This window comes from Eleutherodactylus coqui, chromosome 13, assembly GCF_035609145.1.
Source record: "Eleutherodactylus coqui strain aEleCoq1 chromosome 13, aEleCoq1.hap1, whole genome shotgun sequence".
NCBI lineage: Eukaryota > Metazoa > Chordata > Amphibia > Anura > Eleutherodactylidae > Eleutherodactylus > Eleutherodactylus coqui.
In genome coordinates this window covers 10,622,877-10,767,055 of record NC_089849.1, presented here as the reverse complement: position 1 = coordinate 10,767,055, position 144,179 = coordinate 10,622,877, and the positions used below count along the sequence as shown (strand labels likewise).

Genomic DNA, 144,179 nt, shown 5'->3' with positions numbered 1-144,179 from the left:
CGTAGCGCACAAATCTCGGGTGGCCGCGTCTCCACACGTAGCGCACAAATCTCGGGTGGCCGCGTCTCCACACGTAGCGCACAAATCTCGGGTGGCCGCGTCTCCACACGTAGCGCACAAATCTCGGGTGGCCGCGTCTCCACACGTAGCGCACAAATCTCGGGTGGCCGCGTCTCCACACGTAGCGCACAAATCTCGGGTGGCCGCATCTCCACACGTAGCGCATAGCGCACAAATCTCAGGTGGCCGCGTCTCCAGACGTAGCGCACAGCGCACAAATCTCAGGTGGCCGCATCTCCAGACGTAGCGCACAGCGCACAAATCTCAGGTGGCGTCTCCACATGTAGCGCACAAACCTCAGGTGGCCGCGTCTCCACATGTAGCGCACAAACCTCAGGTGGCCGCGTCTCCACACGTAGTGCACAGCACACAAATCTCAGGAGGCGTCTCCACACGTAGCGCACAAATCTTAGGTGGCCGCGTCTGCACACGTAACGCACAGCGCACAAATCTCAGGTGGCCGCGTCTCCACACGTAGCGCACAAATCTCGGGTGGCGTCTCCACACGTAGCGCACAAATCTCGGGTGGCGTCTCCACACGTAGCGCACAAATCTCGGGTGGCGTCTCCACACGTAGCGCACAAATCTCGGGTGGCGTCTCCACACGTAGCGCACAAATCTCGGGTGGCGTCTCCACACGTAGCGCACAAATCTCGGGTGGCGTCTCCACACGTAGCGCACAAATCTCGGGTGGCGTCTCCACACGTAGCGCACAAATCTCGGGTGGCGTCTCCACACGTAGCGCACAAATCTCGGGTGGCGTCTCCACACGTAGCGCACAAATCTCGGGTGGCGTCTCCACACGTAGCGCACAAATCTCGGGTGGCGTCTCCACACGTAGCGCACAAATCTCGGGTGGCGTCTCCACACGTAGCGCACAAATCTCGGGTGGCGTCTCCACACGTAGCGCACAAATCTCGGGTGGCGTCTCCACACGTAGCGCACAAATCTCGGGTGGCGTCTCCACACGTAGCGCACAAATCTCGGGTGGCGTCTCCACACGTAGCGCACAAATCTCGGGTGGCGTCTCCACACGTAGCGCACAAATCTCGGGTGGCGTCTCCACACGTAGCGCACAAATCTCGGGTGGCGTCTCCACACGTAGCGCACAAATCTCGGGTGGCGTCTCCACACGTAGCGCACAAATCTCGGGTGGCGTCTCCACACGTAGCGCACAAATCTCGGGTGGCGTCTCCACACGTAGCGCACAAATCTCGGGTGGCGTCTCCACACGTAGCGCACAAATCTCGGGTGGCGTCTCCACACGTAGCGCACAAATCTCGGGTGGCGTCTCCACACGTAGCGCACAAATCTCGGGTGGCGTCTCCACACGTAGCGCACAAATCTCGGGTGGCCGCGTCTCCACACGTAGCGCAGAGTGCACAAATCTCGGGTGACCGCGTCTCCACACGTAGCGCACAAATCTCGGGTGGCCGCGTCTCCACACGTAGCGCACAAATCTCGGGTGGCCGCGTCTCCACACGTAGCGCACAAATCTCGGGTGGCCGCGTCTCCACACGTAGCGCACAAATCTCGGGTGGCCGCGTCTCCACACGTAGCGCACAAATCTCGGGTGGCCGCGTCTCCACACGTAGCGCACAAATCTCGGGTGGCCGCGTCTCCACACGTAGCGCACAAATCTCGGGTGGCCGCGTCTCCACACGTAGCGCACAAATCTCGGGTGGCCGCGTCTCCACACGTAGCGCACAGCGCACAAACCTCAGGTGGCCGCGTCTCCACACGTAGCGCACAAATCTCGGGTGGCCGCGTCTCCACACGTAGCGCACAAATCTCGGGTGGCCGCGTCTCCACACGTAGCGCACAAATCTCGGGTGGCCGCGTCTGCACACGTAGCGCACAAATCTCGGGTGGCTGCGTCTGCACACGTAGCGCACAGCACACAAACCTCAGGTGGCCACGTCTCCACACAGCGCACAAATCTCAGGTGGCGTCTCCACACGTAGCGCACAAATCTCGGGTGGCGTCTCCACACGTAGCGCACAAATCTCAGGTGGCGTCTCCACACGTAGCGCACAAACCTCAGGTGGCCGCGTCTCCACACGTAGCGCAGAGTGCACAAATCTCAGGTGACCGCGTCTCCACATGTAGTGCACAAATCTCAGGTGGCCGCATCTCCACACGTAGCGCACAGCGCACAAATCTCGGGTGGCCGCGTCTCCACACGTAGCGCACAAATCTCGGGTGGCCGCGTCTCCACACGTAGCGCACAAATCTCGGGTGGCCGCGTCTCCACACGTAGCGCACAAATCTCGGGTGGCCGCGTCTCCACACGTAGCGCACAAATCTCGGGTGGCCGCGTCTCCACACGTAGCGCACAAATCTCGGGTGGCCGCGTCTCCACACGTAGCGCACAAATCTCGGGTGGCCGCGTCTCCACACGTAGCGCACAGCGCACAAACCTCAGGTGGCCGCGTGTCCACACGTAGCGCACAAATCTCGGGTGGCCGCGTCTCCACACGTAGCGCACAAATCTCGGGTGGCCGCGTCTCCACACATAGCGCACAAATCTCGGGTGGCCGCGTCTCCACACGTAGCGCACAAATCTCGGGTGGCCGCGTCTCCACACGTAGCGCACAAATCTCGGGTGGCCGCGTCTCCACACGTAGCGCACAGCGCACAAACCTCAGGTGGCCGCGTCTCCACACAGCGCACAAATCTCAGGTGGCCGCGTCTCTACACGTAACGCACAGCGCACAAATCTCAGGTGGCCGCATCTCCACACGTAGCGCACAAATCTCGGGTGGCGTCTCCACACGTAGCGCACAAATCTCGGGTGGCGTCTCCACACGTAGCGCACAAATCTCGGGTGGCGTCTCCACACGTAGCGCACAAATCTCGGGTGGCGTCTCCACACGTAGCGCACAAATCTCGGGTGGCGTCTCCACACGTAGCGCACAAATCTCGGGTGGCGTCTCCACACGTAGCGCACAAATCTCGGGTGGCGTCTCCACACGTAGCGCACAAATCTCGGGTGGCGTCTCCACACGTAGCGCACAAATCTCGGGTGGCGTCTCCACACGTAGCGCACAAATCTCGGGTGGCGTCTCCACACGTAGCGCACAAATCTCGGGTGGCGTCTCCACACGTAGCGCACAAATCTCGGGTGGCGTCTCCACACGTAGCGCACAAATCTCGGGTGGCGTCTCCACACGTAGCGCACAAATCTCGGGTGGCGTCTCCACACGTAGCGCACAAATCTCGGGTGGCGTCTCCACACGTAGCGCACAAATCTTGGGTGGCGTCTCCACACGTAGCGCACATATTTCGGGTGGCCGCATCTCCACACGTAGCGCATAGCGCACAAATCTCAGGTGGCCGCGTCTCCAGACGTAGCGCACAGCGCACAAATCTCAGGTGGCGTCTCCACATGTAGCGCACAAACCTCAGGTGGCCGTGTCTCCACACGTAGCGCACAAATCTCAGGTGGCCGCGTCTTCACACGTAGCGCACAGCGCACAAACCTCAGGTGGCCGCGTCTCCACACGTAGCGCACAGCGCACAAATCTCAGGTGGCCGCGTCTCCACACGTAGCGCACAGCGCACAAATCTCAGGTGGCCGCGTCTCCACACGTAGCGCACAAATCTCAGGTGGCCGCGTCTCCACACGTAGCGCACAAATCTCGGGTGGCCGCGTCTCCACACGTAGCGCACAAATCTCGGGTGGCCGCGTCTCCACACGTAGCGCACAAATCTCGGGTGGCCGCGTCTCCACACGTAGCGCACAAATCTCGGGTGGCCGCGTCTCCACACGTAGCGCACAAATCTCGGGTGGCCGCGTCTCCACACGTAGCGCACAAATCTCGGGTGGCCAAGTCTCCACACGTAGCGCACAAATCTCGGGTGGCCAAGTCTCCACACGTAGCGCACAAATCTCGGGTGGCCAAGTCTCCACACGTAGCGCACAGCGCACAAACCTCAGGTGGCTGCGCGTCCACACGTAGCGCACAAATCTCAGGTAGCCGCGTCTCCACACGTAGCGCACAGCGCACAAATCTCAGGTGACGTCTCCACACGTAGCGCACAGCGCACAAATCTCAGGTGGCCGCGTCACCACACGTAGCGCACAAATCTCAGGTGGCCGCGTCTCCACACGTAACGCACAGCGCACAAATCTCAGGTGACCACGTCTCCACACGTAGCGCACAGCGCACAAACCTCAGGTGGCCGCGTCTCCACACGTAGCGCACAGCGCACAAACCTCAGGTGGCCGCGTCTCCACACGTAGCGTACAGCGCACAAACCTCAGGTGGCCGCGTCTCCACACGTAGCGTACAGCGCACAAACCTCAGGTGGCCGCGTCTCCACACGTAGCACACAGCGCAAAAATCTCAGGTGGCCGCGTCTCCACACGTAGCGCACAGTGCACAAATTTTACTCTCCCACATTGTAAGTTGTAAAAAAGGCGTCCAACCCTCAGCTTCCTCTGTAGATGTATAGTGCTCGGAATCCGCGGGTAAATTCAAAGGCTCGGTGACATCACAGGTCACGTGACGCGCGGGCACAGCTCATCGTGCACGGCTGCTGAACTGTATTCCGCGCGCACGATGAGAAGTCACTTGGTGCCGATTCCAGTCACCTCATTGGCTGGAATCGGCAGCACTCTTAACCTAAGCAGAAGATGCTAATATGCAGCCGGGGAGGGGAGGGGAGGGGTTCCCTTCTACAGCAGAGCTGGAGGGTCATATTAGACCCTGGCCAGCTCTGCCAGTGACTAATATCACTGCAGGGGCTGTTTTCCCTGTAACTGGGGCTCCTATGGATGCGACTCCTCTGGATGCCCCAGCTACAGTGAGAAAGTGTCAAATAAAAAACATGTGAATGTCCCCCAGAGGTCTTATATGAGGTCTTATTTGAGGTCATGGGGGACATGGATAGTAAAAAACACAATTACATACATCAGTAAAACAAAATTACAGAATAAAAAAACAATATATACATAAGAAAGAAAATAACTCAAAACCGACGCCAACTAAAAACGTCGCTATATGCGCCCTGTAATCTAAAACCATACATATTATATATCAAAACGTCCGACACAAAATGAGGAACCCGTTCCCATACTTTATTTTAGAGTAAATATACTAATTAAAAAAATAACTATAAATGTTTAAAAAAAAAAATCGTCCAATAAAACTAAAAAACGGAAAAAAAGTCAGTGAAAAAGATATTTAAAAAATAGCCCTAAATGTCAGGAAAAAAAACAGCAAAAATAATTTGGATAGCTAAAGGAAAAAAAATAGGGCAATAACAGCAGCACATGGGTACATGTCTGGTCCTTAAGGGGTTAAAGAGACCAGGATGGATCAACACAGAACTTGCACAAATGTTAAACAGGAAAAAAAATATGTTTATCAAATGGAAAGAGGGGGGGGGACATCTAAAGAAGAATGTAATGGGGTCTGCAGAAGCTGTAGGGCAAGTGTCAGAAAAGGTAAAGCTGATAATGAAGGGAGGCTTGCAACAGAGGCCAAAAGCAATACAAAAGGATTTGGGGGGTCAAAAGCAGAAGAAAGGTCAAAGATGCTATGGAGGTCCCTTCCAACTCTACCATTCCATGATTCTATGGATGAAAATAGTGAATTGGTTAAGAATGATGTTGAGAAGGCCGAACTTTTAAATTGCTATTTTGCATCTGATTTCTCTCAGAAAGAAAATGGAACATCAATTGATCTTCCCTGTGCTATTGGGGGAATAAAAGAATGCAGACTATCTATAAGCAGAGAGATGATGAGGGAACACTTGGCTAACTTAAATGAATTCAAGTCTCAAGGTCCAGATGAATTACATACTAGGATACTAAAGGAAGCAGCGTAGGTAATTGCTGAGCCACTCGCCATAATCTTTGAAAATTCCTGGAGAAGAGGAGAAGTCCCAGAAAATTAGAAAAGGGCAAATGTTGTCCCAATCTTCAAAAAAGGGAAGAAGGTGGATCCAGGAAACTACAGGCCTGTGAGTCTGACTTCTATACCGGGAAAGATCTTTGAACAAATTATTAAACAGCATGTATGCAAGTACTTGGATGAGAATGGGGTAATTAACTAGAGCCAGCATAGGTTTGTAACAAACAAGTCCTGCCAGACTAATCTACTGTATATACTTGAGTATAAGCAGAGTTTTTCAGCACAAAAAAAATGTGCTGAAAAAGCCCCCCACCGCTTAAACTCGAGTGAGGTAATAACCCCCCCCCCCCCTCCCGCGCGTGCGCAATACTCACCTCCCAGCCGGCGTCTGTGTCCCCGGCCCGATGGTCTCCCCGGCGGTGCGGCAAGCTGTTTGAGACTTTTTCCTGCTGTCATCTCCCTGGCTCGGTTTTGAATTCCCTCGCCGTCAGCGCTGTGTTACTAAGCGCTGTAATTGGATCGAGCGCCAGCCAATCACAGCCGGCGCTCGGTTATTCACAGCCATTCAGTGAATGACATCACTGAATGGCTGTGATTGGTTTATCGAGCGCCGGCTGTGGTTGGCTGGCGCTCGATCCAATCACAGCACTTAGTAACACAGCGCTGACGGCGGGGGAATTCAAAACCGAGCCAGGGAGATGACAGCGGGGAAAAGTCTCAAGCAGCTTGCTGCACGGCCGGGGAGACCATCGCATCGGGGACACAGACGCGGGCTGGGAGGTGAGGATTGCGGGGGTTTTGTTTTTTTTTACCTAGTATATACTCTAGTATAGCTCGGCTTATACTCGAGTCAATAAGTTTTACCAGTTTTTTGTGGTAAAATTTATTGATTCGACTTCTACTCGAGTATATACAAGAGAATTTATGACAGTATCACTGACTGGGTTGATCAGGGACATGCGGTGGATATAGTATATACTGACTTTAGTAAAGCATTTGATAAAGTATCTCATACCATACTTATTGAAAAAATGACCAAATATGGGATTGACAAGGCAACTGTTAGGTGGATTCACAACTGGCTGAGTGATCGTACTCAAAGAGGGGTCATAAATGGCTGCACATCCAAGTGGAAGAATGTATCAAGTGGGACCACAAGGCCCAATGTCCACTCGTACGCACGGATTCCATCTGCTAAATCCCGTAGACATGGACAGAGAAATACATTTTCTTACCTGTCCAGATCCAGTGCGGGTCTCCTTCGTGTCGTCTGAATCTTCTTTCTTCAGCACAGCGGATGCGTCCTGACGCGCCGGCCGATGTTCCGGATGCATGCGCAGTGTAATTTTTTATTATTTATTTATTTTTTAAATCTCCTGCGTTCTCGGCGGATCAGACGGCTTTTATTGACTTCAATGGAAGCCGTCCCTACGGGATCCGCAAAAAAATGGAGCTTGCTGCGATTTCTTCTTGCACATACAATCCGCACGCTGGAGAAAAAAAAAAATCACATCCGCATTCTTTAAATTGTTTTGCAGATGCTAATGCATCCCTAGGGGCAGTTTGATTTACGGATCCCCCCCCCCCCGCGCGCGGATGCCACAAATCGAATCCACCCGTGGACATTGGGTCCAAGGCTCTGACCTAGACCCAGTGTTGGTCAACATTGTTATAAATGATCTGGAGGAGGGGATTGTTGGAAAACTGATCAAATATGTTGACGACACAAAGCTAGGAGGGATAGCTAACACTAGGGAAGAGAGAGAGAGGATTAAAAAAGATCTAGAAAAGCTTGAACAGTGGGCGGTGACTAACAGAATGGTATTTAACAAGGAGAAATGCAAAGTCCTACATCTGGGCAAGAAAAATGATAAAAGCCCATAGAGAATGGGAGGAATTGGGCTAAGCAGCAGCACATGTGAAAAGACAGGTATACTAATAGATCATAGACTGAACATGAGTCAACAATGTGATGCAGCAGCCAAAAAGGCAAACACAATTCTGGGATGTATTAAGAGAAGCATAGAGTCTAGATCACATGAGGTCATTATCCCCCTCTACTCTTCCTTAGTCAGACCTCATCTGGAATACTGGGTCCAGTTCTGGGAACCCCACTTTAAAAAAAGACATAGACAAACTGGAGCAAGTTCAGAGAAGAGTTACCAAGATGGTGAGCGGTCTGCAGATCATGTCCTATGAGGAACGGTTAAAGGATCTGGGAATGTTTAGCTTGCAGAAGAGAAGGCTGAGAGGAGACTTAATAGCTGTCTACAAATATCTGAAGGGCTGTCACAGTGCAGAGGGATTAAACAGAGTTTTCAAACAAAGGCTGGACAGACATCTGTCTGGGATGATTTAGTGACCCTGCAGTGAGCAGGGGGTTGGACCCGATGACCCTAGATGTCCCTTCCAACTCTACCATTCTATGATTCTTCCGGCAGCTTCTACACCAGTCGTCCCCAGCAAGCATGGCTCTGACTGTACCTAGCACAGGCGAGTCTGTCCATATCTAGGTTCAGCAGGGTGTACCTATTGGAACCACCATACTAAATTTATATGTGCTTTCTTGACGATCGGCAACTTCTTCTGCCTTCCTAGTGATGGGGACGCTTGCCAGCCTTTATTATCTTTATGTCCCTCTGAAAGTGTTGACAGCCGCCGGCGGACCTGTCACTTACTTGCGCCCATCACACCATCTTTTTCTTTGTCCCACCCCTTTGAGTACCACTATACAACGTCCCGAGGTCTGCTGTCTCCCCCAATGACATGGACAAGAAAACAGGATTTTTGTTATTTACGGTTAGATCCCTTTATCGTCTCGTTCTTTGGGGGACCCAGCACCCAGCCAGTTAGGTAATCCTTACTAGCGCTGGTGGTGGTTCCTCAGAAAGGCTCCCTCAATCTGGCCCGATTTTAATCTAGAACTATTAATTCTGGTCTGTATGGCTCGACGTTGTGTATTAATTTGTTCTCCCCTAGGGATTATGTACAGACTGATTCAGCTCCGTGCCTGCGGGGGGCATATAGCTGACAGGAGGGACATTCTTTACTTAGTGTCCCCCGTCCAAACTGTAGCCAAGGTCTCCCGTGTCTGCCATCCCAGCTGTAGCGCCAAGGTCTGCGGTGTCCCCCATCCCAGCTGCAGCGCCAAGGTCTCCTGTGTCCCTCGTCCCAGTTGTAGCCAAGGTCTCCAGTGTCCCCCGTCCCATTTGTAGCCAAGGTCTCCGGTTTCCCCCCCAGTTGTAGCCAAGGTCTCCAGTGTCCCTCGTCCCAGTTGTAGCCAAGGTCTCCAGTGTCCCCCGTCCCAGTTGTAGCCAAGGTCTCCGGTTTCCCCCCCAGTTGTAGCCAAGGTCTCCTGTGTCCCTCGTCCCAGTTGTAGCCAAGGTCTCCAGTGTCCCCCGTCCCATTTGTAGCCAAGGTCTCCGGTTTCCCCCCCAGTTGTAGCCAAGGTCTCCGGTGTCCCCCGTCCCAGTTGTAGCCAAGGTCTCCGGTGTCCCCCGTCCCAGTTGTAGCCAAGGTCTCCGGTGTCCCCCGTCCCAGTTGTAGCCAAGGTCTCCGGTGTCCCCCGTCCCAGTTGTAGCCAAGGTCTCCGGTGTCCCCCGTCCCAGTTGTAGCCAAGGCCTCCGGTGTCCCCCGTCCCAGTTGTAGCCAAGGCCTCCGGTGTCCCCCGTCCCAGTTGTAGCCAAGGCCTCCGGTGTCCCCCGTCCCAGTTGTAGCCAAGGTCTTGTGTCCCCCGTCCCAGTTGTAGCCAAGGTCTTGTGTCCCCCGTCCCAGTTGTAGCCAAGGTCTCCGGTGTCCCCCGTCCCAGTTGTAGCCAAGGTCTCCGGTGTCCCCCGTCCCAGTTGTAGCCAAGGTCTCCGGTGTCCCCCGTCCCAGTTGTAGCCAAGGTCTCCGGTGTCCCCCGTCCCAGTTGTAGCCAAGGCCTCCGGTGTCCCCCGTCCCAGTTGTAGCCAAGGCCTCCGGTGTCCCCCGTCCCAGTTGTAGCCAAGGCCTCCGGTGTCCCCCGTCCCAGTTGTAGCCAAGGCCTCCGGTGTCCCCCGTCCCAGTTGTAGCCAAGGTCTTGTGTCCCCCGTCCCAGTTGTAGCCAAGGTCTTGTGTCCCCCGTCCGAGCTGTAGCCAAGGTCTTGTGTCCCCCGTCCGAGCTGTAGCCAAGGTCTTGTGTCCCCCGTCCGAGCTGTAGCCAAGGTCTTGTGTCCCCCGTCCGAGCTGTAGCCAAGGTCTTGTGTCCCCCGTCCGAGCTGTAGCCAAGGTCTTGTGTCCCCCGTCCGAGCTGTAGCCAAGGTCTTGTGTCCCCCGTCCGAGCTGTAGCCAAGGTCTTGTGTCCCCCGTCCGAGCTGTAGCCAAGGTCTTGTGTCCCCCGTCCGAGCTGTAGCCAAGGTCTTGTGTCCCCCGTCCGAGCTGTAGCCAAGGTCTTGTGTCCCCCGTCCGAGCTGTAGCCAAGGTCTTGTGTCCCCCGTCCGAGCTGTAGCCAAGGTCTTGTGTCCCCCGTCCGAGCTGTAGCCAAGGTCTTGTGTCCCCCGTCCGAGCTGTAGCCAAGGTCTTGTGTCCCCCGTCCGAGCTGTAGCCAAGGTCTTGTGTCCCCCGTCCGAGCTGTAGCCAAGGTCTTGTGTCCCCCGTCCGAGCTGTAGCCAAGGTCTTGTGTCCCCCGTCCGAGCTGTAGCCAAGGTCTTGTGTCCCCCGTCCGAGCTGTAGCCAAGGTCTTGTGTCCCCCGTCCGAGCTGTAGCCAAGGTCTTGTGTCCCCCGTCCGAGCTGTAGCCAAGGTCTTGTGTCCCCCGTCCGAGCTGTAGCCAAGGTCTTGTGTCCCCCGTCCGAGCTGTAGCCAAGGTCTTGTGTCCCCCGTCCGAGCTGTAGCCAAGGTCTTGTGTCCCCCGTCCGAGCTGTAGCCAAGGTCTTGTGTCCCCCGTCCGAGCTGTAGCCAAGGTCTTGTGTCCCCCGTCCGAGCTGTAGCCAAGGTCTTGTGTCCCCCGTCCGAGCTGTAGCCAAGGTCTTGTGTCCCCCGTCCGAGCTGTAGCCAAGGTCTTGTGTCCCCCGTCCGAGCTGTAGCCAAGGTCTTGTGTCCCCCGTCCGAGCTGTAGCCAAGGTCTTGTGTCCCCCGTCCGAGCTGTAGCCAAGGTCTTGTGTCCCCCGTCCGAGCTGTAGCCAAGGTCTTGTGTCCCCCGTCCGAGCTGTAGCCAAGGTCTTGTGTCCCCCGTCCGAGCTGTAGCCAAGGTCTTGTGTCCCCCGTCCGAGCTGTAGCCAAGGTCTTGTGTCCCCCGTCCGAGCTGTAGCCAAGGTCTTGTGTCCCCCGTCCGAGCTGTAGCCAAGGTCTTGTGTCCCCCGTCCGAGCTGTAGCCAAGGTCTTGTGTCCCCCGTCCGAGCTGTAGCCAAGGTCTTGTGTCCCCCGTCCGAGCTGTAGCAAAGGTCTTGTGTCCCCCGTCCGAGCTGTAGCAAAGGTCTCCCGTGTTCCCCGATGAACATGATGAAAAGGGTCAGTCAGTAACAAAAATTCTGGCTCATTGAAATATGCGTATATCATTTGCACAAGTACGCTGCATATTTACATGACTGCAGTACATATACGCCCATGGGAAAGAGCACTGCGGCTTAAAGTGAGTTGGGACATTATGAGTGACTGTTTATTATTATTGCCTTCCATGGGAAGTGACAGCTGTGATTCTGCTCATCTTCTAGGCGCAGGGGGCCCAGAGACCCCATCATTGGGGTCCCAGCAGTTCCCCCCTTCCCAATGACACGTGTAGCACATCTGTGAGTATAACCTGCAGGTATATTCTGGTTCCAGCAAATTGAATTGTTTGTCACGTTTTTCAAGATCTCTGCTTGCCGTCATCCAGTAGGAACCTTCACCATTTACCTCCTGCGGATCTGGTCCCGATCCTGCGCCAGACACACGAGTGCACGGCCATCACAGCCAGAAGGTTGCAGAGATTTGTGATGCTGATGCAGAGGGCACAGACCCTCAGCACGACTGTGTGTGAGCTGCGCCATTATATGCGGCAGTACGCCGAGTCACCAGCGGCTCTGCAGCTCTAAACGCAGCGTGCTTATGGCGCTGTGAGCCCCGCTAATAGAGCAACTTTGCGAATAGTCTTTTTGCGTTTGCAGCCTCGCTCGCTGATTTCAGTGGCACTGCGGAAGCCGTTGGTGGCCCCCTCACCTGCTGATGTGACGGTTCCCATTGAAGTCAATGGATGACACTTCCGATCCTTCACGGTTGGGGATCGCAATTTCACAAAAGTTATTCTTTTTTTAAACAAAAACACTTTGCATCGCCGTGAAAATAGCACAATATCGCGCTCGCCCGCTTGAATATAGTTGCCCCATATCCTGTGGCTAGGGAATATCCTGCCGGGATGGCAACACCCTTTAAAGGCCAGAGCTACACGGTAACGGTGGCAATGTGACATTAAGATTGCAGTGTCATACTGCGTCACGGCGTGAGCTAAGGCGACTGCGGCAGTCGTGAAAAACCAGAACGGTTGGATTGTTGGTCGCACACGACTTTCCATCATACACTGCAAGTCGAATGTGACAGCAACTGCGCTGTATTTCAATAGCCGAATCGCAGCTCGGAGGTTACGTTCACCCGTAACATAAATAGCGCAGATTTTCCGCAGCACAAACTTCACACCATTGGTGCACATTTTGACGCGGTTTTCATTGCGGATTCGGAGCAGAGATAAAATCTTCTGCGGCAAAATCTGTACCAATATTGCAAATTTCCGACGAGTTCCGCTACGTCTGACCGACCCGCAAACAGCTGTGTGACAAGTAGAAGAAATATTTTTGCCGCACGACTGCTGATACTTGACACTGCTGCTGTAAAACTACAACTCCCAATATCCCCTGCCGACCGTACCGCAACGTTACACTATAAGGGATTGGTCACACGGGACGGAATCGTCCGCAGGATGCAGCGCAGATGCGGAATTTGGTGCGTTTTTAACTGAGCAACATCTTGTGGAATTTCTTGTGTTTTTTCTACCGCAGACATTAATGATGGAATTCCTTCTCTTGTAGGTTATAAACCCGCAAAAACAATCCCGCGAGACGTTCGTCCGTCGGCAGGCAGGATGATGCGCACAAAAAAACGCCGCAAAAATGTTTAAATAGGCAGTAAATCCGCGGCATATTCACGGACCGCAACTAAATCCACCCGTGTGAATGAACAAGTCTGCTACTTTGTATCGTCTGGTTGCTATGGGTAACAACAATGCTTCCTTCCAATATACATCCAGCGCTGCACACGCTTCTCGGTCCGCAGGCGCGGCGGCGGGAATGATGAGGCGCGTGGCGTTTCTGAAAGGTGGGATACTTTATTATGCAGTGTTTCTCATTAGTCAGCCTTATACATACAGTAAAAAGGAAGGTTTCCACCTGGTGGCGAGTCAGTGCACTTAGCCTGGGTAGTAATAATAGGGGCGGGGGTGGAGCGCGTCGTAGACAGCGCAGCGGCGGCGGTCTCTGTCCCGGATGGTGGGAACACATCACATCGTATATGACAAATAAAAACATCCTACAAATCATTAAAACCACACGAACCGTCAAGAACAATAAATAGCGTCGTCTTATATATTATATATCATAGGATCTATCGGAATTATCTCATCTGCTTAAGAGAGCCAAGAAGATGGCGGTTGGGGAGGAGTGCAAAAAGGAAAGATGGCGGGGCCGCGGTCCATGGCGAAACGTGCAGGGCGTCGTAACGCAAATAAAGTGTGCGCGTCTTTACCTGAGTTCTAGGGAATGGAGGAGTGACTGGACAGAAGCCTTACTGCGCCTGGGCTGGCTTTAGTAAGCAGAGGAGCGCCCCCTGGTGGTGGTGGTGATAGAGCTCATCGACACCAGGTCGTCTGTACATGTAAACAGGACACTCGCGGAGTCCGGAAATCATATAAAATCAATTCAAATACATACAAACACACACGTTGGCTGCGAAGGGGGAGGAGATTATGAATCTAGAAGCACCACGTAAAAATCACGAAAAAGACGAATAACTTGTTCGGAAATGAGAAACAAAAAAAACAAAAACAAAACATTTAAAAACATTTTAAAAAACGACGAGAATCGTCCTTAAAGAGACGGCGCACGCTTTGGAATATGAGGTCAGCGGGAAAAAAAAACGCTTAGCGCCAGCTAGATGCTTACTGACCTCAGGGCACCCGCTAAGGACGGCCTCTGGACATCACTCTTCAAGAAAGTGCGCGTTGGACATGAGAGGTAAGAGACGGACACAGAAGATGACAACCAAAAACGTGGAGGGAGGAGCTGAAATGACGCGGACCTGGACGGAGATCTGGGGAGCATGAGGTCAGTCGGAATCGGAAGTGCGGCGGATTGAGCGTTCGGCCGGTTTTCTGCCTGAGTTTTGCGGATTTAAACAAAAAAAAAACAACAACACGGAGACCGGATTTGCTACGTTCTGTGCAAGACTTTGGAAACCCATAGCAAAGCAGGAGAGGTCAGATGGTTAATAATCACAAGGTGCGCTCCGGGAAGGGGAGGAGGCGGAGTTACCTGAAATAAAGGGGAATCATAGCAGCAGGAAGTCAGAAGTAGTGTAGGAATGGATCTGCTTCCCCGGGGAAGATGATACAGTGTGAAACAACTCAGTGCAGAATGGTATGGTCCAAAGAAGAAAAAAAAAAAAGTTTAGTGCAGAATGGTATGGTCCAGTGCCAGTACGGAATGGTATGGTGCATAGGAAATTATGTGGGAATGGTATGATGCAAAGAAAGAGTGCAGAGTGGTATAGTCCAAAGGCAAACCATGTGAGTGCGGAATATTATGGTTTACAGGGAAACCTTTTAAGTGCATAATGGTATGGCCCAAAAGAATGTTATATCACAATGCGGGGTGGATGAAGTGACTTTACAAACCGGAATAGGATTGTCTTATTATTGTCATTTGTGGGGGGGGGGGGGGGGGGGGGGAGCGATGCAAATGGTGGGGCGGCAGCTAGGCAGTGAACATGTGCTCAAATGTGATGCAACTTTATGTATATAGAATGGTATGGTCCAGTGCGATGAGGTGTACAGTTTGGTCTAGTGTGCAGAAATGGTATGGGCCAATAGGTCAGAAATCCGTGGATGACCCCCGGCTGGAGCGTTTTGTCTTCTGAGGAACAGTGCAGTGACCCGAAAGACAGAGAATGATTGATCCTGCTGCCGGGCAGCGCTAAAGTTCATTAAAGCCAACGGGTCACCTGTACGGACAAGAAGCAGCCATGTTAGTGAAGCCAGTGTTTAGGACAAGGTAGCCCATCGCTCCCGTAGCACCCGGCGACGTCACTGGGGCATGAGGAACACGGTGCGTCATGCCCCAATGAGTTGGGTGTCTGGAGGCAGGCGGCGCGGCTCGGTACTGGTTCGGCTCGCCAATCGTGAAACAAACAACAAAAAAAGTCTTCAGAAAAATAAATAAGGGAAACAAAGAAGAAATTCTGTTCTCAATAAATAGAGGATTACGGCGTTGGCGCCGCCCAGTGCCGAGAAGGGTGCGACGAAAAGGAAATCTGGTAGTGTAGAGAGAAGACTCCCCCTCCCCGCGATTTCCCAGTATATGGCTCCTGCTCCGGGAACAGGTTCAGTGTCTGCGACCGTCTGAGGGGCGACGAGACGTCTTATCTCAGTCCGTACAGTAAGAGGTTGGGGTGCAGGTCGGCTCCCTCGGGCGCCCCTCAGTTCTGCTGCAATATCAAGTTTTCCAGTTCATCCGCAGATCGCAACAGGAACGCAGCCGACTCCCGGTATCCGGCGATCAGCTGCCGCACGGCCCCGATCTCGGTAGGGCTGAGCTGGGCGCACGGCATCGCCCGGTTGGTGGAGTTGTTGTGGGTGCTGCTCGAAGCCAAACCTTTCATGCTGAGGTCAGTGGGACCTGGGGAAGAAAAGAAGCAGTTATATATACAGGGTTATTCCACATGATCCCCCCAATGTGAGACCCCCAGAACTCCATTAATGACGCTTGATAGAAATTTGATAGAAACTCAGTTTTGTTGCAGAACATCAAGAATGTTTTCCCCCTCAGAGGTGTCAGTGTGGCCGCCTTTGTCACCCGACACACACGGAGCCGGTAGTCAAGTTCCTGCCATACACATTGTAGCGGATCCCGACTAACGGATGCAATGACTTCTGGGATGCCACAGATTATGGCGGGCAGTACCGGGGACTATAAACACAGGGAGTAAGGTCTGTGGAACACGGAGGCCGAGGAAGAAGCTCACTATCATCACCGCCTACATGGCAAATCCATCTGTTTGGTAGTCTCCGCTCACTTCTGTAATAATGTTGGGGGGGTGGGGGGAGGGGCGATCTGGTGGGATTCCCTGTTCCGACTGTGGCAGGCGCAATTTCTGTAGCATTCAGGTATGAAATCCTCGGGATTGTTTCCTCATGTAGTAAGGGGACGGACACTTTCCTACACATTATAATGCAAAACACGTTCACCGCTGGGAGTCGCCCGGAAGCTCCACGCAGGCAGGTGGGCTTCCCCATTACGTTTGTTGCCTGAAAGCTGGAAGGCGGCTTCATCACTAAACACTCCACAAAACCATTGCTTTCCATTACAGTCTGCAGACTCTTGCAGATAGAATGTCGCCGCGCTTTGTCGTCCGGTTTTGAGGCTGGTAACAATTGCAGTCAGTAGGGATAACATTGCAAACATTTGCGCAGAATCTTCCACACAGTCGGTGGCCGGACGTCCGAAGCTCCGCTTGATGGTGGATTTCTGAAGACTTTGTGTGAAGCTTGTATGGAGGAAGGGGGGGGGGATCATTTGTAATAACCTGGTATGTAAAGTTATGCTTTAATTCCTTGCTGATTTCAAGATCTCTGCTTGCAGTCAGTGGAAATATTCCATTCTACATCTAAAAAGGCAGAAAACCAGTCCTCACAGCTGAGGGGTTGTCACAATGTATCTAGTACAAACCATCCTCGTGTGAGCTAAATGCATCAGCAGCACAAATCTCTCTTTCTCTGATAGTTGGTTACAATGTATCAGCGCAGGTAACATATATCCGTCTGGAGTCACAGATAATTGTCTAGACTGGATAGAATGTAACAAACCCTCAGCTGTGAGAAGTATTACATCTGTAGAGGGCTACGGCTGTAAACAAGATTCTTTCCAATCACTGACAGCCAACGGAGAACTTAGAAATGGCGAGAAAGTGAAACATGAAGTCTGTTAGGGGTCAGAGGATCCTGCTAGATGGGCGATCACAAAGTAAGCCGTATCTCTCCGGCTCCAGAACTGTGTCATGTGACCCCTGGTGATTCTGCTGATTGGCTGGTAGCGCCATACGTGATTATGTTTTCCACAATCACCCCAATGTGATTAGGATGTCCTATAATAAGACATCTCGCCATTACTTACCGTTGCTGTGGTTTCCAGTTTGCAGTGAAGTCGGCGGCGGCAAGCTGCTTCCGATGGAGCTGTACCCACGGTAGGTGTAGTGGAGGCTACCGTTCATGTAGACAGGGTCCTGGGTGAAGGTGCCCGTTGGCAGTGAGTGTGATGACTGGGTGAGTCCGGAGGGCTTATCCAGTGAGGTGTTCTCTTCCTGCCCAAAAAGACAGAATCACCAGTGACCACCAGAGGCCTCCAGACTGGGACTATAATGGTGACTGGTCAGGGATGGGGAAGGAGACATGGGGCCAAAGAACTACAAACTATCACATCGTGCATATGAGGCAAAGGTTATTTATCACCAGATAACGCCCGACACCCTCCAACGACCCGGGCCTGCTATCTTCTACAGGCCCTCTTAGGAAATAGGAGCCAGATGTGATGGCAGTGCCACCCCTGCGGATCACAACACCCATCAGGGATCCAGATGTGATGGCAGCTCCACCCCTGCGGATCACAACACCCATCAGGGACCCAGATGTGATGGCAGAACCACCCCTGCGGATCACAACACCCATCAGGGATCCAGATGTGATGGCAGCTCCACCCCTGCGGATCACAACACCCATCAGGGATCCAGATGTGATGGCAGCTCCACCCCTGCGGATCACAACACCCATCAGGGATCCAGATGTGATGGCAGCTCCACCCCTGCGGATCACAACACCCATCAGGGACCCAGATGTGATGGCAGAACCACCCCTGCGGATCACAACACCCATCAAGGACCCAGATGTGATGGCAGCACCACCCCTGCGGATCACAACACCCATCAAGGACCCAGATGTGATGGCAGCACCACCCCTGCGGATCACAACACCCATCAAGGACCCAGATGTGATGGCAGCACCACCCCTGCGGATTACAACACCCATTGGGATCTACAGGCATTACCTGAGCTGTCTGGTAAATCTCCAATCTCATCCTCTTGGCCGCTTTCCGGGACTCGCTTTCGCAGGCGGCAGCCAGAATATTTTCCGCCATAGCTGAGGTCAGGTGAGGAGGAGTTGGTCGAGCCTGAAATAAGGAAGGGGGGCAAATATTATACCAGCGCTATGATATCTGCACACACGTCACAGGTTATATGGGCTCTCATCAGAAATCATTTACATACACCGACCGCCCCCTTATCAGCCCCATCTAGTAGTGTTGGACTTCTTTGGCCTTCAGATCCGCAGGAGTTTATCGTGGTGTAGATCCCACTTGGTGATGAAATAATTCTGGAATACCGGCCCCTGCGGACAGGAAGCTTCTTGTGGTCGCTGCAGATTAGATGGCAGTGCTGACATGTATGACCAGCAGACAGGAAGGGGTCAGCGATTCATGCTGCTTGCGCCAAATTCTGACCTCCCATCAGCAACAGAAATCTGGCTTCATCTGACCAGGAGATGTTTTCCCGCTGCTCAGTGATACAAGTTTTGCGCTCTTTTGCCGGCTGAAGTCTTTCTGTTTCTCTTAGACATAATGGCGCTGGAACTGGTCGTCTGCTGTTATACCATCCGTGCGGAGGAACGGCGAGTTGTGCGTTTGGACACGTTAGTTGGAGCTCCAGCGTTGTATTCGGCTGACTGTGCAGCCTGTTGGTCAGAACGATTCCTAACATCCTCCTCCGACCCCTTTCAGTGATGAGTTGTTTCTGTTGTCACGTGATTTTATGCTGCACTCCGGGGTCACGGGGAGAATTACCGTACAGGGAAGCGTCAATCATGAGAGGACCGGGGGGTCTACTAAAGGGGCTCCTCAGTCTACAGCTATCATTGCACACAGTATTCTATCATCACACATCAGTGTATATATATATATATGGTTCGCAGCTTTCTAACATTCTGTAGTCCCACATTTATTAATCTCGCACATTCATACACCGGTCACAAAAAAAAAATCTTATTGGAAGTGAATTGGCCAAAAGTTTCACGACTCCTAATAAGTTTTGCGCTGCCTGAAAGCCAACAAAGCAATACTGTGCCGCCCCGAGGGGGTGTAAATTAGCATCTACACATAATGCGCCATTCCCTGGCTTCAGAATGAATAAATCTGTAAATTGTAGGCCACACCCCTCCCTGTAAACCACACCCACTTTTAGCAATACTTTTTAAAACTGGCAATTGCTGAGAATAGTCACAATATCTTTGCACAAGAGGTGATTAGTAAAGCCGGACCAGAATCTATTAGAGAGTCGCAGAACCTTTTTTCTTTGTACAATCAATAAACGTTACTTCCGTAAAACCGAACGACCCCCTATAACCCCTCTATGTCACACGCTTGACCAGCAGGACAATCTATTAAAGGGATTTCCCATTAAAGGGGTATTATGGGTATTCAACCCCTTGCAGTACTGATGACCTATCCTGAGAACAAGTCATCACTAGTTGATCAGCAAGGGTCTGTGCTCGGGACCCCCGGCGATCAACTGATTTCAGCCCCTGCACTCGCTGCAGCAGGCCAGATGCTAACAGCGTCCACGCCGGGGTCGGAGCCGGACGTGCTGTAGAAGGTAAACCACACGCTGATCTCAATGGGACCAAAGCTTTCTATTACACTTCCGGCTTCGACCCCAATGCATATGTGCGGCGCGGCTGCTGCAAGTGCAGGCTGAGATCAGGTGATCGCCAGTGACCCTGAGCGGTGACCCCCATCGATCAACTACTGATGATCTGTCCTCAGGATAGGGCATCAGTACTGCAAGAAGGCCAGCATCCATCCACAGGACAGGGAATCCCTCCATTTAATTCTATGCAATGGGGGGAGATTGCTGAGTGCCGCGTGCGAACCGCTGATCCATTCACAGCGGCATTTAGCAGCGCCGGTCTTGGGATCGCTAGACTATAAGTGAAGGTGCTGCCCACACGGACACGTTCTTTGCTCCCACCATGACTGTTAACCCCTTACTCCCTGCATGGATCCGGTTGGCCTCTCACCATCTCCATGCCGTTCTTCTTCATGCGCCGGCAGGATTTCAGGTAGGTACGGATGCGCTTCCTTGCGCGTTCTTGGAACTCTGGGAACTGGCGGCTGCAGGACTCGATGATGGCCTGGATCTTCTCCTTCGGCTGCTTGGAGATGGGAACCATGCGATCCAGGTTTTCATCCACAAAGAGACGGACGAACATCTGAAACAGTAAAGAGCGTCACAACTGGCGGACTGTCGACAATTTCCCCTGAGATGACAAGTTTCGGACGCAGAATGCCCTGCTGTACGTTTGGCGCCATTTACGGTTTCAGCGCACGCTCCCCTCCTCCCGCTGATTAACCCTCACTGCTCACATTGAAAGCTTTCAGACGTTCAGGGTCCAGCCCCTCTGTGTCTGTGATGCGATCGTTGTCCTCATGGTCGTCTTCGTCGTCATCGTCCACCGCAGCGGTCCGGCTCACCGACAGGTCCTCGGCCCCCCCGCTGACTTCTGTCACTTCTGTCTTAATGGAGTCGTAACTTCCTGAGCTGTAAGGAGGGGACTGGAAACAAAAGGTGAAAGTTAGTGGAAAAGTACTGATCCCACCCACTGGCATCATAGGACTGGTCATCCGACGCAAATCTGACCTCACACAGCTGAGGGGTTGTTACAATGTATCAGTGCAGGGGACCACAGGAGGTTGTCTAGACTGCAGACAACTGTAACAAACCCTCAGCATGTCTATGTTGCCATTTCATTGACAGGATGCAGAGATCCTGCCTCGGACTGATCGGCCCTTCGGGTTGGCTCACCTCAGACGTGGCTTTCAGCGTGTATTTTCCGTGGTTACGTATCGCTTCGGTGCTACAAGCATCACTTGGATATTGTGGGACGCCCAGTGTGGGGCGGAGCTTGTCACTGAGGTTCATGGGCTGCTCGTCGGACGGGGCGTTGAGGTCCAGGGTGGAGCTGGTGCTGTTCCCATTCATGTCCGGGAGGGAGTGGCCTAGGGCGGCGCTGGCGGGAGCGGCGGACGGATTCAATGCGGGAAAGACGTTCCCATTACAGCTCTCAGAGGAGGAGTCATCTAGAAGAGAGAAGAGCGTCAGCTCCGCGGCCACCCTAATTGTAACAGAGGGGAGTGGGGGGTTTGTCGCTAGCGGTGGACTCCCAGCTACTGTACACTAACCCCTTCTCTCCCAGAACGTAAGCTTACATCCTACGGGCGGCGCAGGAATCGGCTGTCAGTAACAGCCGGCCTCCTACTGCAGCAACGGGGATTGGTGAGAACACCGATCCCTACTGTTAAGTCCTTCCATGCCATGATCCAGGTTGATAGTGACAGGGAGAGCGCTCTCCGTGTGAGGTCATCGGCCCTTACTATGTAATCACGGAGGGCCGATAGTTCCAGATGCCAGAAAACAGTATTTTGGTCTCCCACGGCCGATAATACACTGCAGTACAGAAGTATTGAAGTGTTTTTTCAAAGCGATCATAGCATCACAGGTTCAAGTCCCCCACAGGGACGTAAAAATGGCAGAATTGACGCGTTTTCTCTTTGCCCAACAGTACATTATATAGACCCAAAAAATGGTACCAATGATAACTACAGCTCATTCCAGCCGCGCCGAGGGAAAAGGGGAGCGGAACATCCCCCACAAAAGCATTGCGTCCTTAGGCCCAAAACAGGCCGTGTCAGTAAGGGGTTAATTGAAGTGGGCTAAATCCATGGCCACTGCTAATGACAATCTGAGCAGACGTCCCCATTACACGTGCGGATTCCATTATAATCTGCGCCAGATCTTTCTGGTCAGTCATGTGATAAGAGCAGCGTATAGGCCGTTGTTTACTGCAGTATATATATATATGTATGTGATGTCTCTGCTGGAGGCCGGTCACATTTAGACGCAGCGCTGTGACCTGTCATGGCGTCCAGTTGCGGCTCAATTACCTTTACTAGACATTACATAATTTTCCAGCTGCGTCAATGCGCCATTTCTCATAAACGTGTTATTCTTCGTTTTTATGTGTCCGTTATATGACGGTTTCTCGCAGAAGCAGATAGCGGCTACTTACAAGATGGTCTGCGGCTCGTGTGCGCCAACTGTGGCCCTAACTGTCACCACTTACAGTACGGCCTCCTGGCAGAGGCTGCAGTTAGTACGGAAGCTGAAAGGGGCCATCCCATCGGTTAAAGGGGAAGCAACCCCACAATCCCTGCGGCTGTGGCGGCCATTATTAGCGGTCACCGGTAACAGACTAGATGGAATATTTAAAGGAGTTGGACGACTCAAGTACCTACGTCTTGAGGCGGGATGCGCTATAAATCTGAAAGCCCCGCCCCTTTTGATCGTAAAAGCCGCGACGACAAATTGTTCTCTTATGGACCGATACTGGAAAAGCAGGGCGACAACTAATTTGGCACCTCAAGTGGCGAGGAGGACGCGGTGCATTACCAGGGGTGATACCCCTTCAACCGCTATGATGGCGGCCATGAACATTACTGATGAACAGGAAGCGGCTGAACCCCCCCGCAGAGCAGGAGACGAGGGAGCAGATTATTACTGCACGCAGGCCGCTCAGGTCTCTGCTTCTACCTCAAGGGGATTTAGCTAATTCTGGAATAGATGAAGGAACGGCGGATTATTTCCTGGACATATGCGAGAGTCAAGGAAGGAGATGACGGGGGAGGGGAAATCCTGGAAGTGAGGCCTCCGCTTGTTACATCCTCCTACAACTCTTCCTGGCAATGAGCGACCCAAATAACATCATAGCAGCAGGATAATGACACGCCGACACTTGGGGGACGGGATAATGTCACGCCGACACTTGGGGGGGGCGGGATAATGACCCGCCGACACTTGGGGGGGGCGGGATAATGACCCGCCGACACTTGGGGGGGGGGCGGGATAATGACCCGCCGACACTTGGGGGGGGCGGGATAATGACCCGCTGACACTTGGGGGGGGGGGGCGGGATAATGACCTGCTGACACTTGGGGGACGGGATAATGACAGGCTGATACTTGGGGGGCGGGATAATGACAGGCTGATACTTGGGGGCGGGATAATGACCCGCTGACACTTAGGGGGGGCGGGATAATGACCCGCTGACACTTAGGGGGGGCGGGATAATGACCCGCTGACACTTGGGGGCGGGCGGGATAATGACCCGCTGACACTTGGGGGACGGGATAATGTCACGCCGACACTTGGGGGGGACGGGATAACGTCCCGCCGACACTTGGGGGGGACGGGATAACGTCCCGCTGACACTTGGGGGACGGGATAACGTCCCGCTGACACTTGGGGGACGGGATAACGTCCCGCTGACACTTGGGGGACGGGATAACGTCCCGCTGACACTTGGGGGACGGGATAACGTCCCGCTGACACTTGGGGGACGGGATAACGTCCCGCTGACACTTGGGGGACGGGATAACGTCCCGCTGACACTTGGGGGACGGGATAACGTCCCGCTGACACTTGGGGGACGGGATAACGTCCCGCTGACACTTGGGGGACGGGATAACGTCCCGCTGACACTTGGGGGACGGGATAACGTCCCGCTGACACTTGGGGGACGGGATAACGTCACGCTGACACTTGGGGGACGGGATAACGTCACGCTGACACTTGGGGGACGGGATAACGTCACGCTGACACTTGGGGGACGGGATAACGTCACGCTGACACTTGGGGGACGGGATAACGTCACGCTGACACTTGGGGGACGGGATAACGTCACGCTGACACTTGGGGGACGGGATAACGTCACGCTGACACTTGGGGGACGGGATAACGTCACGCTGACACTTGGGGTGCAGGGTAATGACATGCTGGGGACTCCCGGGCGTCCCTTCGGTCACACTGTATACATATATATAGTGTCCGCTGTGCAGGATGGCGCTTCGCCCTGTATACAGTTACCGTGCTGCTCTTGGTGTTCGGCGGTCGGGGTGAGCAGCGGCTGGAGCTTCTCCCTTCCCCCACATCCTTCTATTACAGAACCTCACTTCATCTTACAGGGATTAGGCGGTATTATCCTTCCCCTCCACCAGCCCCCCACTCCGCCAGATGACCTAAAACTAACAGGTCCAAACACTGGGAGACAAGTCTGATGTCACCACGAGAGACAACACAGTGCCAGTGACCCCGGGCCTTCCTCATCATCATCATCATCATCCCACAGCACTGCAGATACACTGCTCTTCCCTCCCGGCACACAGGCAGCTCTGCCTTTTTTTCCCAACACGCAGGCGGCGCCGTCTTCCCCTCCAGGCACGTAGGCGGCGTTGCCTTCCTCTTTCAGATTGCAGGCGGTACGCTCTTCCTCTCCAGGTGCGGTCTTCCTACCGTAATACACATGCGGCGCTCCCTTCCCCTCTGCCGACACACGGGCGGTACGCTCGGCTCCTCTCCAGGCACACGGGCGGTACGCTCGGCTCCCCTAGGCACACGGGCGGTACGCTTGGCTCCTCTCCAGGCACACGGGCGGTACGCTCGGCTCCTCTCCAGGCACACGGGCGGTACGCTCGGCTCCTCTCCAGGCACACGGGCGGTACGCTCGGCTCCTCTCCAGGCCCATGGGCGGTACGCTCGGCTCCTCTCCAGGCCCATGGGCGGTACGCTCGGCTCCTCTCCAGGCACACGGGCGGTACGCTCGGCTCCTCTCCAGGCACACGGGCGGTACGCTTGGCTCCCCTAGGCACACGGGTGATCTTTTCCTCTTTCCCGGCAAACGGGCAGCGCTCTCTACCACTCTCCCGGCACACGGGCAGCGCTCTCTCCCGGCACACGGGCAGCGCTCTCGCCCTCTCTCCCTGCACACGGGCAGCGCTCCCGCCCTCTCTCCCGGCACACGGGCAGCGCTCCCGCCCTCTCTCCCGGCACACGGGCAGCGCTCCCGCCCTCTCTCCCGGCACACGGGCAGCGCTCCCGCCCTCTCTCCCGGCACACGGGCAGCGCTCCCGCCCTCTCTCCCGGCACACGGGCAGCGCTCCCGCCCTCTCTCCCGGCACACGGGCAGCGCTCCCGCCCTCTCTCCCGGCACACGGGCAGCGCTCTCGCCCTCTCTCCCGGCACACGGGCAGCGCTCTCGCCCTCTCTCCCGGCACACGGGCAGCTCACAGGTGGCATTCTTTCACCCCGCACTCTACAGACACCATGTTGCGTTTCCTATCTACACTGCAGTCTGTCTATAACTCCATAGAAACGATCTTTGACCCAAACTGGAATATATGTATTTACCTTTTACAGACTGGCTCCTCCAGATGCGACACACCCCTCCATACCCCTCACCTCCTTCCTGCCGACACGCCGTAACCCTTACCTCCCCAAAGTTATCCCCATGCAGTGGTGTAATACTCTGTATCCCACGATCCCGGGCCCTATGCCACCCCAGCCTTGTGCGCCCATGTCTGTACATCACTCACCATCCTCGGGGCCGGGTACATTCTGAGGGCTCCGCATCTTCTCCTCCTCGCCGGGGCTGCCCGCCTTATCTGCCCATGTGGGATCATTCATATCCGGCTCTTCCTCGGTCACCGAGATCTCATCCTGCAAGCAGAGCGGAGATCCTCAGACATGGTTACCCTGCACACGCCATCTAGATCACCTACAGCGCCACCCTGCCCTGTGAGGTCGCAGTCCTATAGCGCAGCGCCCCCCCGTGGGGGAGCTGTCCGTTGTCACTGATATTGCTCAGACTTTGTCCCCCTACAGTGCAATAAAATCAAAATACGGAAGTTTGTCGCTTGTTGGAGACGTCCCAGCGAGGCCTCTGCCCTGCGAGCCGCCCGTCATAGAGGACTGCATGGCGCCTCCGCGAGGCGACACCTAAAGGACCTCGGTCATCCTCTACAGACGGCTCAGCCATACATCCTCCTAGTCCTGACATTTCCTGAAATCCTCCGTGCTGCTGTAGGCGCTGCTCCTTCCACTAGTCAGCAATTTCTTAGCAATGTCCGCACCTGGGAAAGCTGGGTGACGACTAGTATTACGGTCGCTATCACAGTTGTCATAAGGGTTGCTACCCAACCCTCACCTGTACACTGCTGCACATTTAGGCAGAGCCGTCATTCAGGGCTGTAGGAAAGCTGGGTATTAATCACTGAACCCGGAGACACAAAATGCCTCATAAGATCAGCTAAAATGAGTTAGTATATATGGGTACAGTAGTGAGGTGTGTGTGTGTATATACATATCTCTGGTCGGTATATACAGGTACAATAGTTGGTATATATATTATATATATGGACGGTATTTACAGGTACAGTAGTGAGATATATATATATTCAGTATATACAGATACAGTAGTGGAAAGATATCTGGTCGGCATATACAGGTACAGTAGTAGTGTGTGTATATATATATATATATATATATATATATATATATATATAGTCGGTTATACAGGCAGTGGGTTGCAAATATATATATGGCCAGTATATACGAGTACTGAGGTGTAAATATATGGGGCCCGTATAAACGGGTAGTGAGGAGTGTCTGTGTATATATATATATATATATATATATATATATATATAGGCAGTGAGGTGTGTGCGTGTATACGTATAGATAGAGCCGGTATATACAGGTAATGAGTTGCATATATATGTGGCCAGTATATACAGGTGTGTGTGTGTGTATATATATATATATATACACACACACACACACAAATGTGTGTGTGTGGCCAGTATACACAGGCAGTGAGGTGTGGGTATATAATAGATATAGCCGGTATATACGGGTAGTGAGGTGTGTGCGTATGTGTATAATATATATAGCCGGTATATACAGACGGTGAGGTGTAATATATATATATATATATATATATATATATATATATATATATATATATATATATATATATATAGTGAGGTGTGTGTATATATCTGGCTGGTGTATACAGTAGTGGGGTATAATTTATATATAGCCGGTATATACAGGCAGTGAGGTGTATATACATGTGGACGGTATATACAGGCAGTAAGGTGTATATATATGGGGCCGATATATATAGGCAGTGAGGTGTGTATGTATATTATATATATATTAGAGATGAGCGAACGTGCTCGGCCATGCCCCTTTTTCGCCCGAATACCGCGATTTCCGAGTACTTCCGTACTCGGGTGAAAAAATTCGGGGGGCGCCGTGGCGGCACGGGGGGAGCAGTGGGGAGTAGGGGGGGAGAGGGAGAGAGAGAGGGCTCCCCCCTGTTCCCCGCTGCTACCCCCCGCACCGCCACGCCTCTCCCCGCCCCCCGGCGCCCCCCGAATCTTTTCACCCGAGTACTGAAGTACTCCAAAATGGCGGTACTCGGGTGCGTAAGTACTCGAAACGAGTACGTTCGCTCATCTCTAATATATATATATATATATATATATATATATATACTGTCGGTATATACAGGCAGTGAGGTGTATATATATGTGGCCGCTATATACAGGCAGTGAAATGTATATATATGGGGCCGCTATATACAGGCAGTGAGGTGTATATATATATGGGGCCGCTATATACAGGCAGTGAGCTGTATATATATATGGGGCCGCTATATACAGGCAGTGAGGTGTATATATATATGGGGCCGGTATATACAGGCAGTGAGGTGTATATATATATGGGGCCGGTATATACAGGCAGTGAGCTGTATATATATATATGGGGCAGCTATATACAGGCAGTGAGGTGTATATATATATATGGGGCCGCTATATACAGGCAGTGAGGTGTATATATATATGGGGCCGCTATATACAGGCAGTGAGCTGTATATATATATATATATATATATATATATATATACTGTCGCTATATACAGGCAGCGAGGTGTGTGTATATATATATATATTTCTGTCGGTATATACAGGCAGCGAGGTGTGTGTATATATATATATATTTCTGTCGGTATATACAGGCAGCGAGGTGTGTGTGTGTGTGTATATATATATATTATACATACACACACACATATACACACAGGCAGTGAGGTGTATATATATATATATATATATATATATATATATATATATATATATATATATATACTGTCGGTATATACAGGCAGTGAGGTGTATATATATGTGGCCGGTATATACAGGCAGCGAGGTGTATATATGTATACAGGCAGTGGGTTGTGTACAGCAGGAGGTATATATATATATAGCCGGTATATACAGGCAGTGAGGTGTCTGTATATATGTATACAGGCAGTGAGGTGTGTGTATGTATATATATATATATACACACACACACACACACACACACACACACACACACACACACACACACGGTCAGTATGTACAGGCAGTGAGGTGTGTATATATATGTGGGGCCGCTATATACAGGCAGTTAGGTGTGTATATATATGGGGCCGCTATACACAGGCAGTGAGGTGTGTATATATATATGTGTCCGGTATATACAGGCAGTGAGGTGTGTGTATATATGGGGCCGCTATATACAGGCAGTGAGGTGTATATATATATATATATATATATATATATATATATATATATATATATATATATATATATAGGGCCGGTATATACAGGCAGTGAGGTCTGTGTATATATGTATACAGGCAGTGGGTTGTGTACAGCAGGAGGTGTATATATATGTGGCCGCTATATACAGGCAGTGAGGTGTATATATATATATATATGTGTGTCCGGTATATACAGGCAGTGAGGTGTGTATATATATATGGGGCCGCTATATACAGGCAGTGAGGTGTATATATATATATATATATATATATATATATATATATATATATATAGGGCCGGTATATACAGGCAGTGAGGTCTGTGTATATATGTATACAGGCAGTGGGTTGTGTACAGCAGGAGGTGTGTATATATATATATATATATATATATGGGGCCGCTATATACAGGCAGCGAGGTGTATATATATATATATGGGGCCGCTATATACAGGCAGCCAAGGTCTATATATATGTGTCCGGTATATACAGGCAGTGAGGTGTGTATATATATATATATATATGGGGCCGGTATATACAGGCAGTGAGGTCTGTGTATATATGTATGCAGGCAGTGAGGTGTGTATATATATATATATGGGGCCGGTATATACAGGCAGTGAGGTCTGTGTATATATGTATGCAGGCAGTGAGGTGTGTATATATATATATATATGGGGCCGGTATATACAGGCAGTGAGGTCTGTGTATATATGTATGCAGGCAGTGAGGTGTATATATATATATATATATATATATATATATATATATATATATATATATATATATATATATATGTGGCCGGTATATACAGGCAGCCAGCTGTGTGTATATATGTATACAGGCAGTGGGTTGTGTACAGCAGGAGGTGTCACTATAGAGATGACATGCGGCTCCTGCAGCTATTGTACCGGGCCTGTGTGTAGAGGAGGCCGGGCTGCTGCTCCCCTCCTGCCGCCTCTCCCCTCGGTGCCCCCGGGCGTCTCCCGCTCTCCCCGGTCTTCCATCCTCCCCCCGTCCCCGGGTCGCACCTCAGGCCGGATCCGGGTGTTCGGGCACCGTGTGACAGCTGCAGCTGGGCAAGGACTGTGTGATGTCACGGCCAGCCCTGTCCCTCCCCGGCCACCGTACCCAGGAGGCGTGGCTACAGCTCCACCATGTGTGTACACCCTGCCACTGCACCCAAGCCATCTACTGTACACTGTAGCATCTCTATCGTGCCCGCTGTACACCCTGCCACTGCACCCAAGTCATATATAATACACTGTACACACTGTACCATCTCTATAGTGCCCCCTGTACACCCTGCCCACAAGTCATTATAATACACTGTACCATCTCTACAGTGCCCCCTGTACACCCTGCCCACAAGTCATTATAATACACTGTACCATCTCTACAGTGCCCCCTGTACACCCTGCCCACAAGTCATTGTAATACACTGTACCATCTCTATAGTGCCCCCTGTACACCCTGCCCACAAGTCATTATAATACACTGTACCATCTCTACAGTGCCCCCTGTACACCCTGCCCACAAGTCATTATAATACACTGTACCATCTCTATAGTGCCCCCTGTACACCCTGCCCACAAGTCATTGTAATACACTGTACCATCTCTATAGTGCCCCCTGTACACCCTGCCCACAAGTCATTATAATACACTGTACCATCTCTATAGTGCCCCCTGTACACCCTGCCCACAAGTCATTATAATACACTGTACCATCTCTACAGTGCCCCCTGTACACCCTGCCCACAAGTCATTATAATACACTGTACCATCTCTACAGTGCCCCCTGTACACCCTGCCCACAAGTCATTATAATACACTGTACCATCTCTATAGTGCCCCCTGTACACCCTGCCCACAAGTCATTATAATACACTGTACCATCTCTATAGTGCCCCCTGTACACCCTGCCCACAAGTCATTATAATACACTGTACCATCTCTACAGTGCCCCCTGTACACCCTGCCCACAAGTCATTATAATACACTGTACCATCTCTACAGTGCCCCCTGTACACCCTGCCCACAAGTCATTATAATACACTGTACCATCTCTATAGTGCCCCCTGTACACCCTGCCCACAAGTCATTATAATACACTGTACCATCTCTATAGTGCCCCCTGTACACCCTGCCCACAAGTCATTATAATACACTGTACCATCTCTACAGTGCCCCCTGTACACCCTGCCCACAAGTCCTTATAATAAACTATACCATCTCTATCATGCCCCCTGTACACTCTGCCACTGCACCCAAGTCATATATAATACACTGTACACACTGTACCATCTCTATAATGCCCCCTGTACACCCTGCCCACTGCACCCAAGTCATATATAATACACTGTACCATCTCTATAATGCCCCCTGTACACCCTGCCCACAAGTCATTATAATACACTGTACCATCTCTATCGTGCCCCCTGTACACCCTGCCCACAAGTCATTATAATACACTGTACCATCTCTATAGTGCCCCCTGTACACCCTGCCCACAAGTCATTATAATACACTGTACCATCTCTATAGTGCCCCCTGTACACCCTGCCCACAAGTCATTATAATACACTGTACCATCTCTATAGTGCCCCCTGTACACCCTGCCCACAAGTCATTATAATACACTGTACCATCTCTATCGTGCCCCCTGTACACCCTGCCCACTGCACCCAAGTCATATATAATACACTGTACCATCTCTATAATGCCCCCTGTACACCCTGCCCACAAGTCATTATAATACACTGTACCATCTCTATAGTGCCCCCTGTACACCCTGCCCACAAGTCCTTATAATAAACTATAACATCTCTATAGTGCCCCCTGTACACCCTGCCCACAAGTCATTGTAATACACTGTACCATCTCTATAGTGCCCCCTGTACACCCTGCCCACAAGTCATTATAATACACTGTACCATCTCTATAGTGCCCCCTGTACACCCTGCCCACAAGTCATTATAATACACTGTACCATCTCTATCGTGCCCCCTGTACACCCTGCCCACTGCACCCAAGTCATATATAATACACTGTACCATCTCTATAATGCCCCCTGTACACCCTGCCCACAAGTCATTATAATACACTGTACCATCTCTATCGTGCCCCCTGTACACCCTGCCCACAAATCATTATAATACACTGTACCATCTCTATCGTGCCCCCTGTACACCCTGTCCACTGCACCCAAGTCATACATAATACACTGTACCATCTCTATAGTGCCCCCTGTACAACCTGCCCACAAGTCCTTATAATAAACTATAACATCTCTATAGTGCCCCCTGTACACCCTGCCCACAAATCATTATAATACACTGTACCATCTCTATCGTGCCCCCTGTACACCCTGTCCACTGCACCCAAGTCATACATAATACACTGTACCATCTCTATAGTGCCCCCTGTACATCCTGCCCACAAGTCATTATAATACACTGTACCATCTCTATAGTGCCCCTGTACACCCTGCCCACAAGTCATTATAATACACTGTACCATCTCTATAGTGCCCCCTGTACACCCTGCCCACAAGTCATTATAATACACTGTACCATCTCTATCGTGCCCCCTGTACACCCTGTCCACTGCACCCAAGTCATACATAATACACTGTACCATCTCTATAGTGCCCCCTGTACACCCTGCCCACAAGTCCTTATAATAAACTATAACATCTCTATAGTGCCCCCTGTACACCCTGCCCACAAGTCATTGTAATACACTGTACCATCTCTATAGTGCCCCCTGTACACCCTGCCCACAAGTCATTATAATACACTGTACCATCTCTATAGTGCCCCCTGTACACCCTGCCCACAAGTCATTATAATACACTGTACCATCTCTACAGTGCCCCCTGTACACCCTGCCCACAAGTCATTATAATACACTGTACCATCTCTACAGTGCCCCCTGTACACCCTGCCCACAAGTCATTATAATACACTGTACCATCTCTATAGTGCCCCCTGTACAACCTGCCCACAAGTCATTATAATAAACTATACCATCTCTATAATGCCCCCTATACACCCTGCCCACTGCTCCCAAGTCATATATAATACACTGTACCATCTCTATAGTGCCCCATATACAACCTGCCTACAAGTCATACATAATACACTGTACCATCTCTATAGTGCACCCTGTACACTCTGCCCACTGCACCCAAGTCATATATAATACACTGTACCATCTCTACAGTGCCCTCTATACAGCCTGCCCACAAGTCATTATAATAAACTATACCATCTCTATAGTGCCCCCTGTACACCCTGCCCACTGCACCCAAGTCATATATAATATACTGAACACGGTACCATTTCTACAGTGCCCCATCTATACCCTGCCCATGGCACACAAGTCACATATAATACACTGTACACACTGTACCAGCTCTATAGTGCCCCTTGTACTCTCTGCCCATGGCACACAAGTCATATATAATACACTGTACACACTGTACCATCTCCATAGTGCCCCTGTACACCCTCCCTACTGCACTCAAGTCTTATAATATACTGTACCCTGCATACAGTCCATGCTATACAACCTGTCTGCTACAGCAAAGTCACATAGTATACTGTACTCTGAGTATATTGCACCCTATGCACAAATCTACCCTACTGCACCCAATATAAAGCATACCCTATACACACACCATATAGTACACCCAATCCAAATACAATATACACATTGTACCCCATATATACTGTACACCACTGCACCCAGCTCATATACCATATACTGTACACATTGTTCCTTATATACCATAGTGCATCCTATACATTCTGCCAATGGCATCCAACCCTTAATATACTGTACCCCATAGAGCATAGACAATATACAGTATCCTGTACTCAAGTTATATACAATATTAATTCTCTCATTATATATACACACACACACAAATATATATATATATATATATATATATATATATATATATATATATATATATATATATATATACATACACACACACACACACACACACACACACACCATCCCAAACACAGAATACACAAGAGTGTATGTACCCCTATACAGCACTTCGCTGCCCATACACCCATCCCACATACAAAACTGGGTTATTACAAATAATTTTCCCAATATAAAGCATAACTTCGCTTAATGACACTCAGATACAGAAATCTGATTTTGATGGAAACAAAATCAGAGGTAACAACGTAGCCCCCTTTGTCACCGGACACACATGGAGCCAGTAGTCAAGTTCCAGCCGTACATGTTGTAGCGGATCCCAACTAACGGATGAAATGACTTCTAGGATGCCGCAGATCATGGCAGGCGGTAAGGGGGGCATGTAGACTAATCACAAGGTGCAAGCACCGGGGAACGTGGAGGCTGAGGAGGAAGTTCACCATCATCACTACCGACACGGCCGATCCATCTGTTTAGTCGCTGCTCACTTCTGACTTCATCATGATAATGGGGAAGGGGGGCTGATGGAAGATAAATCCCGTTCCGGCAGCAGCAGACGCCATATCTGTAGCGTTCAGGTATGAAGTACCCGGGATTGTTTCCTCATGGAGTAAGACGATAAGAAGGGGCCGGACACTTTCCTGCAGGTTATAACGCAAAACACATTCACCGCGAGGGAGTCGCCCGTACGCTCCACGTAGACTGGTGGGTTTCCTCATTACGTTTGTTGCCCAGAAGGCGGCTTCACCACGAAACACTCCATGAAACCATCGCTTTCCGTTACGGTCTGCATCCTCTCGCAGAAAGAATGTCGCCACGGTTTGTCGTCCGGTTTCAGGTCTGTAACAACTGCAGTCCGCAGAGATAACATTGCAAACATTTCGGCGGCAGGACGCTCTGACGGTGGATGTCTGGGGACTTCGTGTGAATCTTGCACGGACGCGCTCCGCTGTTTCCACGCTTACTAGTGGACGACCGGATGATTTTTACTTATAGATGCAAGCTTTAGCCTTAAACTTGTAGTACTGCTTACAAATTGTGCGCTGCTGGCAGCCATTTTGTCTCATATCGCCTTAGTGACGATTACGGTTGAAAAATACTTTTTGGGCCTCATTTAGTAAAACTGTAGACTAAATGTCTACCAGGAAGACGTCCTTGTTGTCCAGCCAATCACCTCAGCAGCTAGAGAGATGAACGCTGCGCTGTGATTGGTTGCTGCGGACATTTCTGAGAAATCTCGTCCACATGGCTGGCTAATCCCGAGATTAGCGGCCGCAGGCGGTTTTGCCGCGGGCGGATCTGCCGCGGCAAGACCGCGGCAAATCCGCCCTGTGTGAACCCAGCCTTATGGGGTTTCAGTATTTCTTTACCTTTAGAATCGGCCATAAGGCTGCCGGGGGGCGAGTTCTCTCAGAATTAATTAAGCATGATCATCAGAGAGCCCGGTCCATCCGCTCGGCAGGCGGTCAGCGCAGCACACCAGTTTTGTAATATTTGTTTATGTTCACCGTGCCGTCGCTTAGCAATGAGGTGCCAGCGCTGCGGGTATATACGCCACAGTAGAGGACAATGCTGCGTTCTATTTTGCGCTAGCGGATTATACAAGTCCGACATGCCAATGTGAGCGGAACTGCATTACACAATGTAATTGATCGCCCGCGAGCGACCGCGTAATACGCAATGCAACTACGGTCGTGTGAGCCTAAATCTGATAAACAACAGATCAACAACCGTGAAACAGACTCGTGCTGTGATCCATGTCAGAACTAAAATATATATATATATATATATACACACACACCCTTTGTCAAAAACAATCTGCCCCTAGAAGTCGTCGTGTTACTGCAGACCCCGTCCTGCAGTTCCATCTCAGGCAGATCTGTAATGATGAGAGTTGTGGTGATTAGATGGACGGTCTTGTCACCGGAGACCCTAAAAGTGGTTCCCCCCCTTGGCCTATAAGAGGCTCTCGGAGGCTCCTTGTGTGCCGTGACCTTCTTCCGCTTGTAGAGCTTGTTGACCACTAGACGCCTCTACGACGCAGAGAAGAGATTTCACCCAGTTACCAGAGGGGGGCGCATTATTGGGATGGGAGAAGCTGGATGGTCGTATCGATGAATTGTCCCCCACCGGGCCGTTCAAATCTTGTATCCAAGCTAGAGGTGGTACATCAGGGTACTAGAGCCTCCATGCCTGCCTGTAACACACCTCGTATCCAAGCTAGAGGTGGTACAACAGGGTACTAGAGCCTCCATGCCAACCCGTATCACATCTTGTATCCAAGCTAGAGGCGGTACAACAGGGTACTAGAGCCTCCATGCCAACCCGTATCACATCTTGTATCCAAGCTAGAGGCGGTACAACAGGGTACTAGAGCCTCCATGCCCGCCCGTATCACATCTTGCATCCAAGCTAGAGGCGGTACAACAGGGTACTAGAGCCTCTATGCCCCCGTATCACATCTTGCATCCAAGCTAGAGGCGGTACTACAGGGTACTAGAGCCTCCATGTCCCACCGTATCACATTTTGTATCTAAGCTAGAGGCGGTACAACAGGGTACTAGAGACTCCCTTCAGGGGGTCAGTTTTCCGTAATAAATGATTCTTTTGTTCTGATATTGTAAATCACTCCAGGTGCTTGATTTTTTTTTTTTTTGGCAAGGAGTGTATAATTCCAGACAAACCATCTTACAATGCCCCTGGCCCAGTTTTATAGGGTTTACTTATAAATCCCCATCAAATGCAGGTACCTTGTACCATTCTGTGCAGAGCTTGTGTCTGTTTAGGGGCCCCACTCTATACCCGGGGCCAAACAAGATATAAAGGCTGAAGTGACGACTTTCCATCAGCTGTTCCCGATATACAGTCATAAGTAGACATTATCCTTGGTTTCGGTTTCTCCTCGCTAATCTTACAGGTTGAGGCTCCCATTGAGTCCATCTTCCTTCCACTACTTTGTGAAGTGTGAGAGACTTGTACAATCACCAAGACATTCTGAATCCTCTCTAGAACTTCAGTAACAATATGTGTCCCCCTATCACTATTACTATCTATTACCTGAAGGGGCTCCATGTTGACATGCTACCTCAGACATCAGCTTCTGGGCCATATTCTTTTCTAGCTGCGGTCACAACCTAAAAAGAGATCAAAACAGTCAAGGTTACACTTATATCAGCCCGCCGCTGGCAGTTGGATGCGTCCCACTTGCAGTCTCTGAAACGGGCAAGATGGTCATACAGCGTGTTGGGCGGGTACCTTCACCATTTTACCTGGGCTATGACTGGCACAGACAACACTGGCCCATACAAACCTTGCTGTGAATCCAAGCAGAAGACACTAAGTCACACATTACCTCCTTTGACTGGAGAGCTCATCCATGACTCAAAATGTGACATCATAGACTAGAGCGTTCGGGGGGCAGCACAGGGGTTTACCTTTCCTCCAGACTCCCCTCTTCTCCAACTCTGTGCCCTTTTACTGTCAGTCCGCTTTTCCTCCCTTTCAAGGCTTGTTCTTGGAGATATCCATGCCCAATTCGGTTCCAACCAGGTTAACAACCGTTACCTCATTCAAGGGGAATTGGGTCGCTGTGTTGGCTCTACGTGTGCTCTGTAGTTCCCTACAGCCTCTGGAGTTGTCTCTTCGGTAGGAGCCTGGACTTTGATGATAGCGACCTGTTTGGGTAGAGTTAGTGCCAACAACTTATCTGATTGGTGTAGTGGCCCGAAATACCTATATCTGGCCCCTCCATAATTGTCTTAAATGTCATGTCTTCACTGTGGATGCTCTGTGCAAATTGTCTTGTCACTAGTTATGTGTATTGCACAGCTGCAGCATGTAAGAAGTTAATGTCTGTGAATGTCTGGAAATGTAACAATTTGTGATGTCACATGAGTATGATTATATATGTGAATGCAAGGTGCAAATTAAGAGAGAACTGGTTTGACTAAGTCGGAGAGAGAAGGAGTGAGTGCCAGCCACATGGGGGTACCTTCAACCCTCATGTGGTGAAGAATGAAAGCAGAAAAAAAAGGTATCCTGGAGGTCTATTCCCAGGACCCCTACCCTAAGAGAGAGAGTGAGAGTACAGAAGAAGGAGAAAAAGGATTCCGCCGTGCAGTGTCTAGAATCCTATGGAAGTGAGTGTCAGTGGAGTGTTCTTGACCTCCTCCAGAGTGTGTGTGTCCAGGAGCGGAGTCCTACAGATGACTAGACTGCAGGCCCGGTGTCATCCCGTGTCTCCTCAATTGTTTCCTGCACTGGTGAGTAAATTTGTCTAAAACTTGCAAGAAATATCTTGACACAGGCTTACAAGTAAAGTTCCGGTTGTTGACCGCTCCTAGTAACTGAGTGTTATCAAGTTAACCATGTGTGCACTTTCTTATTTCCCATCAGATATCCCGCGGAGCAAGAAACGGTGGCGTCACCCGTGACAAAACTCCACAAGTCCACGACACAACTTATTCAGGTAACCGCTGCACCAGCGGTGCCTGGAGAGGCCTGTCTGGGCCTTGGCCAAGGGTCACACGTGTCCCTCGGGGGAGGAGTTGGTATTGCCATCGTGACAACCCTAAACAGTTGCTCCGCCATCGCCTTAATGGTGTGCCTTGTGCCTCGGTCGCTGCGATTGGCTTGCCTGAAGACCCCACAAAGCTTCTACTACGAGAATGGGTCCATAATTACGGGTGATGCTCAGAAGGATACCTGGACCTTGTATGCAGTCTTACCTCCAGCCATCTTTAATGTATCAGCGAGTGCCGTCAGCTCCACCACCTAGGCGGATGTCCTAGGTGGGAATGCTTGTCCTAGTAGTACTTCACATTGCATGGCCAGTGCATATCCTGTCTAGCATGACTCAACTTTGTAATATCTGAGGGCATCAACAATACTTCTCATACGTGTTTTGTAGTGATGTCGCATCGCTACATGATCTCGAGATTTTCTCGCCCGTGTAAAAGAGGCCTAAAGATATCTATCTATATTACAGGTAGAACAAATTACTTTTGGCAATTAGGTGCTTACATCAGACTTTAAAAGTATAACAAAGATTGTTCTTTATGGTCAGACATTCAACCCAAGTAAGTAGCATTAGGCCTCCTGCACACTGCAGAGCCGGATCCCGCTAGCCCTGCCACTCAATTGGCTAGAGAGGGATTACTAATGATAACTTCTCTAACCCCAGCCCCTCAAGCCCCACCCCTGCGCTCAGGAAACCCCTAGCCACACCCCCTATCTCTCCTAATATGGGGGGATATGTAAAAGATCCCCTGTTGCTCCGCCTGCCCCACCCTGGGGGATTCCTAGCCCGCTTCGATCTTCTATTCTGCATTAAACCCCTTCCTGCACATTACTTGAACGTTGCAAACATTTTAAACTTTTCAATATGAAAAAACATGCGTTGAACTATGAAAATGGTATGTATATACTTTAAAGTCAAGGGGCTTAACTGGGAAATAAACAGTCCAAAAAGAGTCTATATTTTACGGGTAATCAAAGTTATTGGTAGTAACGGGGGTCGCTGCCAGATTACTTACACCTCCTCCTCCGATTCTGAGGACCAACCTGATTGAGTGGGTGTACTGCCCCAGGAGCGGATCCCCAGCAAGGCGACAGATGAGGGGCTGTCCGAATACGCCGGGTCACAGTCCTGAGCAGCGTAGCAGTAGCAGCAAGACCGGGTTCCTCCAAGGCAGTCGGCCTGCTGAAGGGAGGGCGCAGTTCCCTCCATAAGTGAAAATGTTCTTTTGCGCTAAAGTACACGCATACCCCAGGGTCCTCAAAATCCCGGACAAGGGGATGCAAACCTAGGGGGTAGTATGGCGCGGGCCACCTTGTTAGACTGATGGATAATGATCTATTACAAAGGTGGATCACTCTTGCTGAGTGACAGCAGCCTTCGAATAGGTCTCGGTCGTAGCGTGAATCTTTGAATGTTTGTAGATGGAATTTTGGGCAATGTTATGGATGCGCTCACCCGGTTAACAGTCCTCCGGGGCCTGGTAGGCTGGAGAGGTCCCACTTCTTCTTGACTGGGGACTTTCGTTCAGCCGGAGGTTACGCTGCAGGGGCATTTGCCGGGTCCGACACTTGTAGATCCGCCAGATCACCCCAGAAGAATTGAGGCCTAGATGGTAGGTAGCCAGCGGCTACAGCCAGAATGGACTGATTGGCAGCAGTCTTGCACGAGGACATCTTGGCTGGACAAAGGTAGTAAGCGTTCTGAGGCTAGAAGTCTGCAGTTGCAGGTAACTCCTCACCTTGGGGGTTACTTTGATGGGGGGGTCCTCCGCCCTACTTTGCGCCTGGCCAGGGTGCAGTCTCTTTGGCGCCAACGATCTGGCGGGAAGGATTTGGCAGGAGGGAGCTGGAGAGAGGAGAGTGTTAAGAGTTTGGGCGCCATTTTGAGCAGTCCCCAGGAACGTGGAGTTCAAACATTTGTAAACTGTTAAAACACTGTACATCTTTACATATCCTTTTGGATGGTACTTCTGCGATAGCGCAGGCAGGATGATGCGGCACAGAGGATTCAATCCTGTTCATAGTGATGCCAAGAAGTAGGCTGCTGCAGCGTCCCGTAGGGGGACCTCGGACACATGGCATACGTTGAGGAGCGGGGAGGGTAAGATGCTGGCTTGTCATGGCGGCACTTACCACGATCCCTCCTGGAGGGACGCACACAGCCAAGGCCAGGGCAGCGCTGGGCCTCTTCCAGACACCCCTAGGATAGGGATGCCCAATAGACTGGGGAACAGTGATTGCGTTTGTCACAGGTGACGCCACCGTTCCGGTATCCAAAGAAATGAACATCGGCAGAGAATAAATGAGCCACAGACAGTGATAGAGTACCTCAGGTCCCTGGGAATGGTCAGGGCCTGGAATTACTTTACTGGGTAACAACTCCAACAATACAAGCCAAGAGTAGACAGTATTCCAAGTGCAGGTAGTGTTACAGATATATATACAGACAGACTTGAAGAAGAGTACTTCCACCCAGTGATCCCAAACTTCAGGACGCTTGGGCGTGAACTATTGAAGAAAAGAAAGAGTACCTCTGCACTGGACCTTGAGGAAGAAAACTTAGTACTGGCTCATGCTCCCTCTCTTGGGGGGACTCACTCTATCCTCATCGCAGAAACAAGCACTCCGGGAAACCTCTCCTCCTCTTCCATCTTCAACACATGAGGGCTGAAGGTGCTCCTATGTGCCTCTGTGCTTTGCTCTCTCTGCTGGAACTCAAGATTGAAGACCCTGAACTCCTTTCCCGCTCTCAATCACTCACATTTATAGCCTCAGTCATACCACGTGACAGGACAGAATTGCTACATTTACAGGCAGTCAGCTCATACTTTGCAGACATTAACCTCTTATTTGCTGCAGGTGCAATACACATAACAGAACAACAAGACAATCTTGCACAGAGCATCTACATAAGACATACATGTATGACATTATGGAGGGGGCCAGGGAAGCATGTACTGGGCCACTACAAAAGGATATGTGCCATCTTACATGAATCAGGCAAGCATGTTGCCCTTAATCATAGGCATCAAGGCACATGGGAGTAACACATATATCACATTGAATAGCCAATGGGGTGCTTGGAACAAAAACACATGACCCCAGAGGCGACATACAATTACAAGGAAACAAAGTAAACATATAGAACTAATAATGCAATAAAGTCCAGTCGGCGGTTCACACCTGCGGCTCATGGGTTTGCAAAATGTGCATCCGAAATGCCTCTCTGTCAAGAGGGCTGCGATGATGATCTCCACCCCGTGATCGGCGGTTAACTTTTTTAATACCGCAGACTTGTACAGCCGATACATTCTATCTTCCAGCACATTCAATATCAGGGTATTATTGTATCTTGACGCCATCAGGAAGCTAGGGGTTCGACAGGGCTTGCATGGCGGAAAGCCCCCGTCACATACCTAGCTCCTGATTGGTGTCCTAGAAGGTCCTAGCAGCATGATGATCTTCACCCCGCTGCTCACATTCACCCCTTCCTGCATTCGCCGATGTGCTGCCCTAATCCTTGTGCCCGCCCATCGGCGTTGTGCTCCGCTGGACTGCACCCCCCCTGTTGTTTAGCGCTCCTCCGTCTCCCGGGCCATCGGGTATGTGCTCTGCAGCTGCCCTCTGATGCTGGCTAGCAGTGAATGAACGCCACCGCCGCCACTCTTCTTTGCTCCGCAGTTACAGGGAATGTGGGCACTGGCGGCTACTCTGCTCCCCTGCCGCCTGTCCCTTCAGCAATGGTCAGCGGCGCTGCTCTGAGAGGCAGCTGGGGAGCGGAGTAGCCCTCAGCGCCCGCATCTCAGTGCTACAACACAGGGTACAATAGCGGCGTCAAGGTGTATGTTACCCGGCTGAAAAACGGTCTTCCCGGGTGGCCAGCCGGCCTGCCGCACAACATTATCAGCACTACACCATGGGGAAGCACAGCGTCGGTAGTGATTGTACCGCGCCCTGGAGGGTTAGGGATTACTGGTAGTATTACAGTTAGGCTTAGATTATAAACTCTAAATGCTTCCATGTTACCGCTGTTACATGGAAGCATTTACAGCAAATAATCTAACCCTAAGGCCTCCTGCAGATGGGCGAAAATTTCGTGGCAGGATTTCCTGCACAATTTCTGCCCGCGCCCGCTGCCATAGGATTGCATTAAATAACGCTATCCTATGCACACAGCCGTGATTTGTCCGCGTAAAAACACGCGCAGAAAACAAATCGCGGCATGTTCTATTTCTGTGCAGGCCTTGCAGAGGCCCGCATGGAAATGTCAGTAGTGACGCACCGGCTCTGCTCTGCGCATGCGCTGGCTGAGCGTCAGCCGGCACATAGAAGAGCTGAGGAGAGGCAGGAGCAGGTGAGCCACACTGGTCACTGAAGAGGCACGGGTCGGATCCCACTGCGAGAATTCTCGCAGCGGGATCCGACCCGGTCGTCTAGAGGCGGCCTAACTGGAATACTCATCCCTAACCCTCCAGAGCACAGTACAATCAACACCGAAGCTGCTAGAACCTTCCAGGGCGTGAAAAATGTCTACCAATCGGGAGCTAGGGGTGTGACAGAGGCATTCCTGCATCCAAGCCCTGTCAAACCCCTAGCTTCCGGTGGCGTCAAGATACAATAATACCCAATATCATATACAGTATAGGTCCTTTTATCCTGATTTATAGACTGCAGACACCCCACATCCTGCACTTGGCAGGACAGACCTGATGAGATAAACCATAGAAGTAGGAACACAGTTTATATATAGAGCGGCGCTGAAGGGGTTTTTTCATAACTCAAAGTTTTTTGTAGTGTGAACAGCAAATACATCCGTTCCATCCGCATCTCACACAGCCTGAATAGCGAAGCCTGGAGGACGGCTCAGTCCGACGGTCAATCATCATACTGGGTGGTGATAATCAAGGATTCTGGAAAAATCTGTCAGCACGCAATAAAAGGGAGAGGGGCGGGATTTGCCAGAATTCTTGATTCGGGCTGTAAACTTGTAGCTAAAAATTACGAATATATATTGTTAATGAGCGCACAACTCAAGTACATTGTATATTCAGTATATTAGGTTTTACCATATACCATGTGCAAACAGATAAACAATGTATATGGCCCCTTCACACACAAATAACAAATCCACATGATTAACCCCTTAAGGACACCCCGAGGGCACAACGATTACGGGGGGAGGATTTTCATCTCCACTTTTCAACAGCCACAACTCTTTTATTTTCCGTCGGCACGGCCGTATGAGGGCTTGTTTTTTGCGAGGCGAACTAAAGTTTTTATTGGTGCCATTTTTAATGTAAAGCTTTTAGAGTTTTTTTGAGAGCAGGGAGAGAAAACACATCAATTCTGCCATTGTTTTTTAGTTTTTCTTTTTACAGTGTTAATCATGCAGAATAAGCGACACCGTACATTTTTTTCTGCGGGTCGGTAAGATTACGACAACACCAAAGATATCATTTTTTCAGGTTTTTCCACCTTTGCACAATACAAACCCTTCTTTTTGAAAGTTATAACTATTTTTATACCGTTGCAATCAAAGTCCCATATTTTTTTTATTTTTTTTTTCCATGGACGGAGCTCTGTGAGGGCTTGCGTTTTTTGCTATGCATGATAAATAGTGGGTTCAATTTATAATACAGGTCATTTCAGACACAAGGATACCAAATATGTGAGGTTTTTCTTAAATTTTTTTAATTTTTTTTTTTTTAGGCAAACGGGAAAATGAGCAAAAGAGGTTATTTTTACATTATTTTTTTTTCTTTTTAACACTTCTTATGTCTCTGTAGGGGACTTAAACCATAGCAGCTATGATTATGTAGTGCAATGCTTTATCATATCGATCATAGGCAATCGCAAGCTGGGACGCCAATATCTATAGTCCGGTTGCCATGGGAACCCATCGGCCCCCTGCGATTACATCACGGGGGTCCAATTACGTCACAGTGGGAGCGCCCTCCCTTTGTGAACCCTTTGCATGCCGCGATCTACATAGATTGCGTTGTGTAGGGGGTCAACAGTGGTGGTGATGGTGGTGGTGGGGTGGTCGCTGTCTTTATGCACCCTCGTTATTACAGCAGGAGGCTGGCTATCAGTAACAACCGACTCACTCTGTGGGATGGCATGGGTTCAGCTTCTGATCCTGTGCTATCCACAGAGCGCAAGTTTTCACCCTGTTGCGTTATATACCCTGAATCCAGGGCGTAAACTTATGCCCTGTTGCGTTAAGGGGTTAATGATCAAATAAGATTAGATTTAATACATTTTATCCTATCTTTTGTGCAGTAATATCACAGATTCTGAGTATATAGTTTCTTTGAACTACCCCCTGCTGTCTGACCAGAGCGCACCCCTCCCACTGCAATGTGCTTTATATCTTAAGACACTGAAGCAGGGGCGTAACTAAAGGGGCCCTGATGTAAAATGTGATCCGGGGCCCCCCTTCTATCTGTACCGGTACCCATACCTAAACCATGCTGCACAGAGACATAACTTGAAGCTTCTGGACCCGGATGCAAAACTTGTAACAGGGCCCCCAACTATAATGCTTTATTCATAGTACTGGGCTCCCTATATGGAGAAAAGAGGCCTTATGGGCCCCCTAAGGCTCCTGGGCCCGGGTGCAACCGCATCCCCTGCACCCTCTATAGTTACGCCCCTGCACTGAAGAGAAAAAAATGAACCTCCTGTAGCCCAGTAACAGAATTGTGTAACAGATTTCACCGTTTCCCTTCATATTTCTACATGCTTTGACCATAATCTCACATCTTTCAAAGCAGAATTTCTATCTGAAGCAATTCATTCTGCTTTTACATTCACTTGCACTTGCAAACATCTAGTCTTTGGTGTACCTATCTTTTAGAACTACTTAAGGGCACATTTGAATTGAGCATGACCTCCACTGGCTCATCTCCTTTGTCTCTCTGATATTTACTTACTCATCCCAGATGAGCTGCATTTGCAAATATCTTTCCCCGTAGAACTACTTAGCGAACACTTCCCCATAGTCCTTTAATGCCCTAATTTGGAATCCCTGCTGCAGTGTCACTCTGGGAATGACTAACAGAAACTTCCTTGAAGTCTTTTAAGCCATTAGTGGAGTCCCAGACTCAAATGCAGCAATCGGGTAGCCCTCAGACTTCATTCACACGAACGCATATCGGCTGCATTTTCACGGTCGGACAATATACGCCACCCATCTGAAGCATTGGTTTCCGATGCCTCAGTTCAAATGGGTGATATGCTGGTGCGTAGAAATGGCTGGTCGGCAAAGATAGCACATACTGTGCGCATTCTGGATGGCCGTTTTTACACCGGCTGGGAAAGATAGCTCTGGAAATATCTTTTCCCACCCGGAATACGGACGGTCCTATAGAATTCTATAGGCGCCTACAAGAGCTGCAGGCAAAGGGAAGTGGGAGTGAGTTTAGCAGCATCTCTGCTAAACTACCTCCCCCTGTCTGCCCCTTGCTAGCTGTCAGCAAAATGGAGGGGGCAGGACGGTGCGGGAGATTAGCACTCTAGCTCCCGCCCCATTTTGCCCCCTCCCATTGCAGACAGCCGGCAAGGGGAAGCATATATGTATATTACACTCAAGCTCGGCCCTATCAATCAAGCAGGTTGAATCAGGGAACCCAAAACAACCAATCAGGTTGAATCACACAACCCAAACAACCAATCAGGTTGCTGGAATTGCTCCATAGTACTGAGCTTGAGAGTAATATAGATATATGCCAAGGGGAAGGAGTTTAGCCTTTCCTCCGCCCAACGGTATCTCCGGTGCGACGTATACACCCTGCATAAACAGGAGATGCAGCCGTGTCTTGGTCTCGTTTATGCAATTTTTGGCCGTGCTGTGGACTCATGACACAGCCGGCCGAAAATAGGGACGCCTGTGTGAAAGAGGCCTTAGACTGAATAAGCACAAAACTACCAGTATGAGAGCGAAACCTTCGACACAACGTACATCTCTCCGGCACAGATCAGTCTTACAATGTGGTACATTCATTTGTACAGGTTTTTCACAGACTCTCCGCTACGATTACAAAGAGACCCAATTATCCAATCTGAAGTGTAGCTTCTTGTCTTATGACAGATTCACAGACCAAAAAAAAAAAAAAAGATTTCCCCCTATTCTAGCAGTCTGTCTGTCAGGGCACACGGGGTCACTGGGATCAGCCGCTACATTCCAGCTGAATTCGTTATCTCTGTATCATAGCTTAGGGGAATTAGTGGAACTTGTCAGTCATAAAGTCATTGTTCTGTCTGTGAATCTTCTAACAGATGTCTATGAGAGTCTCTTACTGACTCCACCTTAATAGAACATATACACTCAGAACACCATAAATGAGACACCCGATTCACACATGACAGAAATCACTTAAGCAGACTAAGTTGCGGCTCTTAGTTTACTGGTGCTTAGACTGCGCCTGTATTTGGCAATTCACTAGATTTCTAAGTCTGTTTGCTTTCTCCACTAAGAAACAATTAGAATAGTTCTTTACATTTAGAATCGGCAATATGGCTACCAGGATGCGAGTTCTCTGAGGTGTCCAAAATAATTAAAGGGGTTGTCCCGCGGTGAAATCCAATTTTTTTTTAACTTACCCCCGCATTCTGACCCGTTAAAATCAATTCCGTTAGTTATTTAAAAAAAAAAAAAATCATCTTCTTTTCTTCTTTTAAAGATGGCTGCCGGTCCTTTCCTATGGTGCACCATGGATTGTCTTCTCCTTCCTTGCGTTCCGCTGCCGATTACAGCCACCTAATTGGCTGATCGGCACCACGTGACAGGGCGGAGCTACGATGACGCGCAGACCAGCTCTCCAGCGCGAGCACACAGCAGAAGACCGGACTGCGCAAGCGCGTCTAAAGAAGCAAGAAGACACCGAAATTAGACGGCTCCATGGAGACGGGGACGCCAGCAACGGAGGGGTAAGTGAATAACTTCTGTATGGCTCATATTTAATGCACGATGTATATTACAAAGTGCATTAATATGGCCATACAGAAGTGTATAACCCCACTTGCTGCCGCGAGACGACCCCTTTAATGATGATCAAGAGACATCAACTGTGTGAAGTCACCACTGTGCTCTTTCTGACCAGCCCAGCCCACTGAACTTTATCGTGTAAAGCAGAACAAAGGACAGTATAGTGTCCGGTCACGGTGAACCAACCGCCTAAATTACACCTTATTGCTGTAAAAAGTAACAAATCCTACAAACGTCTAATGCTGCATTAAGACGGGACGACAGTCGTCTAAACTAGTGGTTCTCAAAGTTTTTTTGCCCAGCACCCCTTTTAGGTATTGGGATGGTGGCCAGCGCCCCACAAGCCTTACTAGTTTAAACCCAGTCAAGGTTTACCTTGTTTACAAAGATAAAAGTACAAATTAAAATACTGAATACTTCTTTTGAAAAGTTTGAAAGAGTGAATAACAGATTAATTGTGAAAACACGTCCCTAAAAATTACCAAAAGTAGTATTTTAGCTGCTAAATATTAACCCGTTCCCGCTGCAGGGCATCGGAGATGCGCCCCCCCCGCTGTTAACCCCTTCCCTGCCGCGGCAGGGAAAGAGTTCACAGAGGGAGCGGACTCCCTCTGTGTCTCCGGCCGGAACTCGCGATGTCATCACGAGAGCCTGGCCTGTCACCATGGCAACAGGACGCCAGACACTGGCGTCCTGTATTGCCTATGCCTATGATCGCTGTATAAGCTACTGCTCTGCCATGCCTTATGACAGCGATAATCAGGGCAGTGGTTAAAGTCCCTCAGAGGGACACAAACAGTGTAAAAAAAACAAAGATGAAAAAAAATGAATAAAAAAATGTAAAAAAAAAAAAAGGAAAAAAAACATTTTTTTTAGCTTTTTCTCAGATTAGCATAAAAAAGGTAAAAAATAATTAAACCCCACATATTTGGTATTGTAGCGTCCGTAACGACGTGTACAATAAGTTGCACATGCTTTTGACTGTGCACGGAAAAAAACGCTAAAAAACCGAGGCAAAATGCTAATTTTTAGCATTTTGCCTCACTAAAAATGCAATAAAAGTGATCAAAAAAGCTGTATGTACCCCAAAATGGTACCAGTAAAAACTACAGCTCGTCTCCCAAAAAAATAAGCCCTCATAGAGCTCCGTACATCGAAAAATAAAAAAGTTACAGGACTTTGAATGCAGCAATTTAGAATAGAAAAAAGATTTCCAAAAAAAGGGGGTTTTATTGCAGAAAAGTCGGAAAACCTAAAAAAAAATGTAAGAATTTTGGTATCGTTGTAACCGTACCGGTCCGCAGAAAAAATGGAATGTCTCATTTATGCTGCATGATTAACGCTGTAAAAAATAAAATAAAAAATCTATAGCAGAATTGATGCGTTTTCTCTCCCTGCTATCATAAAAAAAAAAAAAAAATTTTTACAATATAGTCTATGTACCCAAAAGTGGCACCGATAAAAACTACAGTTCGCCACGCAAAAAACAAGCCCTCATACGGCCGCGTCAACGGAAAAATAAAAAAGTTATGACTTTTGATAAACGGAGAAGAAAATCCGCCAAAAATTGTTGCGTCCTTAAGCCCAAAATAGGCCGTGTCATGAAGGGGTTAAATAACAGGTTAATTGTGGATCCAATAATAAATAGGTTTTATTGAAGATAATTTTGGGGGGGAAACAAGCAATAATACTATCTTTAATTATCATTCGATAGAAAGGTACAACATATAAAGAAAATGCAAGATGCACCTTAATCATTACTGGTCAGAAGACTAATTAAAATGCTATTGAAAACGGTCAAAACAATGAAATTCGACTAATAATAATGTTTACCACAATTAATCTGTGTCATTAATGGCTGCCTTGGGCGTGATAAGCGGATGCCAATTTCGCGATATCTGGTTCTATCTTCGTCAACCGCAGTCTCAAGTCGCCTCTTACACATATCTGAAGTTTGTTTCTCGCTTTTGTTAGTAGCTGCTGAACCGCGCTGAAGCCCCTCTCCACTAAGTACGTAGATGGAAAAGCTAACACCAGCAACTTAACTTCCTGCCACAGGATAGGATAGGAATTCTTCACTTTCACCCCAAAACATTCATACCCACATTGTTGGAAAAGTGCTTGGGCTTGGCTATCGTGTTTCAAGTCGATCAACTGTTCTTGTAATCTAGGATGAAATTCTCCTGCGTCTGCTGAAAATGGATAGAGTACCCACGTTGGTATTTTAAGGGTACATAGATCATTAAACCTAGTTTGCGTGTCTTCTTTGGCTTGTTTGAGGTGTGAGCAAAGAGGAACAAAAGGCTTCAATAAAGTCTTATGAAACACCCTGTGAACCCTCCATGTAGCTGGCAAACCAGAGGATTCACTACCTGCATGAGGACAAAGGGACCCACGCAAAGCGGCGCCAGTTTCAAAGACGGAAGCTTAAATTTGAGATTTTTAGAAGACAGGTATACCTTCTATTCCATCCTGCAAGGTTCAGATACTGACAGACTCCTCCCACTACACAACTGCATTCGAGCCTCCGTCGCTTCCAAGTTTTCCTGTACTTCTTTCCATACCCCCTGCAGCGCATCTGTGGCGACATCAGCTGCTGGACAGGCCAACGGAGTAAGGATCGCTGTAAGGAAGCGAGGATGCTGACCGTATACACAAAAGAATGGAGACACCCCAATAGAAGAACAAGTACGGTTGTTCAGCGCAAACTCTGCCAACGGCAGGAACTCTGCCCACTGATGAGCCTTTTCACTGGCAAACAACCGTAAATATTGCACGAAATCCTGGTTCTTCCGCTCAGTCTGACCATTAGTCTGCGGGTGGAATGCTGACGAGAAGGAAAACTACATTCCCAGGTTTCTACAGAAGGCTCGCCAGAATTGTGCAAAAAACTGAACCCCGCGATCAGATACAATGTTCTCGGGAACCCCATGTAGACGAATAATTTCTTTTACAAAAATCTTGGAAAATTCTATCGCAGAAGGTAGCTTCTTTAGTGCCACGAAATGTGCCATCTTTGAGAAACGGTCTGCAACAACTAGAATAGTGGTGAACTTCTGAGACTCAGGTAGATCGGTGATAAAATCTACTGACTTTTACCGCGTGCACAGACAGAGCATCCCTTAACAAAGTCGCGGATCTCCCGAGACATGCCTGTCCACCAGTAGTGTCTAGTACAATGATCCAGAATCCCCTGAGCCCTTGGATGACCTGCGAGAACAGATGAGTGAGACTCTTTAATGACTCTGAGACGCAAGGTCTCTGGCACAAACCATCTGCCCTCCAGAGCGTCCTGCTGACCGTTCTGTGGTTGAGGGACGAGGTTGGGTTCTACAGCTGCCACCACCACCCCAGGTGCCAAGATATTCTCGGGAGTCATAGTCTCACTTTCTGGTGCCCCAAAACTCTGACAGGGCGTCCGCCTTCACGTTCTTCTCTCCTGGGATATATGTCATGACGAAATTAAACCTGGCAAAAAACAACGCCCACCTGGCTTGACGAGCTGTGAGTCTTTTAGCACTGGTGAGATACACCAAGTTCTTGTGATCAGTATATACAGTAATTGGATGTCTACCTCCCTCAAGATGGTGTCGCCACTCTTCTAGAGACCACTTGATTGCCAATAGCTCACAGTTCCCCACGTCATAATTACGTTCTGCTGAATTAAACTTCTGTGAGAAGAACGCACATGGACTATACCCGGATCTCCCGCTGACCTCCTGAGACAAAACCGCCCCTGACCCCACCTCGGACGCATCGACTTCAATAAAAACCGGTTGTCGCGCATCAGGCTGTACTAACACTGAGGCAGTGGAAAATGCCCTTTTTAGACAACTAAAAGCCTCTAGGGCCTCTGGTGACCATCTTACCAAGTCCGCCCCCTTTTTGGTAAGATCGGTCAGGGGTTGGGCAATAACCGAGTAATTTTAAATGAATTTGCGGTAAAAATTTGCTAAACCTAAAAACCGCTGGAGAGCTTTCAGGTTATCTGGTCTGACCCATTGGGAGATTGCTGCCACTTTATCAGACTCCATCCGAATCTCCGTGGGTGAAATCACATGACCAAGGAAAGACACTTGTTTAGTGCCAAAAATGCATTTTTCCAACTTGACAAAAAGTTGGTATTCACGCAAACGGGTCAGAACTAGCCTCAGGTGCTGCACATGGGAATCCCAGTCAGGAGAGTACACCAGAATGTCATCGAGATATAAGACCAAAAATACCCCCAGGAAGTCGTGGAAACCCCTGGAACACAGTGGGGGCATTACAAAGTCTGAAGGGCATGACTAGACATTCAAAATGTCCTAACGGGGTGTCGAACGCAGTCATCCACTCATCTTCCTCTCGGTTGCGAATAAGATTGTAAGCGCCTTAAGTGCAATTTGGTAAACCAGTGGGCCCCTACCACCTGATTCAATAAATCAGGAATCAGGGGCAAGGAGCACTGGTTCTTCACTGTGATTTTATTCAAAGCCCGATAATCCACACAAGGCCTCAATGTCCCATCCTTCTTCTCCACAAAGAAGAGACCGGCCCCAGCAGGGGACCTGGACGGCCGGATATGTCGTTTGGCCAAAGACTCTGAGATATAGGACTTAAGGGCTTCGTGCTCACGCCCAGACAAATTGAAAATGGCTCCCTTAGGGATGGGACTGTCGGGGATCAAATCAATACCACAGTCTCACTCCCTATGGGGAGGCGAAGTCTCAGACAGTTTCTTGGAGAATACGTCCTGAAAATGACAAATATTCTGGGATAAGCATGGTATCTGCTGAACACATGGATACAGTAGTTACGTGATTACGACAGGATAACACCCAACGTGTCAATTCCCAGGTGGACCAATCAATTTGGGGGTTGTGCAGTGCCAACGAAGGCATACCAAGCACTACATCAACAGACATCCTTTCCATAACCAGAAAAGACAGATTCTCAGAATGGAGAACACCCGCAGTGAACTGTAACATGGGAGTCCTCCATTGTACAACCCCTGCCGACAGAGGGGTAGAATCAATACTAGTGAAGTGTATGGGAATCTGCAACGCTGAGAATTCAGTCATCAGAGGTCTGACAAAACTTAAACTAATCAAATTGCGGCAGCACCCAAATCAATAAAGGCTTGCCTGGATCGACTAAAATTCTGGAAACCAATTTGACAAGGCACCAACAATTTAGGTAGTACCTGTGATCATAGGAGATCCTCCCGACAATTGCCTAGGATCTGTAGTTTTCCGGCGGTCCAGACTGCTGTTGCAGATGTCTCTGAGGACGGGTCGCTACACGATGTCCAGCTTTTCCACAGTAGAAACAAAGACGGTGAGTCATCCGGAACTGTCACCGTTCCTCTGGCCTTAGCTGGTCCACTTCCATAGGCACAGCACCAGAAGTTGGCTTGGAAGAAGTGGAAGCGGGTCTGGAAGATTCCCTAGTTTTACAGGCCTGACGTTCCTCTGTTCTAGATCTCAGCCTCTTGTCAGCTTTTACTGCCAATTCCATCGCCTCATCGAGTGTCACGGGAGCGAGATGAGAAATGAGTAGATCCTTGACATCATCAGAAAGACCCAACAAAAACACATCTTTAAGGGCGCCATCGTTCCAGGAGGTTTCACTAAATTGTCTAAATTCAGAGCAATAGTCCTCTACCCACTGCTGCCCCTGACGTAGAGACACGAGATGAGATACCACCAACCCCGCACGGTGCGGCTCATCAAAAATACCTCCAAGTTCCTGAAAAAACAAATCAGCTGACTGCAGGCAAGCCGAACTCTCGGGCAAGGAATAGGCCCATGTCTGGGGGGACCCGAAGTAAGGACAGAATCAACTTTCAGGGCCGCATCCGAAAATACAGCTTGAAAAACAAAAAAACTTACTTCTCTCCCCGGAAAACACCTCAGGGAGAGGACACTTGGGCTCAGGGATAGACGGGGCGGCAGGAACCTGCACCAACGCTCGCTGCTCCTGAGCCACCATATGACCGGACAGGTCTTGGATCACGCCCACTAGATCCTGCAACCTACTAGCAAGGACATTCATAGTCTCCATTCGAGAACCAAACAAGACCCACGGGGTAATTTAAGGGCCAGCCCAGGTTCCCCTAGAACTTACCCGCAACCCCCTGTCCCTGCCTACTTGCCTCCACTCCTGGCTAACCCCAGGCGGGCAACTGGGCGGCGGTCCCTCCTCTCACTAGGGGCCGAGAGGGGACACTGGCGCACCGAGATGTAACAAGGTAGAATACCGACAGGATGGGCAGATGATACAACCAACAGAACAATACAAGCAGACCGAGGCAGATGGGACAACCTGGCAGATATGACAGAACAAGCTGAAACTGCTGGAGACCAACAGAGGTAGGATGCACGCACCCTGAAGGGAACCAAATAACTGGCAGTGAATGCAGGTCACTGCCAGCCATAAAAACACCAGCCTCCGCCCCGGGGTGGAGAGAGGAAGACACGCACTCCCACAGCCCTATTTAAAAGGTGCTAATGCACGGGGCCGACTACAGATGCGCCTGGCGCCGCCTGGACCCACACCAACAGCACCACGCCAACCAGCCACCCGCGCCCCTGGACAACAAGCCGGGGGGAGGTGCCCCGACCGCAGGACCCAGCGCCCCGCCACCTGGTAACAATGATGTATAACTTTTATAACTCCATGACTCCGCTACAGATCAATCACACTGGATAACCTAAAGAACAACCTAACCCGCCGTATTCCATAATGCCCCTGATTGGCTGCAACTTTCAATTGTGTGCGTCTCTAGATCAGTGTTGGCGTCCACTAAGACTAAAACTCCCAGAGTAGTTTCGGATTTCCCCGATTGTTTTTGGACAGATTATCGCCGAAAACTGAAGTATCACTACTAATTTTTAGAAAAATGTAGTTACTAGACGGAAAAAAAAATCAACAAGGCAAACACAGAACCCACTGTCATGTGGCAGCAATATGCAGTCCTAAGCTCTCGCTCACGACCTGAAGGTTGTGAGTTCAATCCCCGCTTGGTTCAGGTATCTGGATCAAGGTTGATTCAGCCTTCCATCCTTCCGAGGTCGGTAAAATGAGTGCGGGGTAATAAATAAATTACCTGAAAGCGCTGCGGAATAAGTTGGCACTATACAAACAACACATCCCTTTCCCCTTTCTGTTTCAACGCTCCCCTGCTGCTCCTTTTCGCTCCACCGCCCCCTTGAGAAGTAAAAACGCCCCACGGGGGGCAATAACGCCCACCTTGAGAATCACTGATCTAAACAACTACACGAGCGCAGACATCACAGGTTGTTGGCGCTCGTGCAGAGCGTTCACACAGGCAGATCATCGTTGGCTTCTCACTCAGCGCTTCACATTTTGTGTGAGACAAACAAAACCGTATGCCAGCGGCACAACCCGAGCCGCCGCTCCCGTCACAGGCAGGAGCCCAAATCAAGGATGCGCCAAAGAAACAGTCTGACGGCATAAACGGTGCAAAAAAGTTTAGAAGACCCTTTATTCCTCCAAACAATTGTGCGGCGTATCGCCTTGGTATATAGATGCTTGATAAAGACCCCCAAGTCGACACATCGCACATTTATGGAGGAAGAACGTATCTTTTTTACGTTTTTTGCCTCATTTATGCCGTCACACCACTTCTTTTGTCACATTCCATGTGAAGCGCTGAGCGGGGAGCGTTTACGGGAAGTCAGCAATGAGTTTCATGCTGGTTGAAAGTGAAGAACCAACGATACGTAAATGCATAACGCCCGACGGCCGTGCGGTTAGACGCGATAATTATTGCCTAAATTCGCTTGGTTTAACCATTTTGCGCAATTATCGTCCCGTGCGAACGGCCCTGAACACCTATGGATGAATACATTACGGGACGAGGTGCTTACAGCGCCGCCACTGATAAGAGCGAGAGAACGCGGATATAATGACCGGGTCTACAGGGAAGGCCACACCACGCTCTGCCAAGGGGAGCTCAGATCTGTGCTGCTTTAAAACCGTCACACTTCGGGCCGCTTCCCCCACGAGCGGACGCACAAAATGCACGCGGTAACATGATCTTTTTTTCACCGTGAACGCCACATTATCGTGGGCATTTTACTTTACTTTTTGCGCTGACCGGGACCGTTCCCATGGGCACACATGGGCACAGCCACGCCATGTAGCTTCCTTAGTCCCCGGTGTGTTCTTTTCCAAATGAAATTGCGCAGCGTAATGCGCAAATCGCGTGGGTGTGTATCTGCACCCCCCAAAGACCCGTATGCGCATTAAAATAGAGCATGCTGCGGTGTCATGCGTCACGCAAAAGCGAAAATCAGAGTGAACCCATTGAAAAAAATGGGTTCTATTCTCTGCGCTCCGTGCGTGCAAATGCGCCCGTGTGAAACCGCCCTTGTATTAACCCATGAATGACAAGTAGAACACAGAAATCACCTTAATACGTTCACATGGGGAAGATCACTTGTAATAACCTGTATATTAAATCCCACACCCAATATACATAGTGTACGCTGTATACACTGCATCCCATATACCCAATATATACAATATCCACACTGTACCCCAAATACACGGAACCTAAACGCCCAACACCCAGCGCGTCCGCTATGTACATCCCACATACAGTCAGGGGAGCCCCACAGATTACATACACTACTCAATATGCAATGCAGCCTGTATACACTAGGCTGGGCATAGCGCTTCCTATATGGGCACGGCCCATATACATATATCCCTATACAGACACTATACCCTAAATGGCCACCATACATTCATTATACATGGGCACCACCAATCCCTGTGCCAGTAATTATTATTATATACACTATATAAAAGGGAACGCCCCCTTATATGATATATAGTTTGTGTTTCAATACCTGACCGTTTTGAAGACATCTGCTTGCTGTCAGTGAATGGAAACCTTATTTGCATCCAGGAGCTTTGAAAGGTCTCAGCTCGTTAGAGACAAAGGGCGCCCAACAGACTGGCATTTTATTAAAGTGGTCGTCTCGGTTTTGGAAAACATGGATGCTTACTTCCAAAAACAGCGCCAACCCTGCCTACAGGTCATGTGCGGTATTGCAGCTATGGCACGTTCACTGCAGTAGAGCTGAGCTACTCCCTCATAGAAGACGAAAGTGACGGAGGAACCGAATCCAGCAGAAGACGGATGTGAACGGCAGCTGACGAGCCCCGCGCCTTACGATGGGATCAGTGCTGGAGCCTCTACTGACGCAGATGTGAACAGACATTGTAAGAGAACGTCATGGTGGCCGGCCGCGGACCCTGCTCAATGCCATCATTATAAAACCACAGATCCCAGCATGCACTGGTGTAGGGCAACAGGGAACCTTTTAACCCCTTAATGATGACCAATACGCCTTCTTACTGACCTCACTGATTAGCTTTAAACCTGCACATATGTCTTTAAGGTGGTGGCTCAGCTGACTACGAACAGCCCGGCTCCTGCTCTAACTGCCAGGAATGGAGAAACCTCAGATCCAGGCAGTTTAACCCCTTACATGCCACAATCAATACCAACTGCAGCATGTAAGCAGATGGTGGGGTGAGGGGGCTCCTACTATCACCCATCGACACTCTGCAGTGCAAATGCCCATCTGTGCGGAGGAACGGCGAGTTGTGCGTTCGGACACGTTAGTTGGAGCTCCAGCGTTGTATTCAGCTGACTGTGCAGCCTGTTGGTCAGAATGATTCCTGACATCCTCCTCCGACCCCTTTCAGTGATGAGTTGTTTCCGTCCGCAGGATCCCCTTTCGTTGGATGTTTTCCTTGATCGCGCCATTCTCTGTATACTCTCCACACCGTTAGAGGAAAAAGCCCCCACGGTTGGCAGTGAGACCCCGGCTAGTCTAGCACTGATGACCCGGCTACAGATAGAGATGAGTGATCCTACTCGGTAAGGCAGTTACTCGAGTGAGCATCGCTCTTCTCGAATAACTGCTTAGTGATCGGAGCAGGCTCGGGTGGGCTGCGGGGGGAGCAGAGCGGAGTGAGAAGAGTGAGAGAGATCTCTCTCACCCTTCCTCCCGCAGCCCACCCGAGCCTGCTCAGATCACTAAGCAGTTATTCGAGGAGTGATGCTCGCTCAAGTAACTGCCTTACCGAGTAGGATCGCTCATCTCTATCTGTAACCATGGACACACATGGCTCTGCAGCGGTGCTGTAGACAAAAAGCAGGAGATTACTAATAAGGTCTAGTGGAAGAGTTGATTCTTTAACCCCTTAAGGACACGGCCTATGATGGCGTTGATGACCTAATGATTTTGGGGGGGTTTTCATCTCCCCTTTATTTTTCCGTCGCTGCGGCCGTATGAGGGCTTGTTTTTTCCGTGACGAGCTGCAGTTTTTGGGCACACAAACTACATTGTCTAGAAAACGCATCAATTCTGCCAAAGACTTTGGTTTTTTTTATAGTTAATCACGCAGCATAAATAACAATACATTTTTTTCTGCAACTATACCAAAATTCTTGTTTTTTCCGTGACGAGTTGTGGCTTTTATGGGCACCATTTTGGGTTACATGTGGCCTTTTTCATTGCGTTTTTTGGGGAGGTAAAGATGAACAAAACAAGCATTTGGCCTCAGATTTTGTTTCGCTATTTGCCACGCATTTTATTTTTTTCTATACTAATAGAGGGAAAAAGCATTAAAAAAAAAAAGCTTCTCTTTTACATTTTCTTTAACACTATTTTTAACTCTTCATATCCCTGTAGGGGACCCGAGCCATAGCAGCTATGATCGCTAGGACTTGTCCTGCAATGCCTTATCGCTTGTATTAGCAATCATAGACAATGGCAAGACAGGACGCCTGTGTCTGGTGTCCTGTTGCCATGGCAATCTGTCAGCCCTCCACGATTATATCGCGGGGGGGTCCAATGATGTCACAGAGGGCACCCACTCCCTCTGTGAGCCCTTTACATGCCGCGATCTACATAGATTGTGGCATGTAAGGGCTTAACAGCGGGGATTACTGTCCCGATGCACCACAGCTGTTGCAGCGGGAGGCCGGCTGTCAGTGACAGGCGGCTCCTGCTGCCGGATCCCTTCTGATTTTGCACTTTTCCAGGATGTAAGGGTACATTATGTTGCGTTAAGTACCCCGCAGCCGTGACGTAACCTTACATCATATGACGTTAAGGGGTTAAGCATTAGCATAGCACAAAGACGGATGTAAGGGCGGACGTGATTTTTACAGGCTACCTCTGCGAAAAAACATTTTCTAGAGCCGCTAGTGTATGAAAATGACAAGGGCGCTGACGGGCGTGAAGCCTTGTGTTGTGTTTTTCAGCATACGGCCCGGAGCTACTTCTCAGTGTTCTTGGCCGTACTGCAGCATGTGACCATCCGTAGCGAGTGACATCACGTCACATCGCTCCACGGCGCGGCTTACAATGATGGACGCCACAGACCGGTTTAGGAATGCTTTATTGTCCTGCAGCGGCGGACGATCTATATACAGTATCTGCCATATCCATATACTGCCTGCTAACCAGAGCTGGTACTTGGTCCTCCATGATGACAGCGACCGGAGGGTTCACGGTGAACCTGAAGGCGAGTTGGTCACGTGAAGCACTCCAGGCTGCTCTTGGCACGCTCCATCTCATGGAGGAAACTGTAGAATTGCGGCAACGTCAACTCTAGGGAGGAACATACGGAGTCATTAAAGGGGAAGTCCAACCACCTAATCCGTATAATAAAAAGTTCTGCAACTTTCCAATAGACTTTCTCCTCTTCACCGACAGCAAACAGAGATGTTGAAAATAAGGAGGAGCTGAAAGCACATTCAATGCATGAAAATATATTACGATCCATTCAGTGACCCGAACACAGCGGCGAAATTCTGACCCCCATCCCGCGACTCTCCACCTGGGTAGGCTCTTACAATGAAGGGGTGTAGGTGAAAGCGATCGGCCTTGGTGTCATACGTCGCCCCTCAAGTCCTACGGGCAAAACTAGCAAGGTGGTAAGTATAGCAGCTGCGCCTAAGAACTAAGGGGGCCATTTACTGCACAGAGGTAAGCTGCAGTTAGTGATGACGATGGAAGGGGAGGACTGACTGTGGCCCTTATTTTGCTACGGAGCCCATGTATTACACTACAATGCCCATTAGTCTTTTTTTTGCGTTACCCCAGTAGTGTGACATCACGTGTGTAATACACCTGCCCGACACCATTGTTTATTCTTCCTCTGTTGTGATGTCATAGCATACGTGATCCCTCTATGGCTACAAGTACACTATCCTGTCATTGTTACATCCCCGTGTGTGCATTATCCCTGTACAATATGCCTGCATGTGACGCCATTATGGGTTATACTTCCTCAGTTGTGATGTCATAGCGGACATAGTGATGACGCCTGTGCATTAACTCTCCGCTGTTATGGGCCATTTACATAGGAAGATTAGAATTCGCTCGAACAGACAGAAAACGTGCGATAATCGTTACGTCTGACTGCACAGCCATTGTTTACGGCTCACTTTCAACCAGCATACAAGTCATCGCTGGATCGCTCACTTTTGCTGCCTGCAGGCGCTTCCATCTCATATAGATTGTGAAGTGCTGAGCAAGAAGTGAGCGAGCGGGAGCGGTGATCTGCCTGCGTGAACGTTCTGCATGAGTGCCAACATCTAGCGGCGATGTCACCCGCTCCTGCAGATCGTTTAGCCGACAGTCGTCCCATGTAAATGGGGCATTACATCGCCGTGTGTGTTAGCAGTCTATGGTTACATGTATATTACCCCTCCATTGTTCTATCGCTGTGTGCATGACCCGTCGATACATGTACATTATCTCTGTATTGTGCTGTAGGCCGGGTCCACACGGGGCGGATTTGCAGCAAAATGTCCGCTACAGATCAGCCGCGGAAAGCCGGCTTCCAAACCCGCACCATTTGATATGGGCGTTAGCGCAAATTCCTCTGCGGAATTCACCCCCTTATTGAGAGGAGGTAAATTCCACGGCGAAGACGGTAATGTAATGGACGTGCCACGGATGTGAATTCTGCACCGCAAGCCAATTTCCACACGGGTTTTGTGCGAGTTATTTCTGCAGCTTGTGGACGAGGTTTTGAAAATCCACTTTGCTGCTACTCTAAATGCCGCGAAATTTCTGTGCGGAGGGTCTGCACAGAAAGTCCACTCCGTGTGAAACCCACCTTATCCTTGTGCAGCACGGAGACCAAAGCAACCGCTGGTGAAGGGGGTATTAGTAGCATAGGGCTTCCTTTTGGGTTTTGCTACGGCGCTCCATGATTTCTCACTATACCTGTAGGCAGGCGTTCACACTATCATACTCTCCGCTACGTTGCGCCGCCATGCTCTGTTCTCAGCGTTACTTGCCTTCTAGTTCTATCATCCGGCATCTCACCTTCTACGTAGAGTCCTGCCATACTGGCCTGACTTGAAAAAGACTCCACGGAGTCGAAACATTGTTTTTAGCGTTGGGAGGAATAAAAAGACTTTTTATTTTGCACCACGGATACCGCCATCCTCATCTCTATATCTACGCCATACTGGCCGGCGTCACACTCACCTACATAGACCGGCTCCAGCTGGTTGCCTTGTTTAATAACCATCTTTAGCTGAGAAAAAGGGGAAAAAAGACAGAAACTGCTGTAAACCAAAAAAAAAACAAAAAACTTGAACTTCTACATTTCTGAAAGCTGCTAAGACTTTTTGTCATTCCGGATGACGCACCTTTATAGGAGGCCGAGGGTTTATTTTATTTTTAGGGTCAAATGCTTCGCTTCCTTTTACATAAGGTTATAACAAAAAAAAATAAAAATTCCAGTAGCCCGCAGCTGCCACTAGGGGGAGCACATTGTATATAAGTGAATCGGGCGCCATCTAGTGGTGGCTGCAGATTGCAATAGTTCTATTGCATCTATACAAGAGGGGAAGCACGGATCCAGAGTAGAGATGAGCGAACGTACTCGGTAAGGCCGATTTCGCAATCGAGCACCGCGATTTTCGAGTACTTCACTACTCGGGTGAAAAGTACTCGGAAGTGCTGTGGGTGAGCGGAGGGTTGCAGAGGGGAGTGGGGGGGAGAGGGAGAGAGAGAGGGCTCCCCCCTGTTCCATGCTGCTACCCCCCGCTCCACCACGCCATGCCCCGCCCCACAGCGCCCCCGAGTACTTTTCACCCGAGTAGTGAAGTACTCAAAAATCGCGGTGCTCGATTGCGAAATCGGCCTTACCGAGTACGTTCGCTCATCTCTAATCCAGATCTATGTATTAAAAACAAAGAATGGAGTTAGGATCCCTTAACCCCTTCAGTGGCAGGTTTATTATTACCATGTCATACCTCACAGGGCAGTCAACAATGCAATTTAATCTTGCAAGTGTTTGAAAGTACTGCACTACTTTGACAGTTGGTTTTAGGGCAGGGAAACCTCCGGGGCTTGCTGCACTGAGTATGCAGTAAAAACCCCAGAAGATTTCAGATGACAACTCAGTGCTTTACATATTTCAGCACTAGAGCTGTCAACCAAAATCTTCCGGGGTTTAACTGCATGGTCCGTGCAGCAAGCCCCGAAGATTTTCCAGGCGTGACACTAAAGGGGTTAATGAAGAGGGCCGTTCGCTTCCCGGAGTCCCCTAATAGGTCAAATGGTCAGCTGACCCCAGATGCTGGACATGTGGCTTCTATTCAGTCAGACTGCCCCCTACCTGCAGAAATACGCTTCCGGCTTTCTCCAGTTCGCTGCTTGCTGCAGTAACTACAATACAAAGCGATGGTCACAGTGCGGTCACACTGACAGCAGAGGCGATGGGGAGATTCATCACTAACACTCACCGCCAAATTTCCACTCCATGTCCACCAGTTGGTTAATACTCAGCGTCCGCCCAACCGCTAACCGCGTGAGAACCGCTGCATCGCCGCTCCACTGCAAGGGAAGCAACACAAAGATGAAATCTTACATGAAACAATTAAGAGACCGCAGCAAATAATCCCAAAATATAAACGAGGTGAAATGTGAGAATCTACAGATCTGCCTAACAGAGAGATGTACAGCGATGGCCCCTTTATTAGAGTCCCGGCCCTCTCAGGATTGGCGCTTCCCTGTATGGAGATTGCCCATGACCCCGGAGTGCGGCATAAAATCACGTGACAAGTTTTCTGTGAATCAGTTTCAGTGTGAATCCACATTAGATGGGAAAATCCAGCGATCTGAGCGACTTCCAACGAGGCCGGTCATCAGTGATAGACAAGCCGGGGGCTCACTGCTGACCATGGGGGGTTTACGTGTGTTATGGAGCAGAGAATATAACGAGAATGGCGTGATCGAGGAAAACATCCAGCGAAAGGGGATCCTGCGGACGGAAACAACTCATCACTGAAAGGGGTCGGAGGAGGATGTCAGGAACCGTTCTGATGAACAGGCTGCACAGTCAGCTGAATACAGCGCTGGAGCTCCAACTAACGTGTCCGAACGCACAGCTCCCCGTTCCTCCGCACGGATGGTATAACAGCAGACGACCAGTTCCAGCGCCATTGTGTCTAAGAAAAACAGGAAGACTCCAGCGGGCAAAAGAGCGCAAAACTTGTATCACTTATTCAGGTCCAAGTTTAAATACGGGGCTCCCTGCCGCCCTCAGTGGCGCATTAACCTTATCAAACTGATAGTGCTACCAAAGGTCCTTTACATTATGCAGCAGGTGTCAGTATATATCCCGACCGGCTTCTTTAGATCCATGCCGTCCCTGATGTCTTCCTTCATATGGGGAAACTCCCGCCCCAAATTACGAATCTCGATGCTTTAAAGGCCGAAGCAAGATGCGGGCGCTGCCCTGCCAGAGCTGTTCCTCTACTATGTGGCCAGTCAGCCAATTCCCTTGAGTAGCTGGCTAAGCGATGACCCTCTCTCCAACTCTGAGGCGCATCTGGCACATTACCTAAGAATCCCTAGATTGTGGCCCCTGTTGGAATCGCCTTCTACCCTAACAGGCACAATGTTACCAGCTCATAGGTTGGCCTCTGGGGTCTGGCGACAGGCCAAGTCAACTGGCCGTTTTATGGACATAATAGCTGACACTCCCCTTTGGCGTAGTCCTGGGCTCCCGGAAGTGCTCAGATTGGCGGACGCCCAGGTTTGGGAACAATATGGCATCCGCACCCTGGCAGACCTCTATCCACAGGACACCCTGGCCTCATGTGAGCAGCTACAGAATAGATATGATCTGCCCGCTCCCACTTCTATAGATTCCTCCCGGTCAGCCATGCCTTACAGGCGCAGTTCCCACCGCCCAGGCCGGCTATTTCCCATTACCCCTTAATAGGCATCCTTTGCTCTCAGGGCCCCCAGGGCCTCATATCAGCGCTGTACTCCCACCTCATCCCAATACGAGCCTCTCAGGTTATACCCTCTGCTCTAGTAAAATGGAGGACGCAGATACCGACACTAACAGACGATACGTTCCGGGAGCTCCTGGAATCTCCTCCATATGTATCCACAGCAGCCAATAACTAAATGATCCAGCTGTATATAGTACATCAGTGTTATCGCACTCCAGCAGGATTGTATATAATGGGCAGAGTACACTCTACATTGGGTGCTCCTGTGAGTATTCTGATTTTTGGCACATGATGTGGGGGTCCCGTTATTGAGGGTTTCTGAGGGGAGGTCACGGGTTTCCTCTCTGAACTTGTGGGGGTCCCTGTCCCACCGAGCCCAGAGAGCTGTCTAATTGGAATATTAGATGAAGGAAGTTGGCAACACCATAAAATATCTTTCTGCGGGAATCTTTGTTCCCTGCTAGAAAAACGACTGCGCTGCGATGGACGGACGGTGGGAGCCCTCACTGAGCGTGGAGGGAGCCGGTCCGCTCGGTGGGGCCATATAATGATATAGTCTATGTAAGTGTCCTGGGGAATGTGATGAAGTGTGGGGTCTGCGGTGTGACTCCCCCTCACGTTATACTCACCACAATCAATGTCTTCATCTATCCTGGAGCTCAGATGCGCCCCCTGGTGGATGCACGGTGCAGCGGGGCCTATGGCCTCTGGGATTTGGTCTGCTTATCTGACCGGACTTTAAAGCATTAGTTCGTTATTTTTGATATATCAGGTGACTGACCCCCACCAATGTAACTATACAGGGTTATGTACTATTCACCCCCCACCCCCCGTGACCGGACGCTCCTCATTATACTTCAGGGTTCTGTACTATTCACCTGCCGCCCGTCTGTGCCCCCCCCCCCTTATTTTGCCATTCGAACCATAAGCCCCGCCCCTCGCCCATACGGGTGTCCTGTGAATACATATGGATGTCATGAGGGAATACCAAACTGGGAACCTCCTAGATACAAGCCCATGGCTTACCCTTCGTGGGGACGGTGCACTGTACTACTACATCCTCCTCCTGCCCAGCAGGGACCATAGAGGAGACATCATGTGACGGTGCGGTGTATTACTACATCCTCCTCCCGGCCAGCAGGGACCATAGAGAAGACATCATGTGACAGTGCGGTGTATTACTACATCCTCCTCCTGCCCAGCAGGAACCACAGAGAAGACATCATGTGACGGTGCGGTGTATTACTACATCCTCCTCCTGCCCAGCAGGGACCACAGAGAAGACATCATGTGACGGTGCGGTGTATTACTACAGCCTCCTCCTGCCCAGCAGAAATCATAGAGAAGACATCATGTGACGGTGCGGTGTATTACTACATCCTCCTCCTGCCCAGCAGAGACAATAAAGAAGACCTCATGTGACGCTATGGTGTACTACTGCATCCTCCTCCGCCCAGCAGGGACCATAGAGAAGACATCATGTGACGGTGCGGTGTATTACTACATCCTCCTCCTGCCCAGCAGGGACCATAGAGAAGACATCATGTGACGGTGCGGTGTATTACTACATTCTTCTCCCGGCCAGCAGGCACCATAGAGAAGACATCATGTGACGCTATGGTGTACTACTACATCCTCCTCCTGCCCAGCAGGGAGCATAGAGAAGACATCATGTGATGGCAGCAACTTATTACTACACAATTGTACCTTGTCTGCAAAGAGCCGAGCCTTGTCTTCATCCAAGCCTGCGGAGAAAACACACAGCTGGTGACTCCGTTCAGGCCAACGCGGCAGTAGGGGCGCTCAGGACAATAGTCTCACCTAGGACCACCAGGTCCGCCTGCAGGTCCTCCGGCTTCAGGTTCCTCCTCAGAGCACCTTGGTAAGCAGATGAAACAGAATCAGCCGTTATAATAACGGTAGTGGGGCCGCTGACCCGGAACTGCTGGACCCTCACAGATATACTTGGACTATCAGGCCCTTCTAGACATACTGCACATCTTCTGCCCCCCCCCCACCCCCCAACCAGCCGCAGCGCCAGGGCTTGTAAGCAGCAATACCCGTGCACTAGGGTTAATGGCGGCTGCAGTACTAAAGCGCTGACGATGTGACATCAGCAACTGCGGACCATAAAGATGATGTTCACCCGCTGCGGAGGACGACTTGGCACGGAAATTCCTACAAATCCAGAAAGTGAATGTTTAGCCGGATTAGTGGCATCTCAGAACAATAAGGAGCCGGAATAAAGGAAGTTTACTGGACGGCATTATGGTGGCCCCCCTTCAATATAAGAATCCTGCGGACTGGAAAAAAAATGTAAGGAAAAGTGATGAAAAAGTCTTGTGCACTCTGAGGCCTTAGTCAGACGGGCGTTTTTTCGCGCGATTTGCGGATCGCATGACGGATGCGCATCCGCAAATCGCGTGACCGATGCCCGAAAATCGCCCGAAAATCTGCTCCTAGCCGCGTTTCATTAGAAACGGGCCGGAGCTGTCCAGCGCATTGCATTCAATGGAGCCGGCAATACAGCGGCTGAGCCAATCAGGGGGCAGGTCTGACTCACACCCCCTTCACACCCACTGCAGACCGGCCGCGCTGAACTCCGGCTGCCGGGAGCAGGTGAGTATGTATATTTTTTTTATTTTAACACTTTTCTGGATGAATTGCAGGGAAGGGCTTATATATTTAACCCCTTCCCGACAATTCATCCCGCGCACGCCGGCAGCCCATTGCTTTCAGTGGAACCTGCTGTATTGCCGGCTCCATTGAATTCAATGGGCAAACATCATTTTTCTCTGCCACAGCTGTTACAGCTGTGGCAGAGGAGAATGATTTGTCTTCTATATGTTCTCAATGGGGTCGGCGCTGCTGCCGCCGGCCCCGTTGAGCGCATATAGAGAAGAGAACAGGAATCGCAGATTGCAGATAGGTGCGATCTGTGATTTCTGTTCTATAATTTATCGGACGAGCGCATAAAAAGCGCTCATGTGTCCGATACCATTGCAAAGCAATGGTTTTATAAAATCACCGGACGCATGCGCAAATCGTGCAGAAAAACGGCTGTCTGACTGAGGCCTGAAGCAGCAGTACTAATAACCGGGGGGCGTCCGGCACAACCAGAGCCGCACACAGCTATGTCGGCGGACCAAAGGGGTACAGCGGCACAAGGTCACAGAATCAAGCCGATCCGGCCGCGGGGCGCACACCCGAAAAACGAGAGGGGCGGGACTGACTGCTTCCCCCATTTATCTCCGCTGAGATGGTGTAAAGGTTTCCAGCACATTAAATGTTAACATTGAAAAATACAACTCGCCCCGCAAACAGCGAACCGCGAGCGGTAAACGGAAGTGGGGAGAAAAATACAGAAAATGAAAGAAAAACATAAAAAAGACTGCGTCATTAAGGGGTTAATCGTCCCGTTTGCAGAGTTCCTGCACCGTCAAGCTTAGAGGCAACAAGAAAGGTTGCAAAAATGTACAAACCCAGAGAATAAGGCTCAAGAGCAGACAAGTAGGGGGCGCTCACCACCCCGCTGACAGGACCCCGCAGCCCCCTCACCGTTCAGGACCAGCAGGACGCTCCGCACCATACTCTTCAGGGGGCCCAGACTGATCCCGTTGTCTGAGGCGAAGTCCTCAAGCTGAGAGGTGAACTGATCCACCTGCAGGAAGAGGGAAGAGAAAGGATGTCCCCCGGAAACAAGACAAGGGGGATGGGAGAGCAGGAGAGCGGGGGGAACCTACCTCTACCTGCTCCTTCAGGAAGGAGAATATCACCGAACAGAGCCGGGAGACCTGCTGAAGAGAGGAGGACACAGCGTGAGGGACTCCACCAGCAGAATAATGAGTGCAGCTCTGGGGTATAATACAGATGTAACTCAGGATCAGTACAGGATAAGTAATGTATGTACACAGTGACTCCACCAGCAGAATAGTGAGTGCAGCTCTGGAGTATAATACAGGATGTAACTCAGGATCAATAAAGGATAAGTAATGTATGTGCACAGTGACTCCACCAGCAGAATAGTGAGTGCAGCTCTGGAGTATAATACAGGATGTAACTCAGGATCAGTACAGGATAAGTAATGTATGTACAGTGACTACAGCAGCAGAATAGTGAGTGCAGCTCTGGAGTATAATACAGGATGTAACTCAGGGTCAATACAGGATAAGTAATGTATGTACACAGTGACTCCACCAGCAGAATAGTGAATGCAGCTCTGGAGTATAATACAGGATGTAACAGGGTCAATACAGGATAAGTAATGTATGTACACAGTGACTCCACCAGCAGAATAGTGAATGCAGCTCTGGAGTATAATACAGGATGTAACTCAGGATCAGTACAGGATAAGTAATGTATGTACACAGTGACTCCACCAGCAGAATAGTGAGTGCAGCTCTGGAGTATAATACAGGATGGAACTCAGGATCAGTACAGGATAAGTAATGTATGTACACAGTGACTCTACCAGCAGAATAGTGAGTGCAGCTCTGGAGTATAATACAAGATGTACCTCAGGATCAGTACAGGATAGATAATGTATGTACACAGTGACTGCACCAGCAGAATAGTGAGTGCAGCTCTGGAGTATAATACAAGATGTAACTCAGGATCAGTAATGTATGTACACAGTGACTCCACCAGCAGAATAGTGAGTGCAGCTCTGGAGTATAATACAGGATGGAACTCAGGATCAGTACAGGATAAGTAATGTATGTACACAGTGACTCCAGCAGCAGAATAGTGAGTGCAGCTCTGGAGGATAATACAGGATGTAACTCCGGATCAGTACGGGATAAGTCATGTATGTACACAGTGACTCCACAAGCAGAATAGTGAGTGCAGCTCTGGAGTATAATACAGGATGTAACTCAGGATCAGTACAGGATAAGTAATGTATGTACACAGTGACTCCACCAGCAGAATAGTGAGTGCAGCTCTGGAGTATAATACAGGATGTAACTCAGGATCAGTACAGGATAAGTAATGTATGTACACAGTGGCTCCACCAGCAGAATAGTGAGTGCAGCTCTGCAGTATAATACAGGATGTAACTCAGGATCAGTACAGGATAAGTAATGTATGTACACAGTGACTCCAGCAGCAGAATAGTGAGTGCAGCTCTGGAGGATAATACAGGATGTAACTCCGGATCAGTACGGGATAAGTCATGTATGTACACAGTGACTCCACAAGCAGAATAGTGAGTGCAGCTCTGGAGTATAATACAGGATGTAACTCAGGATCAGTACAGGATAAGTAATGTATGTACACAGTGACTCCACCAGCAGAATAGTGAGTGCAGCTCTGGAGTATAATACAGGATGTAACTCAGGATCAGTACAGGATAAGTAATGTATGTACACAGTGACTCCACCAGCAGAATAGTGAGTGCAGCTCTGCAGTATAATACAGGATATAACTCAGGATCAGTACAGGATAAGTAATGTATGTACACAGTGACTCCAGCAGCAGAATAGTGAGTGCAGCTCTGGAGTATAATACAGGATGTAACTCAGGAGCAGTACAGGATAAGTAATGTATGTACACAGTGACTCCAGCAGAATAGTGAGTGCAGCTCTGAGGTATAATACAGGATGTAACTCAGGATCAGTACAGGATAAGTAATGTATGTACACAGTGACTCCACCAGCAGAATAGTGAGTGCAGCTCTGGAGTATGATACAGGATGTAACTCAGGATCAGTACAGGATAAGTAATGTATGTACACAGTGACTCCACCAGCAGAATAGTGAGTGCAGCTCTGGAGTATAATACAGGATGTAACTCAGGAGCAGTACAGGATAAGTAATGTATGTACGCGGTGTCTCCACCAGCAGAATAGTGAGTGCAGCTCTGGAGTATAATACAAGATGTAACTCTGGATCAGTACAGGATAAGTAATGTATGTACACAGTGACTCCACCAGCAGAATAGTGAGTGCAGCTCTGGATGATACTTCTGTCGCGGCTGTCACGATTATTGGGGTTCTTGCCATCACAGTTATTAGATAGCAGCCTTGGATATAGTGTCTCCCGTGAAGCCCCTGTTACTTGGAGCCCCCGGTGTTCCCCGTGGCCCCTCCCTTGAGGCTCCGGTTTCTTCTTACCTCCCCGGAGAGCTGCCTCATATTCTGCATGTCTGAAGCCACCGAGTCTGGGAGAGACGCCGGAGAGCAGCGCAGCGCCATCATACTGGAGAGCCCCGCCCCCTGGAGATCATGTGACCCGCAGACAACCAACCACTCCATGACCCCCTCGGTTACAGTCCGCCCTCCAGACCCGCCCGGCCTGCTCCCAGTGCGAGCGGCTAAGCGAGTTTAGGGGATGCCGTACAGTGTCGCCTCTCCAAGCTGTCCGCCATGTTGTTGGTGGGTTATCAAAGCGCACCAGTCTTATGAATAATAAATCCATGTATATATTATCACGTGAGGAGTAATAATACGACACCAGATATAATATAAGCAACTGAGTAATAATACGACACCAGATATAATATAAGCAACTGAGTAATAATACGACACCAGATATAATATAAGCAACTGAGTAATAATACGACACCAGATATAATATTACCACACAAGGAATAATGCGACACCAGATATAATATTACCACACAAGAAATAATGCTACACCAGATATATTACCATGTGAGGAGTAATAGTAATATATACAGTTATGACATACTACAATTATCGCTGCTGCACCGTTTTGTGGTAATATACAAGGAAATATTACTTTTCATTGATTTAATTTTTTAATTTGATTTATAGCGCCGGCGTATTCCCCAATGCTGCCCACAGAACCCTGTTATAACTTATATCAGTCATGTTGTCATGGTGACATATAAGTGGATAGTGTATTATCACACCTCATGTGGTAATATATAACTGTAGAGTATTATTAATACACCATATCTGCTGATACCGTATATAAATGTACATAGTGTTATTACATCTCATTTAATGATGAATCGCCAACCTGCGAGTAATAATAATGTCAGGATTGTGTGAAACTGCCCTTACACTTTATGTGCTGATATATGTATATAGTGTTATTACATCTCATGTGATGACGTATAACCATATAGGGTATTATTACACCTCATGCGCTGATATATAACTGCATACAGTATTATTGCACCTCATGTGATGACGTAAAACTGTAGAGTATTATTGCACCTAATGTGCTGATATATGAATTTATATAATGTTATTATAGCTCATGTGCTGATATATAACTGCATACAGTATTATTACATATGATACTATAAAACTGTAAAGAGAATCATTACACCTTATGTACTGATATTTAACTGTATAAAGTATTATAACACCTCATGTGATGACGTATAACTATATGGAGTATTATTACACCTCGAGTGGTATTATTTCTAACTGTATATAGTATTATTACACCGCATGTGGTGATATATAACTGTATAGAGTATTATTGCACCTCATGTGATGACGTATAAGTATTATTACCCCTCATGTGGTAATATATAACTGGGTAAAGTGTTATTACACCTCAATTGGTAATATCTAACTGTATAGAGCATTATTACACCTTATGTAGTAATATCTAACTGTATATAGTATTATTACACCTCATGGTGGTGATATATAACTGTATAGAGTATTATTACCCCTCATGTAGTAATATATAACTGTATAGAGTATTATTACTCCTTGTGTGGTGATATATAACTGTATATAGTATTATTACACCTTTCGTGTGGTAATATATGTAACTGGGTAGAGTATTGTTACCCCTCGTGTGATAATACGTAACTGCATATAGTATTGTTACATCTCATGTGCGGATATATAAATATAGAGTATTATTATTACCCCGCATGTGGTAAAATATAACTGTATATAGTATTATTACACCTTGTGTAGTGATATATAACTGTGTAGAGGATTATTACCCCTCGTGTAATAATATATAACTGCATAGAGTATTAATACTCCTCGTGTGGTGATATATAGCTGTATAAAGTATTATTACACCTCATGTGATGACGTATAACTGTATAGAGTAATATTACACCTCGTTTGGTTAATATATAACTGTATATAGTATTATTACATCTTGTGTGGTAATATGTCACTGTATAGAGTATTATTACCCCTCGTGTGGTGATATATACCTGTATGGAGTATTAGTACACCTTGTGTGGTAATATGTCACTGTATAGAGTATTATTACCCCTCGTGTGGTGATATATACCTGTATGGAGTATTAGTACACCTTGTGTGGTAATATGTCACTGTATAGAGTATTATTACCCCTCGTGTGGTGATATATACCTGTATGGAGTATTAGTACACCTTGTGTGGTAATATGTCACTGTATAGAGTATTATTACACCTTGTGTGGTAATATATAACTGCACAGAGGAGTATTACACCTTGTGCCATTATAACTGGATAGAGTATTATTACCCCTCGTGTGGTAATATATAACTGTACAGAGTATTATTACTCCTCGTGTGGTGATATATAACTGGGTAGGGTGTTACTACATCTCGTGTGGTGATATATAATTGCATAGAGTATTATTACACCTCGTGTGGTAATATATAACTGTATGTAGTATTATTACACCTCATGTGGTTTTATATAACTGATAAGAGTATTATTACACCTCTTGTAGTAATATATAACTGTAAGTAGTTTTAGTACACCTCATGTGGTTTTATATAACTGTATAGAGTATTATTACCCCTCGTGTGGTGATATATAACTGTATGGAGTATTATTACCCCTCGTGTGGTGATATATAACTGTACAAACTATTATTACATCTTGTGTGGTAATATATAACTGTATGGAGTATTATTACACCTCATGTGCGGATATATAACTGTAGAGTATTATTACACCTCTTGTGCAGGTATATAACTGTAGAGTATTATTACACCTCTTGTGCGGATATATAACTGTAGATAATATTATTACACCTCATGTGGTGATATATAACTGTATATAGTATTATTACACCACGGGTGGTAATATATAACTGTATAAAGTATTATTACATCTCATGTGGTAATATATCACTGGGTAGAGTATTATTACATCTTGTGTGGTTATACATAACTATATAGAGTATTATTACCCCTTGTGTGGTGATATATAACTGTAGAGCATTATTACACATCGTGTGGTGATATAGCTGTATAGAGAATAATTATCCCTCGTGTGGTAATATATAACTGCATAGAGCATTATTACACCCCGTGTGGTAATATATCACTGTATAAAGTATTATTACACCTCGTGTGGCAATATATAACTGTATCATGTATTATTACACCTTGTGTGGTAATATATCACTGTATAAAGTATTATTACACCTCGTGTGGCAATATATAACTGTATCATGTATTATTACACCTTGTGTGGTAATATATCACTGTATAAAGTATTATTACACCCCGTGTGGCAATATATAACTGTGTCAAGTATTATTACACTCCTGACTGTATCCATTACTCTTTGTGTGATGGTATCAGTGGATGGAGTATTAATGCACTTCTGTGGGGCTGTATACAGTGAAGAGGGTGTAACTTCATCCCCCTCCCGAGGTGACACAACCGGATGTGACCATTGTAACCGGTCACACACAGATCACACACGACAGGACGGCTCACTCCCGGCCTTTACGACAGGGCGCAGCTTTCGGGGAGGTGACAGTCTCCAGAGTGCCCCCAGCGACCGTCAGCTGTCAGTGCAGCTCCGCAGTATGACACAGGGGGCGGACACTGTGCTGCAGTACGCAGGGCTCCGCCCACCAGCCCTACAATGCGGTAGTGTCCGCCGGAATCTGCCTGTCAACCGTCACATCCAGCCCGGCATTCACAGCCGATGGAGGCAGAGACCTCTCCACAATACCAAGTCTCCGCACTGTCGCCCTGTCCCTCAGCGCTAGGCATGAGCGCCGCCATTTTTCTTTAGACTAAAACCCTGTTATATTAAAAGTTGACTCTTCAGGAAAATGGCCGCGGTATCCGGGACTGGGAAATGACGTCAGGAGGGACAAACTCTCTTCCCCCATCTTTATCACGTGACGTTCGGGTGTGGTTTTGCTCTGCTCCAGACAAAGCGTCACCTAGCAACTGGGCGACGTATAAATTATTCATGAGCTGACGTCACCCCGCACGGCACGTTCTTCTACAGCCGTGTGACATCAGCACGGGTGAGGCCGGTTTGAACGACACAGAAAAAGGTAACGGTAGCGGCGGGAGAGCCGGGCGGCCAGTGGTGAGGACGGCGCGAGCGATGGGGGGCGGGGGAGGTCTACATAGGGTGTCCACAATAGTAGGAGACCCCTCGTATCCTGCGTGCGGGGGTCTCCGTCACATCACTGCCGGTCGTGTGATGTGTCCGCGCGCTGAGCCCGGCCGTTATACCCCGCCGTTGTGGCCGTGTGTCCCCTAATATACCCGCTGTTACCCAACACCCACCCGCTCTGTAAGTACCTACCGCCCGTCACCTGCTGCCCCCTACTGCCGCTCACCTCCCTGCACACCACACGTGTTATCCCCCCAGCACTGTCCTTCTGTATGTCCCCCGTTATATCCCCCCCCTCGCACTGTCGTCCTGTATGTCCCCCATTATATCCCCCCCCCCAGCACTGTCCTTATGTCCCCCATTATATCCCCCTCCCCCAGCACTGTCGTCCTGTATGTCCCCCATTATATCCCCCTCCCCCAGCACTGTCGTCCTGTATGTCCCCCATTATATCCCCCTCCCCCAGCACTGTCGTCCTGTATGTCCCCCATTATATCCCCCCCCAGCACTGTCGTCCTGTATGTCCCCCATTATATCCCCCTCCCCCAGCACTGTCGTCCTGTATGTCCCCCATTATATCCCCCTCCCCCAGCACTGTCCTTATGTCCCCCATTATATCCCCCTCCCCCAGCACTGTCGTCCTGTATGTCCCCCGTTATACCCCCCCCCTCCAGCACTGTCGTCCTGTATGTCCCCCGTTATATCCACCCCCCTCCAGCACTGTCGTCCTGTATGTCCCCCGTTATATCCACCCCCCTCCAGCACTGTCGTCCTGTATGTCCCCCGTTATATCCACCCCCCTCCAGCACTGTCGTCCTGTATGTCCCCCGTTATATCCACCCCCCCTCCAGCACTGTCGTCCTGTATGTCCCCCGTTATATCCACCCCCCCTCCAGCACTGTCGTCCGGTATGTCCCCCGTTATATCCACCCCCCCTCCAGCACTGTCGTCCGGTATGTCCCCCGTTATATCCACCCCCCCCTCCAGCACTGTCGTCCGGTATGTCCCCCATTATATCCACCCCCCCCTCCAGCACTGTCGTCCGGTATGTCCCCCATTATATCCACCCCCCCCTCCAGCACTGTCGTCCGGTATGTCCCCCATTATATCCACCCCCCCCTCCAGCACTGTCGTCCGGTATGTCCCCCATTATATCCACCCCCCCCTCCAGCACTGTCGTCCGGTATGTCCCCCATTATATCCACCCCCCCCTCCAGCACTGTCGTCCGGTATGTCCCCCATTATATCCACCCCCCCCTCCAGCACTGTCGTCCGGTATGTCCCCCATTATATCCACCCCCCCCTCCAGCACTGTCGTCCGGTATGTCCCCCATTATATCCACCCCCCCTCCAGCACTGTCGTCCGGTATGTCCCCCGTTATATCCACCCCCCCTCCAGCACTGTCGTCCTGTATGTCCCCCGTTATATCCACCCCCACCTCCAGCACTGTCGTCCTGTATGTCCCCCGTTATATCCACCCCCCCCCCCCCAGCACTGTCGTCCTGTATGTCCCCCGTTATATCCACCCCCCCTCCAGCACTGTCGTCCTGTATGTCCCCCGTTATATCCCCCCCCCCTCCAGCACTGTCGTCCTGTATGTCCCCCGTTATATCCCCCCCCCCCCTCCAGCACTGTCGTCCTGTATGTCCCCCGTTATATCCACCCCCCCTCCAGCACTGTCGTCCTGTATGTCCCCCGTTATATCCACCCCCCCCTCCAGCACTGTCGTCCTGTATGTCCCCCGTTATATCCACCCCCCCCCTCCAGCACTGTCGTCCTGTATGTCCCCCGTTATATCCACCCCCCCCTCCAGCACTGTCGTCCTGTATGTCCCCCGTTATATCCACCCCCCCCCTCCAGCACTGTCGTCCTGTATGTCCCCCGTTATATCCACCCCCCCTCCAGCACTGTCCTTATGTCCCCCGTTATATCCACCCCCCCTCCAGCACTGTCCTTATGTCCCCCATTATATCCCCCCCCTCCAGCACTGTCGTCCTGTATGTCCCCCATTATATCCCCCCCCTCCAGCACTGTCGTCCGGTATGTCCCCCATTATATCCACCCCCCCTCCAGCACTGTCGTCCGGTATGTCCCCCATTATATCCACCCCCCCTCCAGCACTGTCGTCCGGTATGTCCCCCATTATATCCACCCCCCCCTCCAGCACTGTCGTCCGGTATGTCCCCCATTATATCCACCCCCCCCTCCAGCACTGTCGTCCGGTATGTCCCCCATTATATCCACCCCCCCCTCCAGCACTGTCGTCCGGTATGTCCCCCATTATATCCACCCCCCCCTCCAGCACTGTCGTCCGGTATGTCCCCCATTATATCCACCCCCCCCTCCAGCACTGTCGTCCGGTATGTCCCCCATTATATCCACCCCCCCCTCCAGCACTGTCGTCCGGTATGTCCCCCATTATATCCACCCCCCCCTCCAGCACTGTCGTCCGGTATGTCCCCCATTATATCCACCCCCCCTCCAGCACTGTCGTCCGGTATGTCCCCCATTATATCCACCCCCTCTCCAGCACTGTCGTCCGGTATGTCCCCCATTATATCCACCCCCCCTCCAGCACTGTCGTCCGGTATGTCCCCCATTATATCCACCCCCCCTCCAGCACTGTCGTCCGGTATGTCCCCCATTATATCCACCCCCCCTCCAGCACTGTCGTCCGGTATGTCCCCCATTATATCCACCCCCCCTCCAGCACTGTCGTCCGGTATGTCCCCCATTATATCCACCCCCCCTCCAGCACTGTCGTCCGGTATGTCCCCCATTATATCCACCCCCCCCCCCCTCCAGCACTGTCGTCCGGTATGTCCCCCATTATATCCACCCCCCCCTCCAGCACTGTCGTCCGGTATGTCCCCCATTATATCCACCCCCCCTCCAGCACTGTCGTCCGGTATGTCCCCCATTATATCCACCCCCCCTCCAGCACTGTCGTCCGGTATGTCCCCCATTATATCAACCCCCCCTCCAGCACTGTCGTCCGGTATGTCCCCCATTATATCCACCCCCCCTCCAGCACTGTCGTCCGGTATGTCCCCCATTATATCCACCCCCCCTCCAGCACTGTCGTCCGGTATGTCCCCCATTATATCCACCCCCCCTCCAGCACTGTCGTCCGGTATGTCCCCCATTATATCCACCCCCCCTCCAGCACTGTCGTCCGGTATGTCCCCCATTATATCCACCCCCCCTCCAGCACTGTCGTCCGGTATGTCCCCCATTATATCCACCCCCCCTCCAGCACTGTCGTCCGGTATGTCCCCCATTATATCCACCCCCCCTCCAGCACTGTCGTCCGGTATGTCCCCCCATTATATCCACCCCCTCCCCCTCCAGCACTGTCCTCCGGTATGTCCCCCATTATATCCACCCCCCCCCTCCAGCACTGTCGTCCTGTATGTTCCCCATTATATCCACGTCCCCCATTATATCCACCCTCCTGTATGTCCCCCATTATATCCACGTCTCCCATTATATCCACCCCCCAGCACTGTCCTTCTGTATGTCCCCCATTACATCCCCCTCCCCCAGCACTGTCCTCGTCCTCTGTCCCCCATTACATCCCCCTCCCCCAGCACTGTCCTCGTCGTCTGTCCCCCATTACATCCCCCTCCCCCAGCACTGTCCTCGTCGTCTGTCCCCATTACATCCCCTTCCCCCAGCACTGTCCTCGTCGTCCCCCATTACATCCCCCTCCCCCAGCACTGTCCTCGTCCTCTGTCCCCCATTACATCCCCTTCCCCCAGCACTGTCCTCGTCCTCTGTCCCCCATTACATCCCCTTCCCCCAGCACTGTCCTCGTCTATGTCCCCCATTACATCCCCCTCCCCAGCACTGTCCTCGTCCTCTATGTCCCCCATTACATCCCCCTCCCCAGCACTCTCCTCGTCCTCTGTCCCCCATTACATCCCCTTCCCCCAGCAGTGTCCTCGTCTTCTATGTCCCCCATTACATCCCCTTCCCCCAGCACTGTCCTCGTCTTCTATGTCCCCCATTACATCCCCTTCCCCCAGCACTGTCCTCGTCGTCTGTCCCCCATTACATCCCCCTCCCCCAGCACTGTCCTCGTCGTCTGTCCCCCATTACATCCCCCTCCCCCAGCACTGTCCTCGTCCTCTGTCCCCCATTACATCCCCCTCCCCCAGCACTGTCCTCGTCCTCTGTCCCCCATTACATCCCCCTCCCCCAGCACTGTCCTCGTCCTCTGTCCCCCATTACATCCCCCTCCCCCAGCACTGTCCTCGTCCTCTGTCCCCCATTACATCCCCCTCCCCCAGCACTGTCCTCGTCCTCTATGTCCCCCATTACATCCCCTTCCCCCAGCAGTGTCCTCGTCTGTCCCCCATTACATCTCCTTCCCCCAGTACTGTCCTCGTCCTCTATGTCCCCCATTACATCCCCCTCCCCCAGCACTGTCCTCGTCCTCTATGTCCCCCATTACATCCCCCTCCCCAGCACTGTCCTCGTCCTCTATGTCCCCCATTACATCCCCTTTCCCCAGCACTGTCCTCGTCGTCTGTCCCCCATTACATCTCCTTCCCCCAGCACTGTCCTCGTCCTCTATGTCCCCCATTACATCCCCCTCCCCAGCAGTGTCCTCGTCCTCTATGTCCCCCATTACATCCCCCTCCCCAGCACTGTCCTCGTCCTCTATGTCCCCCATTACATCCCCCTCCCCAGCACTCTCCTCGTCCTCTGTCCCCCATTACATCCCCCTCCCCCAGCACTGTCCTCGTCCTCTATGTCCCCCATTATATCCACCCCCACTCACCCCTCTGTTACCATCTCCGCAGACATAATCCAATCTTAGCCCCCCCCATCGCCATCTTCCTGGACATCAATCATTATAACCCACTCCGTTACTGTCTTCCTGTACATCCCCCATCATGTACCTCCTATCAGTCTCTCCATACGTCACCCATTATATGCCCCCATCAGTGTCTCCCTATACTTGGCGCATTGTGTGCGCCCCTATTACTGCCTCCACGGACCTCAGCCATCATGTACGCCCTTTATACTCTCTCCCTGTATGCTGCTCGTTATATACACCAGTGTTCCCCAATTGTACGCCCCCTGACTACCCCTCACATTGTCGGCTCTGTACCCCCCGGTGTTGTCTTCTGCTCCTCTCTGATGCTTCGGGGCTCCTAGAACTTATTTTGGGGTCTTAGGTTTTCCATTCTGTTGCAGATGACTATTACCGCCACCGAGACCCCCGGAGCCGAAATGTGATCCGTTCCGTCCCACCATGTCAATCACCCCTTGTGTGACCCGTAACCTGTATTACACACAGCACTAGTAGTAACCCCGCCCCCCGCGACGCTCCGTGATATCTTCTCTTAAGGCCCCTTCACACGGAGCAACGCTGATCCTTCAGTGTAAACACAGCCGAGCGAACAGCGAATGATAAATCGCTCGCTCATTAGTCGTTGGTCTGACATCCCAGCCGCCCCGATCCAGCGAATGAACAAAGGATCTGCTGTATAAATAACGTCATCACTCGCTCGTTGGGCCAAACCAACGCTGTCCTCTATAGACGGCAGCCGGCCATCCTGAAGCGTCCGCAAAACAGATCCGCATGCTTAAATGGATTTGTGGACGCCCATGTTTGATCTGGGGGTGTCCAAGGTGGGTTCTGCAAATCCAATCCACCTGTGAACATGAGCCCTAAGGGCCAATGCCCACGGACGGCATTCCGCAGCTCTTAGGTTCTATTGAGCCTGATGGCCGTCCTGCTGCCAGGGCTCACATGCGGAGTTCCACTGCAGGAAAAAAAATTGCAGCATGTTCCATTTCACTGCGAATTTCCGCAGCAGGAGGTCTCCATGGAGGCCCCCTGTCCACGGGCGTTGTGAAGTCCCGCGGCAGATCGCTGCCGCCGAATCTCCGCCGGTCAGCCCTATCTGATAAGCTGGCTGCGGTGAATCGGGGCAATTCGCAGCAATTCGCAGCATGCAATCGCAATGATTCTCCGCTCGTGGGCAGGGGGCGGCGCTGTCCATAGCAATGCCATGAAAAGCGGCGGCCAGCGTGATTCGCCGGTGAATACACGTCCGTGGACAGGGGGCCTAATATAGCATTAATGGAGACTGCGGAAATCCGCGATCACTCACGTTTTTCAACAGTGCTCCTGCAGCAGAAATCCAAGGCAGAAGTCCGCAACGCTTGTGGGCATGAGCCCTAAAGGTAGTTTGCCCCCCACCCCCTTGGCCTATAAGGCTCTCGGAGGCTCCTTTGTGTTTAGTGACATCTTTTTCCACTTGTTGACCAATAGACGCCTCTACGACAGAGAAGAGATTTCACCCCGTTACCAGAGGGGGGCGCGTTATTGGGATGTGAGAAGCTGGATGGTCGTATCCATAAATTGGCCCCCACCAGGCTGTTCTGACCAGACTGTTAGGAGGTGTTGGGACCAGTGGAGGGGGGCACACAAGGTGACCAGGCTCAGGACGCCCCCTACAGACCACCAGTAGAGAGGAGCGTCTGACCAGACTGTTAGGGGGTGTTGGGACCAGTGGATGAGGGCACACAAGGTGACCGGGCTCAGGACGCCCCCTACAGACCACTAGTAGAGAGAGCATCTGACCAGACTGTTAGGAGGTGTTGGGACCAGTGGATGTGTGATGGCTCACAAGGTGCCTGGGCTCAGGACGCCCCCTACAGACCACCAATAGAGAGGATCATCCGACAAGCACCAGTAGCTCCAACTGTTTCATTGTCCGCCCTCCAGAGACAGTGGGCACCATAGTTAAACCCCTGTGTCTTTCGGAACCATTTCCAGACACTTGGATGAAGGACATTTGGTCTTGCCGCCCCCATTACATGTACGGCCTCTGACACCCACCGTCGCCTCTGTTTGCAGTGGTGTCACGAACGATTAAACTGGGGTCTTCAGTGATGAAGCCAGGTTTAGTTTGGGCGCTAATGACGGCCATGTTCATGTCTGGAGACCTCAGGATGAGCGCCTCAATCCTGCCTTTGGTGTGGAGCGGTACACTGCCCCCTGCTGGTATGCTGGTCTGGGGGGCCATCACTTATGACGGTCGGTCCCCCCTAGTGGTGGTACAAGGGACAATGACAGGTCAGCGATATGTTCAGGGCATCCTGCAGCCACATGTGTTCCTCTCATGGCGGCTTCTAAGAGGAAACGGGATAATGCTCGGCCGCACACACAAGGGGGTCCCAGAAGCCCCACAACATTGTCACACTTCCGTGGCTGCCCGGTCACCAGATTTATCACCAATAGAACATGTATGGGACCGTCTGGGACACCAACTTCCACAGCCTACGAGTTAACACGAACTATAGGGTGAGATACAGCAAATGTGGAGCGATAAGCTACAGGATACCATACAGAACCTGTATGCCTCCATGCCTGCCTGTATCACATCTCGTATCCAAGCTAGAGGCAGTACAACAGGGTACTAGAGCCTCCATGCCTGCCTGTATCACATCTCGTATCCAAGCTAGAGGCAGTACAACAGGGTACTAGAGCCTCCACGCCCGCCTGTATCACCTCTTGTATCCAAGCTAGACCAAGAGTTTGAGAGAGGATACGCTGCAGTTCTTCTGTTTCTGGGCTGAGACCTCCCATGGCTCTCGCACACAAGCGCTGCCTACATGTGAGTGATGCCCGGTTTAATCTTACTATCGTAACGTGACTTTTCTCGCATTCACCCCTGTAAGTACGGCCGTAAGTAGCGGGATATGCCACTACGGAAAATCGTACCAATCCGACTTCCCGGGATCCGCCCCGTTGCCGTCGATCTGTCGTCTCACTTCACTGGTTTCTCCTTGTTTTCTTCCAGAACAATGGCAGTGAATGTTTATTCCACGTCAGTAACGAGTGACAACCTGAGTCGCCATGACATGCTCGCCTGGATTAACGAGTCCCTACAGCTGAACCTGACCAAGATAGAGCATCTGTGTTCAGGTAAGGGGCTGCCGGACCGCCGTGGGGATGGGGGGGCTCATCGGTCGGGGGGGACTTCTAGATGCTTGTGAGAAATCGCCCGCTCGGTGCCTAATGGTCACTTAAAACCAACGACTGTTGTCTAAACGACTGCGTGAGCGCTGATGTCACCGCTGAGGTCGTCTGCTTCCCGCTCGGCAGTGACGTTTACACTGAGCGACAATCCCGCCATGTTATATGCTGGCTTAAAGTCGGCGATAACGAGAAGTCAACGAATGATGGTTTTATTTATTTGTACGACTATCGCTCAATTTTGTCTAAACTTTGAGCAATAGTCGCCCCGTGTAAGCGGCCCTCGAAACGCCTTTTACGCGGTTTGACGATCAAGCAGGAACACCTGTAGGGATGTGCTTTTGCTCGCTTGTTGGCTCGTATGAAGCTGAACGAGGAAACGCTTTTTGGTTTGCTGGTCGCCACCTTCTTTTGGCCGTACCTCTTGTCTGAATGGGGGATGTCTTGCTGACAAGCTATATAGTGAACGAACAACTGTATGTACAAGTGTTTGTTAGCTTCCTTGCAGTTCTCAACGTCGAGATCGCTTGCTGATAATGGGGCTGGTAAACCCCGCCTCCAGCAAGCGATTGCTCTGATTGGCTGAGCCATGGCGCTTGAGAACCAATCACTGTGGCACTTTATGAACCAATCACAGCCACTCTGACTCCTACCATTCGCGAGTGCACAGGTCCCTGACATGATGCAATCACACATCCACTGCAGGAGATGAAGCCCCATAGGACCCTCCGGTGATGCCGTGTTTGGGGTCAGTAGACCTGCGTGGGGTGTAAGGTGTTGCAGCAGTACAAAGCTTCAATGCTATGGCCTCACGAAACCGTGTAAGGAGATCCACAGCCCATAAGTGGCCGCTAGCAGGGTGTTATGAATCGGGAGGTAAACGTGTAGTCCGTCGTGATCGGATGTTGGTTGACATCGCCTTCCCCTAAAGTTTGTATTCAAGTCGAGTCACGGCAAATCCCTGCAGCCTGCGAGTCCGATGTCCGAGTCAAGATGTCCGCGGAGATCTGCAGCCGGTGCCGATGGTCGGGGTGGCGGGGGGTTTATGTATCTGGGCCACCAGGTCAGATGAGCCATCAGATCTGAAGGCTGCCGGCCGTGGGGTTGGTGCAGTGTTGTGCCCCTCTGTTTGATTCCTGTGCCGTTGCCCGGTGACCGGCATTGTCTGCCCTTGGGACCCTTCAGGCTCGGCCCTTGTGTCTTTGCATGCGTTAATGGCTTTGTTGCCATAGTGCTAATCTGTCCTATCCGGGACGCTGTGGGGTGGTCCGGGGCTCCCAGAAGTGGGCGATGCCGGTTGTGTTGGTGCTTTTAGGGGGAGAACATTTTGCTTGCTTTTGAGTCTTCAGCAATATGCAGTTTTTTTTTTTTTGTTTGTTTTTTCTCTGGTATTTTAGCACTTTTTCTATTTTATTGACTTTTTGTTTTGCTCCTGAATGGGACTTGAAGATGCGACTGTCCTGGCGGGGATGGTACACCGCACTACTTGGGTAGTGATTCCTACTAATGGGCTGTTTACACGGGACGATTATCGCTCACCTTTCGTTCACAGGTTTTTAAGCTGACGTCTGCTTAGAGTCGCCTCTGGATCGCGGGATGTTTGTTCTGTGTAATCGCTCCCCGCTTCACATAGAATGAAGTGCTGAGTGAGAAGTCTGAGAAGTCCACGATCCAGCAGTGAAGTCTGCCAGTGTAAACGCTCTGCACGAGCGCCAAAGACGTTAGCGATGTTGGAGCTTTTACAGTCATTTACCTAACTGTCGTCCCGTGTAAAAGGGCCATAAGCCTATGACAGCAGCCTATTGGACTCTGCTGGAGGCGGGTCTACATGGGTGGACTGCCCATGGGTGACAGAGCTCCTCCTCCCCCTGTCATCTGCTTACCTGCTGCAGTTGCTATTGATTGCGGCATGTAAGGGGTTAAACTACCAGATCTGAGGCTTCTCTACTCCTGGGGGTTAGAGGTCAGCTGAGCCACCGCCTTAAATAGATGTATGAGCCGGTTTAAAGCCTATTGGTGACCGTCGTGTAAAAGCGTATTGGTCGTCACTGAGGGGTTAGGGGCTCATTTACACGGGTGTATTCGCTGAAGTACCCTGCGTAGTGACGATTTGTGTATTTGCGGGGTATGGTTTCGCCATGTTTCCTGCCCTATTATCTCACACACAAGAAGGCCCACTATTTAATGGTCTTTTAAGCCCTTAACGCTGCGAGGCGTACAGTTGTGTCCTGCGTCTCCGGGGTATTTATGAAGGGAGATTGCGAGGTGACCTCGCCCCATACAACACGGGCGCTGGCTGTTTCTTCTTACACCCGACGCCCACAACCGCTCCGATGAGCCGTGCTGCTCATTGGAGCTGTTAACCCTTTAAAAGCCGCTGTCGATTCTGACAGCAAAATTTAAATGCCCTGGTCGATGTTCGGAGGTCCTGCACTGCTCCCCATAATAAGATTGCGGGGAGCCATGCGGTTGCCATGGCAGCTGAGGGCCTTCTGAAAGGCCCCAGCTCTGTCATTGTAAACTGCCTATCCAGCCATGCCTGTCTGATTGTGGTATGATGTGATGCTTGGGTCGCTCCTCCCATATCATTACAAGTTCTTGTCTCCTCTGGAGGCAAAAAAAAAAAGTTTAACTAATTGAAAAAAGAAAAAAACACTTTTTGCTATATTTATAATAAAACCAAAATACATATTTTGTTATCGAAGTCCGATCTATCAAAGTGCGCATTATTTAGAAAAAAAATAACGACCGCCAGAGTTGAGCTTTTTTTGGTCACCGCAGCTCCAAGAAAAAACGTAAGCGATCAAATAGTTGTGTATCCCAACGGAAACGATCCGGACGTCCTGCAGAAAATGAGCCCCGCACAAGTGTCGGCGCAGGGGGGGGGGGGGGGGGGGGGGGGCGCTGAGCCTTTAGGGTCAGACGTGGTGAGCTGGCTTCTATTGTCGTCAATGGAGGCCAAAAATACGCAAAGAAACCTGCAGATGTAATTTGTGTTTTGCGTCTGAGGAGGAAACTACATTCTTGGGTGAAAGTGGAGCAGGACACGGTCTTGGCTACTTGGCTTAAAGGGATCTTCCAAAACCTTACTATTGATTACCTGTCCTCAGGATAAGTTATCAGTAGTCAAACGGTGGGGGTCCACCGCTCTGAGACCCCTGGCGATCCGCTCTTATGGGGTCCGTAGGATGGAGCGAACATCTCTGCGCTTGCAGTACCAAACCAGGCCTCTGCAATGCGGACGGAGCTGTCAGCTGATCGTCACAGATCCCAAGCCCCGATCAACGAAATGATGTCCTATCCTAAATTCCAGGGATACCCCTTTAAATAAGGTGGGTGTAAACACAATTCTTTGACAGGAAATGATGTTATAAGAGGAGTTTAACTTACTTTTTTTCCAACCTTTCTCCAATAACCCACAGAACTCTCCCCCCCCCCCCCCCCCCTTAATATTCAGAGTTCATTATTGGAGTGTATGCGAACGTGTCGTCACCTGGAAGACATGAATAGCTCCAATAAGAATTAATCTTCAAGTCTCCACCCTCTTATATTGAGAGGCGCTGTTGCCCGCTGCAGGTTCTGTGTCCGGTCGCATCTTGCGAGATGCAGGAGGGGTACAAATCCTTTAACTCCTAGCTCTGAACGCTTTGTTACGTGGGCTGCAGAAGCCCCTTATGAGGTCTGCATGCGGAGTGCCTCAAACCTCGCTGCCACCTTCTGGTGGTCCCAGGAATCGAGGGTCTACTATGCTGTAAATGGTGGCAATTATTTCTTATTGGCCCTCTTAATGGGAAGACCGTTCTTGTAATCGGCCCTTTCTGTTCTTGCATCTGTCTATCGGAGCTTGTAAAGACTCTGCAGACTCCGGCCACCTTGTGCGTTACATGGACAGCCGGCCGTCTGTATGGCTACCATGTAGTCCTGCGGCGGCTGCTGTTTGCCCGCTGATGGGTTTTGGGCTATGAAGAAGTCTCTTGCTGGTCAATAAGGATACAGAGCCCCTCGTAGACATACAATAGTCGTACGACCCACCAGGACCCGGTCACACCGCAGGCTATCAGGCCAGAAGTGGAGACGGAAGGGAGACGTATAAGTGAGCTTCGCTCCTGGTTTTGGCTGCCATGTGGCGCGGCGTGTGCGGGCAGGAAGAAGTTGATGTCTTTTTAATGCCCCCATGACTCAAGTCTTGTCACTCCCAGTTTACGCTCACGGGGTTTGTTTCACAACAGGAATAATAAAGGCAGGTCTGAACTTATGGAGCGATTGGCTCTCCTTATAAGGAAGCTTCGGTATACATCAAGGGGCGGGAGGCGATGGGCTCTCCTTGCGGAGGGCGCCAGGTTGGCATGAGGAGACTTGCAGTGGTCTTCTAGGAAACTTGGCATGTAAACTGGAAATGGTGCAGCGCCACCTACTGGAAGGTAGCTTCCCTGGAAGTCAGTCCAGACTTTTTAACTACCTTCCAATAGCTGGCTCTGAAGACCAGAACCCTGCGAGAGGGGCGAGAACTCCCAGAGCGGGCCGCAGTTGGCTTATAGCCTCAGTCCTGCTACAAAGTCTGTTAGAATCCCATTCATCCCCATCGGCAATCTCCTGATCAACCTGTTTCTAATGGATAATGAATGGCCGCTGAGTCATAAGGTACAAAATATGCCCAGTATTGGGTTCCCCAGGCGGCGACTACTGATGAACTATCCTCAGGACAAGATCTCAATAGTTGATCACCAGGGATCCGCCGATCGCTCCTTGTATGCTGTTGGTGCAGTCAGGCCAGACGTCTGGGTCAGAGCAGTAGGTCTGACGGGGATTAACCCCCATTGAATCCATTGGGAACGAAGCGGCTTATTATACTTGTGCCTCTGACCCCGATGTCTGAACCGGACGTGTAATAAAAGGCTTCGGCTCCCATTGACTTCAATCTGAGTGAAGCCCGTTATGACACTTCTGGTTCCGCCCGCTGATGACTGCCGGGCCCTACTGTGCTGACGGCGTGCCGGGTGCTCGGCTGATAGCAGGGATCCTGAGCGGCAGCTCACTGGCCATTAATCCCCCGTCTTGAGGTCATCAATAGTATTTGCCTGCAGGACACCTTTTAACCCCTTTAAAGCATGGTACTTTTATTCCATTTTCAGTTCCCTTTTCCCCAATCCTCCTCTTAATTTTTTTATTTTTTTTTTATCCCTTTTTCTCCATTGGCCTGGATATCTGAGGGTGGTTTTTGCGGGACGAGTTGTACTTTTCAGTGGTGCTAATTAATCTACTGAGAAACTTTAACAAATTCTAAGTGGAGTAAAATGAAGAAGAGAAACTAAATCCCCATCTGAGTGTCCGGCTGCCACAGCGCCCAAACTGCAGCAAGAACTGCCTGATGCCCTCATTCTGTGGGTCAGTGTGATGACCACCGTACCGACCGGGTAGTTTGTGCTTTTGTTTTTTCTGTACTAGTTTTATTTTTAATTCTTTAATGGCGCCGTCTTCTGACCGCCATAACTTTTTAAAATATTTTTCTGTTGTCAGTCGTGCGAGGGCTCGGGGTTTTTCTGGAAGTCTTGTAGTTTGTTTCACTTCTATCATTGTGAAATACATATGGCTTTTTTAAATCTTGCATTTTTTTCCCCCTTGGATGTATGGAACCCCCAAAAATCGGCTGGGGATTAAAATGCTGTCAGAATTGACTGCAGCATTTGAAGGGTTAACGGCTCCGATGCGCGGCTTATCGAAACTTGTGCCAGCGAGTGCTGTAAGAAACAGTCAGCATTCGTGATGTATGGAGGGGGATTGCCCTGCGGTCTCTCCATATATACCCTGACGCTGCAGGATGTAAATGTATGTATAGTGTTAAGAGGTCAAAGGCGTGTTCTGGCGATTGGGTGGTTTTTTTTTTCGTTTTTTTTTTTTTTTTTTCCTTCACCCAACCACTAGATAGATGAAAACTGGTAGATCAGTGGGGGTCCAACTGCTGGGACCCCCCACCTGTCACCATAGCAGGGGCCCTATTTGCCCCAGTTTCCGTCACTCCGTGCTACAATGCAGCGGAGAAGTGCTGGCTGTGCATCGGTCGTGCCACCCCATTGAAATGAATGGAGTCATAGCGCACACGCATGGCCAGCACTCCGGTCAAAGTGTCCTGGCCTGACCCAAACTTCGAGCCTCATGGGAATCTATTCCGGTGTTCTGACATCCGTCCCACTGCTGGTCAGATGGGCGGACGGGGCTGGAAACTCCCGTGATTATTGGGGGTCTGCCAATCAGCTGACTGAAGTTGCCGCAGTGGCTGTCTCGCTGTCATGGCCTCTCTTCAGGCCTATGACACTTATCAGTCACGCGGTCCGAGTGCGGCTCAGCTGCTATATGTATGGCGCTATGCTTGGCATGCAGTGAAGTGGCGTACCGCCCCGGTGGAGGTCATGATCTGCCGATCCCCACCAGTCAATGTGCTCGTCCCAGAAAACTCCTAACTGATCGCCCCTTCTCCCCGCTGTGAGATAAGACCAGTGCAGGTCTGCTGAACCGTAATGCGAATGAGGATCCCAGCTTGGTTAGCGGCATGTGGCGTCATGGCGTCCAGGTAACGGTTGTCCTCCTTTCTCCCCGCAGGTAGCGTATATTGTCACTTTATGGACATGTTGTTTCCCGGATCGGTTACATTAAAGAAAGTGAAATTTCAAGCCAAACTTGAACACGAATACATCCAGAACTTCAAGGTGCTACAAGCCGGCTTTAAGAAGATGGGCGTCGACAAAGTGAGTACAACGCGCCATTCCTGCCCGCCCAGCCACAGAGCCTCCATGCAGTTAGTGATGCATAGATGGCGCTCTCCTGGTGTAACTGGCACTCCAAATGCAAACCATCATTATGGAGGTTCCCCATCGGTCTTGCTGACAGTTTTCGCATGCGGCTGTCTGTTAGACTCTTCATATAGAGCGCCATATGAAACCCTCCTTACAGCCTGACAGATCCCGGTTGTTTTCACACGGGCAGACGCCATTAAGTGAAACCATTAACCATTTTTCCTTGGGATTCTTCGTTCGCAGATAATTCCAGTGGACAAACTGGTAAAGGGAAAGTTCCAGGACAACTTCGAGTTCGTACAGTGGTTCAAGAAATTCTTCGACGCCAACTATGATGGGAAAGACTACGATCCAGTTGCTGCTAGACAAGGACAAGAATCGGCCCCCGTCCCCGTCCTCCCCACCCCAGTCCTGAACAAACCCAAGAAGCCAATGGGAACTACAAATGCCGGTACTTCGCTGCTTCGTTTTTAAGGCTGTGATGCGGCTGAGCTTTGGCGCATTTATTACCGCTGAGACCGCCTGCCGCCGTACTAACCTGAGCTTGGCTCACGATGAGGTCCCACTGTGTAGACCCTAAAACGTGGCCCTGTTTACAGCTAGTCTAAAGCGGTTTCCCAACTCCAGTCCTCAGGGACCCCCTACCGGCCAGGTTTTCAGGATTCCCTCAGTATTGCACAGACACTTCAGGATATCGTATAGGAAGAACGCCTGTTGGGGGTCCCGGAGGACTGGAGTTGAGAAACACTGGCCTGAAGTATACATGGAGGTTAATGAGGAGGCTCTTTAAAGAGCTGTGTGGGTCAATATAAAAAAAAATTAAGGACCGGGCGTACAGTAAAACAAAAAAAAAGTATAGTCTTGCTTTTGGTCCCATGGGGCGCAGCTAACGGCTCCTGTTGCTCCATCCTTAACCTGCCAGAAGTCAGATGACTGCTGCAGCCAACTCCTGGCATCCTGGCGCTCGGGTTGTATGTGATATTGCAGTTCAACCTCATTCACTTTAACACCTTCCCGCAAATTACGTCCTGGGGATAGCGTGAGATCACTTATGATCTCGTGCTATCCCGCAGCGAGAGCTGGCTGTCAGTCAAAGCCAGCCTCCCGCTGCAACAGCAGGCGTGCATCAGAGATGCACCCCTGCTGTTAACCCCATGGGAGGGGCTCACAGAGGGAGCACACTCCCTCTGACAACATTGGGCTCTCACGATATAATCGCAGAGAGCCCAGCTGGTTGCCATGGCAAAAGGACGCCAGACACTGGCATTCTGTATTGCCATAGCCTGTGATCACTGTATGAGTGATCACAGCGATCATAAATGCTGTACTGCAAGTCCCCCAGAGGGACACAAATTGTGTATAGAAAGTTTTATAAACACTTTTTTAGGCTTTTTCTCATATTAGCATTAAAAATCAAAACCCCACACATCTGGTATTGTCGCGTCCGTAATGTCGCGTACAATAAGTTGCACACAGGAAAAAAGCGTTAAACGCTAAAAAAAATGAAGCAATAAAAGTGATCAAAAAAGCCGTATGTACCCCAAAATGGTACCAATAAAAACTACAGCTAGTCTCACAAAAAATAAGCCGTCACAGAGCTCTGTGCATAGAAAAATTAAAGTTACGGGACTTTGAATGCAACGATTTAGAAAAAAACTATTTCTAAAGGTTTTTATTGCAGTAAAGTGGTAAAACCTAAAAAAAGTAATAATTTTTGCTATCGTTGTAACCGTACCGACCTGCAGAAAGAATGTATTGTCATTTATGCTGCATGATTAACGCTTTAAAAAATAATAATAATCTATGGCAGAACTGATGCGTTTTCTCTCCCTGTTATCATAAAATAAGTTTTGCAATCTAGTCCAGGTACCGAAAAGTGGCACCGATAAAAACTACAGTTCGCCACATGAAAAACAAGCCCTCATACGGCCGCATCGTCGGGAAAATAAGTTATGGCTTTTGAAAAACGAAGAAGAAAATCCGCCTAAAATCGTTGCCTCCCTAAGCCCATTTTGGGGCCATGTCATTAAGGAGTTAATGGAGCTGAGCTGCAGTTTCAGACAGCGCTCAGCTCAAGGACTGGCATGGTTTCTGGAAGGAAGCAGCTAGTCTTCTACTCTATAGGGTACATTGACAAATGTTTCTGCAGCAAGAACTGCGTCAAAATCCGCGCTGTTGGGGGCGACTCTTACGCAGATTGTTGTGCGGATCTTCTGCAGAATTCACCCCTCTAATTAAAGTGTAATCTGCAGCGTGTGGCTGGACCCGTAGCTGATGACACAGGGAAGTCACTGCAGAGCATTCTGCATGAATCGCGCATCAAAGTCCTTACTGGTGGAATCGGCAGGAAGCCGTAGATTGTAGAGGAGGCGTTCACACAGAATTTTCCGCTATGAATTCTGTTGTGTGAAGATCGCCGGAGACGACCCCTTAGTTGTAAAGACTAATTAATGTAGCGGAAGTTTTACCAATGCGCAGAATGTAACTGACCGCAAAAAACTCAGTGATGCTTCTAAACTGATACGCTTGTATAATGTATGTAGATCTGTCACTGCGCATGATAGCGGGGAGGGAGGCTGAGCTTGGGAGCAGCACTAAATGGGCCCTTTATTAGACCCCCTTCGTCTCATGATTGGCGCTTCCCTGTGTGGTAATTCTCGCCGTGACCCCGGAGCATAAAATCACGTGACAAGTTTTCCCTGGATCCATTTCAGTGTGAATCCACATTAGATGGGAAAATCCAGCGATCGGAGCGACTTCCAATGAGGCCGGTCATCGGTGCTAGACTAGCTGGAGCCAGGATGTCACTGCCGACCGCAGGGGGTTTACTCATGTAACGGTAAACCTGCGGACGGGAACAACTGATCACTGAAAGGGGTCGGAGGAGGATGTCAGGAATCGTTCTGACCAGAGGCTGCACAGTCAGCTGAATACAACGCTGGAGCTCCAACTAACGTGTCCGAACGCACAACTCTCCTTTCCTCCGCACGGATGGTATAACAGCAGACAACCAGCTTCCACGCCATTGTGTCTAAAAGAGACTCCAGCGGGCAAAAGAGCGCAAAACTTGTATCACTGAGCAGCGGAAAAACATCCCTGGTCAGATGATCCAGATTTCTGTTGCTGATGGGAGGGCAGAATTTGGCACAAGCAGCATGAATCGCTGACCCCTTCCTGTCAGCCGGTCAGAACATGTCAGACCGCCATCTAATCTGCGGCAACTACAAGAAGCTTCCTGTCCGCAGGGGCCGGTATTCCTGCAGAATGGCTTAATCCCTTACTACAGGGGTGTCACTCATTTTCACGAAGGCTCACAGTAGCCTTATGGTTGGCTTCAAAGGGCTGAATGTAATTGTATAGTGAGGGCTCCTTCATCTGCGCAGTGTATTGGACGCACCATTTTTGTGTGCGGAATACAGTAGGCCATTGAAGTGAAAGGGCGGCTGCAAATATGCAATGAATACGCAGGAAACCTTCATATTTGCGCACCTTTTCAACACACTTGTATGGATTATTCCTTGTGTGCAAATGGTGTATTTGCGCACAAACATGCCAGAGCAGCCGAAAACGCGGGCATGAGCTATTGGGTTGTGCAAATGCACGGCTGACTTACCACTGAAACGCGCTCACGCCTGTGTCAAGAAGCTTTAATTGTGGCCCCAGTGGTAAGTGATATCACCTCTAGTGGCCCCCATAGTAGTCCCAGGAATGCTGCCTGACCAGAGGCCAGTGGCTATTTCCCTATTGGCCTTTGGCCAGGCAGCATCCCTACAAGCTTGACACTGCTGAGTCTGTGACCACTGACCTTTTCCCTCAACGCAGATGTTGGCAGTCACAGACTTTGGGAATTGCTGCTGTTCTGAAGGCCAAAGGGGGTCCAATACGCTACTACATGGGGGGCTGATACGGGGACCATTCAGTGTCCAGCCATCTAGGAGTTGATGTAGTTGGTGGAACAGTAAGGTTAACGTTACATGGGCAAGTGCACTATTGGGCCGTGAATCACTGCCTGATGCCCAGCTCGCCAACCTGTGATCTCTCCACGAATGCCAGGCATTTATCTCAAAACCCGTTTTTCGTCACTTTGGGGAAGTAGCGAGCAGCCGCTGCGGAGTTCCCCCGTTTTGAAGGGGAAAACCCTCACATCACAGCGCGTGCGCCTAGCATGTGGGGCGATGTGAATCACGCCCAAAGATGGGACGTGCCGCAATTTGTTTCTCGCACCGCAATGTGGGAAAAAAAATGCTTGTGTATTACTCCATTCGAAAGAATAGGGTTCATATTGGTGCGTCTCACAACACACAAATCCCGTGGGATTGTCTCGGCTGCGTGAAAACGGCCCAAAACAGTGTTATATGGTGCTGGGACTCCTAGAAGAAGCCTGGCAGTGCTATTGCCTGCAGTGACTGCTCTTCCTGTTGGGCTTTCTCTACCCGGGCAGCTGACATGGGCTCTTGGTGGCATTTAAACTTTAGTGCCCACGCAGACTTCAGTTATCAACATGTGGACTCCAAAAGTTATAGAAACACTTTGCCTGTTGTGTAGCCTTTTTTTTGCCTGTTTTCTGATTCTGGCGCCTGCTGTACCTCTTCCAGCTGAACCTGTTGATGCAAAGCCGTCCAACATAGGAGAACTGAAGAAAATGGCCAGAATTGGTACATGCCTGTGTTTGGGAGTGGGGTGCACGCACTTTGAGGGGTGTCTCACTATTGGCTCTGGTGGTTTTCTCGCGATCAGCACTTGTATTCCTGTAGTTGAGGGTGTTTGTAATGGTTTTTAATGTCTTTCTCAGCTCCACAGAGGGCCGTACAGGCCCAGAGGACTCCAGTACCCAACAGACCTGCCCAGGGAGTTGCCAGAAGGCCTGCAATGGGCAACGGTGAAGAGGAGTCTGCAGAGCTTGTTCAACAGGTACGTGATCCTGCGTGTGGATAAAGGGTCCTGCATGAGATAGCCGGACCCCTTATGTGCCCCATCTGGTTATGAGGGCCATTGTACTATGAGAAGCCACTGACTGTTAAGGCTTTTCATCGCTCCTCGTGAGAATGGAAGTCAGAGCGGTGGGGTGATGGCGTCTTGGGTTGGTTCAAGCAGTTGTATTAAGTGAACTCTTCTCTTGCAGATAAATGTCCTGAAGATCACTGTCGAAGACTTAGAGAAAGAAAGAGACTTTTATTTCGGCAAGCTAAGAAATATTGAGCTGATCTGCCAAGAGAACGAAGGCGAGAGCGACCCCGTCCTGCAGAGGATCATAGAGATTCTTTATGCCACAGATGTGAGTTGGGTTTTATTTTATTTTTTGCTTTAACCATCTGACGTATTTCTTCCACTTTCTGCACCAAAATCAGACAGTGGGGACGTATCACTAACGGGTGGCACCCAAACTGCAGTTGGTTGTGACGTCTACCAACAATGTGGTGCAGCGCTCTCGGCCACTTTGCTCCAACCGCAAGGTCTTGGGTTACAGAAGCCAGACTCCCGATGACTGGACATTAGTGACATGTCATCGCTACGCACTAACTATTACTGCAAGAGTGCAGAAATGAGAAGTACCACTTCCTTCCAGTTGCAAAGTACTCAGTCTGTGGTTTCTAATTTTTCAGAGAGGGAAGAGGAATATGACTGCTGAGAACCTCTAATAAACCCCCAGACTGATGTCAGTGGAGACCTTAAGGCTGCCTGTCCACGGGCTTTGTGAAATCCCGCGGGGCGCTGCTGCCCGGGAGCGGGCAGATGGGCTCATCGCGGCAATTCGCAGCATGTCTGTGAGCGGAAAATCGCAATGATTCTCCACTCGTGGACAGGGGGGGCTGCGTTCCCTGCGGATTATCACAGTGGGGAACGCGGTGAAAATTCGCCCGTGTACAGGAGCCCTAAAGGGGTATTCTCATATCTGCTTTTCGTAACAGATGAAAATGGTTATTATAATTATAGGTCAACCGGCCAGTAACTGCGAAGAAGCGCTACGACAAGACTATCCAAGCACTTCAGCACAGTGCTGTTTCCGTAGCTCCCTTTGAAGAAAATAAGAGCTACGGAAATGGCGGAGCGCAGAGTCCAATGCCGCGTCTATAACTCAGGAAGTAACAAACTGTATAGCACGCTGAGCTCAGCACATGGAGCTGGGTGGGAGATGGAGGGCTGGGTTTTTGCGTCTCGGCCGTAAAAAACGAAGATGGAACACCCCTCAAAATGGGGTTGTGCAAGATTGGAACATGGCCGCTCTCTTCCAGGAACAACTTTACATCCATTCAGATGAGTTATTTATGGAAGTAGGCAGCCATGTTTGCATTAAGGTGTTGTCTGGGACTCGGTATAGATTATCTGTAGTTTGATTGGGGGTCTGCGGCTCCGTATCCTTGCTGATCAGCCTATCACTGGGCTGCTGACAGGGCTGGAAGCAGATGGCACTGTTTGTATTGTGGTGGCCAGGTTTGGTACTGAAGGCATAGCTCCTATTGCATTCAATGAGAACTGTGCCTGTAGTGCAAAACCGGGCCACTGCAGCACAAACGGTGCTGCTGCCCGCACTAATGGCAGGCCCAATAAATAGCTGAACAGTGGGGATCAAACATTGGGCCCTCTGTCGATCAACTGTTGGTTTTGTCTTGAGGATTGGTGATAGTAAATTTTCTGACAATGCCTTTAACCCCTTTAGGACCAAGCGCTGTAAATTTACAGCGCTTGGTCCTGGGTTTTAATCCCGGCTGATGGCAAAAATGCAGTGTGGGATTAAATCCTTTGTTTCTGCAATCAAGCGGGTGCAGGTTGGGTATTTGACAGGCACAGCTGAAAACCTGGAGAAGTGGTTCTTAAGTGCTTCTGCCTTATTTCCTGGGTACATAGTGCTCAGTGTCTGGTCCTTTGGGTACAAAACAGCCTAGTCCTTAAGGGGTTAAATGGGTTGTGCGATATAAGCACATTTGCCTTATCAAGGCCACTAAATGTTTAATATCTAAAAACAAACAAAAAAAAGCCCGCTGCTCCACCACTGCAGTCAGTGGCTTACCCTGAAACATAGCAGTGGTGATCAGTATACAGACCCGGGCCAATTAACTGTGAGCCCATGTGACTTGTCTTCAGGATGTCATTAATATCAGGTGGGCGGGGGTCCAACGATCAGCTGCTGCGGCCTCCTCTCTGACTGATGAATGCGGCGTCACTGGTCTCACGGCCTAAGTAGCGCAGTCTTGCTCAATTGAACTGGATTGAGCTGCTCTACCAGTCACGGCCACTATGAAATGTATAGCATTGTGCCGGCAGGTGGGGAAGTGGCCATGGTGCTCATCCGAATACACGCTCCGCCTAGGATGGAGATTCCTTCATGTAGCGGACGTCTCCTTGTCAGTTACAGTGAGATGCAGAATGGTCATTAATGAGACAATCAGAGAAACTGCATGAATTTGGGTATTAACCATTAATAAACGGAGACCTAAACCCTTTCTCCTCTCTTCCAGGAGGGCTTTGTCATACCAGATGAAGGTGCCCCCCCAGAGGACCAGGAAGAATATTAACCGCGCTCCTACTACGCAGTCATTTCGGAAATTTTTTTTTTTTTGGTTTTCCTCCCAAATCATGTGCTTACCTGTAAAATACCCCTTTTATTCTCGGGGGGGCTGCCTCAGCTCCTCAGTTTTTGAAAGTGTACTTTGCCAAAGTTTCACTCATTTTACAGCGGTTTATCCTTGGAGAGGTCTCTCTCGTTTCGTAGGGAAGAAAAGTGTTAATTGTTCTCGTTTTACGTTAAGGGAAAGTTTGGAGGACTTCTGGAAGGTTCATATGTTGCTGATAAGAATGTGTTTTAAATTGATTGTTGCGCGGGGTGGGGCGGACCGGAAAATAACGCCCCTGAACCGGAAACGAGATCCAATCTAGAACTAGGGGGATGTAAATGCCTTAAGTTTACACATGCTTTCATATCAAAGCCCAAGAAAAGCCGACCCGGCCTGCTTCGGGAGGCGCGTGCCCGTCATTAAGCTGGTGCGCGTCCTACTTCATAGTTTCACGCTTGCAAAAGTTTAGCGAGGGCTCCCCCACCCCCCCCACACGGATGTTGTGCTGCTTCCCGCTCCTACATGCTGAGGGGGAATCGGGTTTGTGCGGCTGCCTCTACCTCTTGCATTCTATTGCTCTCTACTTCGGATGGCATTGTTGCATGCAGACCCCTTCTGGCAGCCTTGAGGGTAACACAAGTTAAACAAAAAATTATAATCTATCCATGATAAAATGAGTAGAACTTTTTTAGCGAGGCTTGCTGATAAGTTTTTGGATTTCTCGGAAGCCTCCCTCTATAACCCATCGCCTTTTTTTTTTCTTTTCTTTTTTTTTTTTTTAATTGTATAACTTTATTTGCCAACGTCATTATTTAATATCTGGATGTGTCGTATGTATCTGCTGTATCCTTCAGATCACTGGGTTGTTCACTCCGGGGGTGGGGGAAAAAAAAGGATGGTTCAGTTATTTCTTGTTTACATTCTATTGGGTAGCGCAAAAAAAAAGAGTAACGTGTAATGCATGAAAAACTATAGAAAGATTCCAGCCCGTGTCGTCTCAGTAGCCAAGCCATCACCGACATTGCAGTGCTACACTTTCTAAATCTCTTGTGGCCTTTTTTTAAGACACTTTAATTCTTTCTATTTTTTTTTTTCATTTTTTTTTTTCCCAATTTCTCAAATTTCAGTCCCATTTTTATTTTTTTTTTTGTCTCCCTCTGTTCATTCTACTTTCTCAACAGTTTTTCTACTTTAAGCCATTTCTAAATAAAACTTCTGTATTTCAAGAGTGAACTTTGCTCCCACTTTGTCTTATTCCCGAGCCTTGAAATTGGACTTTGATTTGAGGCTAATGGTGTCCTTCAGAAAGGTTGTACAGGATCCACCAAATGTGACTTTTAAACAACGCCACCTCTGGCCACAGGTTGTGTGAGGTTATTGCAGCCTGGCCCTGTTCACTTAAAGGGGTTATACCAAGATTACAAGTCATCCTCTACACACAGGATAGGGAATAACTTGCTGACTGGTAGGAGTTTCACTGCGAGACCCCTGCAGATTTGGAGATTGGGGTCCTGTGTCATCCTCACTGTGGGGTTATTGCATGCCTTGCAGTCAGGAGACAATTGAGCGCTGGTTGTGCAGGCACACGAATGCTTCATTCACTTTCAGTTGGACTTGCAAGATACCTCAGTGGCACGCACTAAGGTATTTCTCAGCTCCATTGAAATGAATGGAGCACCAATTGCGTGCGTTCGGACAGAGCTCCATTCATTCTGATGTCTCTGCAGGGGGACAAGTGATGGGCGGAGGGGGACACGGAACCCCCCTGTTCATGATATCGTTAAGGGTCCATCTATTCTGTTCTGTGAATAGAAAATGCCTTTTAATTCTAGTACAATGCCTTTTAAATGGAGCTGCAAGTCCAGACACAACCCCTGGACAAGTGTGGCACTGTGTCTAGAAGAAAGTGGCCATGGTTTCTTCTGGTCTTGCACTACTGCTTTTAAAGCTCCAAACGGAGCAGGAAGGGGCCAAGGATTGGTGCAACCTGTCCCTTTTGTGAAATTCCCCCATCAACCTATGGAAAGGTGTTACACTAGTGCTGGAAGAAAGCAGCCATGGTTCTATGTACATATTGTGTATTATACTCCAGAGCTGCGCTCACTATTCTGCTGGTGGAGTCACTGTGTACATACATTACTTATCCTGTACTGATCCTGAGTTACATCCTGTATTATACTCCAGAGCTGCACTCACTATTCTGCTGCTGGTGGAGTCGCTGTGTACATACATTACTTATCCTGTACTGATCCTGAGTTACATCCTGTATTATACTCCAGAGCTGCACTCACTATTCTGCTGGTGTCACTGTGTACATACATTACTTATCCTGTACTGATCCTGAGTTACATCCTGTATTATACTCCAGAGCTGCACTCACTATTCTGCTGCTGGTGGAGTCACTGTGTACATACATTACTTATCCTGTACTGATCCTGAGTTACATCCTGTATTATACTCCAGAGCTGCACTCACTATTCTGCTGGTGGAGTCACACTGTACATTGTACTGATCCTGTATTACCTCTTCTATTACACTCCAGAGCTGAGCTCTCAGTATTCCCTGCTCCTTTAGGATCTCCAGCCCTTGCTCTCTGGCTTTGCGGTATGGAAAGTGTTCTTTACATCAGTCAGTTGATGCAGTCAATACTGGGTCCAGTGTTGGTCAGCATTTTCATAAATGATGTGTAGGAGGTAAATTGATCAAATTTGCGGCCGACACAAAGCTAGGAGGGATAGCTAACACTAAAGATTCAGAAAGATCTAGAAAAGCGTGAACAGTGGGCAGCGACTAAAAAAAAAAATTAGATATCTATCTTACATCTGGGCAAGAAAAATGAAGACACCAGTGCGATACTGAGGAAATCCTGAAAACATGACCTGTTGGGGGTCCCTGAGGCCTGGAGTTGAGATACTGTACTAATAGATCAGACTGAACATGAGTCAATAGTGTGATGCAGCGGCAAACACAATTCTGGGAAGCAGTCTAGATTACATGAGGTAATTATCCCCCTCTACTCTTTATTTAGTGAAGGCACACTGGTGATAGTGATTTTTGCCGTAGGAAAATCGAAGCAAAATTTCAATTTTCCTCGAGTCAGCAGTACTTTTTCTTGCAAGATGATCGCTGCAGCTTGCAACTTTCTCGCAATAGACAATGAGTTTCTAATGTTAAAAACGCGGTGCACAAAAATGGCAAGTTCGTGTGATGCTATAAAAAAAAGGCTACATAGGGAAACATGGGAGATTTAAATAAAAATAAACAAAAAAACACAGGTGGCTGGGCTCAGACTCACAGATTTTGGCCATGTAATGTAATTAGTTGCTAGAAAAATCTATAATGCTTGGCCAGATCAGTGGCAAAAGAAGACCTGGCGCCAAAGATGGCTGATTGTCAGAGCTGATACTGGCATGGATATCGCACAACTGAGAGAAGCAGTGCAAAACCGAAAAACATGGAGGGAGCGAGCCTTGAGGGTCACGGAGGCTCGTAAACGGCTAGCAACAAACAGTTGTAAACTATTGATGGCCTATCCTCAGGGTAGGTCATCAAATTGGAGCGCCCCCTTCGTAAATAGATGAATGGAGAGATCTCTGCACTGTCTCCTGAGACATCTATACATAATTATTAGAGCGCCCCCTTGTTACAGTCCTGGATATAATACGGTAGATGAAGAGAGAGATCTCTGTACAGACCGCATATTTTGTATTTCAGTCACACTTCAGTAGCGGTGAGCGATTCCAGCGACCTGATTGGTTGTTGGGTACACCCCCCCCTTTGGAGATGTGCACGAGTGGGCGGCCCGTTAAATAAGCAGCAGCACGGCCGTAGAAGGGTCGGTAACTAACCCTAAACCTAACCCCCCGCGGGTCTCGTGAAGTAGTACTCCTGCAGATCTCCAAAGGGGGGGGGGGGTGTACCCAACAACCACTGAGATTGCTGGAATCGCTCACCGCTACTGAAGTGCAGCTGAAATACAATATATGCGTACAGGCCCCTGATATATCTATCCATAATTATTAGAGCGCCCCCTTGTTACAGTCCTGGGTATAAATAGATGATGGGAGAGATCTCTGTACTGACCCCTGATATATCTATACATAGTTATTAGGGGGCCTCTTTGTTACAGTCCTGGGTATAAATAGATGATGGGAGAGATCTCTGTACTGACCCCTGGTATATGTATATATAGTTATTAGAGCGCCCCCTTGTTACAGTCCTGGGTATAAATAGATGATGGGAGAGATCTCTGTACTGACCCCTGATATATCTATACATAGTTATTAGAGCGCCCCCCCTGTTATAGTCCTGGGTATAATAGATGATGGGAGAGATCTCTGTACTGACCCCTGATATATCTATACATAGTTATTAGAGCGCCCCCCCTGTTATAGTCCTGGGTATAATAGATGATGGGAGAGATCTCTGTACTGACCCCCTGATATATGTATACATAGTTATCAGGGCGCCCCCTTATTACAGTCCTGGGTATAAATACATGGGAGAGATCTCTGTACTGACCTCTGATATATCTATACATAGTTATTAGAGCGCCCCCTTGTTACAGTCCTGGGTATAATAGATGATGAGAGAGATCTCTGTACTGACCCCTGATATTTCTATACATAGTTATTAGAGCGCCCCCTTGTTACAGTCCTGGGTATAATAGATGATGGGAGAGATCCCTGCACTGACCCCTGATATATTATACATAGTTATTAGAGCGCCCCCTTGTTACAGTCCTGGGTATAATAGATGATGGGAGAGATCTCTGTACTGACCCCTGATATATCTATACATAGTTATTAGAGCGCCCCCTTGTTACAGTTCTGGGTATAATAGATGATAGTAGAGAGCTGAGTACATTTACCTCACTGTATATACCTGCGTGTAGCAGAGCTGAGTCTCTAACTCCCCCTCTCTCTTTATCCCTCACCATTGGAAACAATGGGAGAACGTCGTGATCCTCTGCCGCATTGGGGGATTCCTTCAGCCCTGCAGGGATACAAGGCTGGTTCCATATGATAACGCTGCGTATCCAGGAGTCTTCACATGTTTTCAATGGGGTCGGCTGTTGCGCTTCAGCCGCTAGGGACCGTGAAGGCTCTCACTCATTTAGTTGCCCGACACCTCACTCACTCACTCACTCACTCACATCAAACTTTAGGCTTTTACGGCCGGCTCTAACAGGATCTAACGAATTTAATGACAGCAAAGTCATCCATCAAAAGTCACGCAAAGGGGTCAAAGTGGATGCAAGAAAAAGCCTGCAGGCTTATTTATATTAGATGGGACTGCTGGATCTGCGTTCAGGTGTCCGGCTATCCCCGATGGGCCCGTTGAGATGATCTAGTGGCAGCGCCCATAGTTCTTGGGATTGCTGGGGGTCCTAGTTGGTGGACTGCCACTGACCACCCTTATCCTGTGGCTTGGGGGTATAAGCCGGCTCCAGTCTAGCAGAAGCCGAACAGTTCTATCCTGATAGGTGCTACATCTTTCTCATATACTTTGTTTCAATCCCTCCTTATTCTCAAGATCTCTGCTTGCTGTGACTGAATGGGGCACACAGTTACAGTTTGTATTCCAGGCTCTGTCATCAGATTCCACAGTGAAACTAAAGAAAAACCAGCAGCGCTATGGAAAAATAAGCTTTAATATATATCAAAAATGGCAGAAACACAAAAAACTACAGAAGAGAAAGCCGTTGTGAGAGTTACTGGGCGCCACATAAAGTGCTGATCTGTGGTTACAGACGAGGAAGCTCAGCGACCACAGACAGCAAAATTCCTTTAATCAGGCATCGCCTGCACCTGCTATGTGCTGGATTATCAAATCTGTATTCTCAGGTAGTCATCGGAGTCCAAATGGAAACGCAGAGTCTTCGGCCATCACCAGGATCCGTGATCTTACACATCAGATCATCATCTGGTAACCAAGTGCTGGAATATCAGATGCCGGATTAATGGAATTTCACTGTGTAGGATAAACAGCTGTCATAATACAAGCAGAATGACAAGATGTGCCCAGAAGTATCTCCATACGTGCCGGCAGTGTAAATACAGGCAGGATTTCCCACCAGCTCGGAGGCAGAACCCCTTTAATTTGAGAGCCTGCAGAAGCTGCCCATTTTCTCTGCCCCGGGGGGGTGTGAATACTTTTTACTGCTGTGGTGTCACAGTAGGGTGCGATTTGTTACATCCAGAACATGAAATATGTAATGGCTTGCATCAAAATGCAACTTTTACGAAAAACTGTTACAGTCATTGGTAGTGGGCGGTCTTGGATGGACATTCAACATTTCCACTGTGCTTCAGCAGAAAATCAGTCGCCCTGAACGTGCAGCTGTTTAACCCCTTCATGACCGCAATACGTCTTTTTACTGACCTCACTGATGGACTTTACACCTGCACATGCATCTTTTAAAGGCAGTGGCTGATTACTGACAGCCAGGCTCCTGCTCTAACAGCCAGGGATAGAGAAACCTCAAATCCTGGCACTTTTACCCCTTCTATGTGAGATTCAATAGCAACTGCAGCATGCAGGCAGATGACAGGGGGAGGGGCACTTTCTGTCACCCATCAGCACCCGCAGTGCGATCACAAGGTAACCAGTGGGTTCCCATAAGTCTGACAAAACCCTCCATGTCTGCCATGTAACTCAGCCTATTAGATCCCACCTCCCACAGAGTCTAATAGGCTGCTGTCATAGGCTTAGTAGAATGCGCTACATAGGTACTGCAGTGTATTAATCCAGTGATCAAACAATCGCATCTTCAATTCTCCTTCAGGGGCTAAAAAATAGTGTCAACAAAAGTTCAATAAATTTTAAATTTCGAAACAAAAACAAATTTTTTTCCCCACAAAAACCTGTTTTAAATTGATATTATGAAAAAAAAGTTAAAAAGTAGCACATAACGGGTATTACTGCGCCCATAACGACCCGGAAAATGAAAATCTTTTATTTATCGATCTCGCATGGTGAACGACGTGAAAAGAATTTAAAAAGTAACGCCAGAATTACTATTTTTCTTTTTCTCGCCTCCCAAAAATGTAATAAAAAGATGATCCAAAGGTCCCCCCAAGCCGGTACCAATAAAACTACAACTCATCTGGCAGACACAAGCCCTCACAGAGCTCCGGGGCCGCACAAATAACACTGTTGTGGGTCTTAGGCCTCATGTCCACGGGGAAAATCAGGCCCGCTACGGATTGTACATGGAGAATCTGCAGCGGGTCCCTCCTGCCCCGCGGACATGAGGGCTGAAAATAGGAATTTAAAAGAATTAACTCACCCGCAGCGGACCGGGAAGGTCTTCTCTTCCTCACGGCCGGATCTTCTTTTTCGGCCGGCGGATGAACTCGTCACGCCGGCGGCACGTTGCCGACACGTTGCCGGGCACATCCGCCGAGCTGAAGCAAGAAAGATCCGGCGGTGAGGAAGAGAAGACCTTCCCGGCCCGCTGCGGGTGAGTTAATTCTTTTAAATTCCTATTTTAGGTCTCCCGCGGATCTGGACGGCTTCCATAGGCTTCAATAGAAGCCCGCGGGAGCCGTCCCCGCGGGAGACCCGCACGAAAATGGAGCATGGTCCAGATTTTTTCATGCTCCATTTAAAAAAAAAAATCCCTTTTATTGACCATCCGCGGATATTTATCTACCCGCGGGTGGTCAATGCATCCCTATGGGGTGCGGATCTGCGTGCGGGAGAAGAGTTAAAATCCGCTGCGGATTTTAATTCTTCTTTTGCCCGTGGACATGAAGCCTTAGGCTGGATTCAGACGACTGTATATCGGCTGGGTTTTCACGCCCGGCCGATATACGTCGTCTCTCTCTGCAGGGGGGGAGCCTGGAAGAGCCAGGAGCAGTGCTCTGAGCTCCCGCTCCCTCTCTACCTCCTCTCCGCCCCTCTGCACTATTTGCAATGGGGAGAGGTGGGATGGGGCGGGGCTAATTAGTGGCATTTAGCCCCGCCCCTGTCCCGCCTCCTTTCATTGCAAATAGTGCAGAGGGGCGGAGAGGAGGCAGAGAGGGGGCGGGAGCTCAGTTCCTGCTCCTGCTCCTGGCTCTTCCTCCCCCCCCCCCCCCGCAGATGAGGACACTGTATATCGGCTCGGCGTGAAAACCGAGCCGATATACGGTCGTCTGAATCCACCCTTGGAACGCTGCGATGCCAAGGCAGCTGGTTTTCTTTAAAAAATGTATTTTTATTGTGCAAAAGTAGTAAAATTAAAAAAATCTCCATAAACTTGGTGTCGCAGCGATGATGCTGATCAGATGCGAAAGTTGTGCCAACGAGTTGTGGCTTTTGCAATGCCACTATGAGAATCGCTAGTACTTTAGGCATAAAATAGGCAGGTCACGAAGGGGTTAAAATCTGCCATTTCCATCATGCCCTAACAGTCTTGTTGGTTGGATGTGGTAGGTACGTGCAGTAGGTGGAGGTCTAGGGGTGGGTGTTTACAGTCTTCACAGTGGCTTCTCACCCTATGGCCCCCTTCACTGGACCTCGATGGCCTCGGTTGAGTGGACCGAGCACCTTGTTCTCGGGTCTTGCTGTCCTATGTTCAGTTATGGTGGTCACGCTCGGTGGTTGACCCGGTAGTGGGCATGCACAGGACAAGATGCCCAGTGACGTACATCTAGTGGATGGAGCTAGCCAACCTATTCCGTTGAGTCTCAGGTTCCAGCTTTTGGGACAGAACATTCAGAATTTGGTCAAACTTCTTATATCTTTCCGCTTGCTCCGCCGTCGCTCCTTTACTTCCCCAAAACATCCTCAAGGAAAACTCTGTCTTGAAGGCTTCCCTCAGTTCGGGTTGAGGAACGAACCCTGTAAGAAGACGAGCACCTTAATAGCTTATCACTTCAACATCCTCTTTAACCCAGGTTTCCATCCAAGTGGGTCATCTAAAACCTTGTGCCCGCACCCTTAGGGCGCCCACCCACTGGCGATTTTTTTCCCCTGCGAAATTCGCAGCATTTTTTTCTCTGCAGGGGTCTATGGGACTTGTAATGTTAAAATCGCGATCGCGCAAAATCGCGATTTTGCGGTAAATTGTGATTTTGCGCAATCGCGATTTTAACATTACAAGTCCCATAGACCCCTGCAGAGAAAAAAATGCTGCGAATTTCGCAGCGAAAAAAATCGCCAGTGGGTGGGCGCCCTTAAAGGGGTTTTCAGATGAGTCCAACAGGGAAGGGCGGGGTTTGGCAGTATACTGGTACCTTCTATCACCTGATATCCAGCATTAGACTTTTAGCCCACTAATGGCTTCCATCACCGTCTCTTACCTTCCAACTTGGACTCGGCGTTGTTGTTGTAAAGTCCTGCATTATCAGCATATGATCGGGCAGCTTGCAGCACTCGAAGCAGACGTCCACAGCTATCCTCCACTGCACCAGCCCAGTCATCCTCTCCTTCCAATGCCTTGATTACCGGCAAAATGTGCGGAACCACAATGTCATTGGCTGACGGAACCGAGAGGCCTGGTGGGCAGGAGGCAAAGTACAGAAGACCATGTAATCCAATGCACAATAAGAAGAAGGAAAAAGTCACATAAAAGTTACACTGAAGAACATCATATACAGCAGACATACGAGAGGCAGTATTATAGTAGTTATATTCTTGTACATAGGGGGCAGTATTATAGTAGTTATATTCTTGTACATAGGAGGCAGTATTATAGTAGTTATATTCTTGTATATAGGGGGCAGTATTATAGTAGTTATATTCTTGTACATAGGGGCAGTATTATAGTAGTTATATTCTTGTACATAGGGGGCAGTATTATAGTAGTTATATTCTTGTACATAGGGGGCAGTATTATAGTAGTTATATTCTTGTACATAGGGGGCAGTATTATAGTAGTTATATTCTTGTACATAGGGAGCAGTATTATAGTAGTTATATTCTTGTACATAGGGGGCAGTATTATAGTAGTTATATTCTTGTACATAGGGGGCAGTATTATAGTAGTTATATTCTTGTACATAGGAGGCAGTATTATAGTAGTTATATTCTTGTATATAGGGGGCAGTATTATAGTAGTTATATTCTTGTACATAGGGGCAGTATTATAGTAGTTATATTCTTGTACATAGGGAGCAGTATTATAGTAGTTATATTCTTGTACATAGGGGGCAGTATTATAGTAGTTATATTCTTGTACATAGGGGGCAGTATTATAGTAGTTATATTCTTGTACATAGGAGGCAGTATTATAGTAGTTATATTCTTGTATATAGGGGGCAGTATTATAGTAGTTATATTCTTGTACATAGGGGCAGTATTATAGTAGTTATATTCTTGTACATAGGGAGCAGTATTATAGTAGTTATATTCTTGTACATAGGGGGCAGTATTATAGTAGTTATATTCTTGTACATAGGGGGCAGTATTATAGTAGTTATATTCTTGTACATAGGGGGCAGTATTATAGTAGTTATATTCTTGTACATAGGGGGCAGTATTATAGTAGTTATATTCTTGTACATAGAGGGCAGTATTATAGTAGTTATATTCTTGTACATAGGGGGCAGTATTATAGTAGTTATATTCTTGTACATAGGGGGCAGTATTATACTAGTTATATTCTTGTACACAGGGGGCAGTATTATACTAGTTATATTCTTGTACATAGGAGGCAGTATTATAGTAGTTATATTCTTGTACATAGGGGGCAGTATTATAGTAGTTATATTCTTGTACATAGGGGGCAGTATTATACTAGTTATATTCTTGTACACAGGGGGCAGTATTATACTAGTTATATTCTTGTACATAGGAGGCAGTATTATAGTAGTTATATTCTTGTTCATAGTGGGCAGTATTATAGTAGTTATATTCTTGTACATAGGGGCAGAATTATAGTAGTTATATTCTTGTACATAGGAAGCAGTATTATAGTAGTTATATTGTTGTACATAGGGGGCAGTATTATAGTAGTTATATTCTTGTACATAGGGGGCAGTATTATACTAGTTATATTCTTGTACATAGGGGGCAGTATTATAGTAGTTATATTCTTGTACATAAGGGGCAGTATTATAGTAGTTATATTCTTGTACATAGGGGGCAGTATTATAGTAGTTATAATCTTGTACATAGGGGACAGTATTATAGTAGTTATATTCTTGTATGTAGGGGGCAGTATTATAGTAGTTATATTCTTGTACATAGGGGGCAGTATTATAGTAGTTATATTCTTGTACATAGGGGGCAGTATTATAGTAGTTATATTCTTGTCCATAGGAGCAGTATTATAGTATTTATATTCTTGTACATAGGGGCAGTATTATAGTAGTTATATTCTTGCACATAAGGAGCAGTATTATAGTAGTTATATTCTTGCACACAGGGGGCAGTATTATAGTAGTTATAATCTTGTACATAGGGGGCAGTATTATAGTAGTTATATTCTTGTACATAGGGGGCAGTATTATAGTAGTTATATTCTTGTACATAGGAGGCAGTATTATAGTAGTTATATTCTTGTATATAGGGGGCAGTATTATAGTAGTTATATTCTTGTACATAGGGGCAGTATTATAGTAGTTATATTCTTGTACATAGGGGGCAGTATTATAGTAGTTATATTCTTGTACATAGGGGGCAGTATTATAGTAGTTATATTCTTGTACATAGGGGGCAGTATTATAGTAGTTATATTCTTGTACATAGGGAGCAGTATTATAGTAGTTATATTCTTGTACATAGGGGGCAGTATTATAGTAGTTATATTCTTGTACATAGGGGGCAGTATTATAGTAGTTATATTCTTGTACATAGGAGGCAGTATTATAGTAGTTATATTCTTGTATATAGGGGGCAGTATTATAGTAGTTATATTCTTGTACATAGGGGCAGTATTATAGTAGTTATATTCTTGTACATAGGGAGCAGTATTATAGTAGTTATATTCTTGTACATAGGGGGCAGTATTATAGTAGTTATATTCTTGTACATAGGGGGCAGTATTATAGTAGTTATATTCTTGTACATAGGAGGCAGTATTATAGTAGTTATATTCTTGTATATAGGGGGCAGTATTATAGTAGTTATATTCTTGTACATAGGGGCAGTATTATAGTAGTTATATTCTTGTACATAGGGAGCAGTATTATAGTAGTTATATTCTTGTACATAGGGGGCAGTATTATAGTAGTTATATTCTTGTACATAGGGGGCAGTATTATAGTAGTTATATTCTTGTACATAGGGGGCAGTATTATAGTAGTTATATTCTTGTACATAGGGGGCAGTATTATAGTAGTTATATTCTTGTACATAGAGGGCAGTATTATAGTAGTTATATTCTTGTACATAGGGGGCAGTATTATAGTAGTTATATTCTTGTACATAGGGGGCAGTATTATACTAGTTATATTCTTGTACACAGGGGGCAGTATTATACTAGTTATATTCTTGTACATAGGAGGCAGTATTATAGTAGTTATATTCTTGTACATAGGGGGCAGTATTATAGTAGTTATATTCTTGTACATAGGGGGCAGTATTATACTAGTTATATTCTTGTACACAGGGGGCAGTATTATACTAGTTATATTCTTGTACATAGGAGGCAGTATTATAGTAGTTATATTCTTGTTCATAGTGGGCAGTATTATAGTAGTTATATTCTTGTACATAGGGGCAGAATTATAGTAGTTATATTCTTGTACATAGGAAGCAGTATTATAGTAGTTATATTGTTGTACATAGGGGGCAGTATTATAGTAGTTATATTCTTGTACATAGGGGGCAGTATTATACTAGTTATATTCTTGTACATAGGGGGCAGTATTATAGTAGTTATATTCTTGTACATAAGGGGCAGTATTATAGTAGTTATATTCTTGTACATAGGGGGCAGTATTATAGTAGTTATAATCTTGTACATAGGGGACAGTATTATAGTAGTTATATTCTTGTATGTAGGGGGCAGTATTATAGTAGTTATATTCTTGTACATAGGGGGCAGTATTATAGTAGTTATATTCTTGTACATAGGGGGCAGTATTATAGTAGTTATATTCTTGTCCATAGGAGCAGTATTATAGTATTTATATTCTTGTACATAGGGGCAGTATTATAGTAGTTATATTCTTGCACATAAGGAGCAGTATTATAGTAGTTATATTCTTGCACACAGGGGGCAGTATTATAGTAGTTATAATCTTGTACATAGGGGGCAGTATTATAGTAGTTATATTCTTGTACATAGGGGGCAGTATTATAGTAGTTATATTCTTGTACATAGGGGGCAGTATTATAGTAGTTATATTCTTGTACATAGGGGCAGTATTATAGTAGTTATATTCTTGCACATAAGGAGCAGTATTATAGTAGTTATAATCTTGTACATAGGGGGCAGTATTATAGTAGTTATATTCTTGTACATAGGGGGCAGTATTATAGTAGTTATGTTCTTGTACATAGGGGGCAGTATTATAGTAGTTATATTCTTGTACATAGGGGGCAGTATTATAGTAGTTGTATTCTTGTACATAGGAGGCAGTATTATAGTAGTTATATTCTTGTACATAGGAGGCAGTATTATAGTAGTTATATTCTTGTACATAGGGGGCAGTATTATAGTAGTTATATTCTTGTACATAGGGGGCAGTATTATAGTAGTTGTATTCTTGTACATAGGGGGCAGTATTATAGTAGTTATATTCTTGTACATAGGGAGCAGTATTATAGTAGTTATATTTATGTACATAGGGAGCAGTATTATAGTAGTTATATTCTTGTACATAGGGGGCAATATTATAGTAGTTATATTCTTGTACATAGGGGCAGTATTATAGTAGTTATATTCTTGTACATTGGGGGCAGTGTTATAGTAGTTATATTCTTGTACATAGGGGGCAGTATTATAGTAGTTATATTCTTGTACATAGGGGGCAGTATTATAGTAGTTATATTCTTGTACATAGGGGGCAGTATTATAGTAGATATAATCTTGTACATAGGGGACAGTATTATAGTAGTTATATTCTTGTATGTAGGGGGCAGTATTATAGTAGTTATATTCTTGTACATGGGCAGTATTATAGTAGTTATATTCTTGTACATAGCGGGCAGTATTATAGTAGTTATATTCTTGTACATAGGGGGCAGTATTATAGTAGTTATATTCTTGTCCATAGGAGCAGTATTATAGTAGTTATATTCTTGTACATAGGGGGCAGTATTATAGTAGTTATATTCTTGTACATAGGGGGCAGTATTATAGTAGTTATGTTCTTGTACATAGGGGGCAGTATTATAGTAGTTATATTCTTGTACATAGGGGGCAGTATTATAGTAGTTGTATTCTTGTACATAGGAGGCAGTATTATAGTAGTTATATTCTTGTACATAGGAGGCAGTATTATAGTAGTTATATTCTTGTACATAGGGGGCAGTATTATAGTAGATATAATCTTGTACATAGGGGACAGTATTATAGTAGTTATATTCTTGTATGTAGGGGGCAGTATTATAGTAGTTATATTCTTGTACATGGGCAGTATTATAGTAGTTATATTCTTGTACATAGCGGGCAGTATTATAGTAGTTATATTCTTGTACATAGGGGGCAGTATTATAGTAGTTATATTCTTGTCCATAGGAGCAGTATTATAGTAGTTATAATCTTGTACATAGGGGGCAGTATTATAGTAGTTATATTCTTGTACATAGGGGGCAGTATTATAGTAGTTATGTTCTTGTACATAGGGGGCAGTATTATAGTAGTTATATTCTTGTACATAGGGGGCAGTATTATAGTAGTTGTATTCTTGTACATAGGAGGCAGTATTATAGTAGTTATATTCTTGTACATAGGAGGCAGTATTATAGTAGTTATATTCTTGTACATAGGGGGCAGTATTATAGTAGTTATATTCTTGTACATAGGGGGCAGTATTATAGTAGTTGTATTCTTGTACATAGGGGGCAGTATTATAGTAGTTATATTCTTGTACATAGGGGGCAATATTATAGTAGTTATATTCTTGTACATAGGGGCAGTATTATAGTAGTTATATTCTTGTACATTGGGGGCAGTGTTATAGTAGTTATATTCTTGTACATAGGGGGCAGTATTATAGTAGTTATATTCTTGTACATTGGGGGCAGTGTTATAGTAGTTATATTCTTGTACATAGGGGGCAGTATTATAGTAGTTATATTCTTGTACATAGGGGGCAGTATTATAGTAGTTATATTCTTGTACATAGGGGGCAGTATTATAGTAGATATAATCTTGTACATAGGGGGCAGTATTATAGTTGTTATATTCTTGTACATAGGGGGCAGTATTATATAGTTATATTCTTGTACATAGGGGACAGTATTATAGTAGTTATATTCTTGTATGTAGGGGGCAGTATTATAGTAGTTATATTCTTGTACATGGGCAGTATTATAGTAGTTATATTCTTGTACATAGCGGGCAGTATTATAGTAGTTATATTCTTGTACATAGGGGGCAGTATTATAGTAGTTATATTCTTGTCCATAGGAGCAGTATTATAGTAGTTATATTCTTGTACATAGGGGGCAGTATTATAGTAGTTATATTCTTGTACATAGGGGGCAGTATTATAGTAGTTATATTCTTGTACATAGGGGGCAGTATTATAGTAGTTATATTCTTGCACATAAGGAGCAGTATTATAGTAGTTATAATCTTGTACATAGGGGGCAGTATTATAGTAGTTATATTCTTGTACATAGGGGGCAGTATTATAGTAGTTATATTCTTGTACATAGGGGGCTGTATTATAGTAGTTATATTCTTGTACATAGGGGGCAGTATTATAGTAGTTATATTCTTGTACATAGGGGGCAGTATTATAGTAGTTATATTCTTGTACACAGGGGGCAGTATTATCGTAGTTATATTCTTGTACATAGGGGGCAGTATTATAGTAGTTATACTCTTGTACATAGGGGGCAGTATTATAGTAGTTATATTCTTGTACATAGGGGGCAGTATTATAGTAGTTATATTCTTGTACATAGGGGGCAGTATTATAGTAGTTATATTCTTGTACATAGGGGGCAGTATTATAGTAGTTATATTCTTGTACATAGGGGGCAGTATTATAGTAGTTATATTCTTGTACATAGAGGGCAGTATTATAGTAGTTATATTCTTGTACATAGGGGGCAGTATTATAGTAGTTATATTCTTGTACATAGGGGGCAGTATTATACTAGTTATATTCTTGTACACAGGGGGCAGTATTATACTAGTTATATTCTTGTACATAGGAGGCAGTATTATAGTAGTTATATTCTTGTACATAGGGGGCAGTATTATAGTAGTTATATTCTTGTACATAGGGGGCAGTATTATAGTAGTTATATTCTTGTACATAGGGGGCAGTATTATACTAGTTATATTCTTGTACACAGGGGGCAGTATTATACTAGTTATATTCTTGTACATAGGAGGCAGTATTATAGTAGTTATATTCTTGTTCATAGTGGGCAGTATTATAGTAGTTATATTCTTGTACATAGGGGCAGAATTATAGTAGTTATATTCTTGTACATAGGAAGCAGTATTATAGTAGTTATATTGTTGTACATAGGGGGCAGTATTATAGTAGTTATATTCTTGTACATAGGGGGCAGTATTATACTAGTTATATTCTTGTACATAAGGGGCAGTATTATAGTAGTTATATTCTTGTACATAGGGGGCAGTATTATAGTAGTTATAATCTTGTACATAGGGGACAGTATTATAGTAGTTATATTCTTGTATGTAGGGGGCAGTATTATAGTAGTTATATTCTTGTACATAGGGGGCAGTATTATAGTAGTTATATTCTTGTACATAGGGGGCAGTATTATAGTAGTTATATTCTTGTCCATAGGAGCAGTATTATAGTATTTATATTCTTGTACATAGGGGCAGTATTATAGTAGTTATATTCTTGCACATAAGGAGCAGTATTATAGTAGTTATATTCTTGCACACAGGGGGCAGTATTATAGTAGTTATAATCTTGTACATAGGGGGCAGTATTATAGTAGTTATATTCTTGTACATAGGGGGCAGTATTATAGTAGTTATATTCTTGTACATAGGGGGCAGTATTATAGTAGTTATATTCTTGTACATAGGGGGCAGTATTATAGTAGTTATATTCTTGTACATAGGAGCAGTATTATAGTAGTTATATTCTTGTACATAGGAGGCAGTATTATAGTAGTTATATTCTTGTACATAGGAGCAGTATTATAGTAGTTATATTCTTGTACATAGGAGGCAGTATTATAGTAGTTATATTCTTGTACATAGGGAGCAGTATTATAGTAGTTATATTCTTGTACATTGGAGCAGTATTCTAGTAGTTAGGTGTTTAGTTTACATTCATCCAGGTCTCTCAGGGCTGGTTTCAGCTGCTTGTGAAAGGCGATGGCGCTGTCGGTGTGGGTCTGACGTAGCACCTGCCATGTTTGTTCCAGACGAGTAACCTGCAAAGAACTATTTTGTTTTAACAAGTGCCTAAACAGTTAGGATTTAGTAAAGCATGCTACATAATACATATGACACAGGACACCTAACAGCTGTTTATGCATTGTAGTGTTTTGTAATATTTTAAGTTAACACAATGGCACAGATCAGCATTGGTGAAACCACAGAGGATTTGTAGCATTCCCTCTTAAAGGAGGTTTGCCACTACTTAAAATTGCTTCATGGCCACTCTGTATTTCCTGTTTGCAGCTGACCAGGACATGTGACTACTGCAGCCAATCAGTGGCTATACAAGGTAACTGCCGTGGCCAGTGATTGGCTGCAGTAGTCACATGTCCTGGTCAGCAGGATGCAGGAAGTACAGGGTGGCCACGAAGCAATTTTGAGTTGTGGAAAAACCCATTTTACATAGATTTGATTTAAAATCTGTCTCAACCAGCAAAAATGACACAAATGACGCTGGATGTACCAGTCACACCGGTGACATAAGGCTAAGGCCCGCACGCTGCACACTTTATCTGCTCCTCTGATTACATGGATACTAATATTTTGATGCACAAAAATCTGCAGGTCTTTAAAGAAATTTGCATATTTTAAGACTCCTGACCGCTTCGAGCTGTCCTCACCTGCGGCAGCATCAAAGCTTTCATGACAGCAGAAAATGCGAAGAGATCCCCTGCAAAGTCTTTAAGCTCAGATGCCAAGCAGATGATCCGATGCAAGGTGTGCGCCCGCTCTGCGACTGTTCCAGTGCAGCCCAATATGTCCACAGCGATGCCCAGAGAGAGCAGGTGATGTCTGTGCAGAAGGAGGAAGAGCGTTATATATCCATGACATAGAAGGAATCTGCATGAGTAGTCGAGTCACTGTGTACATACATTACTTATCCCGTACTGATCCGGAGTTACATCCCGTTTTATACTCCAGAGCTGCACTCACTATTCTGCTGGTGGAGTCACTGTGTACATACATTACTTATCCTGTACTAATCCTGAGTTACATCCTGTATTATACTGCAGAGCTGCACTCACTATTCTGCTGGTGGAGTCACTGTGTACATACATTACTTATCCTGTACTGACCCTGAGTTACATCCTGTATTATACTTCAGAGCTACACTCACTATTCTGCTGGTGGAGTCACTGTGTACATACATTACTTATCCTGTACTGATCCTGAGTTACATCCTGTATTATCCTCCAGAGCTGCACTCACTATTCTGCTGGTGGAGTCACTGTGTACATACATTACTTATCTTGTACTGATCCTGAGTTACATCCTGTATTATACTTCAGAGCTGCACTCACTATTCTGCTGGTGGAGTCACTGTGTACATACATTACTTATCCTGTACTGACCCTGAGTTACATCTTGTATTATACTCCAGAGCTGCACTCACTATTCTGCTGGTGGAGTCACTGTGTACATACATTACTTATCCTGTACTGCTCCTGAGTTACATCCTGTATTATACCCCAGAGCTGCACTCACTATTCTGCTGGTGGAGTCACTGTGTACATACATTACTTATCCTGTACTGATCCTGAGTTACATCCTGTATTATCCTCCAGAGCTGCACTCACTATTCTGCTGGTGGAGTCACTGTGTACATACATTACTTATTCCGTACTGATCCGGAGTTACATCCTGTATTATACTCCAGAGCTGCACTCACTATTCTGCTGGTGGAGTCACTGTGTACATACATTACTTATCCTGTACTGATCCTGAGTTACATCCTGTATTATCCTCCAGAGCTGCACTCACTATTCTGCTGGTGGAGTCACTGTGTACATACATTACTTATTCCGTACTGATCCGGAGTTACATCCTGTATTATACTCCAGAGCTGCACTCACTATTCTGCTGGTGGAGTCACTGTGTACATACATTACTTATCCGGTACTGCCCCTGAGATACATCCTGTATTATACCCCAGAGCTGCACTCACTATTCTGCTGGTGGAGTCACTGTGTACATACATTACTTATCCTGTACTGATCCTGAGTTACATCCTGTATTATACTCCAGAGCTGCACTCACTTCCTCAAAGTGATGCGAGGCGGTTTTTATATAAAAGTGCCTCACATCCAGGGGGAAAACCGCATGTTGCCGACTGTGATGTCACGGACAGATATCGCACTCGCCCGTGTGAAGTTATACTCAGAGAGGAAGTGAAGCACCTGCATTCCAAACCTCTTATGGAAACAATCTGGTTAATCTCGCCCCGGGGCGTTTGTCACCCTGGTTACACGCAGAAGTGTTTTATAAGCTCTCCGGTCAGGAGAATCGCGGCTGCTCAGCCAAGTCACTTACAACAGTCTGCAGGGCGGCTGAAGAACCAGAGACACTTGTCCTGGTCTGTAAACTACCAGCTGTCACTTCCTCAGCCTTCGGGCCCCTGCACTCGAGCGTGTGGCGACAGCGTATTACGTGCGCAGGTTTTGCGCGCTTAATGTGTTGTACAATTCTGCCATGGGCAGCGTGTATACGCCAAGAACGTGCCTGGCGATTGGGGGTGCGCAGCTGCTACGCAATGTCATTAAGTACTTGCTGTGAGTGGCACGCAGCGAACGACGCTTGTGTGAGGGCGCCCTTAAAGGGCTCGTCCAGATTATAAAGCATGGCTGCTTTTTTCGAAAAACAGCACCACACCTGTCCCTGGGTTGTGTCTGGTACTGCGGCTGAACTCCATTGAATGATATTGAGCTGTGAACTCACACAGACCTTGTGGTCAGCCGCCATGTTTTACACACTCTGTACAGTATGTGGTACTGACCTCTCCAGCAGATCCCGTCTGAGCTGTTGTCCGTAGGGCAGTAGTATCAGCTCCAGCCCCGAGGGCGCCCCCATACTCCTCTGCTGCTCTTTGGTAACGCCCCAGATACGGATCTCCTGTCAGAAGGAGTGTAACATCACAATAAGCAGCGCTCCACCTTATAGATCCCTTCTCAAGCATCATTAACCCCTTAAGAACAAAGGTGTTTCAGTCTTACAAGGACCAGATGCTTTTTAGGGATTTGACTGCCCGATTTTTTTTTTCTTTCAGCCACCAAAATGATTTTTGCTGCGTTTTTTTTTTCTGTGACATAGGGTTATTTTTTAGTTTCAATTTTCACGGACTTATTTTTTTTCCGATTTTCAGTTTTATTGGGGGTAAAAATGTAAAAAAAATGATTTTTTTAACATATATATTTGTTTTTTTAAATTTGTATATTTACACTAAAATGAAGTCTAGGATCGGGTTCCTCATTTTATTTCGGACTGTTGATATATGATATGTATGGTTTTGGTTTACAGGGCGCACATGGCAACAGTTTTGGTTGGCGTCGGCTTTGGGTCATTTTCTTTTTTATATTTATATATATATTTTTTTTTAATTTTATTCTGTAATTTTTTTAAACTTATTTTTGTAACATTTTTTTTTACCATTTATGATGTCATATAAGACCTCTGGGGGTCATTCACATTCTCATTTTTTTAATTTCACACTTTTCCCCTGTAGCTGGGGCATCCATGGGAGACGCATCCATAGGAGCCCCAGTTACAAGGGAAACATCCCCCTGTAGTGACAATAGTCGCTGGCAGAGCTGATCAGGGTCGGCTAGGACCCTGCAGCTCTTTTGTAACAGGTGGAGCCTGTGGGCATGTGATCGCCGGGTCGCATAGCGCTATGTACCCGGATAAGTAGAAGGCTGAGGCTGAGTTAAAAACTGCTTCTCCTCTGGGTTCTCTGCTGTGTCTAACAGCTGAGGACCCAACCTGCTACTTCATTGCAGCAGCAGAGGCTTTAATCCTGCACCATATTTTTGCTATCGGCGGGACTAAAGCCCAGGACCAAGGGCTGTTTATTTACCACACTTGATCCTTAACTGGTTAAAGGGGTTGTCCCACCAAAATAAGTTATTCTGTAGCCACAGGATAGAAAGAACATGCTGACCGGTGAGGGTTCAAATACTGGAATCCACTGATTCCAAGAGAGACGGTCCGGTGCATCCGTGAATAAACGGAGGGGTGGCAGTACTTGTGCGCCGTATCTCCATTCCTTTCAATGAGATTGCTGGTTTTCGTCTTGTCCGAGCGCTCCGCTACCTCCAGCAATCCCAGTGAAATGAATGGAGTCGCAGCAAGCGTGTACAACTGCCGGTCTGTTCCTTCAGGGATGCTCTGGACGGCTGTTCTTGGGATCAGTTTGTGTTCCAGAGGTCGGACCCCATTCTGGCAGACCTTGTCCTGGTATTTCATGCTAAAGAAAGTGCTGCCTAAATTGGACCTATTACCCCAATATACTGTCACTAGAGATGAGTGAGCACGCTCGGTAAGGTCAGTTACTCGAGTGAGCCTCGCTCATCTTGAGTAACTGCCTTCTCCTCTGAGCATGCTTAGGGGGAAGCGAGGGAGAGCGGAGGGGAGCAGGGGGGAGAGAGGGAGAGAGATCTCTCCCCCCCCCCCCCCGCTAACCCCCGCAGCCCCCCTGAGCATGCTCAGAGGAGAAGGCAGTTACTTGAGATGAGCGAGGCTCACTCGAGTAACTGACCTTACCGCTCATCTCTAACTGTCCCACATGTGCCGTCATAATGAATCCAACATTACCTTTATCTTTGGCCAATGTGTCTCCTATGCGAAGATATCGGCCAATAGGTTTCTCCTGTGCCATATTCTAACGAGCCCCGGACCATCTGATGGGCCACCCATTGAAGGGTCCGGAGCTCATTAGCATAAGGTAGAGGAGAAACTTATTGGCCGATATCTTCACATAGGAGACACATTGGCCAAAGATAAAACTAATACCGGGTTCCGTATGTCAGAGCGTATGTGACAATATATTGAGGTAATAGGCCAAATTTAGGTGACAGACTGCCTTTAAAAGTTCAGACGCTGACATGCAGGAATGCTACCTTTCAATAGGTGGTGCTCTAGAGGTATTGTTCCATCTTGCTATTTGCATAAATTTCCCAGAAGAACATGCATAAGTCTCCTCACACCTACTACACCTTCCTGACCTACATTTCCTCTGTAACAGCCACAGATGGGGAAATGTGTAGCTAGCTGCTGCTTACCAGAGGTGCCAGGAGCAAGACCCTAGGGTGATAAGCTGTTTGCCTCGGGCCCTGCATTCTGGGAGGAGTTATACATCTTGGCCCACCCCCTTTGAGGCATGCTAAAATCTAGTCCTGGGTTCAATGACCTGGGATCTAATTACCAGTTTGAAAGGAGTCATGGGGCTCTGAAAAGTGCCTTCATATCTGGTGCTGGTCACAGGGTTCTGCATGACAGAGGAGTCTAGTGGTCAACAAGCTCTGCACATGCAGTAAAAGAGGTCCCTACAGACAGCCTCAGAGCCTTTTTAGTCCCTCACAGGACAAGACCGTCCATCTACTCACCACAACTCTCATCATCTACAGATCTGCCTGAGATGAAACTGCATGTCTAGTTTTGCAGCAAAATGACAGCTTCTAGGGGCTGGATTGTTTTTTAAAAAAAGGTGTATAAACACAATCCAGAAACGCCGGCGTCTTCTCTGGGCCAAAGCTCATCTACAATGGACTGAGGCAAAAGGAAAAACTGTTCTGTGGTCGGGGGAATCAAACTTCAAATTCTTTTTGTAAACCACATACTGAATCCATCACAACAGCAATTGGTCTCCTATTTATGGAAGTCTGTCAACATCTGGTAAGTGAGAAGAGGGGATGATACACAATGGTAGACACGGCCCCGCCCCAACTTTGGGAGAAGTGTTACTGCCAAAAATTTCTAAAATTAGCTAATTTTTTAAAATGAAAAGGTACCAATCTGTTCCACTTTTTAAGGTGCAGAGCAGCGCGCTGAGCTATCATGACGTCATTAAAAGGTTGCTAGTCTGCATGGTGCACTACATGTATCAGAAGGTCTGGCACTTTGTATCCACTCTGTGCAGACCACCCATTCCCCCCCCCCCCCCCCCCACTTTCCCAAATAAAAAGTTGAGTAAATTTCTAACCAGCACTGGTGTTTTTGGGATGCTTAACCAGGAACTGAAACGCCTTTGTTTTGACCATCGGGCCCCTCAACATTGTTGTTTACCAACGAAGATTGGAGTCTACCTACCTGGCAGTCTTCTCTTAGGATATGAAGAGCGCTCTCTTTGCAGTCTCTCTGGCTGACGATCTCTTTGAGTTTGCGTAAGGCGTTCGGTTCTAAAGGTTTATTCTCCAGAGATAGTAGAATAGACTGGAAGGTTCTTGGTTGGAACGAGGTGGTGGTTTGTATTTGTGGTCGAACAAAGCCATCCCCTTCTTCTTCGGGAATCTCTATTATACGTTGATTCACCGTGGAATTAAACATTCGAAAATTGGATATTTTAGGATTTTCTGGGCTGCAATGTGATGTTCTGGAATGATCCACACATTCCAAAAGAAGCGTTCTAGATTTCTCAGCTTTGACCCCTTTGGATTTGTCCAGCTCGGAGTAGACTATTTTTGAACTATCCGTCCCTGATGGAGTGGGTTCTCGGAAACCAGCCAGTCCAGATGGAATCGTATCTGGTGATTTTTCAGCATCCAGAAAACCAAAAGTTGTCTCGGTGGCCCGGGCGCGGTTCCTCCATTTCTCCTCTGCTTTCAGAGTGTCCACATATCTACTGCTGGTCACAGGAGCACGAGGAACCAGTTCACAATAGGTTTCTGATCCTTCAGGGGGATCAGGAAGAAGAACAGAAGGCACTCTTATGGGTTTTGGGGGAGCCTTGGGGTGTAGCTGACTGTCCGATCCCCTCAAGGCATTGTTTCCACCATAGTCCAGGGGGAGGACAGGTTGGGTTTTGGATCTTAGGACTGGGTCACTGCCTGTACGGAAGATTGGGGAAAGAGGAATGGGTAGTGGTTCTTCTGGAGACCCCGAACATTCTGCAGAGACGGCTGAAAGGAAAGTATTTTAGAGACATCAGTTTAGGGCCAAGAAGAAGCATTAAAGGGATTGTGCCAAGCTGGCATTCCCCATTCATATGCCATATTAGGCGATAAGAATGTCATAAAGCGAGATCCCCCGTTCAGGGTCTACCTGTATATCCCAGATCGTACAGCTACTCGGAAGGACTCCTGTGTCCTGTTCTGCTCATCACTGTAGGGTTTGCATCTCCCTCTGCAGTGATGTCAGTATGAAGGGACCCTCACTCTCGAGATTCGCTATGGTCTTAGCAGTGAGACCCCCACTGATCAGCAAGTTATCCTCTATCCAGTGGATATAGGATAACGCGCAAACTTCGTACAATCCTTTTAAAGGGAATGGAGCTAGATTTCCTTTATAACCCGAGGCAACTATATTTTTTCCTGTCCACATCCCCCAACTTTACCTGAGAGCAGGTTACTGTCAGACTGGGCGCTGTGTAAGGGGATTTCCTTGAGGACATCGAGGTTTCCAGGATGGCTTCCAAATCTGTCTTTATTCCTGGAGAATAGAGATACATAGAATATATGTAAATATTTTATGAATTTGCATATTCTCTCTCTCCCCTGAGTGGGCGGGCTCTTCCTGGGTGATGCTAGGGTTGTGCTCACATGAACCAATCAGATTTCTCCCACTTTTACTCTTTTCCCCTCTCACAGGATGCAGAAGAGAGAGAGAGAGAGAGAGAGAGAGAGAGAGAGAGAGAGAGAGAGAGAGAGACGAGAAGAGAGAGAAAGAAAGATAGAGAAAAGGACAAAAAGAGAGAAAAGGACAAAAAGAGAGAGAAAAAGACAAAAAGAGAGAAAAAGACAAAAAGAGAGAGACAGAAAGACAAAAAGAGAGAGACAGAGAGACAAAAAGAGAGAAAGACAAAGAGAGAACAGAGAGACAAAAAGAAAGAGAGAAAGAAAAAGAGACAAAAAGAGAGAAAGACAGAGAGAGGGAAAAAAAGACAAAAAGAGAGAGGGAAAAAAAAGACAAAAAGAGAGAAAGAAAGAAAGACAAAAATAGAGAGACAGAGACAAAAAGAGAGAAAGACAAAGAGAGAGAAAAAAAAGAGAGAGAAAGAAAGACAAAAAGAGAGAGAAAGACAAAAAGAGAAAAAAAAAGACAAAAAGAGAGAAAGACAGAGAGAAAAGGACAAAAAGAGAGAAAGAAAGACAAAAAGAGAGAGAAAGAAAGACAAAAAGAGAGAAAGACAGAGAGAGAAACAAAGAGAGAGAGAGAGAGAGAGAAAGAAAAAGAATAGAGAGACAAAAAGAGAGAGATAGAGAGAGCGCGAGAGAAAGAAAAAAAGACAGAGAATCTGCAGCTCCATCCCCCTCCTCCTCTTAGTTTTACACTGGGCGGATTTTCTGGTGACGGAGGAGGTTTCTGAGTATCTCCAGCGAGCCCGCAGACAGGAGGGTGACATGTACTACTGATTTCTGCTCCCTCATCAGTGCGAGGTGCAGTAGATGAAGCGACACGTCCAGTACAATAGATCGGTACCTCAACAAGCTGCTGTCGGCCAGGCGAAGGCTCCTCCTGTTCTCTTTATTCGCCCTCTGGGATTCGTGCCTTCCTCTCACCACGCTGAGCGGCACAGTCCGGTTAACGGGATTGACGATGACTGCCCCAGAAGACTCGGACACAGGCTTCTTATCGCCCACATAGGAGCGGACAAGAGCGGGAATGTTGTTGAATTGGTCTTGCTCCAGCTGGTAAAGAACCCGGAAGATGCCGCGGCGTGGACGCAGGGTGACGGTGATGATCTTAAAGTGCAGGATCTGCCCGGAGCTGACGCACGTCAAGACATAGTCTCCCGGGGAGGAGAGCGAGTCACGAATTAGGAAGTCTCCATCAGTCTGCAGAAGTCCCTCCGCCTCCTGCGAGCGACAGGAACCGAATAAGGATGCGGGGCATTTCCTCCACCGTCAAACATCTTTCATATGTTACATCTACAGGGGGTCCGGAAAGTCTTCAGACCTTTCACTTTTGAACATTCTGTTATATTGGGGCCTTGTGTTCCCCATCATTCTGCACTCAGTACCCCATAATGACAACAGAATGGTGGAAAACTTTCAACATTTTTTGAAAATGAAATACTCCCATTCTGCATTGACATAAGTATTCACACCCCGCACTCAGTACTTAGTTGGAGCCCGTTTGGCAGTGATTCCAGCCTCCAGTCTTGTTGGGTTTGATGCCACAAGGTTTGCACCCCTGGATTTCGGTATTTTCTGCCCTCTGTGAGGTTGGGTGGGGGCCGTCTGCGGACAGCCATTGTCGGGTCTCTCCAGAGATGTTCCATTGGGTTCAGGGCTCTGGCCGGGCCACTCAAGGACATTCACAGAGTTGTCCCTAAGCCCCTCCTGTGTTGTCTTGGCTGGGGTCTTAGGGTCATTGTCTTATTGGCAAGTGACCCTTCTGCCTAGTCTGAGGTCCCTTGAGCTCGGGATCAGGTCTTCATTATGTCTGTACTTTACTCCGTTCAGCTTTCCACAAACCCTGACTGGTCTCCATTCCCCCAGCATGATGCTCCACCACCAGGCTTCACTGTAGGGATGGTATTGGAAAGGTGATGAGCGGCGCTTGGTTTCCCTCCACTCTGACCGGTCTCCCCTCCCCCAGCATGATGCTCCACCGCCAGGCTTCACTGTAGGGATGATATTGGGCAGGTGATGAGCGGCGCCTGGTTTCCCTCCACCCTGACCGGTCTCCCCTCCCCCAGCATGATGCTCCACCGCCAGGCTTCACTGTAGGGATGATATTGGGCAGGTGATGAGCGGCGCCTGGTTTCCCTCCACCCTGACTGGTCTCCCTTCCCCCAGCATGATGCTCCACCACCAGGCTTCACAGTAGGGATGGTATTAAGCAAGTGATGAGCGGCGCCTGGTTTCCCTCCACCCTGACCGGTCTCCACTCCCCCAGCATGATGCTCCACCACCAGGCTTCACTGTAGGGATTGTACTGGGCAGGTGATGAGCGGCGCCTAGTTTCCATCCACCCTGACCGGTCTCCCCTCCCCCAGCATGATGCTCCACCACCAGGCTTCACTGTAGGGATGGTATTGGGCAGGTGATGAGCGGCGCCTGGTTTCCTACAGAAAGACCACTTAGAGGCCTAAAAGTTCCATCTTGGTTCCATCAGAGCAGAGAATCTTGTTTCTCGCAGTCTGAGGGCCTTTAGGGTCTTTTTGGTAACTTCAGGCAGCTTTCATGTCTCTTACTTAGGAGGCTTCTCTCTGGCCGCTCTGCCATAAAGCCCAGATTGGTGGAGGCTGCAGTGATGGTCAACCTTCTGGACGTTTCTCCCATCTGCACACAGTATCTTTGGAGCTCAGCCAGAGTGACCGTTGGGTTCTTGGTCACCTCTCTTACCGAGGCACCTTCTCCCCCTTAGTTTGGGGTCGGCGGTTCTAGGAAGAGTCCTGGGTGTTCTTCCATGTAAGTATTATGGAGGCCGCTGGGCTCTTGGGAACTTTCAGGACAGCTGAAATGTTTTGTAGCTTCTCCAGATCTGCGCCTCCACACAATCCAGTCTCTGAGCTCTACAGGCAGTTCTGTCCTCCGCATGTCTTGGTTTTGGCTCTGATATGCATTGTGAGCGGTGAGACCTTATATAGACAGGTGACTCCAATCAAGGTGTAGAAACATCTCAAAGAGGATCAAGAGAAATGAGAGATCCCGCAGCTAAATGTCAAGTGTTATACCAAAGGGTGTGAATACTTACGTCAATGCAAAATGTTAGTTTTTTATTTTTAAAAAGTGCAAAGATTTCTACCATTCGGTCCCTTTGTCATTATAGGTTACTGACTGCAGGATGATGGGGAAAATCTTGATTTAGAAAAAAAAGAAACAACATAAAAGTGAAATAAAAAAGATGAAAGGATCTGAAGACTCTCTGTACATGCAGTGGTGCGTTTGCTCCAGTCACATCCAGAGCTCCAGTCACATCCAGAGCTCCAGTCACATCCAGAGCTCCAGTCACAACTTTGCTGATTTAGTTTCTGCATAGAACATCGCCTGCTGTATGGCATACTGCAGGATATGGGGAGGGGGGGGGGGGGGGCAGCTTGACAAAACGTTATTTTCCCACTCTCATTTTTTGGAAGGAAGGAAGGAATCGGGACAACAACAATATAGTGCCAAATAGTAGCGCCATCCAGTGATATAATGCCCCATACCACCTCTGTGCAGCTCCTTAATGCCACCAGCAGGCAGTGACTTAAAGCTACCAACATATAGTACTGAAATACTACAGCACAGTGCCCAAAACCAATATAATTCAGAATGCTCCCATGTAATAGCACCATATAGTGCCAAGTAATACCAGTGGCATACTGTGTCTGTACCAGCAGACACTCATATCACACTCCTCCTCGCCAAAGATCTGCACCGGCCCTTCCTCCTGGCACTACCTCATCCGCCCGCAGGCTGGCCATAAAAAGGACTGGTGTGTCAGAGCACCACTGGTTCCTGCACAAGGTGGAGGTCCTGGTGTAAATGACTCATTTGTCCCACTGATGTCCCATTGCAATGTTCACCTGGATGCACCTATATTGCACTGCTAGGCAGCCTGTCTGTATTCTGCTTGTGAAGAGCCATGCAAGATAGCAGCATACCCACAGCAGAACAGCTCAGTCCAAAAAAAACACAGCTGCAGAACCAAGCTCTCAGCATATATAAAACACAACTCCACAACCAAGCACATAGCATAAATACAGCACCAGAACCAACCTTAGTATACAAATACAACACCAGAACCAACCTCACAGCATAAATACAGCACCAGAACCAACCTCACAGCATAAATACAGCACCAGAACCAACCATAGTATACAAATACAACACCAGAACCAAGCTCACAGCATAAATACAACACCAGAACCAAGCTCACAGCATAAATACAACACCAGAGCCTAGCTCACAGCATAAATGCAGCACCAGAACCAAGCTCTCAGCATAAATAAAATACAACTCCACAACCAAGCACATAGCATAAATACAGCACCAGAACCAACCTTAGTATACAAATACAACACCAGATACAAGCTCACAGCATAAATACAGCACCAGAACCAACCTCACAGCATAAATACAGCACCAGAACCAACCTTAGTATACAAATACAACACCAGAACCAAGCTCACAGCATAAATACAACACCAGAGCCAAGCTCACAGCATAAATGCAGCACCAGAACCAAGCTCTCGGCATAAATAAAATACAACTCCACAACCAAGCACATAGGATAAATACAGCACCAGAACCAACCTTAGTATACAAATACAACACCAGAACCAACCTCACAGCATAAATACAACACCAGAGCCAAGCTCACAGCGCAAATACAACACCAGAACCAAGCTCACAGCATAAATGCAGCACCAGAACCAAGCTCTCAGCATAAATAAAATACAAGTCCACAACCAAGCACATAGCATAAATACAGCACCAGAACCAACCTTAGTATACAAATACAACGCCAGAACCAAGCTCACAGCATAAATACAACACCAGAACCAACCTTAGTATACAAATACAACACCAGAACCAAGCTCACAGCATAAATACAACACCAGAACCAACCTTAGTATTCAAATACAACACCAGAACCAAGCTCACAGCATAAATACAACACCAGAACCAAGCTCGCAGCATAAATACAACACCAGAACCAACCTTAGTATACAAATACAACACCAGAACCAAGCTCGCAGCATAAATACAGCACCAGAACCAAGCTCCCAGCATAAATACAACACCAGAACCAACCTTAGTACGCAAATACAACACCAGAGCCAATACAAAATACAGCACCAGAACCAACCCCAGTACAAAAATACAACACCAGAACCAAGCTCACATCATGATTAAAATACAGCCCCAGAATCAACCTCAGTACACAAATACAACACCAGAACCAAGCTACAGCATAAATACAGCACCAGAGCCAAGCTCACAGCATGAATAAATACAACCCCACAGCCAAGCACATAGCATAAATACAGCACCAGAACCAAACTCCCAGCATAAATAATACCAGAACCTAGCTTGTAACAAACTAGCAGAACTGGGTGATTATGTTGCGGGGCGTCAATTGAGGGAAGGAGCCAGAGCCAGGAGGAGGATGAATTATGTAGGAAGAAGAGCTTCTTGCCAGGCAGATTTAAGGGGGAAGATTGCCCCAAACCTACTTCCTCCTATTATCCCCTTGCAAGCTGGTGACTGGTACCCTGTGCCAACGAATGGGTGGCATATAGCTAAGGCTCGCTGTGCATGTTATGCATCAGCCTCACCACCGGAGTGCACTATATCCTCCATCTATAGTGGCACGTGGCTACCACTGAGTGATGTCCTCACCTGCCTGGAGAGCGGTCCGTGGTACCAGGCGTGACTCCGCAGGTCCTCGCTGCTCAGCTTCAGCTCCTCCTCCAGCTCTTTCTTCAGGGATTCCGCCACCGACGGCATCGTTATATCTAGAAGGCGACACAAACTCCGTAAATGTGGCGTTCTGTCCCTGAGCGCCCCGCAACAAGACCCCAGATAACGGCTGCATGCACGCTTTTGCACAACCGAGCTTTATTTTGTGAAGCCCATCCCTTTGGCTGCCTTTAAGGAAGGAATTCCCAGTGGCGTTGGGCGGTTACCGGGCGGACACAACCAGACGATTAAAGTGAACGTCCATATGTGTTTACACTGAATGACCCCTTTATCATCTAGTAGCATTGGGCTCCTTGGGCCTTCAGATCCACAGCAGTTCATCGTACTGTAGATTCACGAGGTGATGAAATCGTTCTGCAGGAATATCGGCCCCTGCGGACAGGAAGCTTCTTGTAGTTGCTGTAGATTAGATGGCGGTGCTGACATGTTCTGACCAGCTGACAGGAAGGGGTCAGCGATTCATGCTGCTTGTACCAAATTCTGGCCTCCCATCAGCAACATAAATCTGGACCCATCTGACCAGGGGATGTTTCTCCGCTGCTCAGTGATATAAGTTTTGCGCTATTTTGTCCTTGCGGAAGTTTCTCCTTTCTGTTTCTCTTAGACACAATGGCGCTGGAACTGCTCGTCTGCTGTTATCCCATCCGTGCGGAGGAACGGCGAGTTGTGCGTTCAGACACGTTAGTTGGAGCTCCAGCGTTGTATTCGGCTGACTGTGCAGCCTGTTGGTCAGAACGATTCCTGACATCCTCCTCCGACCCCTTTCAGTGAGGAGTTGTTTCCGTCCGCAGGATCCCCTTTCACTGGAGGTTTTTCTCCATCACACCATTCTCGATATACTCTCCACATCGTTACATGATAACCCCCCCCCCCCCCCGCGGTTGGCGGTGAGACCCCGGCTAGTCCAGCCCCGATGACCGGCCTCATTAGAAGTCGCTCCGATCGCTGGATTTTCCCATCTAATGTGGATTTACACGGAAACTAATCCACAGAAAACTTGTCACATGATTTTATGCCACACTCCGGGGTCACGGGGGGACTTACCATTCAAGGAAACCCTAATCATGAGAGGGCTGGGGGCTCTAATAAAGGGGCCATTCAGTGTAGATCTTGTTTCCTCCTGCCAAGTCATGAAGTAAGAATGTGGTAATTCCAGTTCTCTGATATCTCTGAAGATTTGCAGGACTTCACTTTAACTACTTAATCTCTGGCATATTTTTACATGCTCAAAATGTGTTGTCCCGCTTCTAGCTGTGTTCAGACAGCGCCATACATTGCACAGTGGCCCAGGTTGGTACTGCACTCTGAATCCTATTGAAGTGAAATGAGACTCTTTAAAGAGGTTCTTAGGGACTATTAAAAACTGATCACATATCCTTAGGATAAGCCATCAATGTATGTTTGGTGTGGCCTGACCTCTTGGACCCCCGTACAATGAGGGGTCCTGGTCATTGCTTACACAGGCACAGTGGCATGCCATTATAGGTGCTGTGTTGGTTACTGCAACTCATCACTGTGCTGATCAATGGAGGTCCTAAGGCTGGGTTCACACCAATGAGCCATTAATGATGGCCCGTCCAGTAAGAATTAATGGCTGACATGGGGACAACAGCCAAGTGTTCAGTCCACCTCTATGAAGTGGGACTGCTGCAGGATGAGGCTGCTGACTGCAGTAATGGATGGTATGATGTATCATGAAATCACTGGGCGCTGCACCTGCAGTTACTGGCACCGGCCACTAGGCGGGGGCTGGAGCAGTACACATGATTCTAGTGTTGTGTCATTTTTATTCTGATGACATTCACCACTTGGGACAAATAATGCGTCATCTTCCTAGATTGGACTTTTATGGATGCAGTGATACTAAATATGTTTAATTTTTTTTTTTAAATATGGGAAAAAGGGTGTGTGTGTGTGTGTGTGGGGGGGGGGGGGGGTGTGGAGGTTGAACTTTTAATATTCTTTATTTTTTAAATAATAAAAAAACTTTTTATCACTTATTTTTACTTACACATTCTTAGTGCCCTCAGAGGACTTGAACTCGCGATTGTTTGATCACTCGTAGAGTATAATGCAACACCATAGTATTAAACTCTACCACATTCTGACAGGCAGTCTATTAAGCCTTGCCTCATGGCAGCCCTGTCCCTGAACATTTAAATGCCGCTGTCAGAATTGATGGCGGCATTTAAAGGGTTAACAGCTGCAGTCAGTTGACAGCTGTCAAACGCATCTCACACCCGCCAGGTACGGAGCGGGATCGGCTTCTGATCTCACTCCACACCTGGAGGACATCACTGTACGTATTGTTGGGTGAAGGGGTTCATGAAGCTCAATATTTGTTTTCTGCTGCAACTTTCTAAGATACTTTGTGTTTCTTTATCTCACTGTTATCAAGATCTCTGCTTGCTGTCAAAGGATAGAAACATTCTTATCTACATCCAGAGGATGAAAACCCCATTTTTATCTTCTACTTCTCACAGCTGAGGGGTTGTTACATTGTATCCAGTGCAGACACTCCTCTGTAAGGTAATCACATCAGCAGAGTCCCTGGTAGTTTGTTACAGTGTATCGGTGACGACAGAGAATAGTTCAGACTGGATACAACTGTAACAAACCCTCAGCTCTGAGAAGCATTAGCTCCCAATGGGGTTTTAAGCACCGGATATAAACATGAATGCCTCTGTTCTCTTACAGCAAGCAGAGATCATGAAAACTGTGAGGAATGGAAACACAAAGTATATTAGAAAGTTGCAGAACTTTTCCGAATAAAGCTTTCTTGACATCAGACTGGACCGTCCCTTTAACCGCAGGTCGCTTTCTTACCTCGACTTTACGTCCTTTGTGGGATTTTCTGGCGTTTCAGGGGGACGGTGAACACATTGTGCGCCGCAGTCCCCGGACGCTCCGTGGTAACATTCGGATCCGTGGAGGTGCCGCGGTTGAGGTGGGCGCAGCTCCTGCCGGTATTAAGCACATTCCATCGTCAGTCTCTTAATCATTAACGGTGAGAGATGGGCGAGGAGCTCACACCCCACTGACATCACGGGCGTACGGGGCGGCAGCAGGCAGGTCCAGGCACAGGCCGAGGAATCTCAGCAGGAAGGGACATTCCTTCCTGCGGCGCGTGCCATAACACTCACGGCTCTAGTAATAGTGATATAAAGGGAGCGCACCCTCCGGCGGCCATGTTACTCCACCCAAATGTCACCTGTCTGAAGCCCCGAGATACAGTAAAAGAGCGAAACTTCAGAAAGTCCTACTGAACATTACTGGGAAATACACGCTCTTGTAATAGTGCTGCCGCCGTATCTAAGCTGATTGTGCGTGATACTGTCTGCAGCCGTGTATCTAATCATGTCATGTGTGATACTGCCTGCTGAGCTGTGTATCTAATCCTATCCTGTGTGATACTGTCTGCTGAGCCGTGTATCTAATCCTATTGTGTGTGATACTGTCTGCTGAGCCGTGTATCTAATCCTATTGTGTGTGATACTGTCTGCTGAGCTGTGTATCTAATCCTATCCTGTGTGACACTGTCTGCTGAGCTGTGTATCTAATCCTATCCTGTGTGACACTGTCTGCTGAGCTGTGTATCTAATCCTATCCTGTGTGATACTGTCTGCTGAGCCGTGTATCTAATCCTATCCTGTGTGATACTGTCTGCTGAGCCGTATATCTAATCCTATCCTGTGTGACACTGTCTGCTGAGCTGTGTATCTAATCCTATCCTGTGTGATACTGTCTGCTGAGCCGTGTATCTAATCCTATCCTGTGTGATACTGTCTGCTGAGCCGCTGTATCTAATCCCATCCTGTGTGATACTGTCTGCTGAGCCGTGTATCTAATCCTATCCTGTGTGATACTGTCTGCTGAGCCGTGTATCTAATCCTATTGTGTATGATACTGTCTGCTGAGCCGTGTATCTAATCCTATTGTGTGTGATACTGTCTGCTGAGCCGCTGTATCTAAGCCTATCCTGTGTGATACTGTCTGCTGACATTCTGTATCTAATCCTATCCTGTGTGATACTGTCTGATGAGCTGTGTATCTAATCCCATCATGTGTGACACTGTCTGCTGAGCTGTGTATCTAATCCTATCCTGTGTGATACTGTCTACTGAGCTGTGTATCTAATCCTATCCTGTGTGATACTGTCTACTGAGCTGTGTATCTAATCCTATCCTGTGTTACTGTCTGCTGAGCTGCTGTATCTAAGCCTATCCTGTGTGATACTGTCTACTGAGCCTTGTATCTAATCCTATCCTGTGTGATACTGTCTGCTGAACCATGTATCTAAGCCTATCCTGTGTGATACTGTCTGCTGAACCACGTATCTAAGCCTATCCTGTGTGATACTGTCTGCTGAGCCATGTATCTAATCCTATCCTCTGTGATACAGTCTGCTGAGCCATGTATCTAATCCTGTCCTGTGTGATACTGTTTGCTGAGCCATGTATCTAATTCCATCATGTGTGATACTGTTTGCTGAGCCACTGTATCTAAGCCTGTCATGTGTGATACAGTCTGCTGCAGTGTTTCCCACCTCCAGTCCTCGGGACCCCCAACAGGCCATGTTTTCAGGATTTCCTCAGTATTGCACAGGTGATATAACTACTGTCAGTCCTCAGAGGTTGCCGCAGGATATGCTCTGCTGTATCTAATCCCGCCATGTGTGATACACTCTTCCTGTACATTCCTCTCTGTAATCCTCAGTGCTGGAGGGTTTGGATATTTCCATGTAGCCGCAGGTGGAGTAGGAGAACGCAGGCGCTTCCAGGCTCTTCGCGGCCTCTTAAAGCTACGGTACATTGCGCAGTTATGTGACACGTTACACAACCGCCGCCGCATGAGACGCCTGTGTTAATGCTGCCGTAGGGGGGAAAAACTGATGCAACATTGCAGACCGATCATACTAAATGATGCGCTGTCGCTCGTCCTCAGATGCGCTCGATTTTAGAGTTAACCCTTTCCAATCCACTGTCTAACGTCTGAAGACATTCTGATTGAAGGCTGTACAGCTCTGATGTCGGAAGACGTCCGTCAGGGTATTCTTACTTTATATTACTGGCTGCTCTGTTGTTGGTGGCCTCTCCAGTATGTCCCATACCACAGTACTGGCTCAAGCCAGCAGATGGCGCCAATGTATAATGGCAGAAAGAGAAAGCCCCCTAGGAAACCCTGAATACAAAATTGGATTGCAAAGGGTTAATTGTATAAGCACGTCCGCTTTATCAATAACGAGCCGCATCCGCAGATGTCAGCCACACCCCCTCACATTTGCGCAAAGAAATGGCACTCCGTTTTGAATGACATCCGCCTCTATGCTCACAATGTAAGTACAAAGCTTACTGAGCAGGTTCTGGGTTATATCTCTGCTGGGCAAAGTGGGGTGACAACTAATATGGCCGCCATTACCAATAGTTTGTCCCCCAACTTTCTTAGATTCCCGAATGGTCCGTCTGCCAAGTTATGCAGCATCAGTGCACCATTAGGAAAGCTGGATATTCAGGGCTCTGGGACAGCTGGGTGACAACCGACTACCATTACAGCCTGCCTAGGTTGTCACCCAGCTTTCTGACTGTCCTGAATGGTCTATCTGCTCACTTAGGCAACAAGACTAAGCATCAGTGTGGAAGCGGGCTGACAACCAGTATTCCAACTATTACAAGTTGTCACCCAACTTTCCCAGGAACGGATAAGCCCCAGACATGTCTATCTACTTCCATTAACCGGCAGCGTCCCCGCTGCTGCGAACCATGCTGAATGCAGCTGTGAGTGTTGATGTCTTATCAGTAGTAGAACCATAAGTGTCAGCATGCCCCTCCAACTACTCTATTGAAAGTAGGACTACAAGGGCCAGCATGCCCTACCCACATCAGGATCCGTTCAGCGGCTGTATACTACAAGTCTCAGTATTTACTTTAAGCATTGTGGGACTTGTAGTTCTTACATGAACTGTATGGTAAATCAGTGCCACAATATACCCACCTGCCAGACAACATGCGGACCCCCATCACATGCCGCACTCTGTGCCCCCCACAATATGCCGTTCCACAGGTGCCTACCTTATGGCTTCCTACGCAGGACAAGAGGCGAGCCGTGTCCAGTGCAGCAAACTGTGCCGAGGACAATCCCTCCCTTTCCTGGACGCCTCCCTGACTTTGTCACCAGGAATGCAGGAGGACGAACCATCCTGACAGCGACTGATCCCCAACATCAGACACCAGGTGACACGCCGACTGTACCACCTGATCCGAAGAGGGGATCCAGGAATTACACAATCTTTACGGGATTCCCAAGATGTGCAAATACAGAAATCATCAAGTCACTGTGTACATACATTCTTATCCTGTACTGATCCCTGGTTACATCCTGTATTATACTCCAGAGCTGCACTCACTATTCTGCTGGTGGAGTCACTGTGTACATACATTACTTATCCTGTACTGCTCCTGAGTTACATCCTGTAGATCTTTTTATTATAAAAGTGAAAAACATAACAATAAACAGAACATAAATCTCACTCACTTGGCATAAGACAAACATAAAACCAAACCAAATCATCACTTATATTATCTGTACTTTGCCTTACTTCAGGACAAAGGAACAAAAGCAAAAGGTCCATCTGGTCCAAACAATACACACCGCACACTACACCAACCTGCACTCCAAAACTACACTCACTCATCCTCACCAATACATATATACTACATACTACATATAACAATATACACACATGTGAGAAAACAACCATAACTCTCAGGATCCAGCCTGAAATCCCCAAAAAAGAAGAAAGAAAACGACTAATAACCAAAGCAATTATATAATAACAATAATGCAAATAACAAAAGTAGTAACAATAAGAACAACCCAATACCTTTTTTTTTTTTTTTTTTATATTTTTTGCGTTTTTTTTTTTTTTTTTTGTTTTTTTTTAATGCCCACCACCTAAAGAAATAAAACCTTACATAATCCTAAACTAACCCTATATCCAGACCAAACCATCACACACCCCAAACAACCCCCTACGGTGCAGCCTGGGAGCCACGCCTGCATCCCAAGTCCGTGCTCAATGTCTATGTCCAGGACGAGCCGAGCTGCACCGCATACACACACCCTGCCCGCCGCAGCCTGAGGGCCACGCCCGCACCAACAGTCCGTGCCCAGTGTTCATTGTCCGGGACGTGTCAAGCTACGGCTGAGGCATAAATCCCCCCCCCCTCCCCCCAATAAACCCCCACCCAACCTATCTATAACCCCTAACCCTATATACAAACCAAAACATAACATAACATATAACATCTCTTATACTACACAACTACAAACCAACACTACATATTAATACCCGAAAGCCTAAGGTTCAGTTACCTGCAGCCGTACATACTTTATCTTTGACCGAAAACAAAGACTCTACTAGTGTCACACTCAGCCCTCCACAAGGACTGGATATGATAAGCCGGGCACCGACCAAATAGAGAAAAACTATCCCTATAGTTAATCTGTCCCTACAATGTCCCTACTCCTTCCCTAAAACTTACCCTCAGAGAAACTGTCCCTGCCTCTCCCTATTCTGTCCCTACAAAGACCCTAACAATAAGAAGACTGTCCCTAACGAAATACAAACCCTCTCCATAGGAGAGAGGCCTTAGTCGTGCCCAACCTCTCATAATCCAGAGAGCGCACCTTCACCAGGTCACCCAGGATGTTTCTATTCACCTCATCCACGGGGAGGATTTTCTCTTCCGTCGAAACTAGACACCGTGCATTCCAAATGTGAAACCTGACCACTAGGCTGACTAAGAATAAAGTGCACCGGTCCCTGCGACCAAGGTCCCCGAATGCCCCATAGACCCATTCCGCATACGAGAGGCGTGCCAACCTGGGCCAACCAATGGAGGCTCCCACCCGTTTGTACACCTCTGTATTAAAGGGACACTGAAGCAGGAAATGCTCCATGCTTTCCAGTACGTTGCTGCACTCCTGGCGGGGGCAACCCCTATCCACCAGTGGCCTGCTCTTCAAGTTGCCCCTTACATACAGTCTCCCGTGGAAACAGCGCCAAGTCAAGTCCCAAAACTTCAAGGGGATCCTGTCAGAATTCAATAAACGTAACCCTCCCTCCAGGTCCCGACTTGGGCAGTCCTTGAGCGCCAGGGGCTTCTGGAAATGGGTCAACAGAACCCTCTTATCGAGGAGTTTCCTCGACAGAGTTCTGATCTCCCACATCCCCAGACCCCACCGACGTATCATCTTCAGAACCACGGTAGCGTAAGCCGGAAGATGCCCGTGCGGCGTGCGAAGATCCTTCACTCGCCCTCCTGTCTCCCATTCCTGGAAGAAAGGCCGAAGCCATCCCCAACAGGAGAATACCCACGGAGGAGCCCTCTCTTGCCAGAGGTTGCCTATATTGATCTTAACAAAGGTGTCTACAAGAAACACCACGGGGTTGACCATAGATAACCCCCCTAGTCTCCTCGTGCGATATGTGACATCTCTCCTAATTAGGTTCAACCTGTTCCCCCACAACATTAGGAAGAACAGGTTGTAGACCCGGGTCCAGAGAGGTTCTGGCAAAATGCATACGCTGCCCAGGTAGATGAATAAAGGGAGCAGGTATGTTTTGATCAGGTTAACCCTTTCCCGAAGGGTCAAAGACCAACCCTTCCACTGGGCCACCTTCTGAGTGGCACCATCGAGCCTGACCACCCAATTTTGCATGGGGTAATCTCCCCGGCCAAATTTGATGCCGAGAACTTTAGCCGAGTCCTGGGGCACTGGAAGGGTGTCCGGGAGACCAAATGTAGGATCTCCCCTTCCTAACCAGAGACTTTCGCACTTATCCCAGTTGATGCCGGACCCGGATGCTTCCGAGTAGCGATCCACCTCTGCCATCACGTACTCTGCCTCCCCCCTCGAGGACACAAAGACGGTGACGTCATCAGCGTACGCTGCCACCCTGAGGGCGGCTTCCGGCACCGCCCGATCCATCCCGACCCCCGCCATAGGCCCACCATCAATCATCCTAAGGAAAGGATCAATGGCAAACACGTACAGCAAGGGGCTCAGAGGACAACCCTGACGGACGCCAGACCCAACCGTTCACTAGCGGGAAAGTCTCAGCCCCCGCGTACAATGTCTTGAGCCAATTGACAAACCCCACTGGCAGGCCATATCTCAGAAGAACAGACCAGAGGTACTCGTGATTAACCCGATCAAACGCTTTGGCCTGATCCAAGGACAGCAGGTACCCCTCCCAGTGACCAGCCCTACCCTGCTCCACTGCCTCCCGGACACCTAGAACAGCACTAAAGGTGCTACGGCCTGGAACAGAGCAATGCTGGGCGCCCGAGAGGAGCCGGGGTGCAAACTTGACCAGCCGATTAAACAGCACTTTTGCCAGAACCTTCCTGTCCGTATTGAGAAGCGCTATGGGACGCCAGTTCTCAATACGGCTCGAGTCTTTACCCTTTGACAGAAGGATCAAAGCCGACCTCCTCATTGACTTTGGGAGAGTGTCCGAGGAAAGACACTCATTGAAAACCTCAGTCAAGAGGGGACTCAAGAGGTCCTTAAAGGTCTTATAGTACTCAGATGTTAAGCCATCCGGTCCTGGCGATTTTTTGAGCGCAAGCCCATCAATCGCCAGTTTAACTTCCTCTATGTTGATCTCCTCTGTCAAAACATTAAGGGAGATGTCATCCCCTGGCTCAGGGACAGCTTCAGCCAGGAAAGCCGACATCACATCTCGATCTAGATCCCTCTTTCTCAAAAGGTGCGAGTAGAAGGATCTGATGACTTCCAGAATCCCTGATCTGGACCTGTTCAGAGATCCCGTACCGTCGATCAGTCCAGTGACAACTTTACGATTCACTGACATCTTGCAGTTTCTGTAAGGGTCAGGTGAGTGGTACTTCCCGAAGTCCCTCTCAAAAACCAAAGATGCGTGCCTATTATACTGGCACCCTTTGAGCAAAGACTTCACTCTGGAGATCTCCTCGCGGCTACCTCCAGTCGAGATGAGATGTTCGAGTTTCCTCCTCAGGCCCTGATAAAGACGATACTTACTCAGGCTCCTGAGGCTAGAGAGCTGGCGGAAGAACCTCGCAGCCCTGATCTTGAATATCTCCCACCACTCTGACTTACTGCTACAAAGATCCAGTAATGGTACCTGGCTCTGCAGAAAATCCTCAAAGGACTGTCTTATCTCTGCTTCCTCCAGGAGTGATGAATTCAGCCTCCATAAGCCTCTACCCATCCGGGGGGTCTCTGCAACATTCAGGGAAAACAAAATCAGACAGTGGTCGGAGAATTCCACCTCAACAACAGAAACTGGTGAAGAGATGGCTTCCTCCTTCAAAAAAAACCTATCTATTCTAGACCTGCACTCGCCTCTATAATAGGTGAAACCCGTGTGGCCTGGGGTGTGCCGGATGTGGACATCCACCAGGCGAGCTTCGCTAGCTATGCTATTAAGCGCGACGCTATCATAAGTCAGCTTGCCTAGGGAGCCTCCCCTGTCACGGGTCCTCGTGACTGCGTTAAAGTCACCCCCAAAGATCACCTGCCGACTGGTAAAAAGGTACGGCTTGATCCTCATAAAGAGATCTTTGCGGTCCCGCTTGGTTTGGGGACCGTAGATGTTGATTAGCCGAAGCTCTTGTCCCTTCATGAGAACATCCAGGATCAGGCACCTCCCTATTTCTAACTCGATAACCCGTCGGCATTCAACCGCTGCGGTAAAAAGTACCGCCACTCCGCTATATGGCTCGGCCGCAAGAGACCAGTAAGATGGACCAGACCTCCATTCCCTCCTTGCCTTATGCACAGCTGCCAAATTTGGCAGCCTGGTCTCTTGCAAAAACAAAATGTCAGCTTCAACGCGGCCGAGAAAATCAAAGGCCGCAAATCTAGCCATATCAGATTTAATGCTGGCAACATTAATGGATGCCAGCGTCAACGGAGCGGGTGCCGCCATCATTGGTGATTGAGTTAGATGGCTTTCTTCTTCCCACCCCCCTTCTCATCCGGGTCTGAGGATGACCCCTTGCCACGTTTCTTGGACACTGAAAGGTCCATGGCAAGGGGCTCCTCGACCTCGTCCTCCTTGCCACTGGGCTCTGGGCCAGCCCTCCCCCTGGAGGTCACCAAACCCCCATAAGAGGAAGGCTCAGCACCCCCTGTAGGCCCCACGCTTGTCCTAGGCATCTCTTCCTCCGAGGACGAGAGAGCTTGGTACCTGTTGGAGAGCCCAACAAGAGGAGAGTTTGGATTGCCTTCCTGCACCTGGCCCGTTGCAGGGGAAGATTTCCCTTCCCTTTTTTTCATTTTCTTGGAGCCCTGCTTGCGCTTTTTCTTTTGCCACTCATCCTTGCCCTCACCCACACTTTCATAGTGGGAAGAATCTGAATAAGTGGCATCCTCTTCCCTTTGGATCCTCCTGACCTCCTCATCCAGCTCCCTGTCCCCTGGAGCCTCAGCCACATGATTTGCGTCCGGAGCAGGGGCCAGCATTGACCCACCTGCCACCTGGGTTTCCACCAGCTCCCTGCCCCTTCCGCGCTTCTCTTGGCGCCTTAGCTTGGCTGCCCCAGCATGTTTGTTCTTCCTTGGCTCCTGGGCTCCATCGCCTCTGCTGGTCCCCTCCCCTGCAGAAGCAACCTCACGGCTCTCCTCCGCTGGGGCCCTGACCGCATTGGCAAAAGAGCGTGGACAGCGACTGAATGGGTGACCGAGGTCACCACACAGGTGACACCTAATCTCTGTACAAGATGCCGCAAGATGACCTACCTCGCCACACAGAGCGCACTTGATGACGTTACAGGCTGCACTCAAATGTGTGGGGTCGCCGCACTTGTGACAGAGCTTCGGCTGCCCCTGGTAGAAGGCCAAGATACGATCCCTGCCAAGGAAAGCCGCGGATGGTATGTGGGCCACCGAATTCCCTGAACGCTTAAGTTTCACCATAAACGTCCAGGCTCCGGACCAGATGCCATGTTCGTCCCGGTTCTTATTGGGCATATCCACCACCTCTCCATACCGACTTATCCAAGTCATGATATCATAACAAGAGAGGGACTCGTTACGAGTCAAAACGGTCACTCTCTTGACTCCAGTCTGGCGGGTTACCACTTGTGCAGCGAAACCGCGCCAGCCGGGCTCGTCCTTCATCAGCTCATAATTCCCCCAGAAGAGCTCCAGGCCCTCCGGGCGAGCAAAGCTGATGTCGAACTCAGATGTGCCATAAGGATGGATCAGGGCATAGATGTCATTTGCCCTGAAACCCATCTTCAGCAGAAGCTCCACCACCTTACTCCTGGATGGGCACGCGTCATTGCCTCTCCACTGAAGATGAGCCACATTCCTACGGCCAATGTCCTGCCCGGTTGTCGGCAGGGACCAGACGGTCTCCCCCCTTTGTTCTCGGAAGGCACCAAGACCATGTCTCTCCACCCAGAGAGACAAATCCACAACTCTGCCCCCTACATTCATCGAGCTCTCCCCCCTCCTCAAGGCCTCCAGGAGGCGCTGTTGCAAAACGCCGTCCCCAGAGCCCAAAGACGAGGAGGACGCATCCCCCCTCCCTCCAGCGGCGACACTGGCATAACTTCTACCAGATGTTGTCGCCGCTGGAGGGGCGACTGGATCCTGACCCACGCCCTGACTACCCTCCAAAGCCCCACCCTCCCGTACAAAAGGTGGCATACCAGCCGGGGAATCGGGGACACCTGTTCCTGCAGGAACAGGGGCAGCAGGAACAGGGGCAGCAGGGGTACCAACAGCCGCATCCATTACCGCACTCACTTCTCCATTAGCTGCTGGACCAGGACCCATGTTACCTTTACTCTTAATTTTCTCTTTATGCCCTGAGGGCAAGTCCATGGCACTTCCGGTGGGTGGCTGAAGATGCACTTCAACATTTCTTTTGACATTGGTGGCTGTAGCTCCGCCCACCTTAGCCACTCTTGGATTTGCAGTTCCCCCAGCTTTCCTTCCAGCAGCAGAAGGATGTTTACCATGTGTGGGAGGATCGGCAGACCCAGCCACCACCCCCTGCGCCCCCTCTGCACCGGAAAGGCGCTTTAGGGACACAGGGGGGACAGCTAAGCCACCACCGGTGGGACCTGGCGCCGGATCACGCCCCCCTCCCACTGGGACATGACCGACAGCACCAGCACCTCTGGACTGGCCGCGACCCTTTGCTTTCCCAACAGTCTTATCTACCTCCTTTATTCCTCCATTCCCACTACTAGCACAAGTGGGCTTGGAGTTTTGGGCCGCATTAACCCTCTCTTCCCCAGTCCCCTGCACCGGACCCACCATAGAGCCCGGGACTAGGAGCTCAGGGTTACCACCCTGGTCTGACTTTTCAGCCAAACCAGAGTGCTTGGTGACATAAACGAACTTTTCTTGAATATACGTTTTTTCCTTTTTCCTCCTCTTTTTGCTTGAGGTTTCTGGGGGCAAATCCTTTCCAAAGTAGCAGGATTGTAGCCTCTCTGGGGACTCCTGCAGCTGTATCTGCCGCATTATCAGCGCCCCCTCTCCACTGCTGCTGCAGCTGTCGTCGGTGTCCTCCTGGTCAGATTCGCCTGACGTGGGGGGCAGGCTGACCTGTTCAGCTGGGATGCTGGGCCCAGTAGTCCCACCTGGCAGCGACGATTGCTGCTCACCAGAGCACCCAGCTCGCCCATCCTCAGCACTGTCTGATTCGCCTGTGCTGCTGCTTGAGCACCTGGCAGAGCGCTCTTTAATGCCGCAACTGCTCACAGACGCCATTTTGCTAAACCTTTCGTCGTTTAACAGTTTTTCTTTGAAAGGCCCGCTTCTTTGCAGAATCCTTTCCCTCTCCTCTGCATAAAACTCAATGGCCTCCTCACAGGCTTCAATCTGCCGTGATATGGCTAACTTCCTGGTGCGGGATCTGGCCCGCTCCGCATCATAGCGGGCAACGTGCAGCTCCTGCTTATATTTATTCAGCTGCCTCCCGACATGCCCAAAGTCCTTCATATACTTGGCAATGCGTGATGCCACATCCGTTACAGACTCGCCCTCCTTGCGATCAGCCCAACTTGCCTGCAAATGTTGTTTTGCCGCATGGTCCTCCACTCTCTTCCTCTGGCTGCGGGTCCTCTTGGGCTCCTCCAGGGGAGTCAGGGTGACATTGCTGCCACTCCGACCAGGTGTTCTCCCCTCCTGGGGTGCAGTCCTCCCTCCCCCCGACCGAGGCCAGAGGGAGGAGGTCTGGGACTCCATGGCTGGAGCAAGCCCAGCACCTGCAGCCTTTGCTGGGTAGGTTTTTCTCCAACTAGTGACCACACCCTGGATCCTGCAGAGCTCTCACACACCAAACCTTCTCCAGAGATGCACTCACTATTCTGCTGGTGGGGTCACTGTGTACATACATTACTTATCCTGTACTGATCCTGAGTTACATCCTGTATTATACTCCAGAGCTGCACTCACTATTCTGCTGGTGAAGTCACTGTGTACATACATTACTTATCCTGTACTGATCCTGAGTTACATCCTGTATTATACTCCAGAGCTGCACTCACTATTCTGCTGGTGGAGTCACTGTGTACATACATTACTGATCCTGTACTGATCCTGAGTTACATCCTGTATTATACTGCAGAGCTGCACTCACTATTCTGCTGGTGGAGTCACTGTGTACATACATTACTGATCCTGTACTGATCCTGAGTTACATCTTGTATTATACTCCAGAGCTGCACTCACTATTCTGCTGGTGGAGTCACTGTGTACATACATTACTTATCCGGTACTGATCCCTGGTTACATCCTGTATTATACTGCAGAGCTGCACTCACTATTCTGCTGCTGGAGTCACTGTGTACATACATTACTGATCCTGTACTGATCCTGAGTTACATCTTGTATTATACTCCAGAGCTGCACTCACTATTCTGCTGGTGGAGTCACTGTGTACATACATTATTTATCCGGTACTGATCCCTGGTTACATCCTGTATTATACTCCAGAGCTGCACTCACTATTCTGCTGGTGAAGTCACTGTGTACATACATTACTTATCCTGTACTGATCCTGAGTTACATCTTGTATTATACTCCAGAGCTGCACTCACTATTCTGCTGGTGGAGTCACTGTGTACATACAGTACTTATCCTGTACTGATCCTGAGTTACATCCTGTATTAGGCCAGCTTCACACGAGCGTGACAGGCTCCGCCGCATAATATTCCGCAGTGAAGCCCGTCACGGCGCCCCCCAGAGACCCCATACTTACCAGCGGAAGATAGCGTGAAGACGCTTCCCCACCCACCGCCGTCGCGTCATGTAACACGCCCACCGCGTCACGTGACGCGGCCGGCCGCGTCATATGACGCGGCGGCGGTAGGCGGGAAAGCGTTTTCACACTATCTTCCGCTGTGTTACAGCGGAAGATTGCAATGGAAGCCGTCAGCGCGTACACCCGCGGCAAATAGAGCATGCTGCGGGTGAGGACGGGAGATTTCACGGTGCGAAATTCCGCGGTGGAATTCCGCATCGTGAGCATTGAGCTATTAGGTTCAATAGAACCTAATAGCAGGGGGCAACGCAGCGGATTTTTGCCGCGAATTTACGCGGCGTAAATCCGTTCGTGGGAAGGAGGCCTTATACTCCAGAGCTGCACTCACTATTCTGCTGGTGGAGTCACTCTGTACATACATTACTTATCCTGTACTGATCCTGAGTTACATCCTGTATTATACCGCAGAGCTGCACTCACTATTCTGCTGGTGGAGTCACTGTGTACATACATTACTTATCCTGTACTGCTCCTGAGTTACACCCAGTATTATACTCCAGAGCTGCACTCACTATTCTGCTGGTGGAGTCACTGTGTACATACATTACTTATCCTGTACTGATCCCGAGTTACATCCTGTATTATACTCCAGAGCTGCACTCACTGTTCTGCTGATGGAGTCACTGTGTACATACATTACTTATCCGGTACTGACCCTGAGTTACATCCTGTATTATACTCCAGAGCTGCACTCACTATTCTGCTGGTGGAGTCACTGTGTACATACATTACTTATCCTGTACTGCTCCTGAGTTACACCAAGTATTATACTCCAGAGCTGCACTCACTATTCTGCTGGTGTAGTCACTCTGTACATACATTACTTATCCTGTACTGACCCTGAGTTACATCCTGTATTATCCTCCAGAGCTGCACTCACTATTCTGCTGATGGAGTCACTGTGTACATACATTACTTATCCGGTACTGACCCTGAGTTACATCCTGTATTATACTCCAGAGCTGCACTCACTATTCTGCTGGTGGAGTCACTGTGTACATACATTACTTATCCTGTACTGACCCTGAGTTACATCCTGTATTATACTCCAGAGCTGCACTCATTATTCTGCTGATGGAGTCACTGTGTACATACATTACTTATCCGGTACTGACCCTGAGTTACATCCTGTATTATACTCCAGAGCTGCACTCACTATTCCGCTGGTGGAGTCACTGTGTACATACATTACTTATCCTGTACTGATGCTAAGTTACATCCTGTATTATACTCCAGAGCTGCACTCACTATTCCGCTGGTGGAGTCACTGTATGCATACATTACTTATCCTGTACTGATCCCTGGTTATATCCTGTACATAGGCGTACCGGCAGGGGGTGCCAGGGTCGCACCGCTGACCCGACCCCTGCGCTTGAGGGGGCCCAGAGGCCGCCCTTCAACATGCACGTTCACTTCACACTGCTGCCACGTGCTTAGTGCGGTCCGGCCGACAGCGCGAGCCAGAGAGGAGAGTAGGAGAAAGGAGGGGGGAGGACTTGGAGAGATGCCAAGGGAAGAGGAGGAGGGGTGGGAGAAGGAGCAGAGACGACAGAGATACAGAGTCACTGGCTCAGCACAGCACGACATCACGTGGAGCAGGGATGATGATGTCATCTCCCTGCTGCTTCCCTCCTGCTGACACAGCTGCTCTCCTCACCAAAGAAAAGGAAAAGACTATCCGCGCTCCAAGGAATACGGGACTCCGATGCAGGATAATAATGTCCTTCCTTATTAATATTTCATCACTGGTTTCGCGAGCAACGCGTTTCGGTAGATATAATACCTTTCTCAAGCTCTATACATTTACAAATGAGATACAAACATAAATAGGCACTCAATTATCCTGCATCGGAGCCCCGTATTCCTTGGAGCGCGGATAGTCTTTTC

At 48.5% G+C, this 144,179-nt stretch overlaps 4 protein-coding genes and 1 long non-coding RNA gene across 6 annotated transcripts; 1 reads left to right on the top strand and 4 right to left on the bottom strand.

Moving 5' to 3' along the window:
* Positions 1-13,215: 13,215 nt before the first annotated feature.
* Positions 13,216-29,824, bottom strand: NOL4L (nucleolar protein 4 like). The gene is made up of 8 exons (XM_066586038.1): positions 29,741-29,824; positions 25,651-25,774; positions 21,029-21,303; positions 20,590-20,778; positions 20,244-20,435; positions 18,220-18,342; positions 17,293-17,479; positions 13,216-15,798 (listed from the first exon to the last, which is right to left on the bottom strand). The coding sequence occupies exons 2-8, from the start codon at positions 25,739-25,741 to the stop codon at positions 15,599-15,601; spliced, it is 1,257 nt and encodes a 418-aa protein (XP_066442135.1). The 5' UTR covers positions 25,742-25,774; positions 29,741-29,824; the 3' UTR covers positions 13,216-15,598.
* A 28,766-nt stretch (positions 29,825-58,590) lies between these two features.
* COMMD7 (COMM domain containing 7) lies at positions 58,591-69,696 on the bottom strand. Its single transcript, XM_066588154.1, has 9 exons — positions 69,590-69,696; positions 67,221-67,274; positions 67,036-67,138; positions 65,299-65,355; positions 65,185-65,222; positions 61,978-62,068; positions 61,851-61,900; positions 60,713-60,761; positions 58,591-58,819 (listed from the first exon to the last, which is right to left on the bottom strand). The coding sequence occupies exons 1-9, from the start codon at positions 69,671-69,673 to the stop codon at positions 58,743-58,745; spliced, it is 603 nt and encodes a 200-aa protein (XP_066444251.1). The 5' UTR covers positions 69,674-69,696; the 3' UTR covers positions 58,591-58,742.
* Positions 69,697-73,613: 3,917 nt separating this feature from the next.
* On the top strand, positions 73,614-97,357 carry MAPRE1 (microtubule associated protein RP/EB family member 1). 2 transcript variants are annotated; one of them, XM_066587676.1, is made up of 7 exons: positions 73,614-73,715; positions 81,605-81,729; positions 88,378-88,523; positions 88,815-89,022; positions 93,364-93,482; positions 93,694-93,846; positions 96,029-97,357. In XM_066587676.1, exons 2-7 carry the CDS (start codon positions 81,609-81,611, stop codon positions 96,083-96,085), a joined length of 804 nt encoding a protein of 267 aa, XP_066443773.1. In that variant the 5' UTR covers positions 73,614-73,715; positions 81,605-81,608; the 3' UTR covers positions 96,086-97,357. The 2 variants fall into 2 exon arrangements, with proteins under 2 accessions (XP_066443773.1, XP_066443774.1); XM_066587677.1 differs by having other exon boundaries at positions 73,639-73,750.
* Positions 97,358-101,759: 4,402 nt separating this feature from the next.
* Positions 101,760-104,013, bottom strand: LOC136587841 (uncharacterized). The gene is made up of 2 exons (XR_010787506.1): positions 103,893-104,013; positions 101,760-103,297 (listed from the first exon to the last, which is right to left on the bottom strand). It is a non-coding gene; the product is annotated as an uncharacterized lncRNA (long non-coding RNA).
* Positions 104,014-104,205: 192 nt separating this feature from the next.
* On the bottom strand, positions 104,206-133,142 carry LOC136588506 (breast cancer anti-estrogen resistance protein 3 homolog). The gene is made up of 11 exons (XM_066587772.1): positions 133,027-133,142; positions 129,785-129,918; positions 126,878-126,993; positions 122,022-122,398; positions 120,937-121,031; positions 119,694-120,502; positions 116,386-116,501; positions 114,233-114,404; positions 113,500-113,605; positions 105,415-105,609; positions 104,206-104,953 (listed from the first exon to the last, which is right to left on the bottom strand). Exons 3-11 carry the CDS (start codon positions 126,983-126,985, stop codon positions 104,763-104,765), a joined length of 2,169 nt encoding a protein of 722 aa, XP_066443869.1. The 5' UTR covers positions 126,986-126,993; positions 129,785-129,918; positions 133,027-133,142; the 3' UTR covers positions 104,206-104,762.
* Between the last annotated feature and the right edge of the window lie 11,037 nt (positions 133,143-144,179).

Bases quoted from the DNA above. Each gene is read 5' to 3' on its own strand.
- NOL4L (XM_066586038.1), bottom strand. From the start codon at position 25,741: ATGAATGATCCCACATGGGCAGATAAGGCGGGCAGCCCCGGCGAGGAG. The intron at 21,304-25,650 runs GTGAGTGATGTA...TCTCTCTTCTAG, and splicing joins TGTACCCGGCCCCGAGGATG to ATGACTCCTCCTCTGAGAGC. The intron at 15,799-17,292 runs GTAAGTAATGGC...TTTCTTCCCCAG, and splicing joins AACTGGAAACCACAGCAACG to GTCCCACTGACCTCAGCATG.
- COMMD7 (XM_066588154.1), bottom strand. From the start codon at position 69,673: ATGATGGCGCTGCGCTGCTCTCCGGCGTCTCTCCCAGACTCGGTGGCT. The intron at 67,139-67,220 runs GTAGGTTCCCCC...CTCTTCCTGCAG, and splicing joins TCCTGAAGGAGCAGGTAGAG to GTGGATCAGTTCACCTCTCA. The intron at 60,762-61,850 runs GTAGGGGGCAGT...CCTTTTTCTCAG, and splicing joins CCGGAAGCGTATTTCTGCAG to CTAAAGATGGTTATTAAACA.
- MAPRE1 (XM_066587676.1), top strand. From the start codon at position 81,609: ATGGCAGTGAATGTTTATTCCACGTCAGTAACGAGTGACAACCTGAGT. The intron at 89,023-93,363 runs GTACTTCGCTGC...TGTCTTTCTCAG, and splicing joins AATGGGAACTACAAATGCCG to CTCCACAGAGGGCCGTACAG. The intron at 93,847-96,028 runs GTGAGTTGGGTT...CCTCTCTTCCAG, and splicing joins AGATTCTTTATGCCACAGAT to GAGGGCTTTGTCATACCAGA.
- LOC136588506 (XM_066587772.1), bottom strand. From the start codon at position 126,985: ATGCCGTCGGTGGCGGAATCCCTGAAGAAAGAGCTGGAGGAGGAGCTG. The intron at 122,399-126,877 runs GTGAGGACATCA...TGTCGCTCGCAG, and splicing joins ACGGACCGCTCTCCAGGCAG to GAGGCGGAGGGACTTCTGCA. The intron at 116,502-119,693 runs GTAGGTAGACTC...TCCTTCTGACAG, and splicing joins TCCTAAGAGAAGACTGCCAG to GAGATCCGTATCTGGGGCGT.